Source organism: Brugia malayi, assembly GCF_000002995.4.
Source record: "Brugia malayi strain FR3 genome assembly, contig: Bm_v4_Chr4_scaffold_001, whole genome shotgun sequence".
Classification (NCBI taxonomy): domain Eukaryota; kingdom Metazoa; phylum Nematoda; class Chromadorea; order Rhabditida; family Onchocercidae; genus Brugia; species Brugia malayi.
Genome location: NW_025062478.1, coordinates 9,241,293 through 9,385,471, shown reverse-complemented (window position 1 = coordinate 9,385,471; position 144,179 = coordinate 9,241,293). Strand labels below are relative to the sequence as shown.

At 24.8% G+C, this 144,179-nt stretch overlaps 14 protein-coding genes across 18 annotated transcripts in view; 8 read left to right on the top strand and 6 right to left on the bottom strand.

The window, feature by feature from the left end:
* The window catches only part of Bm1575 (Uncharacterized protein), a gene marked incomplete at both ends in the record, with an annotated part of 7,714 nt that extends 4,323 nt beyond the window's left edge, over nucleotides 1-3,391 (top strand). The window contains 2 exons of the mRNA XM_043082233.1: nucleotides 287-465; nucleotides 3,144-3,391. Coding sequence (XP_042938167.1) covers nucleotides 287-465; nucleotides 3,144-3,391 — 427 coding nt within the window. The remainder of the gene's footprint in view (nucleotides 1-286; nucleotides 466-3,143) is intronic.
* Nucleotides 3,392-5,494: 2,103 nt separating this feature from the next.
* Nucleotides 5,495-9,970, top strand: Bm17782 (Uncharacterized protein; the record flags this gene model as incomplete). The annotated part of the gene is made up of 7 exons (XM_043082232.1): nucleotides 5,495-5,649; nucleotides 6,086-6,201; nucleotides 6,340-6,607; nucleotides 7,490-7,637; nucleotides 8,571-8,726; nucleotides 9,167-9,291; nucleotides 9,769-9,970. 7 exons carry the CDS (start codon nucleotides 5,495-5,497, stop codon nucleotides 9,968-9,970), a joined length of 1,170 nt encoding a protein of 389 aa, XP_042938166.1.
* Nucleotides 9,971-13,968: 3,998 nt separating this feature from the next.
* On the top strand, nucleotides 13,969-18,166 carry Bm17781 (Uncharacterized protein; the record flags this gene model as incomplete). 2 transcript variants are annotated; one of them, XM_043082230.1, is made up of 7 exons in its annotated part: nucleotides 13,969-14,075; nucleotides 14,584-14,609; nucleotides 15,045-15,138; nucleotides 15,407-15,476; nucleotides 16,730-17,059; nucleotides 17,698-17,784; nucleotides 18,146-18,166. In XM_043082230.1, 7 exons carry the CDS (start codon nucleotides 13,969-13,971, stop codon nucleotides 18,164-18,166), a joined length of 735 nt encoding a protein of 244 aa, XP_042938164.1. The 2 variants fall into 2 exon arrangements, with proteins under 2 accessions (XP_042938164.1, XP_042938165.1); XM_043082231.1 differs by lacking the exon at nucleotides 18,146-18,166 and having other exon boundaries at nucleotides 17,698-17,799.
* Nucleotides 18,167-20,440: 2,274 nt separating this feature from the next.
* Bm17780 (Uncharacterized protein) lies at nucleotides 20,441-21,504 on the bottom strand (the record flags this gene model as incomplete). The annotated part of the gene is made up of 3 exons (XM_043082229.1): nucleotides 20,441-20,752; nucleotides 21,137-21,233; nucleotides 21,416-21,504. The coding sequence occupies 3 exons, from the start codon at nucleotides 21,502-21,504 to the stop codon at nucleotides 20,441-20,443; spliced, it is 498 nt and encodes a 165-aa protein (XP_042938163.1).
* An 8,866-nt stretch (nucleotides 21,505-30,370) lies between these two features.
* Nucleotides 30,371-38,336, top strand: Bma-mms-19 (Uncharacterized protein; the record flags this gene model as incomplete). Its single annotated transcript, XM_043082228.1, has 23 exons — nucleotides 30,371-30,492; nucleotides 30,611-30,717; nucleotides 30,811-30,896; nucleotides 31,275-31,422; nucleotides 31,746-31,868; nucleotides 32,026-32,111; nucleotides 32,297-32,464; nucleotides 32,697-32,876; nucleotides 33,079-33,124; nucleotides 33,295-33,438; nucleotides 33,566-33,664; nucleotides 33,837-33,931; nucleotides 34,065-34,168; nucleotides 34,397-34,488; nucleotides 34,668-34,769; nucleotides 34,991-35,189; nucleotides 35,414-35,507; nucleotides 35,612-35,854; nucleotides 36,010-36,208; nucleotides 36,890-36,987; nucleotides 37,090-37,269; nucleotides 37,485-37,648; nucleotides 38,315-38,336. 23 exons carry the CDS (start codon nucleotides 30,371-30,373, stop codon nucleotides 38,334-38,336), a joined length of 2,901 nt encoding a protein of 966 aa, XP_042938162.1.
* A 7,252-nt stretch (nucleotides 38,337-45,588) lies between these two features.
* On the bottom strand, nucleotides 45,589-46,558 carry Bm17779 (Uncharacterized protein; the record flags this gene model as incomplete). The annotated part of the gene is made up of 3 exons (XM_043082227.1): nucleotides 45,589-46,103; nucleotides 46,188-46,268; nucleotides 46,543-46,558. The coding sequence occupies 3 exons, from the start codon at nucleotides 46,556-46,558 to the stop codon at nucleotides 45,589-45,591; spliced, it is 612 nt and encodes a 203-aa protein (XP_042938161.1).
* A 3,853-nt stretch (nucleotides 46,559-50,411) lies between these two features.
* Nucleotides 50,412-54,926, top strand: Bm17778 (Uncharacterized protein; the record flags this gene model as incomplete). Its single annotated transcript, XM_043082226.1, has 6 exons — nucleotides 50,412-50,501; nucleotides 50,943-51,133; nucleotides 51,671-51,890; nucleotides 52,544-52,780; nucleotides 53,114-53,326; nucleotides 54,555-54,926. The coding sequence occupies 6 exons, from the start codon at nucleotides 50,412-50,414 to the stop codon at nucleotides 54,924-54,926; spliced, it is 1,323 nt and encodes a 440-aa protein (XP_042938160.1).
* Nucleotides 54,927-58,892: 3,966 nt separating this feature from the next.
* On the bottom strand, nucleotides 58,893-63,496 carry Bm1562 (Uncharacterized protein; the record flags this gene model as incomplete). Its single annotated transcript, XM_043082225.1, has 10 exons — nucleotides 58,893-59,041; nucleotides 59,189-59,261; nucleotides 59,635-59,811; nucleotides 60,276-60,409; nucleotides 60,874-60,940; nucleotides 61,291-61,384; nucleotides 61,754-61,889; nucleotides 62,481-62,618; nucleotides 62,848-62,988; nucleotides 63,400-63,496. The coding sequence occupies 10 exons, from the start codon at nucleotides 63,494-63,496 to the stop codon at nucleotides 58,893-58,895; spliced, it is 1,206 nt and encodes a 401-aa protein (XP_042938159.1).
* Nucleotides 63,497-69,448: 5,952 nt separating this feature from the next.
* On the bottom strand, nucleotides 69,449-74,428 carry Bma-spe-39 (Uncharacterized protein; the record flags this gene model as incomplete). The annotated part of the gene is made up of 12 exons (XM_043082224.1): nucleotides 69,449-69,469; nucleotides 69,656-69,853; nucleotides 70,131-70,257; nucleotides 70,584-70,681; nucleotides 71,319-71,453; nucleotides 71,537-71,723; nucleotides 72,102-72,238; nucleotides 72,739-72,900; nucleotides 73,232-73,402; nucleotides 73,574-73,649; nucleotides 73,860-73,987; nucleotides 74,324-74,428. The coding sequence occupies 12 exons, from the start codon at nucleotides 74,426-74,428 to the stop codon at nucleotides 69,449-69,451; spliced, it is 1,545 nt and encodes a 514-aa protein (XP_042938158.1).
* A 2,884-nt stretch (nucleotides 74,429-77,312) lies between these two features.
* On the top strand, nucleotides 77,313-79,891 carry Bm10498 (Uncharacterized protein; the record flags this gene model as incomplete). The annotated part of the gene is made up of 5 exons (XM_043082223.1): nucleotides 77,313-77,387; nucleotides 77,611-77,739; nucleotides 78,309-78,467; nucleotides 79,074-79,271; nucleotides 79,748-79,891. The coding sequence occupies 5 exons, from the start codon at nucleotides 77,313-77,315 to the stop codon at nucleotides 79,889-79,891; spliced, it is 705 nt and encodes a 234-aa protein (XP_042938157.1).
* Nucleotides 79,892-81,237: 1,346 nt separating this feature from the next.
* On the bottom strand, nucleotides 81,238-87,578 carry Bma-glf-1 (the record flags this gene model as incomplete). Of its 3 annotated transcripts, none has more annotated exons than XM_043082220.1 (10): nucleotides 81,238-81,435; nucleotides 81,653-81,781; nucleotides 82,132-82,326; nucleotides 82,404-82,564; nucleotides 82,857-82,977; nucleotides 83,234-83,347; nucleotides 83,485-83,576; nucleotides 83,992-84,133; nucleotides 84,339-84,497; nucleotides 87,459-87,578. In XM_043082220.1, the coding sequence occupies 10 exons, from the start codon at nucleotides 87,576-87,578 to the stop codon at nucleotides 81,238-81,240; spliced, it is 1,431 nt and encodes a 476-aa protein (XP_042938154.1). The 3 variants fall into 3 exon arrangements, with proteins under 3 accessions (XP_042938154.1, XP_042938156.1, XP_042938155.1); XM_043082222.1 differs by having other exon boundaries at nucleotides 81,428-81,435; nucleotides 81,649-81,781; XM_043082221.1 differs by having other exon boundaries at nucleotides 81,428-81,435; nucleotides 81,649-81,781; nucleotides 82,503-82,564.
* A 19,674-nt stretch (nucleotides 87,579-107,252) lies between these two features.
* Nucleotides 107,253-127,108, top strand: Bm9265 (LD47622p, putative; the record flags this gene model as incomplete). Its single annotated transcript, XM_043082219.1, has 37 exons — nucleotides 107,253-107,291; nucleotides 107,609-107,700; nucleotides 108,172-108,314; nucleotides 108,433-108,518; nucleotides 108,641-108,754; nucleotides 108,954-109,067; nucleotides 109,245-109,367; nucleotides 109,753-109,973; nucleotides 110,188-110,344; nucleotides 110,424-110,534; nucleotides 110,627-110,729; nucleotides 110,910-111,015; nucleotides 111,162-111,259; nucleotides 111,579-111,706; nucleotides 111,814-111,888; nucleotides 112,219-112,404; nucleotides 112,542-112,690; nucleotides 112,950-113,090; nucleotides 113,229-113,310; nucleotides 113,864-113,994; nucleotides 114,988-115,094; nucleotides 116,003-116,344; nucleotides 116,668-116,853; nucleotides 117,138-117,364; nucleotides 117,503-117,605; nucleotides 118,197-118,355; nucleotides 119,229-119,329; nucleotides 119,411-119,556; nucleotides 120,432-120,653; nucleotides 121,505-121,687; nucleotides 121,954-122,089; nucleotides 122,233-122,399; nucleotides 122,490-122,624; nucleotides 122,794-122,906; nucleotides 126,216-126,292; nucleotides 126,589-126,755; nucleotides 126,961-127,108. 37 exons carry the CDS (start codon nucleotides 107,253-107,255, stop codon nucleotides 127,106-127,108), a joined length of 5,118 nt encoding a protein of 1,705 aa, XP_042938153.1.
* Nucleotides 127,109-128,540: 1,432 nt separating this feature from the next.
* On the bottom strand, nucleotides 128,541-133,297 carry Bm13815 (Elongation factor Tu GTP binding domain containing protein; the record flags this gene model as incomplete). Its single annotated transcript, XM_043082218.1, has 15 exons — nucleotides 128,541-128,684; nucleotides 128,852-128,930; nucleotides 129,104-129,362; nucleotides 129,777-129,975; nucleotides 130,090-130,203; nucleotides 130,338-130,535; nucleotides 130,709-130,794; nucleotides 131,130-131,223; nucleotides 131,340-131,453; nucleotides 131,545-131,614; nucleotides 131,829-131,982; nucleotides 132,172-132,332; nucleotides 132,532-132,646; nucleotides 132,779-132,867; nucleotides 133,116-133,297. The coding sequence occupies 15 exons, from the start codon at nucleotides 133,295-133,297 to the stop codon at nucleotides 128,541-128,543; spliced, it is 2,058 nt and encodes a 685-aa protein (XP_042938152.1).
* Nucleotides 133,298-134,728: 1,431 nt separating this feature from the next.
* Bma-cky-1 lies at nucleotides 134,729-140,083 on the top strand (the record flags this gene model as incomplete). Of its 2 annotated transcripts, XM_043082216.1 has the most annotated exons (10): nucleotides 134,729-134,766; nucleotides 136,481-136,647; nucleotides 136,887-137,038; nucleotides 137,195-137,383; nucleotides 137,681-137,895; nucleotides 138,119-138,225; nucleotides 138,355-138,523; nucleotides 138,861-139,077; nucleotides 139,367-139,424; nucleotides 139,707-140,083. In XM_043082216.1, the coding sequence occupies 10 exons, from the start codon at nucleotides 134,729-134,731 to the stop codon at nucleotides 140,081-140,083; spliced, it is 1,689 nt and encodes a 562-aa protein (XP_042938150.1). The 2 variants fall into 2 exon arrangements, with proteins under 2 accessions (XP_042938150.1, XP_042938151.1); XM_043082217.1 differs by lacking the exon at nucleotides 139,367-139,424 and having other exon boundaries at nucleotides 139,707-139,862.
* Between the last annotated feature and the right edge of the window lie 4,096 nt (nucleotides 140,084-144,179).

Below are 144,179 nucleotides of genomic sequence, written 5' to 3'. Positions count from 1 at the left end.
ATTTTTATTTTTTTTTTCAATTTATATAAATGTTTTGAAAAAAAAAAAAAAACTTTAATCTTATTTATTTCCTTTTTTTTTAAAAAATATAGAATACCAAAAAATAATATATGAGATGGAAGAAAAAAAAAAAAGAAGTCGAAAATAAAATTTATATTTGATAAAATTTATTGTAATTTCAATTTTGCTAATTTAATATTTTTATATTAGATAAAAAAAAAGAGAAAGGGAAGGAGAGAGAGAGGGAGAGGGAGAGGGAGAGAGAGAGAAAGAAATTTATTTACAGGGAAATAATTCGAATGGGTGGATTAGAATCTGAAAAAGATTATCCATACGATGGTTACGGTGAGAAATGTCATTTAGTGCGAAAGGATATTGCAGTTTATATAAATGATTCGGTGCAACTACCTGCTGATGAATTTAAAATTGCAGCATGGCTTACTAAAAAAGGTCCAATATCAATTGGTATGCTTTTGAAGAAGTTAATTAAACAAAAAATTTTTAATTATTTTTAAAATTTAAAAAAAAAATTAAAAAAGTAAAAATTAACTAATTTTTTAAAGAAATTAATCCATTAATATGTCTAATATACATAAAGTGTTTATGATTATTTAATAATTGTATTATTCTTTTTTTGAATTATTTTGAATTTTTTTTTTCTTTGAAAAATTAAATTTTATAATTAGTTAATTATTTTGACAGTTGATTGATCATTTTTTCTATTCTTATATCAAATTCTACTTTTGAAATTTCAAATTTGTAATCAACTTTTTGGAATTTGAAACAAAAAAAAAAAAAAAAGAACAGTTATCATGTGATAATATTAAAGTATAATTTGATAGAATAGAGCAGTAAATTTACTAAAAATTGTCAAATTGTCAAATGATTTATTGAATATACTTTTCCTTTTGCCTTTTAGAATAAATAATATAAAGTATCTCAGAATTGATATCGTTGAAAATGCAGTAAATTTCTCAATTCTATCATTTTTCATTTCAGTGATTCATTTGAACTGAACTCATTTAGAATAATCTGTGATCTTAAATTTTTCGCTTAAAATCATTTAAATCGCAAATCTGTAATCTTTGAACTTACATTTGAAAAGAGTTGAATCTTACTTTATGACATAGTGCATACAACACATACTTATGATATAATAGTGATAATAGGTAATGATAATAATAAACAAATAGTAAACGAATAATAATAACAGTAACAATATGATAATAAATAATAATAATAAATAAATAATAACAACAATAATAAACAAACAATAATAATAATAGTAATAATAATAAGAAGTCCCAGGTTTTATAATTTTGTTTTCTAATTTATTATTATTGTTATTGTTTATTCCCTGTATTTATATAATCTAAATCTTTATTGGATTCATTATTAGAAAAACCTTCCTTAATGTTATTTTTTTAAGTTCATAAGTGATTACAAGAAGAAAGTTTTATTATTATTATTATTGTTATTATTTATTATTATCATCATTATTATTATTATTATTACTATTGCTATTACTTATTTATTGGTAATTATCATTATTATTGCTATTACTATTACCATTATCATTATTATTAATTATTACCGGTACTATTATTGTTACTAATCATTGATTATAAAGCCTTTAAATATGTAGTACAAAACAGGATTATTATTACCTTAGAAAAAAAAATGATTGCAAAATAATTTAAACAACAATTTAAATAATTCTTAAATGACTGAATTAATGGTCGTTTTGTCACAGAAAAGCAATAACTAATTCTTGTAAAATTTAAATAATGCAAAATTGAATTGCCGTAGGGTAAGCGATGCCTATATTTGCATTATTTTAAATTTATTTAAATTCATTTTTTTTCATTAATTTATAAAGCTTCTTCCATTTTAAATTATTTTTTTTTTTTCTAAAAACTTTTTTCTCAATCTTTTCTTTCCTTTTTCTAAAACTCATTTTTTTTTTCTTTTTATTTGCTGGAATAGAAATAATTGATGAAAAAGATTTTGTTGAATGAAATAATATAATTTTTTTTAAAGTTTTGAACATTTCAATTTTTTTTTTTTTTTTTTTTGAAAGATAATTGAAGAATTTATTTCTTTTTTTAAATATAAGTATTTAAAACTTTAATGTACGATATCTATTGAAGTTTTTAATTATTTTATTGTTTGATTAGTGTAATATTTTAATAATATTATTGATTTTTAGTGTAAATATTTTTTTTATTTTTCTTTTATTGAAATTTTTAATTATATTTTATTGTTTGATTAGTGTAATATTTTAATAATATTATTGATTTTTAGTGTAAATAAATTCGATTATTTTTTTATTTTTTTGTTCTTACTATTGAACTTTTTACTAAGATAATAATTTTATTAACTCATTTAATTTTAAATAAAATGTAGTATAAATTTAATTTAATCAGTTATTCTCTTTATTTTCTCCATTTACTTTACTTCTACTATTTTTTTTTTTTTTTGTTTTATTTGTTCATACATATGTTCAATTATTGTTTTTTCTTCTAAAATCTTTTTTCCTTTCTTTTTTTACTTATTTACTGATTTGTTTTCATTTCATATTGTTATTTTCCTCGGGAATTTAGTTTGATTGTAATTTTAAAATTAGTCTAAATTTTTCTAAAAAGCTAAATTTTTATTGTTTACTAAATGGATATTGTCATTAAGGTATTTACAATTACATAAATACATGCGGTATTCGAATTTTATTTTTTTATTTTTTTTAACTTTAATTAATAACTTTTGGAAATTATAATTATTATGATTGATTAATATTGAACAATTATTAACTTTGCTAAATTTTTTTCTTTTGAGACGAAAGATTAAAAATGCAGAATTAAATTAAATGGAATTTTTTGAAATTAAAAACTTGTATACTAAAAATTCAGCTAATTAAAATTTTTTTAGCTAATTAAACGTTAATAACTTTTGACCACTATACATTATTAAAATTTAGTTCATATTAAATAATTTTTTTTGCCAATTTTTTTTTTGAGATGAAAGATTAAAAATGTAATATTAAATTGGTGATGAAAATTTTTTGAAACTAAATAAATTTTGAAATAAAAAACAAAAGGAAAAACTTAGTTCATTTTGAAATTTACTATAATTTTATGAAATTTCAGGTGTAAATGCTGGTCCACTGCAATTTTATCGACATGGAATTTCACATCCATGGAAAGCATTCTGTTCACCTTCGCATTTAAATCACGGTGTGCTAATTGTTGGCTATGGAAAAGAAGGAAATAAGCCTTATTGGATTATTAAAAATAGTTGGGGCCTAAAATGGGGTGAAAATGGCTATTATCGATTGTATCGAGGAAAAAATGTTTGCGGTGTTAAAGAAATGGCTACAACTGCTATTGTTCTGTGAAAAGGATAGATGAAAAATGCTTTTCTTTTCTTGTTTTGATGACATTTTCAATAAATTTTAATTAATTTCCCTCACCAATTATTATTATTATTATTATTATTAGTGGTAGTAGTAATAGTACTATTATTATTATTATTATTATCATTATTAGTCGTAGTAGTGGTACTATTATTATTACTATTATTGCTATTATTATTAGTGGTAGTAATAGTAATAGTACTGTTATTATTGTTATTGTTATTATTATTATCACTACTATTATTATTGGTGGTAGCAGTATAGTAGTACTATTATTATTTTTTTTTTTGGTAAAATTTTCAATAAGTTTTTTTTAAGTTAATTTCTTCCAACAATTATTACTAGTACTAGTATTCTTATTCTTATTATTATTATTATTACTATCTTTTTTTGATAAAATTTTTAATAAATCTTTTTTAAAATTAATTTCTTCCACTAGCTATTATTATTATTACGTTTTTTTTTTTTTTTTTTTTTTTTTTTGTTGAATTTTTTGTACATATATTTATTTATTTGATTTCTTTGTTTTCTAAATTTATTAAATTTATTCCTATGATTTGATATTTTATAATATTATACGCATTAATTTTATTTTAATCATTGATTTATTCATATATTCATTTACTTATTAATAATACAATCATTTTTTGTTTACATTTTAAGAACAAATAAAATGAAATTTCATCTTTATCTTTACCAAATTCAATCGTTTAATGTCCTTTTCTCAAAAAAAAAGAAAGAAAAAAAGTGTTTACTGATTTATTGAATTATCAATAATCAACTAAATATTGATAACTTCAATTTTATTTGTAATCTATCATGCATTTTTTCAATAAATATTAAAATCTAATATGTTTTTTTCTTTCTTTTCTTTAGTATTATTAAAATGATTTTAAAACTTTTTCTTTCTTCGATATATGAAAAAAAAAAATTATAAACTTATCAGTACGTTAATTTGTTGTAGTTATCAGTAACTTTTATATTATCTTTGAATAAATATTTATTTTACAAAAAAAAAAAATTGTTCGCACCAAAAAATTGTTTCATTGATTAGATCAAAAGATAAATAAGGTACTAATTAATTTTTCATTATTTATTAATTTCTTTTTAAATATAATTTCTCTTTTATAATCATTTAACAACTAGTTGGTTCTATTTTTTAATTTTTTTTTTTTTTTTTTTTAAATTTGAAAGTTATGTATTCGTTTCCATCGAAATTTTATTTGATTTTCTTTTTAATTCTTTTAAATAATTAGCATAAAGTTTTGTGCATTTTAATAAATATTCAAAAAAAAAAAAATAATAATTTAATAAATATTCAAAAAAATAATGAATGAATTTTTATAAAATATTATGATGCATTTATTATTGAAAAAATTTTTTTTTCATTTTCTTTTAATTTTAAAAAAAAAAGAAAAATTATTTATTTGCATAGAAGATGGAATAATAAAATTATTTAAATTATTACTTTCACAACAACAATCAGTACTTATTCATTCATTTTTATTAAATTCCGTACGGTTAACAGGACTGTCCCGAATTTATCACTTTTATTATTTTTGAAAATAATAACAAGTAATTTCCGGTTTTATCATCTATGTTATTTTGCAATTATTTATTTATGAAATTTGCTATTCATTTTTATCAATCTAACTCTAATAATCATTGTATTTAACTATGAGAAAATGATTTTAAAAATAAATAACATTTTTTTTTTAACTTCAAATTTTTAAATTCTTAAAATTATTTGAATTTTTACGATTAGAAATTTTGAGATTAATTACTTTTTTTTTAATCGTAAAATCTATGTTTTTTCTTTTCTTTTCGTATTTTTTTTTTTTGCTATGATTAAAAGAAATTATACTTAATTTATCTGAATTACTTAATTTGAAATATAAATTTTAATATTAAATTATCAAATAAATTTTTAATATTAAATTATCAAAATTCAAAAAAAATTAAATTATCAGAAATCGAAAAATTTTAATATTAAATTATCAAATTTAAAAAGGAGAAAAAAATTAAATTATCAGAAACAAATTTAAGCTTATATTGTGTTCATTAAAAAATTAATTATTTTTGAAAATGGAATTAGCAACAATTGCAACAAAAGAAGAAAGTACATTAACTGAGTTAATATTTATTCATAAAAAATTATTCAAACTTTCATCGCAAAAAAATTCGGTGCTAAATTTATCAGCAAATTTTTATACGAATTATGGTCCACGTTCTGTTCGATGGTATTTTATTTATTTTTTCTTTTTTAATTTTTTAAAATTTCTTATTTGAAATAATTTATTATTGTTTTTTCTTTCTCTTAAGAATAGTATAATTTAAAACATAAAATTTTTTCTTCAAATAGTTTAAAGTTTTAAAAGAGAGAGAGAGGAAAGAGAAAAGCTTCTCTATTATATTTTATTATGAAAATAATTAAAAAATAAAATAAAATAAAAATAAAAAAAAATTGATAAATATTATTCATTCTTTTTTGAATATTTCAAATTTATTCAAACAAAACTATTCATTCATTATAATTATTTCAAATATTACAAACAAAATTTTATTATAAAACTTATAATATTATGAATCTTTCTTTCTTTTTTTTCTTTATTTGTAAAAATATTGAATAATTTTTAAATCATTTTTATATTTTAATAAATTTACAAAAATTTTTAGGTCAATATGTTTCTCAGGTTATACAACAATTGCAGTTAATTCCACCGATTCATATTCAATTCCACCACGTGGAAAATATAAAATTACTGCTAAAGCAATTTCAAAACAAAATATTGGTGAATAAATAATTTTAATTTTTTTTAAATGAAAAAAAAAATTCTTTTTTTATAATCAAAAAAAAAATTAATCTAATAAAATTCATTATATATTTAGGTATATTTTGTTTTTTTCTTTTCTCATCTATTATTTTCTAGAAATATCAACTGAATTAACATTTGAAAGAAATTTAATTGATATATGGAATTCGGAATTTTTGACAAAAATTTCAACTATTTTGGATTCAAACGATTTTTTTGATTGTATATTAAAATTACGATATGAATTACGATTTGATGCAAATGAATTTATTCACATTAATCCATGGCTATTTTCAACATCATTTGTATCAACAATAAATATAGTAGCAAATCTACCAAATAATGATTATCGTTCAATTATGTATGCAAATGCTATGCAAAAATCGTATGCATTTGCTTTTTTTTTTTTTTTTTTTTTAAATTTTTAATTTTTAAAATTATATTATGAAAATATGAAATTAATTTTAATTAATTTAATATTCAAATAATTATGTTAAGTTATGACATAATAAATTGTGTATGTTTAACTTTTAATTTTTGAAATTATATTACGAGAATATTAGATTAATTCTAATTAATTTCAAGTATTTGTATTAAATTATGTTTGTTTATTTAGTTTAAAAATTAATTTAAAGAATTATATTAGTGAAAAATATTTTCAAAAATTATATTATTTGATTAATTTTAATTAATTTAATATTCGAATAATTATATTAAAATATGACACAATAAATTATGTATGTTTAGTTGGTGTAAAAAATGATTTACAAAATTATATTACTATGGAATATTTTTAAAAAATATATTATTGGATTAATTTTAATTAATTTGATATTTTAATAATTATGTTAAACTATGACAAAAATTATGCATATTTAATTAATATAAGAAATAATCCAAAAAAAATGATTGTATATTGAAACATTGCATTATTAGATTGATTTTAATTAAATATTCAAAATTATATATTAAAAAGTTATTTTTTTTAATTTGTATTACTTTAATAAGTTTAATAACTTTAATAATTTAATAACTTGTATTATTAGATTTTCAAATTTTATATTTTTAATAAATCTAATATTTTAATAATTATATGTAATGATAATAAAACTAATTTTACATATTTAACTCATATAAAAATTTGATCTAAAAAAATTTTATCATATTACTAAAAAAGAATTTCTTTTTTTGAAATTCTTTTTATTATATTTAAATTATTTTTTCTTTGTTTAAAATTTTTCCTTTCCTTTCTTTTCTTTTTTTAAAGTGATTTTAAAATACACACAAAAAATGGAACAATTGAAACTGTACGCTATTTATTATATTTAACAATTGATCGAATACATAATGAAATCGATGCTAATCCATCGATTAAATCAATCGTAATTGAACATCAAAAAGAATCAGTTCAACAGGTGTTTGCTTAATTAAATTTAAATTGAAATTTAAATTTAAATTTTCATACATCTAATAATAAACAATGAAAATTTTCCTACAAAACCCTCTCTCTCTCTGTCTCCTTTTTTTTTTTTTTTTTTAAAAAATTTAACAGAAATTGAGCAAAATGCAAAAAAAAAAGAAAAAACTTTAAAGGAAAATTTATAATTTTTTCATAAAAAAAATTTTCCATAATAAAATTTTTTTATCTTAAAAAAGAAAAAAATTTATTTTTTTTCCTAAATTAACTTTGATGTAATATTTTTCACAATAAAATTTTTGCAAATATATGTATTTTTATCTATTCAATAATTAAAATAACTAAAAATTATGCTTAAATTAATATTTAAAATAATTTTTAATTAATTTAGATATTGAAGAGAAAAAAAAATTTGTGTACAAAGAATTTTTTATATGAAATTTAAAAAATTTCCTTTTTTTTTTAACTGCAATTTTTATAATTTAATACAAAAAAGCAAAAAGGGAATAATATCATTTTCATTCATTTTTAATTTTGAATTAGTTATAATTTTATATTTCTTTATCATTTATTAATTAAAAATTGATATTTCCTTATCACAGACCAATTAAATTTTTTGATAATTCATTATAGATGAATGCTTATAATTTAATGATTAATTTAATATTTTCAGATCAATTATAATTTAATATTTCTTTAATGATTGTTAATTGCAATTTAACATTTCTTTATCACTGATTAATTATAATTTAATATTTCTCTATCACTGATATATTATAAATAATTTAATAATTTTTTATTAATTGTTAACTATAATTTAATGTTCTTTTATCACTGATTAATTGTAATTTAATATTTCTTTGTTTGATAATTAATTATAATTTATCATTTCTCTATCACTAATTAATTATAATTAAATATTCCATTATAGATGATTGATTATGCATTAAAAGGTTCATTTGATATGATGGATGCATCGCCAGATATTTTAGATGATTTTATCATTTGTATTCGGACATTTCGGCCGCGCGGCTTTTGGACACTTATCCACCATATCACTGATGGCCTTCGTAATAAATTAAATGAGGTTTCATTCCTCGCTTTTTTCCTCTTTTTCATTTAAAAAAATTTAAAAAAAAAAAAACTTTATTTTCTCTAAAATAATATGCATTGGAAAAAAAATGATTAATAATTAATTTAATTTAATTTTTGGTTTCAAAATTTCTTTCTTTTTTAATGAAGGAAAAAAGAAAAACAAACAAATTTTGCTATAAATAATTGCATACATAATTACCAATGAATTTGATTGAATTAAATACTTAATTTTCTCAAAATTAATTCAAAAAATTTAAAGCATTCAAAAAAAAAGATTAACAATTAATTTAATTAAAGTTTTAATTTCAAAAAAAATAGAGAAATTTTTTTTAAAAGAAATTTTACTATAAATGATTGTATGCATAATTAAGACATCAAATATTGATAATTTAATATTTTTAATTTTTAATTTTCAAATAATTTAATTTATAGCAATGGAAAAATTTGAATATCGATATTGTATTACGCTATCTTACCTTAAGCGCCCATCATCGTTTGCATGAATTATGCTCAAAAGCTATTATACTTATTGCAAATGTACACTATAAGCAATTTATGTTTGTTTTAATTAATTATTTAATATTCATAAAAAAAATAAACAATAAAAAAAATTCATTCGTTCATTAATATTTATAAAAAAAAAAAAAAAATAAACAATAAAAAAGAAAATAAATTTATTCATCGATCAGCCAATAAATACTTTTTTTTATTTATTTTGTTTTTTTTCTTTTTTTATTTTTCTGGAAAATTTTATTTTCAATTAATTATTCAATTAATAATTATATTATACAATTTGTTTATATATATATATTTTTTTTAAATTCATAATAAAACCAAAAAAAAAGAACATAAAAATTTGTTATATCGTTTTTTTGTTTTTCATTCTTTTTTTCAGCTATTTAAAAGATTTTTAAAAAAAATGTCATTTACATATTTTGCAAATTTTATTTTTAATTCAATTTTCAATTAATATTTTATTAATTAATTTTCATTTTATATTTTTAATTGATTACACGAAATGTTATACTTTATAGGCTTGAATATAATGTTGATTCAAAAGGAACAAAATTAGAAATTTACAATATGCTTAAAAATAGTGAATTGCCATTTGAAGGAAATGCAATTCAAAAAATTCAATCTATTTATTATGCCGGTAAGCAAACCGAAGTTTTGTTCCGGTATCGAGTGAAACAGGAACGAAGTCATACAGGAAATGATCTTGCAGCAATCAAATAATTGCTAATGAATAAAACGGAATTAAATTATGAATAAACGGAATTAATGAAAAATACTGATAATAATAATAAATGAAATTTAATTATGTTAAAGTTTGTTTTTGAGCAATATGAAAATAATAATGATTAGATCAAACTGTTAAAAAAATCGATGGATTGTTCCGGTAAATAGTGATAGACTATTCCGGAATTTTGAAATTTTGATAGATTATTCTGCTAGATAGTGATAGACTATTCCAGAATCTTAAAATATCAATAGATTATTGCAATAGATAGCCACGGACTATTCCGGAACCTTGAAATTATCAATAGATTATCCCGGTAGATAACAATTGACTATTCCGGAATTTTGAAATAAGCATTCAAAGGTAAAAAAAAAAACATTAACGTTTGTTGTTATTAATAAAAGTTAATAGATTTACATCAAAATTCCGGTAGATTGAATTAATTAAAATATCATAACAACAAGCAACATTTGATTTCATTTTATAAACCGGATTAACTATGTTGCTTTCAACATATATCCGGTTTTCTTAATATTTCCGATTGCTTATATTGTTAAGTGATAATTAATTAAGTTAATTTTTATCCGAAACTTTTTCCAATTATCATTTCAACATTACCAATAACATACATATATTTACCAAAGTTTCCTTTTTCTTTTCAGAAAAAAAAAAATAATCAAATACTGATTAGAAATTAAATACCAAAAGAGGTACTGAAAAAAATATATTAAAACTTTAATCTCATATTTTACAATTTATCAACAATTTATTTTTTCTCTGTTCCAAAATAAAATTAAAATTTAATGATAAGAATATATTCAATTGCTTTCATTTTTTTTTTTTTTTATCAAAAAGAAATGTATTAAAAATTTTTGATCATAAAATAATGCAATTAAATTTAAATTTTTGAGTAAATTTAATTGAAAAAAAAAAAATTATTTTTACCTAAAATATTTTTTTCCATCATTTAAATGATATATCGATTGTAAAATAATGCAAATTTATTTAATTCATTCTAATACAAACAGATTTTTAAGCATTTAAGCAAATTTAATTAGTAAAAATTGCTTTCACAAAAAAAAAAAAAAAATTCCATAAAAGGTAAAAATTTGAATTGAACGAGCGAAAATTCAGTGAATCATCGTCTAATTCATCCTAAAACCTTTCATTTTCTTACAAAATTTCTTTCTTTTACATTAAATGCTTTCTCTTTCAATAATTTTTTTTTATTTTAAAAAAAAAGTTTTTTTTTTTTTCATTTTAAAATAAATAATAAATTATTAGAATGTAAAATAAAATATTGCTCAAATAGCTTCTTTAAAGTTTTTCTCTTTTTTTTTTCTTTAAGCTTTCAATTAGCTAATAAAATTTACTTGAAAGCTTTCTGTTGTTAATTATATTTTAAGTAATTAATTAACTTATCTAATTAATAAAATAGTATAAATTTAAATAATTGATTATAATTAATTATTGTATTTTCTTTCTATCGAATTAAATATCTAAATAGAAAAGATGGTCAATGATCAAAAATTACGAGGGAAAATGTTTATTGTTTTATTCCTAAAAAAGAAAAAGAGAGGGAGAGAGAGAGAGAGAGAGAGAAAACATTTGGCTAATTAATATTGTTATTGCACATCAATCATTGTTAGCTTATTGTTATTATTATTTGGCTCATTTAGTTATCCTTTATTATATTTAATAAATTAAAATGATAATATATTAGCTATAAAATTGATAAATTATCTTTTATTATATTTAATAAATTAAAATGATAATATATTAGCTATAAAATTGATAAATTATCTTTTATTATATTTAATAAGTTAAAATGATAATATATTAGCTATAAAATTGATAAATTATCTTTATTATATTTAATAAATTAAAATGATAATATATTAGCTATAAAATTGATAAATTATCTTTTATTATATTTAATAAGTTAAAATGATAATATATTAGCTATAAAATTGATAAATTATCTTTTATTATATTTAATAAGTTAAAATGATAATATATTAGCTATAAAATTGATAAATTATCCTTTATTATATTTAATAAATTAAAATGATAATATATTAGCTATAAAATTGATAAATTATCTTTTATTATATTTAATAAGTTAAAATGATAATATATTAGCTATAAAATTGATAAATTATCCTTTATTATATTTAATAAATTAAAATGATAATATATTAGCTATAAAATTGATAAATTATCCTTTATTATATTTAATAAATTAAAATGATAATATATTAGCTATAAATTGATAAATTATCTTTTATTATATTTAATAAGTTAAAATGATAATATATTAGCTATAAAATTGATAAATTATCTTTTATTATATTTAATAAGTTAAAATGATAATATATTAGCTATAAAATTGATAAATTATCCTTTATTATATTTAATAAATTAAAATGATAATATATTAGCTATAAAATTGATAAATTATCTTTTATTATATTTAATAAGTTAAAATGATAATATATTAGCTATAAAATTGATAAATTATCCTTTATTATATTTAATAAATTAAAATGATAATATATTAGCTATAAAATTGATAAATTATCTTTTATTATATTTAATAAGTTAAAATGATAATATATTAGCTATAAAATTGATAAATTATCTTTTATTATATTTAATAAGTTAAAATGATAATATATTAGCTATAAAATTGATAAATTATCTTTTATTATATTTAATAAGTTAAAATGATAATATATTAGCTATAAAATTGATAAATTATCTTTTATTATATTTAATAAATTAAAATGATAATATATTAGCTATAAAATTGATAAATTATCTTTTATTATATTTAATAAGTTAAAATGATAATATATTAGCTATAAAATTGATAAATTATCTTTTATTATATTTAATAAGTTAAAATGATAATATATTAGCTATAAAATTGATAAATTATCTTTTATTATATTTAATAAGTTAAAATGATAATATATTAGCTATAAAATTGATAAATTATCTTTTATTATATTTAATAAATTAAAATGATAATATATTAGCTATAAAATTGATAAATTATCTTTTATTATATTTAATAAGTTAAAATGATAATATATTAGCTATAAAATTGATAAATTATCTTTTATTATATTTAATAAGTTAAAATGATAATATATTAGCTATAAAATTGATAAATTATCTTTTATTATATTTAATAAGTTAAAATGATAATATATTAGCTATAAAATTGATAAATTATCTTTTATTATATTTAATAAATTAAAATGATAATATATTAGCTATAAAATTGATAAATTATCTTTTATTATATTTAATAAATTAAAATGATAGTATATTAGCTATAAAATTGATAAATTATCATTTGAAAATTCTAAAATGATTAAAATTCATTTAAATTCATTTGTTTGTATATTGTCTTTTGCTATAAAAACGAAAAAAAAGAGAATGAAATAATGCTTAAAGGTTTTAAAATTTTATTATAGTAATTAATTTTCTGCACAAATAGAAAAAATTATCCATTTTCTACTTTTTTTTTAAAAAAAAAAAATAAATTTTCCGAATTTTTTTTTCTTTTTCTTTCTATCTTTCTCTCTCTCTCTCCCTCTCTCTCTCTCTATTTTCATTCAATAGTTTTGGATAAAATTTTTCAAAAAATTTTTTTACGTTCAGTTTAATTTTTTTCTCTCTCTCTCTCTCTTTTTTTTTAAAAAAAAAAGTTACTTACAAATTGCTTTCAAATATTGTTGCAATAGAATTAATCAAATTTGTTTTTTAATTTAGTAAATTATAATTTGATATGAAATTTTAATTGATATACCATTATATCATTATTATATTTTTTTCTTTTTTATTCTTTTATTATTAAATTATATTTTTTTGATTCTTAAATTTCTATTACTATTTTTTAATTTTATTATTACTTTTATTTTATTATTATTATTTTTATTATTAATTTTTTATTTTTAATGTTTATTATTATTAAACGTAAGTAATGGCAATATCAATTATACCAACAAAACCAAAACGATATTATTTACCGTTATCATTATCATTTGATGATACCGATTGTCGCTACAAACGATGGCAGTATAATATCAGGTAATGATTATAGTAATATTGATAATTAAAAAATAATTAGTATAAAATATTATATAAGTACATAATTTATAATTTAATATATAATTAAACACAAGGTATTTTATAATTAAATATAAATTTTCTTAGTATAAATTTTACTTAGTAAACATATAAAATTTTAACAATAAAATTAATGAAATTAATTAATTACATTAATTAACAATATTTGTACTTTTAATTTATGCACTTAAATTTTTTTTTTATGTTTATATTATGTAATGTAGAATTATTAAAATTGAAATTTTAATTTAACAATTTTTTAGATAAATTTTTTATTTTCCTTTTAATTGAAAAAAAAAAAAATTATATAAACATGTGTTATTTAGTATTGCTATGCTTTTTGAAATATTTATCAAAATTAAAATAACATTTGTAGGTAAGCAAAAATTAAATTAGTAATAATTAGCAACAATTGAAATTCATTTTTTTAATTAAACTTTTAATTAACAAAAAAAAATTTCTTTTTCAGCCAATCACTACGAAGAACAAATATTAGTAAGGTTTATATTTTCATTTTTGCTTTATTTTTAATATTGAAATTAAAAGGAAAAAAATTATTTACTTATAAAATATTTATTATTTAAAAAAACTGTGAATTTCAAACAATTTTCATCTTTTTAAAAATTTAATCATTTAAAGATTAGTGTGAAACAAAAAATGAAAAATTATACCGAAAAAGTATGAATGCAATTTTGAACTCATTGTTTTATGGAATATTTATTAAAATATAAGAATTGAAAAAAAATTTTAGTAATGATTTTCAGATTCTTTTTTTAAACTTAATGTTAACTCAATTAATTTGTTTTTAGCTCATTGTTTTATGGAATAATTATTGAAATATAAGAATTGAAAAAAAAATTAATAAAGAATTTCAGATTTTGTTTAAACTTAATTTTAACTCAATTAATTTATTTAATTATGATATTTTAGATAATTTACAATATTTTGATGCTGAATTATTCGTACATACCATAATACATCAACCAGATGCTATGCCTATGCAACAATCTTTTATCAAAAATCAGTATGTTAATTTGTTATCACAAAAAATTATTATCATTATCATGCTTAAAGTTTTTATCAGTGATAATAATACATTTGTAATTTTATCTTTACAGTTGTTTTCTTTTTTTCATATTAAAATTTTTTGTTTATTGATTATTCCTTACATTTTAATTAATTTATAATTATTTTGAAAAATTATAAATTATTAGAAAAAGAAAGAAAAAACACAGAAATTGTTGATTAGAGGAAAAAAAAATTTTTTTTAAAAAAAAAAAAAATATATTTAGATTGAAACAAGTAGAATGTATTTCAAAGCAAATGTCATCACAACAGTTATCAAAACATTCTCCACAATTGGTGAAATTTTACTTTGAAAAAAAAAATTAAAAAATTGTTTAGTTAAATAAGAAAACAAGAGAGAGAGAAAGAGAGAGAGAGAGAGATTAAAAAAAGAGAAATCATTTGTCATCTATTATATTTACACAAAAAATTTTTGTCATAATTTTTCTTTCTTTATTTATCTTCTTTTTCTTTCAATTGTAAATTTTTTTTTTTTTTTTTTGTAAAAATATAAATGTTTAAACAAATTTGTTTAAAAAGCTAACAAATAATTGTTAGAATTATGTGATAAATTAAACGAATAATTTAATAAAAAAATTTATTATTACTACAACAAATCTTTCATTATTATTATTCGTTATTATTATTAAAGTATTTCATTATTACTATTAAGTTATTTCATTATTATTATTCGTTATTATTATTAAAGTATTTCATTATTACTATTAAGTTATTTCATTATTATTATTCGTTATTATTATTAAAGTATTTCATTATTACTATTAAGTTATTTCATTATTATTATTCGTTATTATTATTAAAGTATTTCATTATTACTATTAAGTTATTTCATTATTATTATTCGTTATTATTATTAAAGTATTTCATTATTACTATTAAGTTATTTCATTATTATTATTCGTTATTATTATTAAAGTATTTCATTATTACTATTAAGTTATTTCATTATTATTATTAAGTATTTCATTATTACTATTAAGTATTTCAATATTACTATTAAGTGTTTCGATATTACTACTGAGTATTCCAATATTACTATTAAGTATTTCAATATTTCTATTAAAGTATTTCATTATTACTATTTGTTATTACTATTAAGTATTTCATTATTACTATTAAACTATTTCGTTTTACTGTTAAGCATTTAATTCTACTATTAAAGTATTTCATTATTACTATTTGTTATTGCTATTAAGTATTTCATTATTACCATTTGTTATTACTATTAAGTATTTCATTATTACTATTAAACTATTTCGTTTTACTGTTAAGCATTTAATTCTACTATTAAAGTATTTCATTATTACTATTTGTTATTTATTGCTATTAAGTATTTCATTATTACCATTTGTTATTACTATTAAGTATTTCATTATTACTATTAAACTATTTCGTTTTACTGTTAAGCATTTAATTCTACTATTAAAGTATTTCATTATTACTATTTGTTATTACTATTAAGTATTTGATTATTTTATTATAATACTATTAGCATTTCAATCATTTTTTTTCTTTTTGTTTATTTTTAGGCACTAACACAATGCAATGGCGAACAAATATTTCAAAAATGCTACAATGAACGATCAAAAAATATAAATTCGAAGAAATTTTCGAAAATTTTCCCAACAACAAAGCACAACAATAATAACAATAATAATAATTTATTATCAATACGAAATGAAATTGATGCGAACAATGCGATTAATCTGATCGATCAAAATTACAATATGAATTTAGGAATAAAATTATTAGCAAATGCATCACATTCTAATCGTTTAAATACTGAACAACGTCTTAAAACAACGTTTATTACATCAGCCGAAAAAATGAAACATATTTTTTATCGAAATACAAAAATGGTATGTAAATTTAAAACTTATTTAAATTTATACATAATCAAATGTTTATTATTATTATTAATGTTGTTATTGTTTATAAATGAATTGAATGTTTATTAAAATTCAAAAAAAAAAAAAAATGGTATTTAAATTTGTATACCTTAATGTTTTTATTCTTTAAAAATGAATTAACAAATAAAATTTATTGAAATACTGAAATTATTATATTTTTGGATTCATTTTTTTAAATGAACTTTTAAAACAAATAATTTATAAATTATTGATTAATACACAATATAGTAAATATTATTATTTTTTAAAGTAATGCATAAATATTAAACTTTAGAAACAACAGAATAAATTAATGCTAATCAAATTTTATTAATATTGCAATATTTAATAATAAATAAGTTTTTATAAGTTTTTTTTTTTTAATTTCATATTGGCAGTTTTAAATTTTTAGCAAAAATTTTTTTATTCTTTTTTTTCATATATTTTCTTTTTTTTTATTTCATATATTTTAATTCATTTACTTTTAATTCTTAATTACAATTTTTTCTTATTTTTAAAAATATATTCGTAAAATTTTGTTATAATACTTTGAAAATTGATATTTTTAAGTTTTAAATTTTAACAAAATGTCTTTTTTTTAATTTTAGATTGAAAATCCGGCAACATCAAAGGGTCATAAATATATTCAAAAATTACAACATCCAATGAAGTATTTTACTGATGAAGATAGTGATGTAAGCTACATTTAATTGAAAAAGGTTGGAATTATAAATTTTAAAAAAAATTATTATAAAAAAAAATTGCTGTAAAATAAAATTTTGTTAAAAATTTTTTTGAATTTTGAGAAAATTTCTTTGCGAATTTTTTTTTTGTTTAATTAAACTGAAATTTAGTTATTGCATTTAGATTTAATAATAAAAATAAATTAATATAATAAAGAATTACTTTACTGATTGACACATTTATTTATTTCATTAATTTTTAACGTTTTTTGTGTTTTTAATTCTTTTCGAATTTTTCTTTTCTTTTTGAATTATCACTCATAATTTCTTTAAATTCCATTAATATTAATATCATTTTTTTTTTTTTTTTAAGGTTTTCAAATTGATATCGTAAAGAAATGAAAGAAAAAAAAGAAAAATAATCGAGAAAAGAAAAAAGCAATTCCAATAATCAATTTCGATTATTTTATTTCCTATTTTCCTCATGTTTACTAGTTTTTTCTTTACTATCAATAAATTTCCTTTGTTTTGTTTTCGTTTTTGCTTTTTTGCTTATTTTCTTTGCATCATTCTTCATATTAAATTAATTATCAGAATTATTTAATTACTATTAATTTCATTTTTTCATTTCCTATAGAATAATATTAAATTTTTATTGCTATATAATGAAAATTAATAAATCAATTAGTATTACTTCTACTATATTATTCTAAAATTATTTCACAAAAAATTTGATTGTATTTTTTTTTTTTTTTGATAGTTTTTATCTTATTGTTTGTTTTATTATTATTATTATCGTTGTTTAAATATTTTGAATTCAATTTATCTATGAATGCAATTTCAGTATTTGATCAATAATTTTTTGATTTGATGTTTTTTTTTTTTAAATTTTTTGAATTATTTCAATTTTTTTCGTCCTCTTTGTTTAAAGAAATAAACTATTCTACAATATATCGTACAGAAAATAAACAATTAAAATAAAACTATGCAAACTATTAGTTAAATTTTCAACTTTAATTATATTAAAATTTGAAATAAAACGTTTTCGTTTTTTAAAATTTTCCAAAATTGTCATTTTTAAAGATGACAATGAGAATTGTCACACTTTTATAATAGTACCTTAATAGTTTTATAAGATTCACTTATTAAAGATAAATAATTTATCGAAAAAAAAGAAGGAAAAACAAACCTATCACATTAATCGATTGAAATTGCAATATTTATATTTTAATTTATAATTTAATTAAAATTATTTTGAATGCAAAAATATATTAAATTAAATCCAACGTATGATGTTGACAATATCATTATAATTTATATGAATTTATTCCTTTTTAGTTAAGAATTAATTAAATTCAATTATTAAATATTAAGTAACGAAATGGTATTCGGTAATTAATTTAGGTAATTAATTCAATTTGAAAGAATTTTTTTTGATGAAAAAAGAAAACATTCTTATTTAGCAATATCAAATTGGATTAATCACTTGTTTTTTCTTTTTCTGAAATGAATTAAATGAAATGGACTAAATCAGAAATATTTAATCAATTTCAATTTCAAATTAATCAATTTAATTTAATGATACAACTAAAATTATATGGCATATAGCTTAACAATTTTTTGTTCTTTTTTTTGAAAATTAATGCTATATTTACATTGTTTATGGATTATTGCTAATAATAAATAATTTGAAAATTTTTAAAAAATTTAGAAAAAAAATTTGGAAAAATACGAAGCAATTTTAGATAAGAATGCATAAAAATTTTAAATGTTTTGCAATAAAAAATTCAAAATGATATAAAAAAAAAGGAAAAAAAAAGAATGTAATTCTATGACATCAATTTCTCTATTTCATATTTTATTTTAATTTAATTTTAGATTTTTATTTGTGACTATTCTAATTTTTATTTTTATTATTACTATCAGTGTTAATAATTGAAACAATTATTACTCAAAAATTTTTTTTATTCAATTAGAACAAAATAAATTAATTGCTAATAGCACTGAAAGAACAATGATTAGAAATAATGAAAATATTATTTGTAAAAAAACAAAAACTTTAAAATGGTTGACAAATGCATAATTATAATGTGACATTAAATAGAAAATTAAATATTAAATATAAAAAATTCTTATATAAAAATAATTAAATATAAAAATAAAGCAAATAGTAAAGCCATTATAATGAAATAATAAAATAAATTATTCAAGAAAAAAAGACAATGTTGAAATTTTAGATAAAGAAATAAATTTGGAACAAAAATAAATATTAAAATGAAATTAATAAATTTCAAAAATGAATAAAAAAAAAAAAAACAATGTGAACAGATTCTAATGATAAAATAAAAATAGCAAACAGAAGAATAAGATTATTAATTATTTTTAAAATAAATAAATACAAAGGAAAGAGAAATCAACAATTTAACTAATGTAAATAATCAGAGAAAAGATTTTAAAAAATTAAATACTATTTGTTTAATTTGTGTAAATGAATTTTTAAGTTTAAAAAGACAAAATTTGATAAACTAAATTAAATTGAACTAAAATATATGCAAATATAATTTTAAAATGCAATACAAAATCATTCAACAAAACAATAAATCAAATTAAAGATTAAGAAAACAAAATTATCATTAATGATAGGTAATATTTGATAATTTATAAAATTTTATACTTTTGATTGTGTAAGCAAATTATTATCACTATTATCATGATTATCATTACTATTATTATTGCTATTATCACTATTATCGTGATTGTTATTACTATTATTATTACTATTATCATTATTACAATTATTACTATTATTTGTAGTAGCATTATTTGATTGTTTTTGCGCAATTCGATTTTGCCAATATAAGGCGCTTTTGTCAGCTTTTTCCTTTCGTCGAATGAGCTCAATTTTATATCTTTCATTTTCTTCAATGCGTAAATTCATTTCATTTAATTCTTTTCTCATTAATTTTTCTTGTATTTTACACTGAAATTACGATTATTTATTTAAAAATATAATAAATTGAAAAAAAAAGAAGAAATTTTTACAAATAATACTAAAAGTTTAAGAAAGAAAAAAAAAGAATTAACAAATAATACTAAATAATAATAATATTAATTAATTCTAAAAAATTTTTAGTAAAAAACAAAAAAAATTAATTTAGCTCTATGATTGGCATTTTATTTGATAGTTACAATTAATTTTAATGAATAATTAAATAGCTAAAATTAAAAAAATTATTTAGCTTAAATTGAGAAAAAAAAATTTAGAGCAAAATGAAATTAAATGCATTTTCTAACATTTAAATAATTTAAAAAATATTGAAGAAAAAAAAAAATTTTCCTTTTTTTTTTTTTTTGAAACACTTACATATTTTATACGTTTCTTAAGTTGTTTACACTTCTTTTTTCCATTTTTTACTTCATTTTGTATTTGAACAAACATTTCACATTCCTTTGAAAATGGTCTAAAACAATTAAAATTATTTCAATTATTTCAAATAAACTATAAATTAAATCTAAAAAAAAAAAAAACATACCAAAATTATTAGTATAATAAGCAATTTATTAGCTTAAATTTTTGATAATAATTAAAAATTAATAAAACATATGAAAATTATTTGTTAAATATTATTTAAAATAAACTTACTGATAATCAATTTCACTAAAAAGCTCATCTTTTGCATCTTGCAACTGATCTGATAATGAATTGATAAGATTTTGCAGTGATTTAATCATTTCTTTTTGTTCAATGCATCTAAAAAAAGGAAAATACTTGATTTAAGCAAATTTTTTTTTCAAAATATATACTTAAAATGTTAAAAAAGACTTAAGTTCCTTTTTTTTAAAAAAGATGAAAGCTACAAAACTTAAATTAATTTCAAAACATTAACTAAATTTATAAAATGAATTCTAAATATTAAAAAAAAGAACCAACAAAAAGAAAAAGCATTTAAAGCTTAAGTAAAAAAAAAAAAAAATAAATGAAAATTTTTGAATTCATCAAACTAAATTAACAATAATATAAAAATTATTATACAAAATTCATTTTTAATTACAAAAATTCTATGACAAAAAAAAGAAAAAAAATTGAATAAAAATTAAAAAAAATTACTTATTATTCCAAAATTGTAATTCATTTTTCAGTTGTTCCTCAGCCGCTTGAAGTTCTTTGATAAATTTATCATTTTTCTTATCATTTTTACTACGAAAAAAATTTCGTAAAATAAATGACATAATTCTTGAAATGATTTCAATAAATACACAATTTGATAAGTGTTGAATTGCAATTAATCTAAAATTTAAACAATTTAAAAAAAAAAAAAAACTTTTGCAATAATATAGTATTATCTAAAAAATTAATTATAATTTATATCATTTTAAAATTTAAAGTAAAAACAAAACTTTTTTTTGAATTCCACAATTAATAGTATATTTTTCATTTTTTAATTTTACTCTATCAAATTTTGGTGAAAAAAAAGAAAATAAAGATTCAAATTTGGAAGGTGGAATAATAAGCATACCTGAATTAATCGACTAAACTGATAATTAGAGAAAGGACAGGTAAATGACAGGTAAAATGAAGAGTAATAATGAGTGATTTATAATCGTTTATGTATATATATGTTTTCTCAAAACAACTAATACCTGTGATACCTGTGACACTTATGAGATACCTATGAGATGACATGGGAAAGGTTGAGAATTTCCCAGGGATTAATTATGGGTTTTTTTTGATTGATTAAATTTCGACGAATAAACAAATGTAACATTTCAATTTGTTTTCTTTTTATCTTTTCGACATGGAAATTTGATTTTTCCTTTTTTTAAATGTTTGTTTACTTACATTTGTTTTCTTTTTGTCTTTTGGAAATGGAAATGTGAATTTTCTTTTTTTTTTTTCTTAAGTTTATTTGCTTAAATTTTTCTTTTTATCTTTTAGGTATGGAAATTTAAATTTTCTTTTTTTAAGTTTATTTACTCAAATTTGCTTTTCTTTTTGTCTTTTAGAAATAGAAATTTGAATTTTCTTTCTTTTTTCTTTTAATTTATTTAATTGAATATCCTTTGAATTTATTTAGTTATCTAATTGAATATTTTTTAAAATTTTAGGCATGAAAATTTGAATTTCCTTTTTTTTTGAAATTTCTAGATATTTTTTTTATAAAAAAATATAAAATTTACTATATTTTCCTTATCAAAAAGATAGTAGTAAAACATTTACCAGCAAAAATTTATATATGGAAAATAAATATATAAATAAAAATGATAATTATCATTGAAATTAATTTTTAAAAAAAAAAAAATATCTTAATGATAATGCAATTGTTCTATTTAAAGTAATGCTTTTTTAAAAAATAATTATTATAAATTTTTTTTTTTTTTTTTTGATCTTTTATAATTTTACATTAAAATATAAATTTCTAAAATCAAAAACAAAAAAAAATTTCAACTTTGTTTTCTTCTAATGACAAAATTTCAATTCATAAAGTGATGATCAGATGAAATTACCGCAATATGGGAAATATGAGAGTGCTTGGGAAGAGGTTGGGAAAAACCAGGGGAAGGTTATGGGAAAGAGAAATGTACATACATACATACATACATACATACATACATACATACATACATACATACATACATACATACATACATACATACATACACACACACACACATACACACATACACATACACATACACATACACATACAAACACACAGACACACACACGTGAACATGCGTAAACAAATTTTTTTTTTCATTTTTAGACTATAAAAGACATTTACCGCCTTTTATGTGACAAATGTCACACGAATTGTTCTGTTGGGAAAATTTTTTGTGAGAAAAAAGAATTCGAATACTTAAATTCGATTATTACCATTACTATTAGTACTTTTTGCATTTTTCATGCACATTAAATAAAATATATTTTAATTTTAAATGAAATAATTTCAATTTAATATACACAAAAATTTTAATTTAAACAATTTCAACTTGAATTGCACACATTAATTTTAACTCAAATAATTTCAGTTTGCGACAAACATCAATTTTAACTTGAATAATTTGCATAATAATTTTAAATTAAACAAATTTTATTTATCATTTTAAGTTTCAATTTTAAAATCAAATGTTTAAATTGAAAAATTGCATAAATTTCATATAGAAAGCTAGTGTTACTTACATCCAAGAATGAAATGTTATAATTTCATTTTGAATTATATTATTCGAAAGTAAATTATTCCAATTGTTAAAACATTTTTTAATTACGTAATTTATTAAATTTCAAAAAATTACACACAATTTAAAATTTTCAAAAAAAATATTGAATATTTTATACTTAAACATTACACTATTTTAAGCTTTATAATTCTTTTTTTTGCATTTTTTTTTTTCAAATTAAGCTTATTTGCATAATTGGTTTGTTTGTTTATTTGTTTACCTCTTTTTTCTGAAAAAAATTTTTGTTTTGAAAAATTAATTTATTCATTTTTGCATTTAACATTATTTCATTAGCAATATTAGCACAAAATCTTTGTAGCAATAAACATATTTAACATTAAACAAAGGAATAAATATTAATTTTGCTTAGAAAAAGTTAATTCATTTAAAAATTGATATTCATAAAGGCAAATTCGATTACATTAATAATAACATATAATTTTTGTTTTCTTTTTTTATATTTATTTTTTTTAATTTGATTTTTTAAAATTTTTGTTATTTCGTGAAATTATTTCCGGTGATATATAAGTTTTTTAATTACCCTTTTGTGGTCATTTTTTTTAATATAAAATTATTTAATATCTCAGTGATATTTACAAAATGTAAATTTAAAAATTCCAATTTTTTATTTATAAAATTATTTTTGTAACATAATGCTGATAAAATCAATTTTGCAATAATTTAAACCAACAGTTAATTTCTGATTTTTTTCTACTGATAACAATTTAATTATCAACTGACAACTTAATTGTTAAATAACACTGATAAGATCACCAAAAATTTTTTGATTTAATAATTACTTGAAAATTTTTATGAATTGTAAATCATTTCTGTTTAAGACAACTAATGTTTGTAGTAGGTAGAAATCACTTACGTAATAATTATTTACGATCACTTACGTGATATCTCTTTACTCATTTGCTTAATCTCAAATTTCTCGAATAAAAAATAAGAATAATGAAATCAAAAAAAGAAGCAAGAAACAAGTTTTGCATTTATTCTAAATGTACAAAACCGGAAAGCTCTTTTTTTTCATTCCTGAAATCATTTCAGGAATGTTTGAATAATACTAAATAAGATTAATTGAAAAACAAAAAAACAAATTTTTATTGTTTAATTTCAAGGAAAAAAAAAAAAGAAAATTATGCTTCTAAATTCATTCATTTTATCCTTTTTAAATATTTTCTAAATTTCCACCATAATTTGCATATTTAAAATTGCTCTGAATTATAGAATTTTAAATATTTTCATATTTTTTTTAAAAAAAAAGTTTAATTTAAGCATATTATCTTTTTTCAATGATATTTGATCGGTTTTTTTGTCGAAAATTGAATTATTATTTATCTATTTATTAAGATATTTTAAAATTGAATTATTTATTTATTTATTTTTAGCTATTTCAAAAAAAAAAATTTTATTTTTTGATACATTGAAAAGAACTAATTAGAATATATCTTATCAATTCAATTTTATCTTTCTTCGGTTATAATTTTAAAAGTGATAACTTATGATAATTATTTCTTTGTTTTCATTACTTTATAAAAAACATTTGTTTTTTCTAAACAACACTGTTACTTATCGAAAATCAGTTAAAATGTATTAAAATAACTTTGCTATAAATTACTTTTAATAAACTTTGATAAAGTATAATAATTACAAAGTTAAATTGTATGTTGTCGATTGTTATAAATTTTGCAACAAATTTTGTATTAATACATAATTTTCAGGCGCAAAAAGCAAATATTGCATAAAGCCAATGATTCTATATTGAAAGACGCATACATATGAAAAGTTTGATCTATTTTAATAATAATAATTGATATTATCATGATTATAATGATAATAATTACCGCCATAATCGTGATTTCTGGAAATTAAAACTAATAACAATAGTTATTATTGCAAATACAACGAATAAACTAATGTTGTGACCAATAATAATTGTTTTAATTATTATATTACAATTGTTTATATTAATTATTATATTACAAACGTAACTAATATTATTATTATCATTATTATTATTATCATTATAAATACAACTATTACCAATACATATATTTCTGAAATGTAATTTAAATTAAATTTCAATTTTGTTTAAATGAACTTTTTATTTTTGTAATATTTTAACTCAAATACTAATTTCTATGTTCAATGTGATTTGTAAAATTAGAATTTGATATTCTCAATTTTAACCTTTTTTTAAATAAATTATTATAGTTTATTTGATAATTATCGTATTATCAATTATTTCGATCAAATTGGTATTTGGCTTAAAATGTTATCAAGGTGTTACAACAGAATATTTTCATTCACCAATTTCATTCAAAATTAAAACTTGTCAAGTGGGAAATTTTTGTATTAAATATCATCATGTTGATTTTAGATATGTAAGCACTTTATTTTTTTTCACTTATTTCTTTTTTAAAAAATGTAATCAAATTAAAGAATGGAAAAATTGAACTTATAATATTCGTTTATAATTATTTTATAATCTTATTAATTTCTTTTTAAATATAAATTTAAATTAATGAAATTTAAAAAAAATTAGTAAAAGTTTTTGCGATTAGCAAGCATTAAGCAAATAAATTCTTAGACAATCATATCAAAAATATTTTGTTACTTCCAATTTTAATTTATTCAATTCTTCTTTGATTTACTTAATTATTTTATATGCTATTCATAAATTATTTTCGCATGCATTAGTTCATATTCACAATTGCATCCTATCACATTCACTTTTGCTTGCACTAAAATTGCATCCTATTCACAATTTGCGTGCACTAAAGTTGCACGCTATTCACTTTTGCTTGCATAAAATATTTCATTTTGCATGCACTAAAATTGCATCCTATTCACAATTTGCGTGCACTAAAGTTGCACGCTATTCACTTTTGCTTGCACTAAAGTTGCACGCTATTCACTTTGCGTGCACTAAAGTTGCACGCTATTCACTTTTGCTTGCACTAAAGTTGCACGCTATTCACTTTTGCTTGCACTAAAATTGCACGCTATTCACTTTTGCATGCACTAAAATTGCATCCTATTCACAATTTGCGTGCACTAAAGTTGCACGCTATTCACTTTTGCTTGCACTAAAATTGCACGCTATTCACTTTTGCATGCACTAAAATTGCATCCTATTCACAATTTGCGTGCACTAAAGTTGCACGCTATTCACAAATTATTTTTGCATGCTATCAGCATTTTTACGAAATTTTATCAGAATTGCAGCAATTTAGTTAAATTTATTCCAACCATACAATAATAATGCTAATAATAATAAATGAATACTAAAGAGTATTAATAATTTTTTCTAAGTATTATTTATCCCATTAAAAATCCCACTAATCATTCCCGGTTACTCTCATAGATAAGAGTAATTATCAACTGACTTGTTTTTCTTTCTTTTTTTTTCTTTTTCTAAAAAATTATATTTAATAATACTAATAATTTGCAAAATTTTATTTTTTTTTTTTTTCATTTCAGCGACAATCATTCACTATCAAATCTTGTGATGATAGTGGAATTTGTATGGTAATATATTTTTTTTTTAATAATTCCTTTTTTTTTTTCGAAATTTGTGTGATAATTTGTTATAATAAATTACATTTATCATTTCAATAGTTTTTAGTTTTTTTTTTTTTAATTTTTTTTAAAGCTCATATCATTTAACTTTAAAATTTTTTTTTTTTAAATAAGTTTTTTTCCTTCTTTTCTTCCACACAAAACTGATATTTTTTTTTCTTTTTTTGTAAAAGAATTTAAAATGCTATATTAGGTTATTTTAATGATTCTAAGTTCTTTGTTTTTTTTTTTTTTTTTTAAATTCAATATTTTTATAATTTAATTTTTAATAATAGGATGAAAGTTGTGCTGTTGGTTCTGTTGCTGCAAAATTTATGGGTTATATGAGAGGACCGTTGGTAAATATTTGGGATTGTTGTTGCAAGCAAATGTTATGCAATTGTGCAACTTTTTTTATTTTTAATCAATCAACTATTCTTGTAAAATTTATCATTCTTATATTATTATATATTCAATAATAATATATTTTATTTAATTCATAATTTTTTTATGAATTCAATAAAAGTTGAAATTAAATTGTTGAAATTTTCCTCTTTTCTTTTTTTAGACTTAATTTTTATTTATGTATTTTTTGATTTTAATTGTTAGAAAAAATTTTATTCTTATAGTATAAATTATATGTCATAAATATTGATATTATCTATGAAATCAATCGAAATTACGCGAGAATAGAAATAATAATTTGATCAAATTTAAAGAGGAAAAAGAAGTAGAAAGATATATTGGATGCAATTGTACAATGATTATTTAGGATTGAATAAGACTTAAATTCAAATTTAGATATCACACTAATATTATGCATTTAAAAGTTTCACTATTATTTATTTATTATTATTATTATTATGTAGTAGTAGTAGTATTGTTATTATTATTATATTTTATTATCATTAACCAAATTCAGTGATTGTTATTCCCAATCGTTGATTATTTCTTCTTTCATAAAACCTATTTACTGATTCCCTTTTTTTTGAAATCTATATTTGATCCTTTGTGCCATCATTTTCCCTTTATGGCGTAACATACGTTACTTTCCCATTGTGCAATTTAATCGTATCTAATCATTGTGACGTAATCTACGATGAACTTTGTATTATAACGTTATCTATCAATTCTGACGTAATCTACGGTACTTTTTCTATTATTAATTGATCCATCAATTCTAACGTGATCTACGTTATTTTTGTATTATAAAATGATCTATTAATTCCGACGTAATCTACTATACTTTTTCTATTATGACGTAATCTACGATATTTTCTTATTATGACGTGATCTGTCTGCTCTGACGTAATCTACGTTACTGTTCCATTTTTATGTAATCTATAGCACTACATTTTGACGTCTATTCCGATGTGATACAGTAATATTCTTTCTACTATAACGTTATCTATAACACATATGCGCAACCATATGCGCTCATTAATACGTTATGGCGCATTTTGACATGCATGTAAACTAAGCACTATTGTTTATTCATCATTTTTCTCTTTTTTTTTGAAATTATTATTATATATTGGTATTGCTAATAAATGCTAGCATACTTTTTTTTTACGTAAATATTTACATTTATTTATTGTTTTCCTTTATATATACTTTAAATTATGCATTTATTATTATAATAATATATTTGGTGTTAAATATTTTAATCGAATAAAGATATATATTCTCGTTTCAAAAAAAAATTACTTAAATTATTTATGCATCTATTATTAATACATCTAAAATATCCTTTATATCAATTGCTAAAATATTCAATTAAATCTTAGTTTTTGGCCAAAAAAAGAGGAAGAAAAATGTGATATCCTTTAAAAAATAAAAAAAGACATTAAATACATATGGAATATTAAAAAAAAGCAAATTCTAAAGGGTCGAAAAATTTTAACCTGAAATTTCTACAAGTCTACGTTGTTTACTTTTTGTTTTGAAACAAAAATATTGCGCAATTGTCGCATGCAACAACATTAGCGGGACAATTTAGTGGACATCAGCAGTCGGTGAAGCGATGGATTTTGTAATTAATGGTGGGGTGTTTGTGAAAGGTCAAAGGGTATTCTGCTCAAGTAAAGTAAGTAATAGTAAGATTATTTTGTGATACAATAATAATAGCATTATGAGAAAAAATTGTTGATTAGTTATTAGGAGTATGAGATCAAAGGTTATTGATTGAAATATGTGAAAAATTTTCTTATCTAACATTCCAGTAATTAGTTGGTATAATTTATGTGTAATTATTGATTGCTTAAAGTGATTATGTTTTAATTTGTAGAATAGCTATGTAAATTATACAATTATGATAGGATGAATGGCTTTATGATTCATTTGTAATAATTATTTATGATTGACAGATAGGAAAATTTATTAGATTATTGTATGAATTAATTTGTTTTCTTTTTTTTTTTTTTTTTTTTTTAGATTTTTGATTTCAACTGTAGGGTAGAATTTATTGATTAGATTGATTATGGTTTAGGATTGAAAGAACGAAAATTTAAAACAATAAATGCTATCAGTGATGATCTTTTCAGCCTTTCATTTGCTGAAAGATTTAGGAATATTTTATAAAATTATAAGTTTGGAATATATCTTATGAATCAGTTGTGTATATTATTATTGAATTTGAAATTTGATACTTTTAGATTTTATAAAGATATTGGACATATTAAAAATTTGTAAATAAGCGATTTATTAATTTAGATATGCAACTAATATTATTCTTTTGCAGCGATCGTTTTAGTTTCTCAAATTTTGTTTCCAAAATGAATGATCGTTTAATTTTTTCAGTTTTATTTTCGAGATGAATGAGGACAAAGAAACGATAGCAGAAGTTGATGATGACTTATGTTTTGTTAATCAGTGGGTAGATAAATTATCTCATGGGAAATCTTTCACTTTACGCGTATTTGTCGAATCATTTCAGTAAGTTTTCCACTCATCTCTTTTTTTATTATTTCAAAATTATGATTTAATTATTAGGAATACATTTTAAGTAAGTTCTATTAATGAATTTTTATCAAATTTTTTTTTCTTCTTTCAGATCTGAAATGAAATCTAACAATCGTGAAAAACGAGAAAATGGATTAAAACGAATTTGTTTAGTGATAAGTAAACTTCCACAAAATTATCCATGGGAGTTACCTCATGGTCGGTATTTTCTTTATAACAAAATTACAGAGTTTGTTTAATTCAATAATTCTCATTCACTTCTTTTATACCCCTAATTTTAACTTCTTTCAGTGGAATTACTCATGAATTTCTTCCTAATGAATTATAGTATTTTTGATACTCCGAACTTTTTTATACTAACAGTTCTGAAGAAACTGGTAAGTTTTTGTTTACTAATATATTTGATTCCATATTTAATGACCATGAATTTTCATCACTTCGTTAAATGCCATTGCTCAAGAAAGCATATATAACTGTTAATTTAATAGATTTATTGATTTAAAAGTTGCAGATGATCATTTACTACAGTTAAATATTTCGAGTTTTACATTTGCTTATTGATTTTATTATCACTTAATGATGTGATGGATATTGATTTTGTGAACCTAAGAATTATGTTCACTATAATTAAGATTTATGTATGTGTTGGAAACTTGAATAACTTCTATTTTGAAATTTTAATTAATTGTTTAGTAATTTGTGTTTATTTCAGTGATTAATCTATTTAAGAAATTAATGCAGATTTTCTCTTTCAGCTAATGATTAATTTACGTGTGAAAAGTAGTAGCATTGATTCTCTTGTTGACACTTTATTTCGTCAAGGGCAAGTGCAAACTTGTGCCCAGAGGGAGCGATTCGTATTTTATCAAATTTTAGATCTATTACTTAACAAATACTCTAAAGGTTAGAGAAATTTATCTGCTAACTTTTACAAATTTTTAGATCTAAATTGTTACATATCATACTTTTCTCTTGAATTATTTTCTTAAAAATTTGACTGTTTTTTTAAAATATGTTTGTACTATTGAACTGTTGCATACATTCGAAAAAGAAAAAAAGAAAAGAAAGAAACGAAAATTCTTTCTCAAACATTTTTGGCATATTTAAACATTTTAAATTATATTAAATACGTATTGCCCTAATAAAAGATAAGGTGAAATTACTTTATATTTCCTAATCTTCTCTCTAAATTTGAAAATATTACAATTATTATGTGATTTTTTCAGAACTCTCGACGAATACATACTTTATTTCCTACTTTATGTCGTCTATATCCGGAGAACGAGATCCTCGATGTCTCATTCTTGTTTTTCGTCTTTTTTGCACTTTCTTCAAACATTTTAATTCTGGTGAGTAACTTCTGAGAATAATTTATTTTCGAAAGTTTATATATCAATTTTGTCGAACAATTATTAGTGAAGTGATATGCTGTTCTGAATGGTTAGGTGGAATAAATTGTGTTATCTTATTTAATTGCTTTTTCTTTTATGATTTTGACAATTTCAGGAGATTTTCAAAGAAATTTGCTTGATCTTTATGCGAGTGACTTGTTTGATATCATCGCTTGCTATTATCCTATTGAATTTAATCATGTCAGTAATGTTTTTTTTTTTCTTTTTTTTAAATTCTGTGTTTTAATTTTATTCGATTAATCAATGAATATAACACTGCAGCTATTATATTCATTGCTATATTCATTGTTATCCTGATAAATTGTATTATACCTTTATATTGACATCATTTTATAACTACAACTGAATTTTTTTTTGTTTTTTAGAATTCAAGGGAGCGAACAGAAATTACCAGGGAATTGTTGGTTAGTGGATGTGAAAGTTGTTTACTTGCCGATGAAGAATTTGCACCCTTTGTTTTTGAATTGATTATTGAAAAACTTCTAGATAGTGAATATTCGACGGATACAAAATTGGAAATTTGCTCATTTTTGGTATAGTATTATTGTCTTATATTTGATAATTTGGTTAATTTCTAGAATTTTATTGGTTTAAATGATGTACATTTATATTATAAAGGTATCAATTTCCGGAAAGCTTCCAAACGATCTATGCTTTTTTTTTTTTTTTTTTTTTGAAAACCTGAATTTTTAACTGTTCTTTTTGATCGTTTTGATATACTTTCTTGATTTGAAACTCGATTCTTCAATAATCATAATTTTGTAGGCCAAGGCATGTGCATTTTTTCCTTGTTATCAGCTCATTGATCACATTGGTCAATTGTGTGCAGGTATTAGATCAGTTCTATTCAATTTCCCAAATGATACACGTGATGATTATATGCCAGAATCAATCACTGCTGCTGTTTCTTCAATAATAAAAGCTTTCGATAGAAGCAATATTAAGGTATCAATTTTGTGATTTTTGTTTACGTGAAGGATATTTTTAACTTTGTTCAATATATATCTAATCTTCCCATAAATACTTTTCTTTTATCATTATTTTTGGGAACATTTTATCATAGCTTTTGTTTATTGTGCAAAATAATTATTTCTCCTTTTCCTCTTCCTTAGGAGATCGTAAATTATTGCACTGTATATATTTTCAGGATAAAAGACAACACATTGAAAGTATATGTCATGAATTTATTGAAAGTAAGACTTTTAAGTTTTCCTTGAATGTTTTTTTTTTAAAAAAAAATCAATGATTAATTATGCTTTATGTTTATATGAATTCAGCATAAAGGCAGAGCTTATTGCATTAAATAGTCCATTTTTCAATTAGTTATTTACTATTATTTTATTAAACATTTTGCTGTTTGCAGAGGGTGAAATGTTTGTGCTACAAACTGAATTAGGTCTAACAGGTCGGCTTTTAGCATTTTTTGAGATTTTACTAAGATCTAGCGAATTATGTTCCACCGTTATTTTCGAGAGCGTTTTCTCATGGCTGCTGTCATTATGCAAAGGTAATAATTGTTTCTATTTAATAATTTTTCATTTTCGCTTGTTTCAGAAATAATGATTTTCATGTTCCTTTTCTTCTCTGTTTTTTTCAAAAATTTTTGTGAATTTGGCTTCATTCGAGATTTTTAGGTGATACGGCAAGTTCTAGTGCTAATAAATATGAAATTGTTAATAGCGGTTTGAGGTTTTTGTGTCACTGGATTGATGTAGCTGATGATTCTAAGCAAGGTATGTTTTTAGAAATATAAAAACGATTTTAATTAAATGTGTGGTGATTTTTGGCCATTGGCTTGATCCTTTTTTAAATTTTACCTGGTTTGAAGCTCAGTTTTTGTTGTGGTATCTGTTGAAGTATAACTTTGTTTAAATATCTTTTGTCTTCAAATCAAAAATCTTTTAGTTGCACTCCTTCGGAAGTACCATAGTTCATTTATTGAAATGCTTGACAAATATGATCGTGAGATCGCTCAGCTTGCACGTTATAAATTACTGGAGGTTCATATATTTAATTCTTTGTTACAATTGCTATTATATTAACTTTATGAAAATGTTTTCTGTATCTCTTGATTTCTGTCATTTAATTATATAAAAAGGATTGAAATAGTTAAATTGTTTCAATAAATTTCAGGTTTGTATTAAGTTGGATGTGCATACGAATGGATTGTTGGAGAAGTGCAAAGTTTTCCTGCGAAAAAGTTTTGATACTATTTGCAGTGAGAATAAGGAATTAAGGTAAAAGAAATAAGTGTATTGTTGTATTATTTAATTTTTCTTATGCGCAAGACTCGTTTATATATGGAATTCAAAAAAAAAAAAATCTATTCAATGAAATGATGATGATGAAAAGTAAAGAAGCTATTGAAATTGAAAAAAAAATTATGATTTATTCCAAATTAAAATTTCTTCCAAATACATTTTTTAATCTTTAACATATAAATTGAATTGTTTCATTTTTTGCAGGAATAGCTGTCTGATGTTTGTCTATGCTTTTGCATCATCTAAATGGACCATCCTAAAAGATTTGTTTGTAAACGAAATTGGCAATAATAAAGGTTGTGTAATTTTTTTTCTTGCTCTTGATATTTCTTTAATTGTTGATTAATTACCTATTATCATTTTTTAAAAATTTTTTGGATATTTACTAGTCTATTATTATTTTATATTTGATAGCAAACTTTCACAATTTCAAACTATGCAAAAAAAAAAACTCAAAATTGTTTCGATTTTCTAGAAATATTTCCTCTAACACCATTGCTTTGGTCTATTATTCATGACATAGATAGTCTTCATTTTGCTGTATCTTATCTTGGAACATTGTTTCCGACAACATCAGGTATGAAATATTTTCATATGTATTTTTGGATCATTTTTCAAATTTAAAGTTTTTTTTTGAAAAAATGAATTTCTTCTTTTTATCAACTTAGACGCTCTTAAAATGGTCAAGAATGTGTCCTAGTTTCTGTCAACTTGCTATTCCAAAAATTCTTTTATATTTGGTTTCCATTAATTTCTCAATCGTTTACTTTTCAGTTTGTTGATTTTTCGTAATTTTAGCTTGCTCAAATGATCTTCAAGAAATTTTCATTGAAATATTCAACAAAAACAGATCAGGAAGCATCACATTACACGAAACATTATTGAGTCAAACTTTAAATTGCTTCTTTGTAAGGCTTGAACTTCATATGGGATCAGAAAAAGATGTAGAAGCAGAATCGAAATTATTGCAACAAATTGGACTAATAATTAGTAATGGGTAATTTATATTTTCGTATTAGGATCAGCTTGCTAAGATCTTGATCTATAAGTTGTCAAGAATTTCATATATTAAAATTAGTGTAAATTTTCTGGAGGTCAATGTTAAAACGGTGCACAGTTATTTCAACATCATCAGGTGCAATTTTTCTCATTTTGAATATAAACTATATAAGATTTCTGACTTTTTTTTAGGTTTCAAAAAAGAATATTCCCTAATTTCAGAACACATCTGGATGGCCTTTGTTTGATTCGGGAAAAGTTGAAATATTGTCCAAGTTTATTACCAGGCTTATATCTATACATTATCCAATCTCCGGTGAGAATTACTTGTAATATTTTTCATTGAACTTTTAAATAAAAAGTTATTTGCATCATTTAAAAAGATTGTTTATAAGTGTAACAAAATTCTCTAATTTTTAGTATAACGATGAACTTCTGAAGCTATTAACGCAATTGGATTCTGTAGATGGTAATCTAATTTGGTATAAAACATTGATTATGGCTGCATTGGTTAACAAATCTCCAAATTATATCGAAACGCTTAAGCATATGGAGAAAATAGCGCAAAGTTTTGATTTTTTGGATAGTTTCAAATGTAGGACTCGGTTATGTGTCGCGCTTCTTTTGACTGATCGTCCTGAAGGATCTACATATTTTACCGCAGTAATAATTATTATCAATTGTTATTTTTGTTACTAACAACTAAATGTTAACATGTTGGATGCTATTAATATTTCCTAGAGGTTTCAAGTGGTTATAAGGAACATTTGAATGAGTAAATTCATTTCAATTTATAGGAATAACTTTTATTATTGCAGCTTCTACGTGATCTCGTTCAATACTTTGATTCCGAAAATATCACTGTGTTAAAAGAAACTTTAGTAGATATGTTAACTTTTAATACTTGCTACTCCGATCCGATAAAATGCAAGTATCAAACAACATTTTTGTGGCAACAACGACTCTTTTGTCAGTTGATTCCTATCTATGTTCAATATTTCAATGATTTAAGCAAAGGTAATATACATTCTTAATTTTTTAGTTAATTATGCATCGATCTGATGGCTATAATTTGTGATATCAGTTGCCATATCTTTTTGTTTAATTTTTGCAGTGGTTGTGTGACTGTAAATAGGAGAGTAGATTTGTTTTTTTTTTTTTTTTTTTTTTGTGACAAATTACTTCTGATCCTCTATGAATTTTATGAAATCTATCTTGTTTTACACTTGAAGAAAACAGTTGTTAATTATTTCTATAAAAAAAGCATCTTGATAAGATTCTTTTTTTATAGAAATAATTGTGATTAGTGATATTAAAACTTTATTAGCTTACATTTCCACTATTTATGTGACATTAGAAAAATGTATTACTTAGTAGTTTTTAGGATTGAATTTATGTTAAAGAAATGTTGAAGATTCAAAAAAACTTACGGCTTACATCTGAGACTATAACAGATTTAAGCGTTGGAAAAAAGGAAAACAATGAAATTAAATGAGTGGTTTAAATGATTTAAATAAAATAATCATTGCGATCTGTGCCTATATTGATAACTACAAACTTTATCAGTAGTTGTGTTCTTAAAATTAAGCGATAATTTCGATAATTGTTTTATTAAAGCGACATCTCGAGCAGAGGTTGCTTTTAATTAATTCATATCTAATCGATAATCAGATTTTTGAATTATTTCGGAAATTTCAGAATCTCAAAATAAACGGATTGTTTTGTATCCTTTATTAGCACCGCTTTTTGCGCTTGCTGCATCATCAACAGCTATCATGAATGATAAATATGTGGAGGTATTATTTTGAAATTTTAATTTTCTCAAATTTAACCAACTTTCCAAACACTATTATTAAAATGTAGATGCCTTATTGATAATAAAGAAATTTTATTTTCAGTTATTGCCCATACTTTGTGCTGCTTTGGATACATCAGGATTGGATTTGTGCGCAGAAGGACAGATTATTACAGGTTTAGCAGCATTATTGAAAAATGCAACAGCTGAACAATTGGGTCATGATTTCTTGTTGAAAGTGCTACCACGATTGCAACATTATCTTGAGCATAACACGAATATGGTTTATTTTATTTTATTAAATTTAATGAATTTTGTAAAAATTTTCAAAAAATATAATTTTGTAAAACAGAATTTGTAAAAAGACTTTTTTTGATGATAACAGAATACGAAACTTTACGAATCCTAAAGATTATTTAGGAATGTTCTTAACTGTTGATAAAATTTTCAATAAATTTAAATTGACTTCTCGATTCTTTTTTTTTTTTTTTTTTGCAGATGGTTCAGTTGGCAACACTTGAATGTTTAAAGTTAATAGCACAAAAATGGTCTTCTGAAGCATTACTTCCATTTTATGGTCCTATTGTTCGTAGTTTAATCAAAATTTCCGGATCTCAGAAGCGGATTGTTCGAACAGCAGTTGCAAATGTCCGAAATTTATGGTAACTTTTTGACATTTCCTTTTTTTTTTGGTAATTAATCTTTCAACAACTAAACTATTCTTAGCGTCATATGTCAGCCCCAGTTAACATAAAATCATGATATAAAGAGCGATCTAATATCTATGCTAACAGCCAGAATACATATAATCGAAATAAATAAAACAGTTTTAAAAAAAAAAACTATGATAATAAAGAAAAATGAAGAAAACGTTATTTACGAGACCAAAATTCCAAATTGATTATTTTCATATCTTTAACAAAGTTCAAATTTCTGCCATGTGTTTGATAAGATTTGATGCATTGAATTGATTTAGCATTCGACATTCAAATTATAGTTTTGAAAATGTGTTAGATAAAGTCATTGTTATTTGATTTGTTGAGAGTTTTGTTTAATATTTTTATTTGTAAACTTTTTACTTTTGCCTCTTTATCCGTTTGTTTTATCTGCTACGAGAATTATCTCGACAAATTATCATTTTGAACATATTTAACGAAATGATATGTTGAAGAATTTCAAAATCTAAAAAGTTAGATCAGTGATCACTGTTAACTTCTAGAAGTGTTATCTAGAATAGTTAATCATCTATTCGATATATTTGTTTATCAAAGCACTCAAGTCATAATTTTAAACTAAAAAAAAAAAAAAAAAAAAATATTTTTTTGCAGGGAATTGCTACCAACGAAGTAGCACTCTAGTGATAATGAAGAATTGATTTCAAATATGTGAAATCTGTCCTATTCGATACATTTGTTACATGTTTGTATATTTTGATTTGAAAACAATAAAGAAATATTTTTGATTTGAAATTAGCATATTTGTTTTATTTATTCACATACACATATAATTTTTTATTTTATTTATTATTCCATAACTACTGTAAATTTTATGAAGTATTATTAAAAGTACTAAATTGAAGGCATTATTGATAGGTAATTGGATAAATTAATTATTTAGACATGAATAAAATGTAGAAATAAAAAAAAAAAAAAGGAAAAAAATCAATAAAGAAAAGAAAATAATTTCATTAAAAGAAATTACTAGCAAATAAGAAGAGAAAAGGAAAAAAAAAAACAAAAGTATAAAGTCTAAAAAATCTAAAAATGATAAAACTAAGAGAAAAAGAAATGTACTATTTTCTATTGCAGCAATAATAATAATTCACTCTTTTAGGGCAACAATTTGCAAATATAAACTGTTATGATTGACATTCCAATAGACTTTCATATATTTTCAACTGGATAAAATGATGAATTCGATGATAACTATATTTGCTTTTAAACTTATCCAATGGGAATTTTTCCATAAATTATTGAAGAACAAAAGTGGAAAATATACATACACAATTTAAATATTCATTGGAAATTACTGCAGTTTCTTTTGCTAAATCTTCATCATTTTCTACTAATATTTGCTTAAATCATTTGGGAATTAAATGTTCAAAAATTTTAGATTAGATGAAATTAAAAAGTGTGTGAATGTAAAAATTGTATGAAGTGTCAACATTTTAAATTTAAATTTATAAATTTAAATTTTTTTTTTCTTCTTACAGTTTATTTCTTCATTATATGCTTTTAACAAAAATGAAATAATCCATTGTTTAGCATAAATTATTTGCTAATCTTTTATTTTTTTATTAAAGTTCTTCTTTTTGGTTTTCTGCAAATTATTTAAAAAAATTTTGTTTTGAAAAGAAAAAAGGTAAAATTTAATAATTTGTATTAGTTATGAAAATATTTTTTAAATCTTTTATTTTAAACTTTCTCTCTTACTTTTTATTTCCAACTTTTATAATTATTTATTAAATACTAATAATTCTATATATAAATTGCTCAGTATTCTTCTCTCTCCCTTTCTTTTTTTAAAATTCAAAATATTGAAATTATAAAATTTTTCTCATTTTTTTCTTTAACAAAAACTTTTCCATTTTCTCTTCATTTCAATATGTAATTAATTTGATTGAAAAAAAATTTTTCCAAATACTTTAGCTATTTCATTTATGTTTTTTGTTTCGCATTTTTTTATCTTTTGTTTTTCCATCCTATCTACTTCAATCCTAAAATACTTTAAAATATACTTTTAAAAAGAATTTATATTAATTTTAATTTAATTTTTACTAAAGAAAAAAAAGAACAGTGTTGGTATACAATAATAATAATATAATAAATGTATTAATTATACTTTTTGTGCAATCTCTCTAAAAAACAAAAAAGACAGAAATGCTAGAAATGGCAACAAAGGTTGAACTTTTCCATCTCTTCACCCTCTCTCTCTCCCTCTCCCCCTCTCTCTCTCTCTCTCTCTCTCTCTCTCTTTCTCTTAGCATCATTAAAAAGGGTGTTATTATTTGCTGAAGCGTAAGAAGAAATAATCGTTCATTGCTGGTGTATTTTTCTTCCTTATTTCAATTTCACATTTATTAAGCCAAGCTAACCATAATATTTTCTTTTAGGCCTTATATATATACAAGATTTAAAAATATATTTATTCATTTATTTTTATTTTTATTTTATTTATTTATTTATTTAACTTGTTTATTTATTTAATTTGTTTATTTATATCACTAATTTATTTTGTTTTATTTATTTATTGTATTCATTTCTTTTATTTGTTTAGTTGTTTTATTTATTTACTTATTTACTCATTTATTTTATCTGTTTATTTTATTTTATCTATTTGTTTCATTTATTTATTTATTTGCTTATTTATTCATTTGTCAATTCTCTTTGTTTATTTATTTTATTTATTCATTTTTTTTTATTTATATTCACCTTTAATAATCGTTTTTTTTCTTCATTATATTTGAAATTATTGAAATAATCAAAGGTAAATAGTAACACATGTAATCATCAAATACAATATTCAATATTTATATATTTTTTTTTCTTGCAAGTTTTCATTTATTAAATTTTAATTTTACTTAAAAATTATGCAAAACAAAAAAAAATTTCCATTTTTAAATTTTTTTCTTTTAAAAAAATTTTTTTTTAAAAATATAGTATAAAATACATATTATATTTCATGGTTATTACAATTATTGTTATCAGTAAGATAGCATTTATCATTATCATTTAAATATTTCATCCATTTATCACCTATTTACACTGATAATATTCATTACTTTTCTTTATCATAATTTTTTAATATTACTGTTACACTCATATCAATATTATAAATCAAAAAAGGAAATTAGAAATAGTTATAAGTTAGAAGTAAATTTCATTTAAAATTTTCAATTTTAATTGAAGCAAATAAAATTCTAATAGAAATAGAAATAATAAGCAAAAACAAAATTAAAAAAAAAAAAAAAGAGTAAAATAAAAGGAAAAGTATTTTGATCAAATAATAATATACTAAACGATAATTATTTGCGGTACTTTTATTAAAAGCCATTTAAGTTCTTGGCTCACTGTCTTGGCTATATTTTCTTGGCTCATTTTCTCTCTTCCTTGTCTGCAAGAAGCAATAAAAAGAAGAAAAAAACGATACAAATTATTGCTGTCGTTATTGCTACCAATCCTAAATTATAAAATATAACAGTTAGCATTTCTTCTATTTTTAGAGAAACTAAAAATAAAACGATTAATTAAAATATTTTCTAACATTTAATTAAATTATTGATTCAAATATTTTTAACATTTAATTGAAATATATGTTAAAATATTGTTAAAATTTGACTAATACTAAAATTTTATTGAAAATAATTTTTTTCAAAAAAAAAAAAAAAAACGGAAAGGAAGAAAAATAGAAATAAATTCTTATAGAAAGTGAAATAATGCAGTGTTAATGAATTATTTTTATATTTCAAATTTGTTAGTGCATATTTATAAATAATTCAAATTTCATTATTCCTTCCTCTAAATTTTTTTTTAGATTCAATTTTCTTCATTTAATTTTTAATATTTATTTATTTCTTATATTCTTCTAAAATTTTATATATAAAATTAAAATATAAAAATGTAAAAGTAATGATATAAATATTAAAATATTTAAGAAGTCATCAATTCATTCTTTTCTTCCTTTTTTTTTGTTTTAAAAATTGCTGTTATTTTGATAAAAAGTATTTCACTTAAAAAAAATGAAAAGGAAAAATTTAATCTTTTTTATTTTTCCATTTATTACATAGTTAATTTGTAAATGAAATGAAATTAGAAAATAATAGTTATTCTTCTTTTTTATTTCTTTTAATTTAATTTCATGTTAAAATTTAATTTTAAAAAAAAAAGTTTAATGAAATAAATGAAGTGACATTTGAATGGATGACAAAAACAGGTGGCAGTGATAATTTCATCGTTTTCTCTGCCTTTTTTTTTTTTTCATTTTAATAGTTTCGTTGTAAAAATAGTAATCAATCAAAAATAGAATCGCATTGTATTGTTGGTGACATAATTTTGCAAAAAAATGTCAATCAATTTTTCATCGTTTTCTCTTTCTCTTTTTTTCTTTAAGAGAGAATCAAAAAGAGAAAGAGAGAGAGAGAGAGAGTTTATAAATTTGTTTAATTTTCAATCATCATTCTGATAATTTCTTCCTTTCTTTCTTGAATAATTTCAATAATTATAATTATTCTCAAAGCTTTTTTTTATTTGAAATTTGTTTCACTTTTTTTTTGTCTCTTTTTTTTTTTTCTTTTATTTTTTTCAACTTTGAAATTATGGTTTCTGTTTCTTTAAATATATATTAAAATAATTTTGCAACAAAAATTCTTTGTTCGATTTTTCTTTCTTTAAATTAATTTTTTCTTTCCAAATGATTTAATTTCTTTTCTTTTCATAATTTTATTGATTAATTCTGTCAATAAAAAATTTCATTTCTTATAATGCATTTTCGTAATGTTTGAAATGAAAAATTTTAGAAATTGAAATTAAATTTATAAATTAAGCATATTTTTTTAATCATATAAATTGCATGCAGCTCCAATCGTTTTTGTGTTTTTTAATTTGAACAATGTATTTAATAAATTTAATTTTTAATTATTACATGGATTCTGGTGAAATTTAATTGAAAAATTTTCATCATTTTCAATTTCACACTATCAAATTTAGTCATTCATCGAGAATGAAATAAAATAAAATATCTTTTGCAATCATTTTAAAATAATGAAATTACTAAATTGAAATATATTTATAATGGATTTATTGATTTCAGTTGCCAAAATTACATACTTAAGAAGGCTTAGTTGTGATAATTAATTTAACAAATTGAAATTGAATTGAATGAAATTCTATAAACCATTGAAAAGCATTGAGTGTTTCATCTATAAATAATGGCAGCCATCCCTTCCTCCTATCTTTCAACACTAATAATGCTAATTAATCAAAGACGGAAATTTGGAACAAAAATTTTAGCTTACAAAATTGTAAACTAATTAATTATTACTAACAATTGAAATTATTTCATTCCTAAAATTAAATTTTGCATCAATTCATTTTCCTGATGATAATTATATAAAAATTTAATAATAATAATAAATCATTTTAATCTAAATTTCATTTGAATTAAGGTTCAATTAACTTTATTTAATCCAGAACTTATTAGTTGATTTATGAGATTATTATTGTTGTCATTATTATTATTATTATTATTATTATTATTATTATTATTATTATTATTATTATTATTATTATTATTATTATTATTATTATTATTATTATTATTATTATTATTATTATTATCATTATTATTATTATTGTTGTTGTTGTTACCACATCCTTACCACTATTATTATTTAATTAAAAAATTTTTATTATTAATTTGTATATATATACATTTTCAACCGATAACTGATATTATATTGATTCAGCTAAGAATAATTGTTTGTAAATAATTCATTTAAAAAAGAAAACAAATTTTCATAAAAAAACAAAACTAATTAAAAAATCAAAAAAAAGGCGGAAAATAAAATCACAATATTTTTTCCTAAATATAAATAATAATTGAATTAAATGAAAATTTTGCACAATATTTATATGCGAAACAATTTTAGCAATTATTTTGTGTAAACAAAATGATAATAAAAAAAACAAATTATCGGCGAGAAAACAAATACTATTTAAGTTTACTAACTTAAAAAAAATAAAAAATGAAAAATATTGTAAACAAAAGAAAATTAATAATAAAAAATAAATAAAATGAAAATTTAAAAAATAAAAAACAAATAAAAAAAACGGAAGGCAAACGTAAAATATTTGCAAAAGAACACAATTTTTTTAATATTTTCCGAATTTTTCCATTCCTTTTTTAATTAATTATAGTAAAGCTTTTAGTTTGATTTTTAATAAAAATTAATTTTTTTGTAAAATAAAATCTTAAACTGAAAGCAAATTTTTTTTTTCTGTTGTAAAATAAACATTTTATTTTTGTTTTCTATTTATTAATAATAATAATTATTATATAAAGTTGTTCTGTATAAAATTTTATCTTTTTTTTAAAGTTATTTTTAGGCAGATCGGTTTAAATTTTTTCGCCCTAAAATTGATAAATTATGGTTGCATATATATTTATGTAAATTGCATGAATTTTAATTAGTAAATGTATTTGTTTATGATTTTGTCATTAATGTTTACTAATTTAAATAAAAGATTAAATGGATTATTGGTTGGAATATTTTGATAAATTATTAGCTAAATAAAAGTTGAAATTATCGGACCGACCATTGCTTAAAAGAATTTGGACATTCTGCTAAACATTAACAAAATTAATGAGTTAAAATTATCAAATAATATTTATTTAGATAATTTTAGACGAGAATGAAAATGCCAAGATAAATGAGAGATTTTATTTGAAATAAATTTTCTTTCAACAAATGTCCACCAACATTTTTTTGTTTTAATTTTCAATGATATTTTCTTAATATTTCAAACATTTAATGAAAAAAAATGATTTTTTTTTATTTCAAATACTATTTGTAGAAATTTTTATTTTAAATACTATTTATAGACGATAATTTTATTTATGAAAAACCATTCATATTACCTATTTTTAAAGTATAAATTTATCAATTCTTATCTTTTAACTGATAATTTATTGTGTTAATTTCATTTTATTGTCAATTTCTTTTTTTTTTTAACAAAAATGAAAGAAATGATTTTCTATTTTTGAACTGGTCAGCTGCTAGGATTAAAATTTATTTAAAATTTCTTACCATGAAATTCGGAAAAAAAGATGGGTAGGAACAGCGGGCAAAAGATGACAGCGGTTAGTACATAAAGTAAAATCCCTTCAACCACTGATAATCACCAGCTGTGCTACTGGTGACATTTCATCCCGCATAAATTTTCAAATCTTAAAATTCGTTTTTAAATTTCCCCCCCCCCCCCCCCAAAAAAAAAAAAAAAAAAATGGACAAAATTATTCTTTAGTCTAACAATTAACAATAAAATAACTATAAAAATATTTCATTTTCTTTTAAAAATTTGATATAAAAAAAAATTTTTTTTTATTTCAAAATTTTCATTTTCTATCATAAATATAATTTATTGCATAAATATATTACTAAAATTTAAATGCAAAAAAAAAAAGAAAAGAAAAATTGGTAATTGAAAAATGCTGAAAACTTATAAGAAATCAAAAAAAAAATTTTTTAAAAATGAAAAATGAACAAAAATCATTTTATTTATTTCCAAAATTTATGTATATATGGGACAAGTATTATTACTTTTTTTATTGTTTTATTTATAGCTTTACAAAAAAAATTAAATTAAAATAAAATGAAAAATAAATTCATTATTTCTTAATCATTTATTTTATTACTTTCTATTAATAATAAATAAATTAGCTAATATTAAACTTTGCAAGAAAATTTTTTGTATAAATTAATCAAATTTTCTATTTTAGTAATTTTTTTTTTCTATTAAATTTTTAATTGACTAATTTAGTACAATGTTAATTTGACTTTGATCTTTGTTCAAAAACAAGAAGAAATCTTTCTTCTTTCATTTTTTTAGCTTAACAATAATTTCTTAAAAATTTCCTCTTCCTCTTTCATTCCTCCTTCATTCCTTCCCTCTTCCTCTTTCATTCCTCCTTCATTCCTTCCCTCTTCCTCTTTCATTCCTCCTTCATTCCTTCCCTCTTCCTCTTTCATTCCTCCTTCATTCCTTCCCTCTTCCTCTTTCATTCCTCCTTCATTCCTTCCCCCTTCCTCTTTCATTCCTCCTTCATTCCTTCCCTCTTCCTCTTTCATTCCTCCTTCATTCCTTCCCTCTTCCTCTTTCATTCCTCCTTCATTCCTTCCCTCTTCCTCTTTCATTCCTCCTTCATTCCTTCCCTCTTCCTCTTTCATTCCTCCTTCATTCCTTCCCTCTTCCTCTTTCATTCCTCCTTCATTCCTTCCCTCTTCCTCTTTCATTCCTCCTTCATTCCTTCCCTCTTCCTCTTTCATTCCTCCTTCATTCCTTCCCCCTTCCTCTTTCATCTCTCTTCTTCCCATTTGCATTAAAATGGACTTGTTAGGGACTGATGAAGCTTATATCATCGCCATTTCCTGCGAATATAATTTTTTTCACACTACCAATACCGCCACTATTTGCATTAACAAACCGCCACAACCTGTATTACCAACACCGCCACTACCTGCATTACCAACACCGCCACTACCTGCATTACCAACACCGCCACTACCTGCATTACCAACACCGCCACTATCATTAGCACATTCATTATATTCGTACTTATATCGCTAACAAACAGATGAGCCATTCCTTCATTTTAATAAAAATGCCAATTTGCTTTTTGCCAATTTGTTCGTTCCATCATATTTTCTTCCTTTCATTTCTTTCTCAAAAATCCTTTTTCATTCATTTACTCATTCATTTTTTTTTATTCCATCTTATCTTATTTATTTCTATTTGTACTACTATGTTTAACAAATAAACTTTTAACAAATTAAACTAACATGCAGCAATTATCATCAATGATTCAACTGTTTATCATTTCGTTTTGTTTTGTTGAAAAAAAGGAACAAAAAAAGCTTTTAGAATTATTTTTGAAAATTTCCATTTGTCACAAAGATTTAAAAAGCATCGAAAGATACTCAAAGCTCAAATGTAAATCAATTACGAATATGAAATAGACTAAATGGGATGAATATTCTCGGATGTATTCTCTTCTTCAGTTTATTTAATTTCCACTTTTTTTTTTCTTTTAAAGCAATTTTTGCTTTTTTCTTAATTTTTGCTTTTCTTAACAAAAAAATTTTCTGATTAATTTCATTTCAAATATTAGCCATTAAATTTCTTAAAAAAAAAAGAACACAAAATATTTCAAAAAATTTATGTTAGAATTAAAATTTTCCTTTTCTCACTAATTTTGTTTCAATTGCACAAAATATTTCAAAAAAAAAAAAAAAATTGAGTTAAAATTGAAATTTTCTTTTTCTATTTTTTTTTTTTTGTCGAAAAAATAATTAAAAAAAATAAATAAATTGATTTTTTTTTATATGTTTATTTTAATTATTATAATTAAATTATTTTTTTCCATGAAAGCAAATAAATTAATTCTCTTAAATATTTTACAGAGAAAAAAAACTTTTTTTTTTTTTGAAAATATTTATGAAAAACGAATAATATTTCCAATTAATTTAATAATCATTTATAAACGAATAATAATTGAAATAAAATTAATTTCCACCCAAATTTATTTTTCTGTTTCATTCAAAAAAATTCTTGTTATTTGTAATATTTTTTGTCACTTACTTCTATGTTAATCTTTCACGTAACTTCACGTTAACTTCTTATTCAATTACGTAACATTACGTAAAACAGAAATAATTATATGAAATATTTATTAATGAACTAATAGTATTTTCAATTAATTTAATTGTCATTTGTGTGAATGTAATTAATGATAATGATAATCATAATAATAATAATAATAATAATAATAATAATAATAATAATAAACTATAAATTATTTTTCTGATTAAGTAAAAAGTTTCCATCGAAATGGAAATTCATTAAAAGTTAAAATTATTTTTGAAATTTTTCAATCGCTTTGAATACTAATACTTACTTTTACTTTTTCTCAATCTATCAAATTCTTATCAAAATAATCATATCAATTTAGCATGTTATCAATTTTTATTCTGTAAATAAGTAACACAATAATATTTGTAATAAGAAGAAAGAACGAAGGAAAAAAAATGAAAAAAATCGTAAATTTTTAATTCAATTTTAATTCTTTTACTTAAAAATAAAAATTATCAAATATTAGCTATTATTAATATTCTAATAAACATTTCTTTTCTTTTTAATTTGATATATTTCAAACATAATAAAAACTTTAATTTATTTATAAGTAACTTTTTTTTTAAAAAAAATTAAACATTTTTCATATCATTATTAGTAATTTTTTTTTCTTTTTTTTTGCATTAATAAGATTAAATTAACAAATTTAGAAAAAATAAGTTGTTATTTTCTTTTACACATTAATTAACATTAATATTTTAATACTAATTTAAACTACTCATTAATTAATAATAATTAATAAAGAATTAAAATTGAATTAAAAATTTACGATTTTTTTCGTTTTTTTTTTTCTCTCTGCTATTTAGTAATAATAATTTTTAAAATTCAAAAAATTACTATCAGTGATGAATTTTAAAATATTCAAAAATTCTATATTAGTAAATTTTAAATTTTCAAAAATCTATATTAATAATAATTTTTAAAAAAACTTTTTTTTAAAAAAAAAAAAAAACAAAGAGAATTTTTCTCCTCTTTGTTAACAGAAAGGGAGAGGGAGAGGGAGAGAGATATATAGAAAATTCATGAAAGGCTAAGATAATTGCGCCAAGAATTAAATGAGATGGAAAGAAGGAAGGAATGATACTTATCGATATTTTATCATAAAAAAAAAGATGAGATGGTCAATTGGTCAATTGGTCAATTTGTGAATTTGGTATTAAAAAGCATTTCAAAATGAATGTGTTAACTTTTTTTTTTTTTTTTTTACAAAGAAAATAAATAAAAGAAGTTGTTAATTCATTTTTTTCCTCTTTCTTTCTCTCTCTCTCTCTCTCTCTCTCTCTCTCTTCCAATTTCTTTTTTCCCTCCTTTTTCCCTTGTTATTCCATTTGATAGAATTTTTCATGCAATCTTATTTATTTTCAAAAAAAAAAAAACAAATTTAAAAACTTTATCTTTTGAATTCAATATATTTTCATAATTTTAGCTTCAAATTTGCTTCAGTAATTTCCATTTTATATTTAAATTTTTTTGTTTGTTTCATTTCATTTTAATTAATTAATTAATTATGTTTTAAACTTCATTTTTTGATTTTTTATGAATATTTTATTTGTTTAATTTCCCTCTTTTCATTTGTTTTTTGCTTCATTCTCATTTATTTACAAAAAAAAAAAGAGGAAAAACAAACAAACAAACAAACAAATTAAGTGAAATATTTTATTTATTTTGTTGCCTGGGAAAAAATATTTTTTTTATAAAATCAAAATAAGAACAAAAAAGAGAAAAAATTGAGAAAGTAAATAAACAATGAAAATAAAAAAAGAAAAAATAGAGAGAAGGAGAAAAAATAAAATAGTAAAAATTATAAAATAGAAAGAGGAAATAAATATGAATGATTTGAGGGAGTTCATTTTTTTTTTTTTGATAAAAATTGGACAAGAATAAGGGTAAGGGTAGGGTAAAGAGTAGGGGTAAAGGGTAGGGTAAAGGGTCGGGTAACTAAAATATGGATAAAAGTAATAGAAGAACGACTACTTACTATTTTCTCTAATTTACAATTTATGATACCATTCAGTAATTATAGTTTAGTGTAGTACTGTGCTTCTTCTCATATTGCTGCTGTTTTAATTTTTCTTAATGCTCTGTTTATTGAATTCCTTTGATGATACCGACAAAACGATTTCTTTTTTTCTTTTTTTTTGTGTTCTTGAATATTTTACATAGCAAATTTTCAAATGATCTTATTCATTTTTCTTTTTTTTGCATTTAAAAATTTTTAATTTGAAAAAATTTTTCAAATGATTTTATCTTTTTTTCCTCATTTTTTTTTTTTTTTTTGCATTTATGAATCACTCAAAAATATACTTTGTATTGGAAAAGAATAAATAATTTTAAAAGATATAAAATTTGAAATTAAGCAATTAATTGATAGAAATATTACTATTTTATCATTTACTACAATTATTCATTTATGAATGAAAAGAAAAAACAAACAAAAATACTTTTTAAATTAAAAAAAATTTTTTTTTCAACTAAAATGGTTGAAATTTTTACTAGCATTATTCGAAATGAAATACTAAAATACTAAAATAGATGGAAATTCTATTAGAAATAATAATTAAAGAGAGGGAAATTTGTAAATGAAAAAATAATTGCTATAATTATTATTGTTTTCCTTTTTTTTTAAATTAATTGCTTATGAAATATTTTTTATACTTAATTAACAAAAAAAAAAAAAAAAATTGTTAAAATTTTTACTTAAATTTTCACAATTTTTTTACATTAATTATGGCTTTAACGATTATTACCACAGACAAAGAGAGAGGGAGAGAGAGAGAGAGAAAGAGAGAGAGAAAAGACGAATTATTATGTAATTTAAATTTTATGGTATGAAAATAAAATTTTAATTTTTAGATGCATTAAATGATGTGAATATTATTGGCAATTTATGATGAATAAACATTCAATTCGATTAATTCGTAATAGCTTTGAATTACCAATGAAAATTATGCTTGAATTAATTTCATGGAGTAAAAATAATTCACAAATAACAAATGAAAATCTTAGTTTCATTGAAAAAATGCCAAATGAATTATTGGTGAAAATTTTTCAATACTGTGATGATGATGATTTTGCAAATTTACGTTTGCAATGTACTCGATTTGATCAGGTTAGTTAATTTTATTTTAATTAAACAAAAAGAAATTTTAAATTAATTAGAAAATTTTTTGAAAATGTTTATATAAAATCAAAATTTATAATTATAATGCTTACATATTATGTAAAAAATTTGGTATAATTAATTTTATATAAGTTTTTTTTCTCTTCAAAAACTTTTTTTTTAATATTCTTTTATTTTATTACAATTATAAATTATCTTTCAAATAAAAAAAAAACGGAGAAAAAAAAATGGAAAAATGAAAAATTTCTGAAATTTGATTTTGTCTTTCTTTTTCTTTTCTTTTTTTTTTTTTTTTTGCTTTATGAATTTTATTAATTCTGATTTGATTTATATGAATTTTATAAATTCCATTGGGTACGTTTTATTTTGATGCTTTTTTGTTTGTTTGTTGATAATTCTAAAATTATATTTGAAATTTGATTATTTTAGCTGATAACAACATGCGGTATTTTATTAGCAAAATGTTATCGTCAACGTTTGGTGACATGTTTGACAATAACGTATAATACAACAAATGATACATACGTTTTGGCAACGTTTAAAAAAAATCATTCAAATAAGAAAAATTCAATTGAAGTTACACGTACGGACGTTTTACGTGGACGCTATCATAATCTTAGGTAAATTGAGAAAATTAATTTTTCTTTTTAAATTATAAAAAAAAAACTTTCATTCATGTATCAATCATTAGATAATAATATTACTATCATCTCAATTTTTTTAAAAAAAAAAGAAAAAAAATTATGTTTGATTTGTAAGTAATATTTTCACTAATTAATCTATAATATAAATTTAATAATAGTAAAGTTAATTTCTGATTATTTAATTTAAAAAAAATTCATGGAAGTAATATTTTATCATTCATGGTATTGAAGTTATAAAAAGTTATAAAATGCACTTAAATGATTCAAATTTAAAATTAAATAATTTAAAACAGACGAAAAATTCTTCGAATTAATAATTTTATGTGCAAAATATATGTATATTACAAAATACAATGCAAACAATATTTTATCTAATTGAAATTATTTTATGAATTAATTAATTAAATTATCAAACATTTTTAATTGATAATTTTTTTTCTTTTTTGGAAAAAAATTTCTAAAAATTTATTCAAATATTAATCTTACATTTTCCTCTTTGTTTCATTTTTGCAGGTATTGCTTCCGTCGATTTCGTATTCTAGGCTTACAATTTTCCAATCTTTTTCTTTGTTCACGTACGCTACGTTATTTTTGTGATTTATTATCGTGTTGCTTGACCTTTGAACCTAAAACACTTCGTTTATGTGATTGTTATGTAGCTGATTTACAACACGATGCATTAATGCGCTTAATGAATTTATGCTCCAAATATCTTATCGTTTTATCTTTTATAGTAAGTTTTTCCCTTTTCCTTTTTTTTTTTTTTTTTTTTTTTTTTTTTGATCAAAAATTTAAATATTATAAATTTTAATAAAATGAATTGAGTAAATATTGGAATAAATTAAAATAATATAACGGAAAATTTGAATCATTTATCAATCAAATTTGTTTCGCAAAAATTAAATTAATTTCATTTTTAATTCAAGACTTTAGCAGTTATTTTTAAAATCAAAGGAGAAAATTTTGTTTTGTTTTTTTTTTTTTTGTAATTTTCAAGAAAAAAAAAAAAAGGTAAACTAATTTCTAAATTAAATTTAATTAATAAAAATTATTTTTTCTTCCTTTTCTCAATTCATTTCATTACTAATTCTCGATTAATTCACATTATACAAACTTTCAAAATATTTGTGTGTATGATAGAATTTTTCTACATTTTTACAAAAATTGAAAAAAATTTTTTTTTTTTTTTTTGAAAATAGAAATAGGATTTATAACTTTAAAAAAAATCAAAATATCCAAACTATATTGAGGTTATAGTTAAGTTTTGTTGCTAATATAAATAAATTTTAACAAATATTACTACTATCATATATGATATAGTGCTATAATCATGCTAATAAAATTTAATTTAATCTAATTTAATTAATTTTAATAAAACATTTGCAGAATTTAGCTGGCGTTCGACCAACATTATTTCAAGATGATTTATTTCAAACAATTAATCGTAAAACATTATATGTTTTAATGATTCAATCTATTGATTTTCATATTTCAATACCAATCACTGATCAACAACTTTCTCTCAGTGATACAATCTTTCGCTATTTGCCAAATTCTATGCGTAAAATTAAACTTGAAAAATGTCAAAATATTACCGCCGATGGAATTTGTGATTATATTGAAGTTTGTTACTAATAACTCTCTCTCTCCCTCTCTTTCTCTTCCTCTCCCTCCCTCTCTCTCCCTCTCCCTCTTCTTATTCCTTTTCTCTTTTTTGCTATAGTAAAATTTGCACAAAAATTTTTTCTAAAATTTTATGTTTAATTAATTATTTTAGAATAAGCAAAAATATTCAAAAAAAGAAAGAAAAAATTCTTTCAATTATTCCCATTCTTTTATTTATCTAAAAATAAAAAATCGAAAATTTTTTGAAAAAAAAAAACAAAATAAAAATAAAAAAAAAAAGAATAAATAAAAATAAATTTATATAATTAAATTTTCTTTTTTTTTTTTTAGCGTTATTTTAATACTAATGAAAATACTACGAAAATTCATCATCGTTCAACGGAAATGGTTTTCCGGCAGTGCAAACAGTTAACAACTGTAGCATTTGAGAGAGTTGCACAACTCCGGAATATCTGTATTGATGGACAGGATCCGGTTGGTGAGTATATTATGAATTGGGTGAAACGACGACAGTATCATTTACGACATACCAATCAGAAAAAAGTAATAATAATATTTTTATTTATTAAATTTTGTCTTTTTTTATTTTGTTTAAATCAACTATTAAATTATTTAAATTTTTCATATGCTTTTTAAATTTTGATATAAAATTTAAATAAATTTTCTATACTAACTTTAATAATACTTTATTGATAAGTAATGATAAAGCATACTTCTTTTTTATTTTATTACAAAATTACTTAATTTTTTTCTTGTCTTAAACCGATTTTTGTTTTCTTCTATTTCTTTTTAAATTTTCATATAAATTTTAAATGAATTATTTGCACTTATTCTGATAATATTTAATTGATAAGAAATGATAAAGCTTCTTTTCCTTTTCTTATTTTATTGTAATCTAAAAATTATTTCATTTTTTTTTTTTTTTTATTTTATACTAATTTTTGTTTTTTCTTTTATTTTCTGTTCAAATAAAACAAAAATAATTTGCAAATTTTAGTATAGATTAATTTTTTATTTTATTTTTTTTTTATTTTATTAAATTAACAATATGCAACAATTTATAATAATTTTATTATTTTTCTCATTCATAATTTTTTTTTTTTTTAAATATTCTGCATTAAATAAAAAAATAATAACACATTTAATTTTAAACTATTAATTAATTAACTGCAAAAATAAACAAAACAAAACGAATTTTTAATATTAAATGAATTTTTCACATATATTTTGATATTATTTAACAATATATAACAATTTTTTTCTTTATTCAAATAAAACTAAAATAATTTGCAAAAATTTAGCTGACGAAAAAACTAAAATTAAACATAATATCATCAATTAGCAAGAAAACTAAAAAAAATTTTTAACAATATTTGAAGCATTTTTTTAATTCATTAAATTTAATGTACATTTTTCGAATTTATTTGATTTAGTGCAATTAATTTCTTAAATTTTATGCTTATAACTTTTTTTATTTATTAAACTTGGTGCTTAATTTTTTTTTTTAATCCATCAAATGTAATCCATAATTTTTTTAATTTATTAAATTTAATGCAATTATTTAATTTAATGCACGATTTTTTTTTTAAATTCATTAAATTTAATTTATAATTTCTAAATTTATGGTGTAATATTTTTAATTTATTAAATTTAATGCATAATTTTTCTTAAATTTATTAAAACTGATGCGATTAATCAATTAAATTTAATTTATTATGTAATATTTTTAATTTATAAAATTTAATGCATACTTCTTTTCTTCTTTTTATAGTTAATTGCTATTGAAATTGACAGTCATCAAATGATCAAACGAAATGATTTGTCAACATCGATTACAATTGAGGAATTAAATCGAAATTCATTTCATTCTGTCATACCATTTCTAAGCATCTGTCACCTTCATTCATCAGCCACCGAACAACTTCTAATGCCAGCGATCAATTCGGCACGAATGAATCAAAAATGGAAATGTGAACAGGATTGTATGATAACCGGAAAAACGGAAAAGCATTTTTCAAAAATGACCGATCAATCAGGAGGAATTTTTATGCAACCAATTATTAAAACAGCTAATATTATTCGTCGAATAAATTATGCAAATCATATTCCTAATCGTTTTTCATTTCCAACAATGTTTGATTAATTCTTCTTTTTTATTTGATTTTATTAATTTTAAAAAAGTGAAATTTTCAATTTTTTTTTGCTTCCCTAATTTTAATGTTTTAATTTTTATTTTTTCTTTTTTTGTAAATTATCAATATTTTATATTTGTAATATGTTTTATTTATTTTAAATGTCATCTGTACATTCATTTATTCTTGATCTCATCAATTATATTTCTATTTTTTTTATTCAATTTTTTTTTAAACTTATTTTTTACTTTCCTCTGTTCTGCTTATTTTATTTTTTAAGCTTACTCTCTCTCCTTCTCTCTTTTTTATCAATTTGATAAAATGATTAATAAGTTTTGAAATTTCGAATTTTAATTCAAAGATTTGTATAATTGTTTTTTTTTCACTTTCTTACTTATCGTTTTACTATTTAACAAAAATAATAAAATTGCAATTAATTTTTCAAATTCATTACTTTCTATCATTTTATTATGTTTAATAAAGAATTAAATTTATTATATTTCACAATGAAGAAAAAATAAAATAAAAATTTCTCTCTTCTAATTAAGAAACTAAAAGATCAGAAAGCAAAACAAGAAAACAAAAAAAAAAAAATTGAAGAGAAAAATAGTTTTACTTAAAGAATTAAACTTTCAAAAATGATAAATGATTGTAACAATTTATTGATCCAAAACAACGAGTAGAATTTAAAAAAAAAATTTCATAGATTAGAATAATTCCTTTGGATTTAAATATCATTTCATATAAATCTTCCATATCAATCACTGATAAATCCCGCGATACCGCGGTGAATGCATTCACTTATATTTTTATGGTAATAAAAAAAAAGAAAAATTACTTATTTTTATAATTACATAAAATAAATATACATGTATCTAGGCATTGTTTACATTGTTTATGACAAAATGAATAAATCAAAAATTAAAATATTTTTGCGATTTAAAATTATTTCGAAATTTTGTTAAATTTAAATTTAAACTTTGTTAAATACTATTATTGATATGATTATAAATGATTATAAAATTCTTTTTTTACAAATTATTTAACAGTGAGAAAAATTATTCTAATAAATGTTGAAATTAAATTTTTTTTTTAAATTCAATTGATTTAAAACACAAGAAAAAGAGGTAGTATTACTAATATTATGACTAATATACTGATAAAATTTTATTGATATTTTAAAATATTACCACCAAGTAATAATATATACGTTTGCATGTCATCAAAAAGTTAAATTTTGAAACCATTTGCGAAGTATTTTTTTAGCTGAAAAATAAACAGAAGTAAGTAAATTTTAAAAAGTTATACAAAACTTTTATATGACATATTTATATCATTTTTCAAATACTTCATTAACAAATTTTAATCAAAATTAGATCTTCAAATATTAATACTGAAATTTTGAAATACTTTAATTTGTGATACAAATAAAGTTAAAATGTTGGAATATCGTGATTGATAATTATTGTAAGAGATAATAACAATGTAACGGGATAATCATGATTATCTTCCCCCCCCAAAAAAAAAAAAAAAATTATTTTGAATTCCTATAAAATTTATGATTTCTCTTTCATTTTTTTCTTAAATTCTGTTTTAGTTCTATTTTTTTCTGAAACATTTATAATTTTTTATTTACGATTTTTTTTTTTTTTTTTTTTTTTTTTGTGATTCATATGAAAATTTCAAATTATATTATTTTTTTAAATTATATTTTTTTAATTTTTTTTTAAATTAATCCCTTAAAATTATCTATTATAACTGCTAATGATTTTCCATGTGAAAAAATTAAAAAATGTAACCTATAACTATTACAACATTGCTCTCAAAATTTGCATATATTAATAGAAATTATGGTCAATACTTGCTTAATAGTTCATTTTGACTCCGGAAAACCGGAATTAATTTTATCGCTTTATCAGTATAATTGTCAACAATGATTTTTCATGACATATTTATAACAACAAACTTTATTTTCATGCTAACAATTTTATAGCATCAAATCATTAATGAAAAAAAAACAAATCATGAATATGTATTTATTATAATGAAAAACTATCATGATTTTTTTTTTCATAACATCAGTCGAAATAATTGTTTACATTTCGAGAGTAAAACTTTTTCTAAAATTCTAAATATCCTTTTTAAATGACTAATTATAATTATTACTTATCATGATTATTACTACTCGTACTGTTATTATTATTATCATTATAACTTTAATTATAATTACTCTCTTATCCTGCCCTCTCTCTTTCGCTCCCTCCCTCTTTACCTCTTACGATCTCTTTCTCTCCTCCCTCTTTCCCTCTTATGATTTCTTTCCCTTCCTCGTCCTATTATTATTGCCATTATCACTTCTATACCATTATCATCATTATCATTATTATTATCCTTATCACTGTAAATCCATTATTATTATCACCTTTCCTATTATCATTATTGTCGTTATCACCATTGTTATTACTACATAATATTGTTATCATTATTATTACTGTCGGATTATTGTTAACATTATTATTACTATTATTATCAATATAATTAACATTAGTATTATCACTACTGCTATCATCATTATTGTTGCTATTATTACCACACTATTATTATTATCATTATCATTATTGTTTTCATTATTGTTGCTACAAGCAAAATTATTAAACAAAACAAACTGTAAATAAAATCAGGGATAAAATAAATAAATAAACAAAATCACGCAGAAGAAATAAATTAAAAAAATAAATAAAAATCAGGGAGAAAAATAAAAGAGATAAAATTGCAGAAAAAAAAAATTAAGAGAAAAAGAAATTATGCATTAAACTACAATTACTGAGGCAAAAAATAAATAAAAGAGGTATTTTACAAGGTAAGAAATGAAATTTTTAATTGTCATAAAAACAAAAATAAATAAATAAATAAATTCACATGAAATCAGGATGAACATAATAATAAAACAGAAAAAACTTAAATGATGTAATTTAAATGAAATACAAGGGATATACACTTAAAACTATATTTGATTTTGCATAATAGTAAAAAAAAAATGGAAGTAAATTTTACGAATTAAGAATGTAAGTTTGATTAAATAATTAATTGATTAAAACAAAATCTATAAATAAGATCATAACTCTTCTTCTTCATTTTAGATTTAATTAAACAACAAAATGATTTCAGTTGTTTCAAATGAGTATATTAATCAAATTAGCTAGTATATTTATCAGCAATCTTTTTTTTTTCTCTTTTCTTGTTTCTTTAAAACTCAAATTACTGACAAATTAGGAATATTAAATTAATTTTATTTTAAAATTTATATTTTAGAATTTATTTTTTTTTAAATGTATATGCATGTATGATTGTATCTTTTTGTTTATTTGTTTATTTGTATAGTAAAAATTAAAATGCTGTAATTAAAAAATTAGTCAAATGTTTTACAATAAATTTTTATTTTCAAAAGATATTTACAGCAATCCTGGAAGATATTTTTCTGCAATTAAAATTTCTCCAAGACAAAATGAATAACCAGAAAAAAGACTGTAATAACCAATCGATTCATTATTAACATCTTGTTGAATATCATTCTGAAATATAATTTTTTCATATAATTTCCTAGAAAAGTTTAAAACTTTTTATTTATTTCAATAAAATTGTTAAATGAGTAATGATTAAATTAACAAAAAAAAATCATTTGCAATAGATTAATCAATATTAATTATTCAGTTAATAATCAGTATAAATTACATTTCTATATTTTCAATTCATGGAACTATAATTTTATTGGATCTTTTTTTTCTTTTGGAATTTGTAATTTTTTATTTAAAAAAAAAAAAAAAAAAAAAACAAACCAGCAAAAAGTGGGAGAGAAATTGAGTGATAAAAATAATAGTAATAGTTAAAATGGATGTAAATAATATGAAAAATTAAACATTTATAAGGAAATTAAAACTTTCAAAAGTACTTTTTATATGAAAATGAAAGTTAAATTTTTAACAGTACTTTTTATATGAAACTGAAATTAAAATTTTAAATAGTACTTTTTGTGTTAACAATTGATTATCATCTGTAAATGAAAGTGGTCCATATGGTGGTGTTTCAGGTGGTGATGGTAATATCATCGATAAATCAGCTAGATTAACTGCAAAGAAAGATTAAAAAACAAAAAATGAAAAATTCTTTTTTCTTTTAAAGTTTTGAAAAGTTTTAGTAAAAGTAAATAAAAAAAAAATTAATCATAAAATATTAAATTCTTTTTTTTTTCTTGACAAAAAAACAGAGAACAAACTAAAGAAATCCGTATCGGTATGATAATAACTCTTGGATTCAAATGTATCATCACTACTGAGAGAACAATGAAGCTGAAATTTACTTAAACTTATTACTCTAAAAATTTTTAAACTAATCATCTTATCATTATTTATTTTGATTAAATTAATTATGTTTACCAGTAGAATGAAAGAAAAGAAAAATTATTTTTTTTATTAAGTTTTCTAGGAAATATATTACAAAATAATGCAAAATATAATACTACAAATATTCATATACAATAAGTATTATTGCAGTTTCTTTTCTTTTTAAATTATCATTAAAATATAATTTAATACATATTTTGAATTATATTGTAAAAATTTTCATAATTTTACAAAATGTTTTTTCTTTTCTCTTCTTTTTTTCTTGCTATTATTATCATTTTTTAAATTTTAATTCTTTAATTCTTAATTGATAGCTTACCGAATTTTGTAACTCCTCAAATGGTAGAGAAATGGTTGAAGTATTTGTTGAAATATCCACTGAATTAAGTTGTGGACGAGTTTGTAAAGTATTAAATTTTTGTATTTGTTGTAAATCAGTAAATGGTTCACGTAATGTTCGTATGCCATTTTCATCGATATCTTCAGCTTTAGGAAACTGAAAAACAAACAAACAAACAAATAAAATAAATATTTCCGCTGAAAAAGAGAAATTTCACAAAATATTTGTTATTTTATAAATCATAAGTGTTGTAGGAAATAATATTTCATCAAACTCAGAATTTATAAATTAAACAATTTATATTGATAAATCAATCAGCAATTTAGTAATAAAAATAAATTTCAAAAAATTATTTTTATTTGTTTTTCAATTGTAAATTTATGTTTTCATTATAGATTGCTTTTTTCCATGGTATCATTTCATAATTTTTTAGTTTTTTTCTTTTTATTTTATAAAAAAACATTTCATAAAATTTTGAGTAAAAGATTATTCAGCAAATTTTAAATGGAAATTTTATTTTTTTAATTTTAAAATTAGCATAAAAAAATTAATATTTAAAATAAGAAAAAAGAACGAATAGTGTAAAAGCAAAAAAAAAAATAAGAAATATTAAAATTTACTTGACTTTGACTGAATACAAAATCATTATTCGTCTGCTTCATTACTGTAATTTCTGCATATGAAATTTTTCCATTGAATTTTTTCGAAATAAATGATTTTCTTTCTGTAACAACCGGTTTCGTTCCTGTATATCCTTTAAAAAAATAAAATAAAATAAATAAATAATAAACAATAAAAATAGGATAGCTCTAAAAATATTTAAAATACTTTTCGTTTCTTTTTTTTCAACAAAAAAAGAAAACTTTTATACCAAAAATATAGAAATATTAGGTCATATGTATATAATAAGTCTTTAAAATTAAAAATTTATAAAAATTAATGAACAATTTGTCATTAGTACTTAACAATTATAAATAAAGAATTCTTTTTTTTTTCATCATTGATTAGAAAAAAAGAAAACAAAAACAAAAATAAAAAAGAAATTAAGCTATAAATTCTGGTGAATTAGATAGAAATGTATTCAATTTGTAATTGAAAATGTAATTTATAATTTAAAAATTCTCATTTTACAATTTATTTCAAAATTCGACTTCTTATCAATTTTTTCTTCTTATCATTAAATTACTTATAATAATGATAAAAACACAATGAACCTACCGTATTCACTTTTTGTATTTCTTATTTCTGGATCACATTTCGACTTATGAATTGATGTTGATCGATGCTAATGTAACAAAATATATACATTTGTAGAGAGAGAGAGAGAGAAAGAGAAAGAGAAAGAAAGAAAAAATAAAATGAAATAAAATGTGACAATAAATTAACAATTGTTAGAAAAAAATATCAGATGGAAAAAAATTTTTTTTTAATTTTATAAATAAATAAAACAACTAAAAAAAAGCTTTAAATCATAGTAAAACAAAAACAAAAAAAGATCTAAAATTAAATGTTTAAAATAATAATAAAGTTATTTGTTGGAAAAAAAAAAAAAAAAACATCGAAGGAGAGATTTTATTTATTTTGATATGTTTTCTTTTTCTTTTTTCCGATATGAAATAAAACAAAATAACAAACCTCGTTATCATTATTATATTTTGATAATGATGATGATACTGAAATAAAGCCATTACTTGGTGATGTTGAACGAAATGAAATGTTACGTTTCTTGCTAAAAAGAATAAAACGATTTCTTATTTTTTAAAAGAATAAATTTATTACAATAAAATATAATTTTAATACTATTATATTAAAAAGAAGAAAAAAGCAAAAAACACTAAGAACTTTTTTTATTTTATACTTTTATAACTTATTAAAAATAATACAAAATTATTTTCTCCTAAAAAAAGTTATTTATTTCATTTAAAAATTATTACATATTTAATTAAAAAATTATTTCTATTTCAGCAATTTGTTATTGTTTATTTTGTTTATTTCTATTTCAATTTGTTATTATTTGTTTATATATTTTGTCTTTTTTGTTTTTGCTTTTTTTTTTCTTTTTTAGCATTTTCTTTATAAAACTTTAATAGATACTAACATCCCAGTTTTGGTACGAATTTTATCATTTTGAACTGTTGCTGCATTTGTTGAACCAAAATTTAATTTTGGAAGATTTTTTCTTCCTTTTTTATTTTTTGGCGTTGTTGTCATTAATTGAGTTGCATTTCGATTTGCTATAAATTATAATAAACATTAATTTAATTTTTTTTTTTAAGCAAATAATTGAAAATTTTTTGATTCATCATTAAAATGTATCAATAAAATGTTTTTATATTTTATCAATAATGCATTATTTATTGTATCCATAAATTATAACCAGAAATGCATATATATTTTTTAAAAGAAATTATTATCATTTATAATTATTTACTGATGACATATATCCTAATTAATCAGCTCTTATGATATGTTCGTAATTAATATTTATGTTTGTAAAAACTTTATCATAAAAAATAGATTCAGAGCAAAAAAAAAAAAAAAAAGAGATAAATAAACTGTGAACTAATTTTAAAACTAAATCTAAATTTTATTTCGCAGAATCCGATTTGATGTATTTCTCAAATGTAAAATGAAAAATGATAAAATGGTATAGTCATGAAATGAAGAGTTTTTGTTTTCCTTTTTAGTAATAATTTTGATGGTACAATAAAAGATGCATTTAGTGAAAATATATAAATTTACATATATATATATAAAAGATTCATATGCAAATTATCTGACCAATAATTTTTATCAAAATTAAAATTCGAAAATTTTTACTCAACCTAAAAATATCGCTGTTTGATCAAGTCGCATAAGTCCTAAACCACAAATACAGCGACATTTTCGTTGAATTAATGATAAACCTTTCTTTTCCCATAAATTAGATCGTCTTTGTGCATCAGTCCAACCACGAGCTGATCCTGAAAATTTTTTAAAACAAAAAAACAAAAAAAAATGCTCCATCTCAGAAAAAAAAAAAAAAAAAAAAAGAATAATAGTAATCTCAACAAATTAATCTATTATTGTTTTTAAATTTTAACTTTTCATACAATAGTTTTTATTATTGTTTCAATTTTTCAAATAATAATTTTTATTATTGTTTCAGCTTTTCAAATAATAATACTTCATTTGATAACTATCATATCTCACCTATATTACTCATAATTTTGACAAGATTATCCTCTAAGGCATGAAAACATTCCAAATGCATCAACTGATCTTGATATATACATTGTTCATTACTGCATTTCATTTTAATACCTTCCTCCAATGAAGATGGCAAAGGAAATCCTGAAATTAATTTAAAAAATCTTTCTCTCTCTCTCTTTCTAGATTACTAATAAATTCAAACAGAAAAAAGTTAAAAGATTAAAGGATAAAAACTAAAATTAGAAGAAAATGATAAAAAATTATGATATACTCATTTATTTAAATCTAGGCTTAATTAGTAAAAAATTTTGACAACTTTTTTAAGAAATATACATCACAAATTTACTTAGCAAATAAATAAATAAGTAAATAAACCAAATAAAGCTAACATAATTTTTATCCTTTCAAGCGATAAATATTCCATTATCAATTAACAAAAAAGGTTAAGAAAAAAAAGGAGTAAATACTATAAAATTATTTAACTAAAAGAAGTAAATAATATAAATTCTACTTAAACAAAAGTAATAAATTAATGAAATATGATAAACAAACCACGTAAGCAACCGGATGATAATGGTATCGGACAACCCGGTTTACGATTTATATCCTTGATAGAATTGATCGAATTTGCTCGCTTCGATGAACCCATCAAAACTACTGCAAAATTTTTCAAAAATTTAAAAAATAAAAAGAAAAAAATCATTTCAAACATTTATAGCAATAATATATTAGTATGAAAATAGGAAAAGTTGAAAGTTTGGCCAAATTTCATATCAAATTTAACATATTAATTATTAAGAATAAATTAAATAAAGTAAATGAATTGATGATATGATTGTTACTTTGATGCAACAAAGTTTTTTTCAAAAAAAAAGTGTAAAAATTTTATTAAAAAAAGATAACACAAATCATTTGTTGCAATAATAATAAATAATAATAATAGTAATATTATATAATAATAATTTTGTAAAATGTATATTGAAATCTTCTAATAGAAACTTTATCATCAAGTTAGCGATATATGACAATTAATTGATACAGTTGAATTTATCTTATTTATTATTATTTTTCATTATTGATAACAGTGAGTTTTATTAATGCTTTTCATTTATTTAAATTTCTACTAATTTAAATTTTAATTTATACAATTTTGATGATAATATTACCGTAAAAAAATAATATATTAACAGTAATGTGAATAAAGTTATTCATTTTAAAATTTTTAAAATTTCATAAATTCTAGAGGAAAAAAAAAAAACGAAGAAAAAATAGTTATTGGAGAAAGTCAAAATTAGTAAAACTGAATAATAGCAAAATTAGTATTAAAAAAGATCTGTCTAAAAGATTTTATAAATCTGAGAAAGAAAGAATTACAGGAAATTTTAATACAATGTTTATTCAAAATTCTTCAAAGATTGATCGTTTTAAGACATATGCAAATTTAATAACCTTTTTCCAAGAAAAGTTATTAAATTATTTTTTTCCAAAAAAAAAAAAAAAAAAAGAAAAATCTTTTCATAAATAATTTTTGCTGAGGAAAAAGAAATTAATTAAATAAAAACTTGAAAAATCTTTCATACAAAACAATAAATCTTCGAAAAAAGAAAAGAAAAAAACAACATCAATCATAGTAACTCATTCATAAGCTTTTTCGAATGTTACATAAAAATCTTATAATTATGCAAATTTTTTCATTTGAAAAAAAAAATGAAAGAAAGAAACATATATGTAACAAAAAGTAAACGAAATAAAAAATGAAAGAAATATATAAGAAAAACAATTTGATAATTTTTCTTTTTTTTTTTTTTCTAGAATATCATTTGGTAAAAATTACTAATAAAGGAATTTAAGACTATTACTTCGTTTTCTCCTTTTTTTTTTTTACATAAACAATTGAAGAATTAATTCTGTCTTATCTAATAATAATAATAACAATAATATAATAATGATAATTAATAATAATAATGTAATGATATTAATAATAATATTAATAACAATAATAATAGTAATAATAATACTTAGAGTACATGCAGCAATTATTATTGTAAATGATAAATTATGCGAACAGACATAAACTACTCCCAAAGAATTAAATTCAACAAAAAATAAAATAAAAAACTCTCAGAAAAAAAAGACTAAAAAAAAGATCCAAAAAATAAAATCCAAAAAAGGAAAAAAAAAAAAGAACACGCGGATATGCTAAAATAGGAAGAGCAGCGCACAGCGCGTTGAACTGCTTTACAGGCAACAAACAATAATTTGGTTCGCTCATAGCTCTTCGTCCCTTCCTCCAATACTTTCCAATGCTTTCTGCTTTCTATCAACCAATTCAAATTCTTTTCAAATTTACGTGCTAATATACACTTACGTACTAATAAATACGTAAATATATTAACGTGATAATATACACTTACGTACTAATATATACGTAAATATATTAACGTGATAATATACACTTACGTACTAATATATACGTAGATATATTAACGTGATAATATACACTTACGTACTAATATATACGTAGATATATTAACGTGATAATATACACTTACGTACTAATATATACGTAAATATATTAACGTGATAATATACACTTACGTACTAATATATACGTAAATATATTAACGTGATAATATACACTTACGTACTAATATATACGTAAATATATTAACGTGATAATATACACTTACGTACTAATATATACGTAAATATATTAACGTGATAATATACACTTACGTACTAATATATACGTAAATATATTAACGTGATAATATACACTTACGTACTAATATATACGTAAATATATTAACGTGATAATATACACTTACGTACTAATATATACGTAAATATATTAACGTGATAATATACACTTACGTACTAATATATACGTAAATATATTAACGTGATAATATACACTTACGTACTAATATATACGTAAATATATTAACGTGATAATATACACTTACGTACTAATATATACGTAAATATATTAACGTGATAATATACACTTACGTATTAATATACACATAAATATATTAACATGCTAATATACACTTACGTATTAATAATATACACTTAATCATTAATATATACTTATGTCTTATTTATAGGTATAAATGAAAACTTAAAATTACATTAATAGTTTATATAAAATGTAAATGAGTTAAGTAATGTTTACAATTACACACATTTTGTACTGTTTACTTCAATAAAAGAAAATACGAGTAGAGGTTACGTTTTTTTTTTCTTTTTTTGTTCCTTCCTAAAAGATTTTTTTTTTCAAAGTTTACACTTTATTTTTGCAATAATTTGAATACATATAAATTTACTGTTTGTAATCACATCTCCTATTTTTTGTTTGAAATCACGTCTACCCAGTTTCATTACGTGTAGCTACGTCGTGTTGCGTGTAATTGCATTTGCCTAATTTTAGAAATGTTTACCTTGATCACGGTTTCTTTTTTTTTTTCATTGTTTTTATTCTGTTACTGATATCATATTTGAAGATAAAGATAACAGTTATCAAACTGCTAGACGTGATTACAGAACATGTTTACATAAAGTACGTACGTGTTATTTAATTTAACTTACTTATTTAGTTATTTAATTTATTACTTAGTGAAATTTATTCTAGATCTTAACATCTTGATTCATATCAAAATTGATAAGTTATTTTTATTCATAGCCACGTCTTTTTCACTCTCTCAAACTTTAAAATATGTCTAGTCGCTTTACTAAAGAAAATATTACAAATATAATTTTCAAAAATTTTGATATATTTAATCATACTATAATAAGTGAATGCATAATTAGTATTAACGTAAAAAAACGTGAAAATTATACGTACCTAATCAATCAAAATTTATACTTTTTATCTGTAATATTATACAATCTACTCATCCTAAATCAATATTATCTCATTTCTTTTTTTTAGCATTTATTAAATTTCCCAATAATTAAACATTAAATTATTTCCATGTAATTCAAATAATTTTCATTCATTACTAATTTAATTATTTGCTAATTATTTTTTCAAGGTTTACACCAATTTAATGCAATTTATTCAATTGCTTGAAATCTTTAAAATATTCCTCCCATAAAAGCATTATACTTAATTCTTCAATTACTACCAATTTAAATTGAAATTGAATAAAAAGATCGACCAATTTATTAATTCAGATTAATATTTATAAAATAACTGATCAATCAATTAATTCAAGTTAAAATTTTTTTACAAAAGATAAATTTTAAAATGATATTTTTATCAAAAAAAAAAAAAGCAAATTTTTCTCATTGATTGATCGTTTTTCGAATGCCATTTTTTTGCGCAAAAATTGATCGATGCTTATTGTGGTTACTGTTTTTTTTATCTTTAATGTTCTTATTTTTATATCTACATATATACTTTTATATTCTTTCTCAAATAACAATAATTTAATAATAGTAATAATAATAAAATTAACTATTCGAAGAAATTATGCATCATAGATTCTTCATTAAATTGATAAAAATCAATAATAAGATTGAAATTACTCATTAAATAGAATTTATTATTAAAAATTGTTGAAAAAGATTCTTCATTAAATTGATAATCAATAATAAAATTGAAATTGCTTTTTAAATAAAAGTTATCAAGGTTTATTAAATGATTGAAGATGTAATATTTATTGTAGAAAAATTTTAAATCTCTTACTAACTTCTTTTTTTCTTTTATTTCTCTTTAAGTGATATCTAATAATAGCAACAATTAAACTCAAATTAATTTCTCATTTTGTTAAATTTATTATATTTTATTTTTATTATTAAATAAACTATCATTGCGCAATTTTAAGGTACATTTTTTTATTATCGCAAATATTCAATAACTATTAATCTTACTAATTTTTTTTTTTTTTTTTTTTTTTATCAAATCAAATTAAAAAAGAAAACTCAAAAAATTAAAAAAAAAAAAACAAAAGAATTTAGGATTTAAAAATAAAAAATTTAAAGCGAAATATAATGGAAATATTTCTATAGAAAATAATTATCAGAGTTTTTTCTTTTTTGTTTCTAATTATTTATTATCAATTAAAAATTGAAAAAATGAATATTTTAAATAAATCTAATGACAAATTTTTAAAAAAAATATACATATGTACATAATAAAAAATTTAAAAAATAAAAGTTTTTTTTTCTAAAAAATTTTAAATTAGGAAAAAATCATAAATTATATAAAAATGTTTTAATAAAATTGCAAGAAAAAAGAAAAGAAGAATAAACCGCTTTCGAGATAAGTTGAAAAATGACTAACTGATTATAGCATTAATAAACATTTACAATTACTTCTCACTTTACATATGCAAATTTATGTGATAATTTTGATCAATAAATATACAATAGAAAATAGAATTAATCGTTCTGAGTGTATTTTCTTTTTATTAAATTTTAATTGATATCAAATTTTATAAATGAATAAATGTTATAATTCATATTTTATATTTTTCACTTTACAACATATTATATCTGTAATGTGAAATATAATTAAATCTAAAATAGCTCAGCAAAAAAGATGAAAAGAAAAATTATTTCTATACAAGAAAGAAAAAAAAAGAATTTATTTAGCCTTTTTTTTTTGTTTCTGACTTTGATATTTTCAAATTAAAACAAGGGAATTTTTTTTTTTTTTTTTTGAAATGATAAAATTTTGATGACATAATTTGCCTAGAATTTTTCGAATATTAGCAAATCTTCTTATCGTAATTATTTATTATCATATCTTAACTATATATATATATTTTATACATTTATATCAAAAGATCACGAAGACCATCAAATGTCACATAAGGTCACAATAATAATTAATCTTAGGAATTGCATTATCCATTGTTCGTATAAGATAATTTGAATAAAATTTTATTTAATTTGATTTGTAATGTTATTAAAACTGAGCATAAATACATTTAATTGTTACAATTACAGATTATTGCTTCGCTGAAATTCGATAAACAATCATATTTCTATAAATTTTGATAAATATCCGACTCAACAAAGAGAATGATTGAACATAAATAAACAACTATCAGTTATACTAGGCATTAGAATTATAATAATTTCACTAACATTAATTCATCAAACAGTTTAATATCAGTGGAATAAAACCATATCACAGTTAATTTCAAAAAAACAAAAAAAACAAAAAATAAAAACAAAATAACTGTTGAAAAGAATCAAAATATATAAGTAACTGTTCAATATTACAGAAAAAAAAAAAAAGAAATGGCAATATTATATTAATGAGCAACCAACTATTATTACAAAATCTAAAATTCATTAAAAATTCGTTCGAAAAAATCTATTCAGATTCAACATACAATTTCACAATCCAGAAAAGAAATCACATATATCTAATAATTTAAGTAACATTCAGAAGTTTCGAAGGAAAATTAACGTATCACAGCGAATATCTCAAAAAAAAGTTTAAATCACAGCATTATCAGTCCAATAATATCATTTCTAAGAGAGAAAAAAAGAGAACGGTAACATTTCACAGCAAAAATAAACTTTCACCGGCACAACAACTTCATCAAATTTGCCATTTGCCCTTCTCGATCAAATCACTTATTTAATTTTTCCATCTATTTGTCTAAAATAAGATTGAATTAAAACTTTGAAAAGACTATTAAATGCAATCATAAGCTTAAAATATTATAATTCTACATTAATATAATCGGTAAAAATTTATCCACTTATATAAACAAAATAAATTATACATATAAATATGAATTTAAAAAAAAAAACTTGAAGTAAATTAAATAAATACAATACATACAGCATTATTCAAAGCGTTGAGTGCTTTATAAAATTCAACAGTATGTGGTGTTAGCCTGGCTAGAAATTCATTCAGTGCAATTCGATCTTTTTGCGCTACCATACATTCAATTATTACTTCAGATGCTTCCGGAAATTGATTCGCAAGATACTGACGTTCGTTTATATCCGGAATAGCACGCAAAAACTTACACAAAATCTACAAACAAAAGAAATTTAGATGAAAAAATTTTAAAGATAATTAATCATATCTTAAATTTCAATTCATTTTTTAGTAAATTCTTTATAAGTTCGTAGTTTTTTTATTTTCGCAAACTATATTTTTCCAAAACTAAATTCAATTTTATCTCATTAGAAGGAAAATAAAACCTAATAAATTCATATTTCACATAATCAAGTAATTCATATTGCTACAAAGTTTTTTGTATAATGAAAAAAAGAAAAAAAAAGAAATATAAACGGGAATGCTTTCATACTTCTTTTGGTGGCTGTTGCTCATCACTTGAAATTATAGTAAATAAATGGCGCCAAGCAAAAGGACATTGAATTTTAACACCACCCAATAATTTTTTACTCATTAGCACTCGTTCGATATCATTCCATCTAGAATGTTTATAGCACTTACTTTATGCAAATGCTATAATATTTCCTATCTAATATTTCTCAGTTTTATATTCTCTTCACATTATTAGATTAAGAAAAAAAAAAACAAATTTTTATTATTAATTTCAAATGTATATCATACCGTATTACAGTGAGAAATAAGATATATTACTTTGAATATTTTTAATAATAAAATAATCAATTATATATAGATTTAATTCAAACAAATTATCATATTCAGCTTACATAAGTATTAGTAACAATTATAATAGAATCGTTTTGATGTTTATCAATCAACAAATCATAATTACAAAAATTATTTAAACCTTTTCAAACGTGTTAACGCTGATATTGCCATCCATGCATATTGCTTTTCAGTCATATTGAAGAATTCTTTGATGGATAATGGGCTAGCATAAGCATTCTGCAAAATACACCTTTAATTAGTTATTATTTAATTTATCGAATTTATTATTATTATTATTGAATTTGTTTTGCTAGTTGTTTGTAGGAATTTCCATATTGTTAATGAAAACATATTACTAACTGTACCTAAATCTTTCATTAAGTGAAAGGAAATATAATTTGAACAAAATCTAAACTTCTTCCCTATCTCACTCGCTCATTCTACATAGTAATTTCCACTGATTACATTTAATTCCAAATAATTCTTCAAAATGACAATCGTTTCTTAAATTATAATGGCCAAGAGCATAGGCCAATTTTTCAACATGGCTTATTTTAAAAATATGTGCGGCAATATTTTCACTTCATAGGTTACTACAGTCTCTTAATTACTGTGTTCACTAAATGAATATAACGCCATGAGTAACATAAGTTTTTCCAAAAGTTTCTTTTTTTGACTTTACTTAAAGCTAATTTAAGTAATATAATATCATTGCTGAATGTTTCACATATCGCTACAGATGACATATGAGAGTTGCGACATCAACTTCCACTTATTCTATCATTTTTCAATGAATCAGTCAGTAGTAATTGGCATTGTTGTGACTTTTAAAATTTAATTTACTGAAGCTTGATTTTATCAAAAATTAAAGTACCACGGGAAGATCAAAATGATACAGACAAGAATAATATAGCGTTGTCAAAACTGGTCGTCCAATTAAAGTAGTTGTTTTGGGATATTGTTGGAAGATTTTGTTTTTCCCATCTTTGATAAGTGCTTCATCAGCATCCTAAATAGCCATAGTATTTGCAAAATCGAAGAATCAATTATGAAAAAGGATATTCAATTTAAAATTACTATAAAATTTCTTACTTCAATTATAATTTGTCGTTCCAGAAGATCAATATATTCATTTACAGATTTTGAAAAAGCTTGAAGTGATGGAACAGCAGTACATGAATTTAAACATTTTTTCAAATATACAATTCGCTCATTTGGTGGCTTTTTACATGCCACCGAATATAATACAAGTGCAACTTCTTCTGTACGATTTAAAGCTCTGAAAAGAATTACTTTTTTCTTTTTGGATGATAAAATTATACCACTATTTGATTTTTAATAACATATCATGGAAAGAAATATTAAAACATTCACTCTTTCTTTGTTCTCATTTCTTTTTCATAATGATTCACCTTAATTTCTTTAAGATGAATCATTATGAAAAGATATTTTTAAATGCTGTCATCTAACTAGAAATAAAGTGCTTGTTAATTTTGACAATTCCATGTTTTACATAACGCTTTTACATCGACATAGACAATAAAAATTTTAGACTCTATGAAACTCACATCATAGCATAATGAAAATTAAAACTAAACGCAAATATCTCGTACGATTTATTACTTATCAAGCAATAGCAAATGAAATAAAAAATTACGATAATGTTGAAGTTAGTTGATCATAATTCTTCATATCTTTCAAATAAGACACATAATGATGAGCAGCAACTGGCTTTTGTTTTAGGATATCCAAAAATATCGAAGTTTTAAGAGATCTTTCCAAAGCTAATACAACCTGAACATAAATTTATAAGCAAAATCTACAAATGGTTAAAGTAACAAGTAAGAAAAAGCATGCAGCGATTTATCACAAGTATACAACAATGGCCATAAGCTAAACAGGTTGTCAAATTTACAAAAAGATCTAAAAACAAATCTTTTTGATATTAGCCTGAAAGAAATATATAAATTGATATTTTAAAATGAATAAACACTTTAATTTTAACAAATACACAAATTTAAAAAGTAAATGAACATCGAGAAATAATTCAAAAATGAGCAAGCTATAAGTATCAGTTTATAAAATGTGCAATCCTAAAAATTTATCTTACCAATCAAAGCTGAAACTCTGGATAAATAAAGAAACAAAAAACGACAATAAATTGAAATGATATGATGAAGAATTGTAGGTGGAGAGTAGTAACACCTAAATTTCCTCACATGCAATAATGGAGATGAAATATGCAAATAAATATGATTTTTGTTTAACAAGAGAAATTAAATTCAAATACTTACAGCAATGATGACATTTCCATCATAGGATTCCAAAGCAGCTTCCAATAAATCTAACTTCTCTTTCTTACTTCGATACAAGTCTAATGAAACCGAATCATTTCGTAGCAATCTTCGAATTGTATGTTCAGGATCAGCTGCACGATAACGTTCTAATCTTACTTGCTAAAAAAAGCAAGCTTTAAACAACTATCTGGAAAATTAAATAAATCATTAGAGAATATTATTTGGAATACATTTATAAATGATGTAAGATAACGTCACAGATGATTATGAAATGGTAAAACAAAAAAAAAGTCATGTAAAGAACTCAATAAAAACGATCTTATATATATCGTAATAAAGGAAATCTCAAAAGATGAGCTCATAATGCTAACCATTAAATCATATCTTAAATGAAAAATATCAAAACATTAAAATGAAATCTATGAAAAAATTGAAAACAAAAAACTAAAAATTAAATCTATGAAGAAATAATAAATTGAAAATAAACAACCTCCAAATGCTTTTGCAATTTCCTGTGTTCACTTTTCAGTCTAGAGTAGTCCAACTGTGTAGTTGCATTACTCGAAAATGATTCAGCACTACCATCAGAAATGAATGAAGAAGCATAATCACAGGAAACAGGACAATATTTTAAAGGAGTTTTCTGACCAAATATTTGATCCTAAAAATATACCTTTAATCTTAAATCTAAATAAAAATATACGCAATGAGTTACTCTTTTCAATATGAATGCAAGGAATTACATAGCAGTATTTTACAACCAAATAGCTATTAACTATTGGTTGATCTAATGGTATAAATAATAGGAAAAATAAAGATTTTAAATGTTTACCTGATTAAACTGTACGAGTGAACGACCTGGTCTCGAAGTTTCAAGGACTGTTTTCAGTGCATCGGTACTTCCATTTCTAGAATTATAAATTTGAGATTTCCAAACTTAAAAAGCATTAAGAAAAGAGATTTTCTGCATAAAAAATCATCCTCTCGAGCATTTGATTGTAAATTTAAGAAGTCATGAATGGTGAGGTGAAATTTTTAGATTCTATAATTTGAACAGAAGTAATTACAAGATGACATAATTATTTCAAAATTTTATCCATATAAAATGGAATCTAAACCTTAAATTTTGCTTGGTTTGGATTTCTCCAATCGATGGTGATTCACTTCCAGCATTCGACCATCCATCATCGCTATCAAAACGAAATTTACACTCGAATAAATCATCTACAGCTGCTCGAGCAGCAGCCTATCAAAAAGTTGAATTAATAAAAATTTTGCAATATATAATTAATCGCACATTTTAATATTAAATCGAAAAAAAAAAAAAAAACAAAAAAAACAAAGATGCTATTATAATTCTATCAATAGTTGTTAACAGTATTACAAATAATACTATATGAATGAAAAATATTTCATTGAAATTACAGATGATATAAGAACAAAATAAACATTGACAAATTAAACAAAATAAATATTAATGTAGAATTTTTTTCCTCACTTTCAATTAGTGAAATGGTTTACTTGAAAATTATTCAATTTAATTATGTTAATGAAAATATTAGTTAATTAAGTAATTAATTACCGCATTCGCAGTCGATAAGTTATCAAATGGGGAATCAGTGAAATCATTAGAATTCCAGTAGCTATCTTCTGGATTTTCAAAAGTGAATTTTCGATGAGCTGCCATAAAATTTCGGAATTATGTAGAAGTGGATGCTACATTCATATTAATACACAAACCATATCTGGAACGAATTAAACATTTCTTGTTGCAAAAAAACAAAAAAATTAATTTTAAAGTTAGTTATCAAACATTTTTCTGGATTGATTCTTTCATTAAGCATTTTGAATTTCTGCTAAAATTAAATGAAATTTCAATCAATTTCATTTTCTAAGATATTCAAGAAAATTTCATAAAAAATAAAAGAGAAACTAAAAATAAATGTTAGATATTTTTGACCAAAAAATAAAACCTAAAACATTATAATCGAAAAATTTTGTGAATTTTTTTTTTTAATTTCATAAAACATGAAAAAATTTGCGACAACAATTTAAAATGAATCATGAATAGAGTGAACGTGTAATTTGAGGAGACGCGAGACGTGTGTAGGAACTTTTGAGAAAGCGTAATGTTAGAGAGTGAGAAAATATCAAATTAGTATGTGATTACAGTTGAAACAGAGATTGAGAGTGCTTTACCGTGGATTTTATCAATGTATTATATCATGCATAAATGAATTATATAAAAAGTAATAAAAGTTTGATAATTTGGTAATAATTTTTGATAATAATTGATAATAGTTGATAATTTGATAATATTTGACAATAAGTTTGATAATAAAAGTAATAAAAGTTTGATAATTTAAAGTTTGATAATAATTTCAAAGTTTTTTTCTATTCTTTGGAACAATTTTCAATCAATTTTTCCAGAGTCCGAATGATCTAAGATGAATGATTTATAAGTTTGCTGAAAATAATGAATGGATTATTTCTATATTTAATTTATGTTAATGTTTTGTATCAAATTTCCCTTATCGTTTATTAATTAAAGTTTATCAATTATTGATTATCAATTATGTTTATTAGAAATATTTAGTTAATGAAAAGAATGAACTAACTACAGAAGAAGATCTTAGGGATATTTTTTAAACAAATATTCAACTATGCCTACAATGATGATAAATTGATGATAAATTAAATATTTTTTTGAATATATATAATATATATGATAAATTAAGTTGATGATAAATAGATAAATTAAATAAATATTAAATTAAATATTTTAATTCCAATTTTAAATTAATTCCAAATTGTTTTTTTTTCTTCAAATGAAAAAAAAAAAACAAGGCATTATAATCATTAGAAAATTTATTCTTTTTTCGATATACGAAATGAATTTCTCTTTAAAGAAATTCAACATGATTTTTTTTTTTTCTTTTATCAACTAACAATTAAGTGATTAATTAAGCGATATGTTAAGTTGAAATTTCAAATTTGCATTTGTTACAAATTCATTTTTTAAAAATTTCATTTCGTATATCGAAAAAAGAATTTCATTTAAAGAAATTCATTTAAATGCTTTAAAAATTTCATTTAAAGCCAATGTTTTAGATAGATGTTTACCTTGTCATTGATATTGTGATCTGATTTATTCACTGAAATGTTTTGAATTAAAGTGGAAAATAATAATGCATGAAATAGTAAATAATTAATTAAGCAATATGTTATGTTGAAACTTTAATTATTTAAAAAATAAATGTTAGCAATCAATTAGCAATTGTTAAGGATTATGTGATGAATTCAAATCATTTTGCATGCAATATTTTTTAAAAATTTTGAAATCGTAAATTGAAAAATTTTAAATTCCTTCATAATCAAAATTATATAACGGATAAATTTATGACAAAAAGTTGTCAAACAACACATTTTATTAGTACAAAATAGCTATCTTCCAATACAAAATAAATTTTATTATTAATTAATTTAATTAAAATGTGTTGAAATGAATTCTTATATAAATTAATTAACCAAAAGGAACAAATCATTCATTTTAGTCAAATCATTTAAAAATAACAAATCACTTACTTTTGTCTCATAAAATTAAATATTCGATCCTTATCCATTTTTAAATGAAACTTTATTATCATACTATTTTACTTTTTCAAACGAATCTATTATTTTTGTGATTATAATATTTTCATTTAAACATAAAATGAGTTGAAATTTATTTAGACGAAACAAAATAAAATAAATTGAACAAATCTTGTCAAATTGAAATAAATTGAAATCAATTAAAATAGATCTAATATTCAGACATACTGAACTGAATTAACTGAATTAAGTTATACCAAAATTAATTCGCATTAAATTATATAAAGCAAAAGAAATAATATTAAATTAAATTTAGCTTAAGCTAATTTTTATGTTGCATTCAATTTAATTTTAAAAAAAATGTCACTATTAATTGATAACATCATAACAAGTGTTTTTTTTTTTTTAGTGCCAAGAATTGAAATGCTAATTGAGTATTTGAATATTAGCTGATTATCAGTTCAAATTTAAATATTTACCACAATAGTTAATAATAAAAATAAAATTAAAATTTGAAAAACATTATTTTGGAATCATTTCATACCTAACATTTGAAATAATTTTGTTCGGTTGATTTAAAAAGTTCGATTTTCTTATTTTCAAACTATTTCCCCTCCCGTTAGCTAACTTACGGTTTCCAAATTTTATATTAGTTATTACTCATATTTTTGTCAAGTGGTAAAATTTCCAAATTCCTGATGTGAAATTAATAATTAGATATTATTAATTTAATTAAAAATTATCTGCATAAAAATTTTTTGTCATAAAAAAATTTTTTGACACCTATTATATCCTATTAAATGGTAATTACTAGCGGAATTTTTCACTTTTTTTTTTTTTTGCAACAAACTTTTTAAAAGTTCTAAGACAAAAAAATTTTTTAAATATATTCAAAATATTTCTTTTTTTTGAATTTTAAAAATTAGAAAAAAACAAAGAAAATTATTATCGACTTAGCAGAGAATTAATTCAGCGTAACGATGAATCGAGAAGCATCAGAGGATGAAAATGATATAAACGAGCCAAGTTATTTCTGTTATAAGGCTTATCTTAAGGTTTCTTCCTTTTTCTTTTTTTTTTTTTTGATTTTCTTAAATTTAATTTTTTCAGGCTTTTCTCTCTTTTTTTTGTTAAAGGAATAATAAATTTGTGTGATTATTTATTTATTTATTTATTTTGAGGAAAAGACGGTAAAATGGAATGGAAAAATGTTTTTCAAAATTTTATTAAATTTCAATTTTTTTTTCCATTTCAGTATCCTCTTTTCAAACATTGTAGACGGCTGGTTATGCTATCTTTATTTTATATTCGATGATAGGAATTAAACGATTATACGATCATATCAATCAATTGATGATCATAGATCAATGCATTTCATGTCGATTGTATGAAGAACAAACTACTGGAGTAATTTATTAAAATTTTAATTAGCATAAAAAAATTAATGCTTATTCGTATAACCTTTTCAATTTTTACCTGTGTATAACAGTACAGGTAAAATATGAATATGTTTATAATAGAATTATAGAACAAATTTAAAATTTAATATTTCTAAGGACAATTCATTATCTGATAAAAAGCAGAAAATAAAGATAGCATTTGCAAAAAATAAATTTTTTAACTTAAAATTTTTCATTACACTACATTTTTTTCCTTTTTTTTGCAATTAATTTGATGATATCTGATAAATACATTATTCACATTTTAATTTAGCTAATAATGGAATAGGCAAATAATCTTAAATTCAAAATAATTTTAATCAAACTAATTTAGTTAAAACATTATTTAGTCATTATTAAGTCTTAAATGCAATGTATATCGTTGAGTGAATAAAAAAATGAAATACTTCTCTTTTTTTTGTTTAATTAATTAAATTGGTTATCGTTTAAAGTAATAAATATCAAGAATTTATTAAACTTTTTTTCATTTAATCAAATTTAATTATTTTTTTTTTTCGAAAAAAAAAATGATTGCAGTTAATTTGGGGTCTATCAGAATTATTGCTATATGGTTTTGCGCCATTATCGGCGCTTTTTGCATTAATTCATGCTGATTTAGAATGGCTTTTTCCAACTTATGCAATGCGAACACTATTTCCAAGCTTTATGCTTGCTTTACCAATAGCATTTACTATTGTAAGTTTAAATTAAAATTAAGTATTAAATATGGTTTAAGCATGTTTAAAACGAAAAATGTTAGTCATTAATTAAGGAAATATTTATTATTATTATTATTATTATTATTATTATTATTATTATTATTATTATTATTATTATTATTACTATTATTATTATTAATAAGCACTGATGGATTTCAGATGAATTTGCTCTTTTTTTGTAGATCGAAATTTAAGAAAAATAGTATGTTATAGGCATGATTAATAAATTATTCAACAGTCAGACTGAGATTCTATAGTAAAGCCTGCTAAATTATAAGTGATAAAACAAATAATAACAACAATAACAATAATACAAATAATGATAATAAATAGCAATAACAATAGACAATAATAATTAATAATGATAATAAATAGAGATAGTAAAGCGATAGCAAAATTTTTGAGGAACGAGAAGTCACATCACGTCAAAAAAGAATTGTGAAAGATTGAATAATGGTAGAAATTTAAAAAAGTGATAATGAGGCGGAAGGAAAAAAGAGCCAAATTTTATAATTTGAAAAAAGAGGAAAAAAAACTAAAAATAAACGAAAAGAGAAGGAAATTTGTTTAAATTAAATTTTAGTCCTCGTATATTTTATATTGGCTTATTGATGTTATAATTGATGTGCAACAAATTTCTGATAATTTGCTTGAAATGGAAGTATGGAAACGATGCATTTGGGCTAGTGCATTACTAATTGCTAATGTTTATGCTTTACTACTTGCAATTATTGTTGCACAATTAATTTATTATCAACATTATATTATTATTGAAGAGCAGGTAATTAATTAATTAATTATCAAAAGACAGGTAAATAATTTAATAATGCAAAATTGTTTGTTTAAAAAATATATGAATTAATAAAAATATTATAGAAAATACTAATTATAATTAAATAATATAAATTATACTTTAAAAGAAAGATAAAAAAAATCTAGGAACCAAAAAAAAGATAATTTTCATTACCATTTAATCAACTAACGAATATGTTATCAACGATTATACATGGTAGCATATTTGTTATCAATTATCAGTGATATGTTTTAAACATTTATGTTTAATGATCATAACATACATATATATCTGGAAACTTTTTAATTTTATTAAAAAAAAAAACATTTTATGATTATATTTCGAGTAATAAAATATTTCAAATAATTTTTTTTTTTTAATAATTTGTTAGAAGAATAAAAAAAAAAAAAAAAGAAAATAAAAGGATGGGAGAAAAAGATAATTTTTGAAAGAATTATTTTTAGGCTATACGAATGCAACAAAATTTAATGAATAGAGAAAGAATTGAATATTTTCATCATAACAGACATCAAAATGGAATTCAATTTATTAATCAACCAGGAAATGCTGAAATTATGCAAAATCATGAAGAATTATTTAATCATTAAGCAAATATTATTGATAATACTTAATAATTCTTTTTTTTTTTACGTTTTCCTATGCTTTCATTTCCTTTCTTCTCTCCCTCCCTCTTACCTTTCTCTTTCTCACTCTTTCCTCTCTCTCTTTATAGATGTGTATGTAATATTTGAATTTTAAATACAATAATTTCAAATTTTGATTATGATTACGAATAAAAAAAAGAAAAAGAAATGATACAAACATTTTATTTAGATAGCAAAAAAATTTGAATTAGTTAATTAATTAATTAATTAATTGGTTGTTAATAAATCATATCAAATGCTACTGTTTTATACTACCAAACGATAGCAATAAAATTAATTAAAATATATAAAAGATGTGGAATTTTTTTTTTTTTTAAATTTGATTAATTCTTTCTTTTCCGTTTAAGAATATTTATTTTACTTCAATGATTGCATATCAATGCTGAGCTGTTCAAAAAAGAAACGAAAAAGCATAATTGTCGAGAATAAATGATTCATCATTTGTGTTACAATTTTTTTTAACATTTAATATTTGAAATTAATACAATGCATAAATTGATGTATTGATTATCGATTTTGCTACATTGATTCATTCAATACATTGATATAATTGATTTACTTAATCCAAAGTATATATCATCACATTTAATATTTATATATTAAAGAGGAAATATTAATTAGTTCATACTGTACTCGTTCAAATGATATATTGATTACTAATTCGAATATATTGATTATACAGGTTTATTCTCATCGATTATTTTATTATCATTATTTATTGGTAACAACAAAATTGGATGAATTTCATTTGTGTTATAATTTTTTTGATACTTAATTGGTCATGGCCACAATTCATTTTTACAATTAAAATTAAAATTTTGAAAAAAATTTAAATTTTGAATTTTTTGAAAATACTACAATTTGTAAGATTTTTTGTATGTTAAACTAGGAAATAAGTTCTAATAATGTTAAATTTTACTTCCATTTAATGCTAATTCTATATAAAAATATAACTTCATTAAAAAAAACCGATATTTTCAACTTTTTTGATTATTTTGCATGCATTTTTTGTTCTTTCCTTTTAACTGCTAAAACTTTTTAAATTTAAACAACGATACGACTAAAAATCACAATTTTACCTCAAAATTATTTGCATAGTATCTTCTTTACTAATTTTTTTATGAACACAAAAAGAAAACTATAAGAAAGATTGAAAATATATAAAAATGAATTTACATAGAAAATTTTGGTAGTATTATTAAGAAAACAAAGATTAAAATTTCGCTGCAATGTGATTATTGATAAACTATCACCATGATAATACCCTGATAAAGTAAATGAGATTTATTTCATTCTTGAGATGCTGATAATCCATTTTTGTAAATTATTTCTGGTTCACCCAATAACAGTCTGTCGATAATTTCTTTGCCTTGCATAAAGCAATGATCCTGATTTGATACCTCATATTTCCAACCACCAAATCGACCTCTCGAATATATTTCATGCTTTTCAAGAATTTGATGAGCACGGGTTAATTCATTATCTCTCTGAAACATTCTTCATATCTTCATATCGAGATAAAAATTTTTTAAATTAAGAATAAGAATGATCACTTTCAATTCACGCAAGACATGCACGTATCACAAAAGTAAAATCGTACTAATTTCAACTTCACTAACATGAAACGTGTATACGTATAAAGTAAAACACATAAATGATTAAATTAAAACTCCTAAACGTAAACGTGAACGTGAACTTACTAACATTCACAGTGGGTATAGGATATCCATATGGTAGCAATGTTGAAAACAGACTAACAATCTGTTCACGTAAAATGATTGATTTCCGTATCAGACATTTAATTGTTTTTTCTTTTATTTCTTCTTCACTAATCTGCAAAAATATTTTTAACCTTTAAACTTAACAAACTACTGTATTTGTAATAAATTTGGTAATAAATTTGATAGTTTATTTTTTAAAAAAAAAATATTTAAAAAATATTTTAAAAAAATCAACTTATCCAAATCGTTAATTTATCAAAATTTAATAAATTTCTTAAAATTTGATTTCAAAAATATAAACTTAATAATAGAAGTGACTGATTAAGTAATAAAATAAACGACTTAGATTAGTGCTTTAGAAATTACATTAGCAAATCAATGATTAAAATATTTCTTTCAATAATAATCGTCAAATTTTGGATTTTATAAATAAATGAAGAAAATAGAATATGAATTGCTAACACTGTTATCATTGATATCATAGGCACATTCACATAGTACTGACCAATACTTATCATTATCTGGGGTCATCTCACCATAACGTGATAAGAAAGTAACACGATAGAACGGAACGGTATTTTCCGGAAAATAAAGCCAAGTAAATTGTTCTGCAACTCGACTCATTGGTTTTATTAAGCCAACACCTATCACAAATACCTGAAAAATGCATTGAAATGCTATAATACTCTTTGTTCAATAGAAAAATACGTCAAAAAGAGTTAATTAATTCTTACCTTATTGTATTTTAAATCAATTTGCTGACATAATTTAGTGTATTTGATTAGTTGATCAATAGGTCCTGTATTGATAAGTATATCATAGTTGAGATTTACCTTTCCATATCGTTCATTTTCATACATAATTGTTTTTCTTTTGGCATCAATGTTAATAACCTAAAATAAAATCATTCATCGTTGCAACATATTAAACTACACTTGTTTACATGAAGGAAAACTCTTCTCAACTTTAAAAAAGTTTCCGGAAATCGTTTAAGCTTAAATCCAAATTTCGTATACTACAATCATATGTAATGTCAATAAATACATTTTCGGTTTTCCGTTCAAGTATGAATGAGTAATGAGTAAATTCTTGAATAAACCTTGCTACACTTATCACTCATCATAAAAGCTATCAGTTAAATTCTATTGATTAATAGCTAAGTTAGAAAGAAGATGGGAAGCTTAACTTGCATCCAAAATGAAACCACTGAGATGGTAATTTGTTAGTCATTGATTTCCAAATTGACCCTGTGCCATAGCGTTTCGGAAACATAAATCTGGCATTTGGACCCCAGCCAAGGTCAATTTCCTGAAATTTGTATAATATTTTGGACAATGCCTTTTGCATGAAAGAAATTATTAACGGAAAAAAGGATAGGCATTTTTGATAAATTAATTTAATGAGTATTTGATGAAATTAAGGAAATAATTTAATGTATCATTCTGGCTCAGTAGCCTATTATCATTATCAATTATTTGGCCTTAAAGTTTCGTTCATGTAATGATTATAACTTGAAAAAGTCTCAATCTACTTGAAAACTGAACACTTTATGACATACTGATACCTTTAAATCTTCTTCATTCATGGCACAAAATTCCTCCAATTTTTCATAAGGTATCATAGCAACTCGAGTTCCAATCCATACCGGATTCATCTGATCCGGTCTTACAGTCCAAACCTTTAATTTTAAATCAGTTAACCTTGGATAGAATTTGTGCCAGTTGCACCTTCCATCTATTACTTTCAACTGATTCTTCAAACGGAATTTATTGATGATCAGGGAATGTCGATGGATCGATAAACTTATGGACAAACCTTTCGAGTATACTGTTTGAAGAAGTAATTGCTTAGTGTTGGCCCGAAATGCTCGTCGATCCAATCATTAAAATTTTTTGGCGGAATTCTTTCTTAAAAAAAAAAAAAAAAAAAACATTCATTTATGAAATCAATAAAATGAAGTGTTTGCCTTTTGTAGATAAATTTTACACATTTTTGATAAATTCACCGCTATTTATTGCAATAATATTAGTCTCAAACTTTTGATTCTGTTTAGTTCGATTTTAAAATTTCAACGATGTAAACTTATATATAAGCAATGACTAACAACGGAAACGTCTCCTTTGGGAAGTGGTTGGTCATTTGAATTTAAATTGTGAATTCATATTGTCAACACAAAAATGCATTCTATTGAACGATTCAAGAAAAAGGAAATATATCACAATTTTATCAATTTGAAATTTCAAATGAAAGTCATCAGTGAAGTGAAGTGATTAGACAGAGAATTTTAAATTTTGTCAAATTTGACAACCACTGAATATCTACTTGCCGCTGATTTTCTACGCCGATCTCGCAGGTCTTCCAAGCATTTCGCTTTAATGCTTGCTGGAAACATTGGTACTGCATACTGCACCGGATACGGTACAAGATGCAAGCCTTTCTCGTTGAACATATAACTTATATCAACCTATAAGAATATAAAAGTGTAAAATGATAATGTTATCATATCATATCATATCATGGTATCAATTTTTGATCTGATAAACATCATTTCATCATCTTCCCTGTATTCCGGACAAATTTACTATGAAATAAATCAACAAATGAAATCATTAAAAATGATGATAAAATTTTTAAATAAATTTTTATTATATTCAGAAAATGGACAAAACCTGACAGCTTCTTGTTAAAATATTCCATTCATTTATGGCCCAACATATTGCTTCCTTGTAATAAGGTAAATTATGATCAAAAGTGACATGTCCTCCCATATCCCAGAAAAATCCATTTTCATCCATAACTGTTCGACTTAATCCACCAGGTGATAATTCCTACATTCAACATTTTGTGAAAAGATGCAAACTTTATAAAATTATTGCAATCAAATCAAAATTTGAAAAATAAATTTAATCAAATTAAAAAATAATTTATTTAGTTTTTCGTTTTATTCTTTTTTTCGTTATATTTTTATTATTTTATTAAATATTCTCCTTGCTCTGTGCTGCATTATATCACTATGTAGAAATGTTTGTGACCTGAGATGTTGACAAGAATATTTCTCTCATGCCACCTGAGATGTCAAGAATATTTCTCTCATGTCACCTGAGATGTCAAGAATATTTCTCTCATATCACCTGAGATGTCAAGAATATTTCTCTCATGTCACCTGAGATGTCAAGAATATTTCTCTCATGTCACCTGAGATGTCAAGAATATTTCTCTCATGTCACCTGAGATGTCAAGAATATTTCTCTCATATCACCTGAGATGTCAAGAATATTTCTCTCATGTTACCTGAGATGTCAAGAATATTTCTCTCATATTACCTGAGATGTCAAGAATATTTCTCTCATATCACCTGAGATGTCAAGAATATTTCTCTCATATCACCTGAGATGTCAAGAATATTTCTCTCATATCACCTGAGATGTCAAGAATATTTCTCTCATATCACCTGAGATGTCAAGAATATTTCTCTCATATCACCTGAGATGTCAAGAATATTTCTCTCATGTCACCTGAGATGTCAAGAATATTTCTCTCATATCACCTGAGATGTCAAGAATATTTCTCTCATATCACCTGAGATGTCAAGAATATTTCTCTCATATCACCTGAGATGTCAAGAATATTTCTCTCATATCACCTGAGATGTCAAGAATATTTCTCTCATGTTACCTGAGATGTCAAGAATATTTCTCTCATATTACCTGAGATGTCAAGAATATTTCTCTCATGTCACCTGAGATGTCAAGAATATTTCTCTCATATCACCTGAGATGTCAAGAATATTTCTCTCATGTCACCTGAGATGTCAAGAATATTTCTCTCATATTACCTGAGATGTCAAGAATATTTCTCTCATGTCACCTGAGATGTCAAGAATATTTCTCTCATATCACCTGAGAGTCAAGAATATTTCTCTCATGTCACCTGAGATGTCAAGAATATTTCTCTCATATTACCTGAGATGTCAAGAATATTTCTCTCATGTCACCTGAGATGTCAAGAATATTTCTCTCATATCACCTGAGAGTCAAGAATATTTCTCTCATGTCACCTGAGATGTCAAGAATATTTCTCTCATATCACCTGAGATGTCAAGAATATTTCTCTCATATCACCTGAGATGTCAAGAATATTTCTCTCATGTCACCTGAGATGTCAAGAATATTTCTCTCATATCACCTGAGATGTCAAGAATATTTCTCTCATATCACCTGAGATGTCAAGAATATTTCTCTCATGTCACCTGAGATGTCAAGAATATTTCTCTCATATCACCTGGGATGTCAAGAATATTTCTCTCATGTCATCTGAGATGTCAAGAATATTTCTCTCATATCACCTGAGATGTCAAGAATATTTCTCTCATATCACCTGGGATGTCAAGAATATTTCTCTCATGCCACCTGAGATGTCAAGAATATTTCTCTCATGTCACCTGAGATGTCAAGAATATTTCTCTCATATCACCTGAGATGTCAAGAATATTTCTCTCATATCACCTGAGATGTCAAGAATATTTCTCTCATGTCATCTGAGATGTCAAGAATATTTCTCTCATGTCATCTGAGATGTCAAGAATATTTCTCTCATGTCACCTGAGATGTCAAGAATATTTCTCTCATATCACCTGAGATGTCAAGAATATTTCTCTCATGTCATCTGAGATGTCAAGAATATTTCTCTCATGTTACCTGAGATGTCAAGAATATTTCTCTCATATTACCTGGGATGTCAAGAATATTTCTCTCATATCACCTGAGATGTCAAGAATATTTCTCTCATGTCATCTGAGATGTCAAGAATATTTCTCTCATGTCATCTGAGATGTCAAGAATATTTCTCTCATGTTACCTGAGATGTCAAGAATATTTCTCTCATATTACCTGAGATGTCAAGAATATTTCTCTCATATCACCTGAGATGTCAAGAATATTTCTCTCATGTCATCTGAGATGTCAAGAATATTTCTCTCATGTTACCTGAGATGTCAAGAATATTTCTCTCATATTACCTGAGATGTCAAGAATATTTCTCTCATATCACCTGAGATGTCAAGAATATTTCTCTCATGTCATCTGAGATGTCAAGAATATTTCTCTCATGTTACCTGAGATGTCAAGAATATTTCTCTCATATTACCTGAGATGTCAAGAATATTTCTCTCATATCACCTGAGATGTCAAGAATATTTCTCTCATGTCATCTGAGATGTCAAGAATATTTCTCTCATGTTACCTGAGATGTCAAGAATATTTCTCTCATATTACCTGAGATGTCAAGAATATTTCTCTCATATCACCTGGGATGTCAAGAATATTTCTCTCATGTCATCTGAGATGTCAAGAATATTTCTCTCATATCACCTGAGATGTCAAGAATATTTCTCTCATATCACCTGGGATGTCAAGAATATTTCTCTCATGTTACCTGAGATGTCAAGAATATTTCTCTCATATTACCTGAGATGTCAAGAATATTTCTCTCATATCACCTGGGATGTCAAGAATATTTCTCTCATATCACCTGAGATGTCAAGAATATTTCTCTCATATCACCTGAGATGTCAAGAATATTTCTCTCATGTCATCTGAGATGTCAAGAATATTTCTCTCATGTCATCTGAGATGTCAAGAATATTTCTCTCATGTTACCTGAGATGTCAAGAATATTTCTCTCATATCACCTGAGATGTCAAGAATATTTCTCTCATATCACCTGGGATGTCAAGAATATTTCTCTCATATCACCTGAGATGTCAAGAATATTTCTCTCATATCACCAACCTTCTCCAAAACAATTAATTCGACATTTTTAGCAATATCAATGTTATTGTTTTGCAATTGATAAAGACGATAAGCTACACCAAGACCTGTCGGTGCAGCACCGATAACTATAATTCTCATCAATAAAGCAATTCCAAGTGTTATATAAATATAACTTTATCAATCTGAAAGTAAAGAAGTAATATGAGCTAATCAATATAATGTGAATGATATGACTGATCAAGAGATTAACTTATAGTAAGCAAAAAATTTAGAAATAACTCATAAGGAAATGATTAATGTTAACAAATAAATAACTAATGATAGTACATTATCAGCAAAGTATGAAACATAGCCTTTTGCTGATAAGAAAAGATAGAAAAAGAATAAGAAGAGTGATATCTCATAGTGATATGAATCTTATAGTGATATGAACTTATGATAAATAGCCGTAACCCAAATTTGTATGTGTTGACTGAAGACTGTCACCAATCCCTTACACAATTAATAGTTCTACCTTTCTTATATCATTTCCTCATCTCAATTATGGCTATTCTTTTTACTTATCCATCCTCCCTCTCTCTCTCCTCTCTCCCTTCTCTCTCCCTCCTCTCTCTCTCTCCCTCACAAATACTAGATTTATTATTAACTGAACATAATTTACTAACTTCTGACGTTATTTGTGACTTCTTTGAAACTCTTCTGATACAAATTCAAATTTCAATTATCATTGAAATTCAATTTCTATGAAATAAGTCGAAAATTTCAAATTGTTTAAATTTTAGAACTAATTTTGCCGTTGTAATTACTCAGATTCTTTTAATCAATGCATTATAGTAAATGTTTCATGTGATAAATGCCAAAAATACTGAAAAGTTGGAATTGGCACTGGGAAATTTCAATGAACGCTGAAATTTTAATTTAATTATCAAATGAATAATTCAACATTTTATATTGAATTATTTGCTATAAACAGTAGCACTTAAAAAAGTCACAATTGATAGAATCTTTCCAGAATCTGCCGGATACGGAAAAGCATTTGCTTTCAAGAAAAAGAAAAAAAAGGCATTCGAATATTTCTTTTTATCTATTTGCTAATTAACCTTTGAAAAAATTAAAATGACTTAGACCTCACAGAAATTATGGCATTTTTTGAATAATATCCAGAAATATCTCGTAGTAATAGGCTTTTTTCCAATAATTAACTTTATATTCAGCCTTAGTGAGCCAAATAAAAGCCAAGCGTTATGATGCCTAACTAATTTTACTAGACTATTAAATGTTGCAGTACTTACTTTCAGAGCTATGCAAATAATATACATAAAATCTTTTATAATATTTTCTAATTATTACTTTTAAAGTTAGCCGTATAAACCATTGGCCAAGGTGCAAAAAAAAAAGTGTTGAAAGTCGAACTGGAAATTTAATAGTTTAAGTTTTAAAAGTTCTGTACAAATAATATGGTTATCAAATGTTAAATGTTATCACAGATCTTGAAAGGATTGAAAAGATTTAAAATGTTCTTCTCAGTTTTAAATTTATTTTGCATTTATAACTTTTTATTTTCAATTATATGAATATTTCCAATTGTGTAAATTTTTAAACATTTTAAAATTATAAAAATTTTTCATCAAATAGAAAGGAATGAGCCTACATTAAAAAATAAATACAATCTAATATTATAATTTAAAATTGAAAAGTTTTCAGTACATTAAGTTAAATTACTTGAAATAAAGCTGAAAGTAAGAGTAAATAAATGAAAAAAAAAAAAAAAAATTCGAGATATAATTGAAAATATATGTCACCAATTAATGCAATAACTTTTGACCTTCGCAATAATTTTAAAAGTATCAAATCAAATCGTTAACAAATCAACCACTTGTCTAATTAATTAATTTAACTAAATGTACTGAAAAATTTATAACTTGCCAGCAAATTTTAGTGCTAAAAAATAAAATTTTAAATCAATGAAATATTTAAAATTTTGGCAATTAAAAATTAATGTGCTTTCGAAGGAATTATTAGATTAAAAAACTATTGAGTAACTGTTAAAGTGTTTTAGCACTTTAATGGATGTCAATGAGAGCATTTTAATTTTAAAATTAATTTTCAAATTCGTACAAATAAAAATTACAGCTTATTTAGTCAAAAATATATTAATTATTTACTTCTAGCAAAAATATATCGAAGAAAACTTAGAATTGATGCAAAAAGTTTTATTCAAATTAAATTACTTTCACTGATTAATGATTAAAATTTAATTGTACTAATAGTTTTAAATTATAATGCAGCGAATTCCACTTATCCTACTAACAACTGTTTATTTTGCTAGCCTTTGTCCACCATTGGCTATTGGCTATTTGTTTATTCTTACATTTGAAATCTTTGAAATAGAATAAGTTAAGCTCAATAATACATTTTTATTATTAGCAGTGTATACACTTTACGATTTCATTTAATTCAAACGTTGTTTATTGAATTTTAAATATGAATTGAATTCTGTGAAATAATCTAACATCCCAGACTTTATTATTTGTTTATTTCCAATGAGATTGTTTGTTTTTTTTCAAATTAATGTCCCCTTTTTATTTCCACCTATAAATCTTACACCAATTAGATCAACCGCAATTTTCTAGAGACAACAAATGCTTTTTTATTCTGATTCCCGCTTTACAGGATAAGTTCGTTATGCTCATCCTGTAAAGTCATAGAAAATTCTGGATCCTGAATCTCATCAGTATTTGATATTTTCTCATTCTTTGCTGCAAATATTACTAACATATTTGTTTATAAAACGGTGGGTTTAATTTTTGTAAAAATATTTATTTAAATTATTGATTTCCGAAATAATTTCTTACCTATTTTTGTGTTTCATTTTCAAAATTTCGAACTTTTGTTTATCACACGTTGTAATCTTACAGCATAGCCTGTTTATTTGAAATTTTATTCTTAATTCTAATACAATTCGTTCACGTTCAAATGCAACAATCATTGCTCTTTCGTTTCTGTGCGTTTCAAAGTTGTAAATTGACGGAAATGCTTAAATTTCCGTTCAGTTTACTAACAAACTAGCATTTCAGAAATTTAAAATTATGCTATTCTTAAATTTCACAAATTTATCTTTTAATTTTACTTTTGCAGAGATTTAGCTGTCATTCCTACTGCTAATTCTGGCTAATTTCAATTTAAAATCTTACTACAATATTTGTTACTGATTTGAGTTAACCGACGTATCAGGCTCAAGTCTTCTGGTAACACGTCATTAACGGAAGTAATTATTTACCGCATGTGGAAGTAAGTAGGAATTTAATAGAGATTATAAATTTTAAGATGAGATGAAATAATTGAGTAAGAAAATTAATTTTTAATTTTAACCTTTGAAAATTTTTCTGCTTTCCGTTTGATATTTAAAACTGAATAATTTCATATGAAATTCCGTTCCAAAATTCAAATTTAGAAGTTATCATAAAACCAACGATGATAATTTTTAGTGATAAGAAATTTTACAATAGTATCAAAACGACCAATCTTACGTGCAACACGAAACAAACGAAACAGAAATCTGAAGAGAAAAAATGAGGTACCACAAATTCCAAATATGTCATCGGTGGTGGAAATGAGTGAAAGCAAGGTAGGTTAATAAATGTTTACCTGTCTCAACTAATTAGCATCATTAGCACCTCTTTTGACACTGGCATTCATAAGTTCTTGGCCAACACCGTAACACCATCTCATTACATTGAATTGGTTAATTTCAAATTTTAGATATGTTTCGTTTTTTTTTTTTTTCTTTAATTTAGTTCTATCATATTCGTATGCTAAATACTTCAATTTTATGCTTATTAATGATTTAAAAAGTTTTCAATTACTTAAGTAGTATATATGAATGATGAAGCCATAATAAAACGGAAAATGTTAAAATCAAAATATTCGAAATGCTAAAACAATGCTTAGTAATGCAATAGAAATTGGATGAATCATGAAAGTAGGATGAACTAATCAAAATAAACTTGAAAATCAGAAAATTTGCATAATCAAGGAGCTAAATTAATTTCTGATGGAATTTTTTCAAAAAATGTTAAAAAATAATTAACCAATCTGTTAACAATAGACTAAATGAAATTAATTTGCAGTTAAACTCGAAAGTTCCGGAAAAAAATGAAATAACTTTTTCTTCACTTTAACTCTAATAAGTATTATATTATTAGGATATTTTTTTTTTAACTTCTAATAAAAATTAAGTTTTTTTTTTTTAATGAAATGTAAACATTGGTCGTTTTTATTTATTATTATCACTACATTATTACTATTTTATTTTCAAATTGTTATTCTATCGTTATTACATGATCATTTCTAAATTCATTGCTTTCATATTATTCATTTATCATTCACTTACGAATGTTTTCATGAAAATTAGACTTTTCGTTTAAAATTAAATTTTCATCAAAAAAAATTTTGATATTTGTACAAAATAATTATTATTGACATTATATTTTCAAATAAAAATAAAAAAACCAAACCATTTTTTTAAACTGTGATATGCAATTATCTCTATGTAATTACTATCAACAATTAATGACAAAGTTTTTAGCTAAGCAATTTATCAACTAATCAGAATACTCTAATCTTATCTGTTTGAGTAGCACATTGTTCATAATATAATGCTTTACTTACTTGCATGCATGCATGCATGTGTATGTCTGTGTGTATGTGGAAGTAAAAGATAAGATCATGAAAGTGTCGGTGTCTCGACAATATATTTCATCGTTTTATTACAACGAGAAAAATTCCATATGTATTTCATTCATTTCATTTGCAAAATTGTTGAATTTTGATCTAAAAAAATATGAAAGAATTGAAAAATGTAATTATTGATTGATTGATTGATTGGCTTTAAAGCAATCAATGAATAGATTGAAATTCAAAGAATAATATTAAAGCATACTTAGCTGTCACATATCTTTTATTTGTTATAATATATGCATACATTTATGCAATATGAGCAATGATAACTATTTGGAAACTTATCAGTAGGCTTATCTGTTGAATCTCGATGCTGATAAGAAGTCATTAAACAGAAGTTTGAGCAGAAAATTTCACCTTCACTTCACAGTTCAACATTAAAATTCCATTGCATGTCCTCATTTGATATTGATGATAACATGATGTCGTTGAATAATAGTGAGGAGAATACGTTAATATCTACGAATAGATAAGCTTTCTTTCTTTTTTTTTTCAAATTTCATCAATTTATCTTATCATTTAAAGGAAGAAAAGTAAAAAGAAAGATAGAAGGAAGAGGGATAGTTTAATCACAGTTTTAATTCTAAAAATCATTCCCACCTTAATATCGTATTCGAAACTGTACCTACCGTATTGGAATATTAATGTCTAATTAATTAAACTATTCAATTTATCTTATATTATAAAAATTTAGTGATAATATATATACTTAACTGGATCGATGAATAAAATTTGAGCAAATACAATTTATTTTATTAAGTGTGACAAATATTTAGATAACATTTACTCTTATCAGTCAGTTTGCTTTTAAATGTAATAATGAAAAAATCATAATCAGTAAGTGTTAAGATAACCATCTGATAATTTAAAAATTACATAAACAGTTTCTCAGATGTCATTTAGAGCTAATTTAGTAATCTTTGTTTATTGTAATTGATTTGGAATAATAAGCTCTGCTCATTGCTGTCATTTACTGATTATTAAGATCGAAAATTTTAAAACTTAATTTTACATTACTGCCAAGTATTTTATGAAAGTTAAGAGAAATACAATTCTATCTCTTACACTAATTTTCTAATTTTTATTACTTTAAGATAAAAGTAAAATATTCAGGTTAAATTTCTCTTATCCTCAGGTTAAAGGTCAAATATTTCAGTTTGAAGGTTAAAGGTAATATTTCTTAGTTAAGGATAAAGTTTTTTTCTGAAGAATCATTCAATTTTAATTTTTTCCTTTCTTTTTCCTCGTTTTACGATGATTCCATCTATTTATCAAATACTTTTATCTAGAAATTCACTATTGTTGAAGACAAATGGCATTGTGTGCAAGGGAAATATATCAAAGCAATTGGAAATTATTTCGAATTTTAGTAGGACAATATATTATTACAGAAATTTTACTTTTGTTAGCTCCGTTGAAACAAAAATTTAATTTTGGTAAAACTATTAAATTTGGTGCAAAACTATTTAATATGTTTATATTGTGAATAAAATTTGAAAATTGCAACAAATCAATCAAAGAACAACAAATGATGAGATTAATTTGTTTATGATAATATTGATGATCAATGATAGATGTCAAAGGCAGCTATTCAACAAAAGTTGATTTAAAATTTAAATTATAAACAAATTAAGCATAAACAGTTGAAAATTGTGCTTCTAATTCTAAATGTAATAGAATTCTTTCAATTTAATAATTTTAAAATAACTGTTTACACCATCTATGAGATGTGATTGTATTTTTACTTTTTTTTTTTCTTTTTCTTTTGTAATTGCAATATATTTTGCGATTATTTAATTACAAAAAAATGACAAAAAATGTTTACAATGTTTGCAATAATTAATCAACAAATAAATAAAATTTAAATTCCAATTAAATTTGTCAACGTGTATTGTGGATAGAGCATAAAATCGATTAAAGCTTGTTTGCTTCATTTCTTTAGCATTGAAAGAGGGTAGTAAGGTTGACAATTGATGGTAACGACGAGCAACGTACCTGTTAAGGTCAATTCTGCGACAATTCGCATCATCGACAGATGTTTATATAAATATTATGAGATAGTGCTTTTGGACCTTTTTTTTTTCTATTTGTGTAATTGAAATATATTTGCAATTTATTTAATTGTTTTGAGTAAAATTTAATTCATTTACAATTTGAAGTTTAATTTTTTAACAGCTTGAATTTAATTTGTTAACTATGGAAACCAATACAAACTAATATTCTATATCTAGAAAAAGATGTTTTTTTTTTGTTTAGTTGAATCAATGCTTATGTCAAGGTAGACAATTTAATTAATTAATTAATTAATCACTCGACTGCTCTTTTTCTTGGTCTCTCTCCTTCTCCCTTTGTCTTCAAACAATGCATTCATAAATAAAAGATTAAATTCCAAGCAGTGATACAAGCAGTACTGTATACCTTAATTATACCTTAGTCCTTAATTAATTAGTTTTGTTCCATTCTCGAAATTTATTTTAAGCAATTTTTTTTTTTGGATGTTGAAAAAGTGCTAATAGTTATGAGATCGATTTGGCTCTCTTGAATTATTCATTTGGAAGAATTCTATTCTAAAGTTTTTGACAATATGAATTAGTTTATTAGTTTTACTCCGACCCGACATGCATGACAATCATTTGACTCGTCGAAAATTTTCCATAATACGAAATAAGCTTTCCAAAAAATATTTTTTTACGATCTTCTAGTATCCAAAAATTTCAATATTTTTATTTCTAAATTTATTTTTTTAACTGTTAAGGAATTATTCCTTTGAATTGTAAATGAAATCTTAATTATTTATTTTAAATCAACATGTTTTTTGTTAAACAAAAAAGAAAAAGAAATTTCCAAATATTTTATTTTTTTTTTAATTAATGAAAAAAAATTTTTTTTTTGTTTTTGTTTTGTATTGAAATTAGGTCTCTCCAATGTGTTTGGAGTATTCTTAATTTAATTAGGAATTTTTACCCATCAGTTTCTTTAAATAAAGTGTTAATTAGTCTAAATAAGATATTCCAATCATTCTAATCAATAAACAAATTATGAATTTATCGTATTAATCATTAAAAGCTTTTGTATATGTCATTTAATTCTGATTCATTTTTTCAAAACTTTCCATTTCTCATTTTCATCGTTCACTCCTACTCAATCATTTCATTTACGATCGTTATTTTATTTAAAAAAAAAAAAAAAAAAAGAAGGTATCCGCGATATCTATTTGATTACTTCACATGATAGCTTATCTGTTAAAGCTCATTTGAAACTTAGGTATTATTACCATGCAACATTTGCATTACTCTCGTGGTATTCCGTCTTCTTCCGGAACTATCTCAAACACAACGCGACATTGCCAATTTCGATGAAACGCCTTCTGCGCCGACGAATATTTATGACGGCGGACGAACAATTCCGCTTATTGATGAAAAATATAAAGAATGAAACTAATCAGGTTTGCAAATTACTGATAGTTATGCGATAACCTTGCATGATCCGTTTCCAATGTACAAAGATTGAATCGTACAACTTTATAAACTAATTTCACTTAGTCCGAAAAAGGGTTTTAACCTATAACCTTATAACCAACATAACAGCTTATCTTTCTTCACGTCATACACGTTACACGTACTAACTAATTTTAAAGAATATACTTTCACATTCTCTTTAAATAATCAATATTTTGTTATTTAATCTTCTTTATTCCCATAATTCTCATGTCTTTGATTTACCAATCAAAACGTTAAATTGATTAATCATACTACATATCTGTTTTTGCAAATTAATCAAGAGGATGCAAGCTATAATAAGTTGATTTCTGGTTTTAATTAGAATCAAAACTCGTTTCTAAGTCTGAAACATTATGGACTATTCATAATTGTAATTAGTTTGTAACGCTTAAAAATTTACTTCTTTTTAATTTCATTTTTTTTCCTTTGCTTCAGTGATTATTACTTATCCAATAAGTAAACATCCTTAACTTCCTAGCAATATTTACATGAACAATAATAGTATGTGCTGTTGAATATATTAATATTTAGGTTAAATCCAACCATATCTATTATCTCTGCTTAGAAAAAGATAGTAAAATTTGCATAATTTGACATAACAATGACAGTGATAGTTGCTGTCACCATTTCACCTTCACTGTCACCTGATTTGAAATTATTAAGAATCGATAAAAATTACCATAACAAAAGTCATTCGAATGTATGAAGTCGATGACCTTATTATGTTGACTCTACTATCATCAATTCTTCCCTTTTTGCGGCGGCATCTTTTTCCTTTGACCTCTATGGAAAATTTTCAAGGAAAAAAAATCAAGATTACAAATAAAATTCTTGAAATTCTACAGAAATCGATTTTACAATCTCTTTTGTCCGTAAAAAGTTTAGTAAATTTGCAGACGTCACTCTTCACGTAAGTGTATATGCTAGTTTTACTTTTGTTTACATTATATCCGGTTTCATGAATCGTCATCCTGTAATATAGTGTACGTCTAGTTTGATTGCTCTCAACTACAATACATACACTCGTATCACTTGTAAACATTGCAATCGAAACTTACAGTGATCTTTGGTTCGATCTATTTTCCAGTTTAATTATTCGGTTGAAGTTTAATTTGAATGCCTAATGAAACAAGCACTGAAGTAAACAAGGAGATTTTCCAAAATTTGTTCACAACAATACAACAGAATAATAATACAGTTTATCTATTGATTAACTGGAAGGGAACCGGATTCTGACATCGTTTCTCTTCTCCGGTATTCTTGATGATTTGAGGCTTATCCTAATGATACTACTGCTATTAGTGTGATATCTTCTTTCTAACTGGAAGGGAACCGGATTCTGACATCGTTTCTCTTCTCCGGTATTCTTGATGATTTGAGGCTTATCCTAATGATACTACTGCTATTAGTGTGATATCTTCTTTCTAACTGGAAGGGAACCGGATTCTGACATCGTTTCTCTTCTCCGGTATTCTTGATGATTTGAGGCTTATCCTAATGATACTACTGCTATTAGTGTGATATCTTCTTTCTTTTTTTTCCTCAGCAATTTGTAAAATTGAAAGGATCGAAGGTTGTGTGTGTGTGTGTGTGTGTGTGTGTGTGTGTGTGTGTGCGTGTGTGTGTTGCGCTCTCTGTGACATATGCCAATTTGCAAAGTAAATTAGCCATTAGCGCTCATTGCTACTCTCTGATATTACTACATTATTTACTTAATTACTACTATGCTTTATTAAATGAAATTTTTATTTAACTTAAATTTTTTTTATTTTAATAAACAAAATAAATATTTTTAATAATTATTCATTCAATAATTTAGCATTCTCATTGGCGAATGAATGCTATTAGCATTAAATATACTTTTTTGTTTATTTAAATTTTTTCGATGTTTTCTTTTTCTTTTTTATACTCAAAAAAGTTTAATGAAACAATAAACTAGAAAATAAAGAAAATGAAAAGAATTAAACAACAAGTAATAATGTAATCTTGTCAAATCATTTATTTATTTTTTTGGTTCCTATCGATTTATTGAATAAATTTTTTGATCACAAATTCTTTTATCTTCTCAATAATTCATGTTGAGATAATTTAAATTTTTATTTTATACTTGTGGAAGAATATTAGCATTCATCTTTTCTTGTCACTTTGTCAACAATTTAACTTTTCTAAGAATTTAAAATTTATTTCTTCTTAAGGTAATCGAATTAAACTTTTTTTTTTATATACAAATTGTTTTTTTTTTTTTTTGAAAAACTCTTTTCAAAAAAAAACTTGTCATTTCTACAACTTATAAGTATGTAGAGTTATTATTATAAGATATTCCCCACTCTTAAGCCATTTTTTTTTCCTAATTTAATTTTCTTTCTATTTTAATTTTTTTTTTTCTTAATTTAATTTTCTTTCTAATTTAATTTTTTCCCTGATTTAAACAGTGATAACACAATTGTTTATAAATACTAAGCGATTTATGGTGTAATACAACTCTTCAAGTTATTCTATATTGCTATGATTATTCCGGAAATACCGGAATGAATAAAATGAAATGAGAATGAATAATAAATTAACATTACTTTTTACATGAAGCAATATTTTGTTTACATTAACATGCATTTTGCCATATTGAAAAGAGAATGGCGTGAATGTCCTTGTTAAGCTTTATCATTCTCGAGACCTACCCCACAATTCGAGAATGTGCAAACACTATTCTTGCTTGTTTTTTTTTTTTTCTAACACATCTATCTCTTTTTTTTATTATTTGCTGATTGGTGAACTATTGCTTCTACTGCTGCTACTGTTACTAGTGCTATTGTTATTGCTGCCATTACCGCCCCTATTGTGGTTCGTTTTTCTCGATGAGCTCTTCACTTTGATTGAATGCATTTGTTTTTCACATTTTTCAAAATTCCTTCCTCGTCAATTTTCCCATTAAAATTCCTAAGTTTTTCACTTAATATTTTTCAATTTGTCAAGGACTTTCTAAAAACAATAATTATTATTTAATATTAACAATCGATAGACATTTTAAATAAGCAATTATTGTTGGAAATTTACTGATATTTTTGGTAATTTAAATTTTTAAATTTTATTAGTTAAAGCTTTAACATTTATTAGACTTATTTGTGTAACCTTTAATTCCATTAATTCATCACTTTTTTGTCCTACAAAAAGATAATTAATAGAAAATATTTTGTGTGCATAAATATTATATTTGGATGTGTTAATAATAATATAAGAAAACATTTTACTGATATTTGTTACTTTGTTTATTTTTTTTTTTGTTATTTGTTAATGATATTTGTTAGCTTAGCTAATAATGAAAGAAAGAAAAGACCAAATTTAGATTAATAATGTCAATTACTCTTGTCTTAACTGAATAGTATCTGTTGTTATTGTTGTTGTTGTTGTTGTTGCTTTGTTGTTGTTGTTTATGCTACGTCATTGTCGTAACAACAAACAATTTTTGGTTAAGTATCTTAAGCTGTGAAATGTATGGGAAAGTGTACTAATCAATGAATTGAATATTGTTTTACTCACTTATTTGCATTCTATTAGTGGATTTACTCGCTAAAAAAAAAACAAAAAAAAAAAAAAATATTCTAATATTTGCTTCTATCAAAATAATAAATCTTATATCAAAATTCTTTTCTGTTGCTTAAAAATGTTAAACATTGGAGTGAATCTTTTTGATTTGTAAAAATTTATTATCCAGAAAGAATGTAATCATATCTAAGGGATCTATCAGGCTTATGTCTTAAAATTTTAGGCCTAGTTTCATTTATTAATATTGTAGAATTGTTCAAATGTAATGCTTTTGCCTTATTATAATTTAATTTATGATATGATGTGGCTCATTTCTTTGAAAAATAGAAGCGTTTGCATATGTCAATCGTGAATTTTTTTAAGTTTTGAAGTTTTGAATTTTATTTCTTTCACTTTTTTTTGTATTTTTGTTACATCTGAATAGTAATTCATTATGGGAATATGCCGCCCTCTCTGTATTTCCTCCTTTACAAATTTCGAACTACCTCGAAGAAGAAATTAGCTCGCATAATTTCCCAATTAATTAATTATCGAAATAATCGGTAGAGTTGGAGATGAAATGACTATTAGGAGAGAATTAAAAGAAACGAAGGATCGAAAAAGGGAGTGACCACTCTGAGTGGTCATTTTTTCATCCTTCCATCTTTTTATGCTGTGTATATGTGTGTGTGTGTATGTGTGTATGTGTTAGCCAAAGGAATATATGGCCTGAAAGTTTCTTTAGAGCCAAATTTCAATTTAGGCCATTACAAAATTCTAGCACATTTATTAAAATTAAAAGAAATCATGAATTACCAGAAGTAAGCCAAGCATATAGGTCAATGCAAAGATGAACATTTACAAAAGACTAATTAATAAATTTATCGCACGTGAATTTTTGGAAAATAATTTTCCATCTTTAAATTTAATAATGTTTTCATTTTAAATTTAATAATGAAATCCTTTTAATTTATTGGTGGTAAAAAAGAAGCACTGTATGAATCAATTTATTACGTAACTTAAAAAGTTCTTTTTTATTCCAATTTTTTTTTTTTCTTTTGTCCTGATTAAATTTTCGATTGAAAGTTTTTCATCATGATTTAAGTCATAATTTATTGAAACAATCGCTTAATAAATCAAAGTAATATTTTATTCAGAACAGATTAATATAACGGATAGAAATTTTTCTAAAATATTTTCTTAAATATTTTCGAGGTCATATTCAAAACATTAAAGCAATCGCAAAATCAGTGACAGTGACAATGAAAAATAATACCTCTCGCAATATATCACAACGATAAACAACAGATAATTCGCTATATTTCATCCAAGCACTGCGACATTTGATCACATTGTCCCCAACATTTCCATGAAAGATTCTTTCATTACATTTTTCAAAGATGTTTTGTGGATTAAATTTGAAATATGAGTCATATTTCATTTCATTTTATTAAAAACTTTTCTAACAGCTTTTAGTGTTTTGAAAATTCAAAAAAAAAAAAAAAGAAAAAATCCATTAAATCGGTTAATCGAAAATATATACCATAGCAACATCTGCCTTAAAAGCAATCAATCAGAATGTTTTTGCAAATAACTAACTTTGCAAAGAATTCGTTAGTTATTCCATTCCGATGGATAAATTCTTTTGACACTTCGAGAATCCTTCATGTAAATAAAAAATGCTAAGTTAGAATTTATTTTCTATAAACATATGCTTAGATTTTATTGCAAAATGATAAAGTAATAATTAACTATTTTTAAGAATATTGTAAATTCTAATGTTTTTTTTTTTTTTTTGGAAGGACACTTTGCTTTAAAATATACTATTGATCTATTCGATACTACACTCAGTAGAAAGGCGAATATGTTATCTCTAATTTGATCACAATTTATCACCAATAACTTAACCTATTGTAATAATTTAGTTGTATCAAGTAATCTAACCTAATTTCCTAGTACATTTTGAGTATCATCTAATCTTTCTTATAATTCTATAACCTAACTTTTCACTAATTTTTTAATTTCTAATTTTTTTAAACTTCTTAATTTTAAAAATTACTCATTCCAATTTTCCATTTTTTTTGAAGTTGTCTGACTTCTAAAATCGATTAATTTATTGACAAGTATGATAATGATCAGAGATGAATGCACTTATTGACAACATTCATCAAAATGGAATGCGCTTGACAAGGGCGCCCACAAACCATTTCGCATCTTTTCGTTACACTCATAAATTGACTACATTAAATATATCTTTACGGTAAAAGTTACAACTAAATCTGTTCCATTCTTATTTCTTCATAACAATTTCTTATGTTTTAATTTACGTTCTGTTAAAATTCCTTCTAAATTAAAACAATTAATTATTTAATTTGAAATTACTTTACTAAATAAAAATATGAAATAAATTTCCCTTTATTATTCGAAATATTATATATTCACTTCCACTTTTTCCCAATCGAAATGTACTTTTTTCTCTTTTACATTCATGTCACATAATTTAGTATTAATAATTAAATTCCTCTCAAATTCTCTCTATTCATTTCAATTTCAATTCAAGTACTTAAACGATTAATAATTTTTATATCAATTTGTTGATTTGTTATAGATACGATAAAATTTTAAAGCAATAACTTTCATTGATAATATGATATTTTGTTATCAAAGTTATCGCTTTAAACTAGACATAAACTGATAAGAAAAAAGGTACCAAGGTCAAATCCCAAAATAGATTGATTAGATGTCAGCAATATTTTTGAATATACATCAATAATTATTCTTGAAGATAGGATTATATGAGGCAATGAAAGATTGTGAAAACTGCTTTGTCATATACTGCAGCACGCTGAATGCATGCCTGCATGCTCTAATGCATTCTCAGTGCTCTTCTTAATAAGTCTTATTGAATGAAGGGAAACCCTCCACAGTTTTGATGAATAGAGCGGAAATATTCCTCTAATTAAGCTTCATTATAACCTGTCGGTCAGATGAAAGTATTATTTGAAAATTTTCTCTTCTAATAATTTACCGACTCAAATAATATTTTTAGAGTCTAAAAAGAGCAATTACTGTTTTAAATAGTAAATTACAAATAAATTTAATTACTGCGGAAAAATTGCTATGACATTTTGCAGTTTGTTTCCTTTACTCGTTAAGTGCAAATGACTGGAATTTATTCAATATTTTCACTAAATTAATATTTCATTCGAAAATTTAACATTTTATTAACCTTTAAGAGTGTGCAATCTCTCTCAGAGAAAAAGTGATAGCTGGTAATTAGTGGTCGGTACTTCTTTTTACCTCTTTCTTTCCATTCTTTTGCTTCAAAAAGGCGCAATTAAATCTTTTTATCCACATGGAAACTACCGATGTGAGTAATTTTGTGATGCCGAAAGGGAAATGAATGAAATTCTTTAGTCATTTTTGGTACATCAAAAAAAAATTATTTATTCTATTTGTCAATGTTTTCCTTTTTCTTTGAATTCCTCTACTCGTTTAATGGAAAGTAATTTTTGTACAAAAATTAATCCTTCCTGGTTCAATAGTCAAAAAAGCATTTAATTTCTTTTTTAGAATCGCATCAAAAGGAATTTTTATTTTCTCGAATATCTTCAAAGGTAGAATTAATTAACCTTTAGATTTTAATTAACCAAACATCTCTGAGTAAAGTCTTACACAAATTTTAAATGAACATGAACGATGATCTGTTTAATCAATATTATCTCTCAGTAAACGATGTAATAAAAAAAATTGAAAGAAATTTTTGTGAATAAAACTAAAAATTTGTAAGATTTGAAATTTTATTCTTGCAGGATAGATTCTTCAATTGTGTCGCATGCATTGTATTCAATGAGATCATTTTGCTTTTTTAAGGCTTAGAGAACTCAGAATGACAGCAATAAATAAGAGAAAAGAGAGGGAGGGAGAGAGAGGGAGAGAGGGAGGGAGAGGGAGGGAGAGAGGGAGGGAGAGAGAGGGATAATCAAAAACTGGAAGGAAAATAAAAGTTTTTTTTTTTTGTGTTTATATTGCGCCTAAAATTGATTTTCAATGCAAAGTTATGACACGATTTTGTGAAAATTCAAATCACTTTTTCAATATATTATTGTTTAAAATAAATCATAGCATTCTTTTTCCTTTCTTTTTTTGTATTCTTTCACGATAATTCCTTTTTTTGAAACGATTTTAATTCTTGAATTATCGTTTTGTACGATGGAAAGATTCCTGCGAATATCATTCATTTCAGAATTATTAATGCCTTAGCAGATAATTAATTAAGAATCATTTGTTTGCATATAATTTCATAAATTCAAGATTATCTGAAAAATATATCAAGCAAACTTTGGAAGTTTTTTTTTTAAATATTTAATAAAAAAAATATATATATCATATCATAATGAATACTATGTTGTTTAGGAGAAAATTTTACAGATTGTATTTGCTAATTGATTTGCTGCTGCATCATTAATCTTTCAAAATATATATATATCAATTAAGAAATTAAATTATTTTTCTTTTTGTTTAAGGAGAAAAAATATATATGCAATTGAATGTTATTGGCCGAATAAGTTGAATTCTTCGTTTTCTTGTTTTGAAGAGGCAATTTTATAATTTTTTGTACTTTCAAAAAATTTCTCTCTAACAATTCTTACCGAAAATAAAATCTCTTTGTTATTGAATTCTCTCAATTGATTTCATTTTTAAATAGTCATTTCTTTTATTTCAAAAAATTTATTTCGTATATAGTAGGTCTAACATAATGAACTAAAGTTTAAAGTTGGTGATTTCAGCGGAAAGTAACGTGACATTCACGTATAATTTCATTACTTCACAACACAAATGATAACATATAGTCACATCATTTTACATTATCTCTTTAAAATTGGAATAATTCAGCATTGCCTTTAAATGGATGCCAACTTTTAAAATGGGTTTTACATTTTGGTATAATTCGATGTAATGCTCTTAGCATACGTTTGTAATTTCATTCATCAATTGTTCCATTTGTTGATACAATTTTAATGATCGTTGCACACTTTCCAACGATTTCGAAGGAATCAATGCGCTGATTCCATCGATGAAAACAGAGACCGGAAATTTTCAACGGAAAGAACTTCTTCTGGAAGATCTCTTGTTCACAATGCTATTCTCTTCCTAAATAAATGGATTATACGATAAAGGTAGTCCTAATTAATTTCAGATGGAATATTTTAATTTTTTATACCTTCAATTGAAAAAAATTAAAATCGAATATTAAATTTTGTCACACCAAATCGTAACTCATCCATGCTTATTTCTAATTATTACATTTTTAGCAATAACTTAACAAGAAAACTTCTGGATATCTTACATCTAATTTTTCATCTTTCATCTTGTTTTTAATTTTTTCTTGTTTTTAATTCCAAAATTGAAGATGAAAATAGTTTCCGGAATTTTTATTCCTTTCACAATTATTTCCAATAAAATTGCCCATTCACCACAATGATACTCTTAGAAGTGCACCAAAAACCTGTTTCCACTAAATTTTTGTTGGCACGAATTTTTCTTTTTCCATTTTGTACTACGACCTCCAATTTTTGTATCGCATGGCATTTCCAGAATATTTATTAGGAATGTCAAACTTTTTCTTTTCTAGAACATTTGAAGTAGAACCAATTAAAATTATTATTAATACATAAGTATATAATCCAAAAAGAAATAATGAACGGAACTTAAAATAATATTCCGTTTTTTTCGTCTCTTTGTTTTCGTTTCATTCGATAGTTTAAAAACGATGAAGAATTGAAGACTCCTTATTATTCAAATGTCATTTAGTGTCTGAAATTTAGCTTGATGAAGAACTCATGAAATTTAATTGAAGTTTGATTCAATGTTTGATGACCTTTCAATTGGACAACTGGTTTTATCGGTGTAATTGTTCAGGTTACTGGGATGAAAATTAACATAAGTGAGTGAAACTGACTTAAACTTTTTAAAATTTCTACATTTCAAGAACTTCACAACTCTTCAAGCAAAATCCCTGCTTTTCTTTTGTTTCGTTATTAGGAATAATAACGCATAGGTCTAGTCCGGTTAGAGATGTTAGCCGGATTACTTCCTGTATCCTATTCAGGGAAACCTGAATTTTTTAAAGTGAGGTTTTGAAATTTTTTTTGAAAACCTGAAATTTTGATAATAAAAATTTCCAACTTAAAATTCATTTGAAGTTTACATTTTATCTTCTATCTCAGCCTTTTTTTTTCAATAATTTCAAAAAAAAAAAAAAACTGGAAAAATTATTGTACTATTCTTTTCCTTCCTTTTTGCTATTAGATCAATCGTAAGAACTTGTTCCACTGCCAATTTCAATTAGATTATCACAGTAAATGTCTTCTGATTGATATTGTCAGTTGAGATGTCACTGATTTCTATTTTATCACAGCGTTCATCGACTTTACTGCAACAGAATGGTTACGCTGATAACATATCAGCAGCTGATTTCAATTACTTATCTTGAATCAGCTGCTATCAGTCTAACTAATTTCCAATCAATTAATCAGCAGATTGATAAGCCATTTATATAATGCATTACTGGTAGGGAACATTTAATAAAAGATTTGTGAGAAAGATTCTCAAATTAACTCTCAAGTAGTCTTATTTTGAGAGATTAAAGAAGCGATTCATAATTTCACAGAAGCGGGAATAATCATTCAGCAATTAAAGCTATCTGTTAACTGTCGTTTTAAAATATTTATGAAATGAACAAATATTGAATGAGAGGTTATGAAAATAGAAAATAATTAAAACTTTTGTCCGAGGTAATTAATGAGTTAAAATTTTATATTTTCATTACAAATTTGAATGTCGTCTATCTCTTTCATGTATGCTTGCTTTTCCTTTTTCTTCGCCTATCATTAATCTTACAAACATTAAATAATTACATGGCGGATAATAACACTTTAATGCTTCTGCATATGTGTTATATTTATTTTAGAAATTAAGAAGAAATAATTTAGCTCATCGATTAATGAAAAATGGTAATTTCGAAGTATTAATTTTTTTTTTTTTTTTTTAAACTTATTTTTCTATATGGATTAACTGACAATTTTATATTCTAAAATATTATTGAGCTTAGCAAAAATAGAAAAGATGAAATTGAAAGGATTAGGAAAATTTCCATTACTAATATCACTCACATTTAACACTTTATTTATTATTGATGACTTACCAGATAATTTGTCACCTTCATCTTCTCGCAATACCTCAACATGTCAAATTGATCGTTAGAGTCATATCATCGTCATATCAGTTTATCTTTTCTAATGATAAGCCGAATTTGTTACCATTAAAAATGCGCAACTTTAACACTCAATTTGCGCCTGCTATTTTGGACAAATTAGTACTAAATAGCTGGGATGAACGATTTTCATCCAGCAAATTGATACATTTTTAACGGATTTTTAACATTTTACTTCATAAATATTCTCTCGGGCATAATTCATCTGATGCGGGTAATTTGCTTTTTCTTTGTTACCCAAGATAGTTCTTCCTCACTTTATTTCCTACTTTAATGTGTAGTACATTTCAATTTTATTGCTTCACTTATGATCAGAAAAATAAGGTTAATGTATTTAATCATTACATTTTCTAATACTTTCCCTGGAAATATGGATGCTTATGAATTATGAATTAGTAATCATATTCTGAGAAAGAATTAAATTTCTTTTTGGAGATTTCAAGGTGACATATTAATAGTAGGGAAATCACATCGTCTTGATATTATATTTTTAAAAAATATTGCATATTCAACTTCGATTTGGCTTTTCCTATCTGACGTACTTGATATATGTTTGATGATATACTGACGTATTTATGCATTTTATATATTTTTACAGTTTTCGAGGGAATTTTCATCTATAATTCCATTGTTATGTAACTTTCCTAGTTTTCGGTCTTCATATCAATGTTTGAACGATAAACGACCATATTCATTTTCTTTGATTTTTGCGATCATTTCTTCGTACTTATTTCTATGACTATTATCTTTTGAAGCGGCAAACTATTTCTGTTTTGTATGTGTATCTCTTTCGCATCCGCACCGCACATGCATATGGTAAAGTATTTTATTTAAATTTATATTTATCATTCGGGTAAGGTATATGTTATCTGTAAATTTTACGAAATTTGATTTTCAGTTCGTTTTTTTTTTTTTTTTTACTATTCACTTATTTCTTTCCATATATTACTATTCATTTATTGATTTGCTAGAAAGCAATGAATAAGATATATAATCTGCTAATAATGCAGTGATAAAAATGACAATTGCAATAGTTTTAGCAATATAAGTGCAGTTATAATAATGGAGTAAAGTAATTTTTTTTTTTTATACAATGTGAAATATTTACATGCATTTTGTCATTTTTTTTTCAGGCGAAATTAGAACGGGTATTAGGTTGCACAGCTGTTTCACGATCGTCAGTATCAGTGGACGACATCAAAGGCATTGTAGCCTATCCGGCTGGGTATATCTTTGTGGACTTTTCATTAGCAAAAAAAGTTGTATGAATTTTAATTATAGCACATTAAATATCGCTTGTTCAATGTCATTAACTTCTTAGCATCGTAATATGTCCTTTTTGTTTCTTTGCTGATTTTATATTTCTATGGTGCTTTCTATTTATTCAGCTTGTTTATTATTAACATAAGAATTTAGCACAAAGATTTTTTACTAAAGTTTTTTATGGTTAAAACAAAATTAAAAGAAATTAAAGAAAATTTCTTTTTTTTTTTGAATTGAATATGTTTTCCGAAATTTTGGTTGGTTTTTTACATTCTTTAGTTTTTCTTTCTGCTAGTTTTACTTTGAGTTACATGTGAAATTTTGTAGTATATTAGGTATTATTTTAATTTTTAAAATAAAGTCTCCATGCACATAATGGAGCTAAAATACCTAAAGAACTTTCATAGATATGTGATTTTGTATGTTATTCCAGGGCTACTGTCATTCTTTATAATCCAAGAAATAATGCCCAAGCCCATTTAATTGGTACAACGAAAAACAGCATAACATGCTTATCGTTCTCTTTCTGCGGACGATACATCGCTACCGGAGAGGTATTCTTAGATGAATTAATTTGTAGAGAAATGAAATTTTGAAGTTGGGAAAAACGGGGTGATGATATTTAAATTGAAGCAGTAGTGCAGCAATAATCCATAAATTATTTTTCCGGCTGGACATGAACCTCGACTGCGAGTTTGGGAGTTATACGACGCGAAAGGACAGTTTGCTTTTACCCAAATTGTTGATATAAAGCATCATCAGTTAGGAATCAGCTGTGTGGTAAGTTTTCAGTGGCAATTCATACTACAAATTCTCTTGATTTGCTAATTTCATAATCTAAAAGTGCATTTTAGGGTTGGACTCAAAATTTGGATATGTATTTGTAATTGATTAACTTTTAGCGCTTTACGCCTAATGGTCACTTGGTATCAGTAGGGAATCAGCATGATCGCTCGATCGTAGTTTGGGATTGGCGAGCACAGCAAAAAATTGCTGAAAATCGTCTTACTTCGAAAGTAAATATTTTTCTGAAGTCATTTTTCACTTACGGAACTCCTTACTATGTTGATATTCATCCATAGAATTTAGTTTGTTTTGACATGACAGGATTATCTATTTGGTTACAACTGATTGTAATAAATTACTATTTACTACGAATTTGACAAAGTTCGCGTTAAAGTGAACCGTGCAAAGTATTAAAAGTAGTTTTTTCAGGTTAATTCAATTGATGTAACAGAACAAGGCGGATGTGTAACGGTGGGGATCAGGCATGTCAAATTCTGGCATGTTACAAGGAAACCAGAGAGTTCCAAGAGTATACCTTTACAGGTATGAAAATAACAAATAGGATTTTGATTTTTTATTCTGTTATGACGATAAAAATCGAATTCTTGAGTTTGAACTTTGTTGTGGTTATCTTTTGCACTTCACTTTGCTTTCAGTTATATTCTTATTTTAGAATTACATTTAGAAGTTGATTTGAGTCTATATCTAGGTTATTTTCAGGGTCGTTCAGCAATTTTGGCCGATCAACGAAACAATACTTTTTTGGATGTGTGTTGTGCTCCCGGCAATCGAACATTTTCAGTTACAGAAACTAGTCTTTTGATTGAATTTCATGACAAAAAGGTAACAATTGAATGGTGGAATATTCAAGTTCCTTTTCAAGTTTGCTTCAGCCATACCGATTTTATTGCTATTATTTTTTACCTTTTTTATATTTACACGCATTTTTTTTTTTCAATTTATCCATAATATCATAAATTATTGTATTAAATCAGTACTTCACTAAGGTCCTAAAATTTATGCTTACCTGCTTTGGAGATGGAATTGGATGATGGAGGAGTCCCATCTTTATGTTCAGCAGTCGAGTGAAATGATATAATATTGAATTCTTATCACTTTCACTCATTCAGTACACAGCTGTTATTGTTATGGCTTTACCTAAAACTTATACTAATTTTTAATTTCATGTGTTTTTATTAAATTATTTTGAGAGGTGAACTTATTTCAGTTAGTGAGCACCTATGACCTACACAGTGAAGTTCCACGGTCGATAGTGCTTGGAATTGGTGAACTTTTTATTGGATTCAACAATGGTTTTATAAGATGTTTGGATATTACAACAATGAAGCATAAATTTACATTCTGTAAACCACATTATTTATCATGTGATGTTGCGGAAGGAGTAAAACAAGATGCACTGTCGCCTGATTCACATCCGATAGGGTGTAGGTCGGCAATTTTTTTCCTTAAATTTATGAGAATTTAAAGCTTGATAATCGTCTTAAGATTTTTAGGTTTTACTGAGGAGAGAATATGAAAGGAAAAATTAAGGGTGGAAATTATTTTCATGGGAGCATAAAAATAAGTCTTATTAGAAATAGTGGTTGAGAATAATCTTGTATGACTCAAGTACAAGTTTTCAATTTTAGCATATGCTTTTCAGGTATCCAGATGTGCGAGCATTAGCATACAACAGGAAGACTGGAATGCTTACTGTGGTTTATAGCGATCGATCCATTTATACATGGCAACAAACGGATAAGAATATTCTCAAAATTTCTTCACAGCTTTTTCATGTTGGGCCAGTGATTTCACTAGAGGTAAGCCATAAATAGTGTTTGGTTCGCTTTTTTTTTTTTTTTTTTTTTTAATTATTTAAGAAAATAATGAGTTTTGCAGGTTTATCCGTCAAATTTCGAATGGTTACCACAAAGTTCAATCATAACGGGTGGTGCAGATCAAACTATTCGCATATGGAATGTGGATCATCTATTAAGATCATTTGATGAGGTTTGTTTTTTGCCTGATTCATGGTAAATTTCATTCAGGACTCTAAAAATCTTAGGTTTCATTTATTAATAAATTATATTCTATTTTTTCAGAACAAGCGGACTTCTTTGCCATATGCGAATGTATTCTCGGATGACTTGAAAAAAGTTATTTTTATTACCAATAATGATTCTCAACTTAACGAATCTCCAGATGGCATGTTTCATGTTTTATCTTAAGTAAAATGGATCGACTTATTCTATAAACAGCTCAGATCATCGGCATCACTCATTAACTGTTTTTGTGGAAATTAGTCAAAAAGTAATAAAGGTGAATAGGAGATATCAAAAATTTCCAATTAACTCACTTTATATCGACTTTTCATTCTATTTCTAGAAGTATTTGGAGCATCCATGTCTGATACAGGCAGTGGTGTAAAATCTTTGAAAATAAGTCCTGATGGAAAACATCTGGCTGCAGGCAGTCGAGATGGAAATTTATCGTAAATCTTTTTTTTTTTTTTTTTTTTTTTTTTTTTTTAACATGAAAAGTTTTGAAGGAAATTGTTGATGCCATTACTGCAAAATATTTCGAAAAAATTTTTCGATCTTTTTTTTCGAATTTGATTTTTCAACCAAATTGTTTTAGTATTTATGATTTAACTGTACCAACTATGGAAATGATTGCATTTTTTGAAGCTCACGAAAGTGATATTATGTGTATGGAGTATTCTGACCCACAAAGTGGTGAGTTTTTACTGTAATAATTCATCGAAGTTTATGGATTTTCTATCTTACTGTTAGTAAGGTAGAGCTTTACTTTCCTTTGTTAGTTAATAATATCAATAAATGAAAGACGACATTAAAAAAATTGGGGAACCATTAATTTGTGAAATAACAAGTTTTATTATTTAATTCATATGGGACATACAATGGTATACTTATAAGAAATGAATGATTAATGAACTTACTGATTTTGATAGATAGCTTCCTTATTACCTTTCATATGTCCTCCTTACCTTATTTCCGTATTTATCATTAAGTTTTTAGAGTTTTACTATTTTAGCTCGTTATCTGTTAGCTACTGGAAGTCGCGATCGCATGGTGCACTTGTTTGATCCACTTAATGGATATCAACCATTAGCAAGTATTGACGATCATACAAGCACTGTCAATTCGATACTATTCGTAGAGGTTTATGATCAGTGCTGTTTGAATTTTTAATTTAATAAATTTTTAATTTATTTTCATTTTAAAGATTTCTTACTAATCTGCAAAAAAATTAAATAGCTGTGTTGCAGGAAGTTGGTAATTTGCAGTTGATAAGTTCTGCTGCTGATCGTTCAATTGTGATTAGAAAGATGGTCAATTCAGAAGTAATTTCGCAATGATTTTATTTATTTATTTATTTTTTTTTTTTTTTAATGATCGAGTACCTTTACTATATATTTAAAGTCGATTATTTAGTAAATTGAGACAGTTTAGACTATATGAGACCATTTAGAATGGGAAGGCTGTGAATTTTGATCAGAATAGTTAATTAAACAATAGGGTGCAAGTTGTTATTTACTCAGTGGTAATGTATAAGCGAAATCTGTTAATAACACAGCTGTTCCGAACCGTTTCTTCCGTTGAGAACATCTGGATTATATATTTGAATTTTATCTGATTTTATCTAACTAATTTTCTATAAAAATTCCTTGCAGCCATCTTTGGTGACTTTTTCACGTACAACTCATATAAAATCGCAATTTGGCTTGAACTTTGTCGTGTTGAGTGCTGATGGAATGGTTGCCGCTTGCCAGGATCGTCAGCTTCGGACATATTCGTTTCAGGGAAGGCTTGTAAAGCAGATTAAAGGCGCTGCAAGTGATGATGGACAACTCACTAAGGTTTTTATCTTATTGACAAATTTGTTTCTGTTGATCTCATTTATATGTAGAGTCTGAAAGTTTATAGTGCAGCTGTTATCTTCAATTATAAAGAGTTAAGGCTGTTTATAATTGGAGATGGAAACTTTCTTATACAGGTACGACTGGATCCATCAGGAACTTATGCTGCGGCAGTATGTACAAATCGAAATGTTTATATCATTGATATAGCCACGGGAGAATTTGCTGCTATATTGACTGGCCAATCAGATAACATTACAGATATTGCTTTTTCCGCTGATTGCAGGTTAATTTTAAGATTAGATGAAGTCTCAATTTATTAGAGATATACCTATCCATCTAAAGAAGACTATATCATATTTCATTTTTCATGGGTAAATTTCAGGGTATTTTTTGAGCCTAGAGAGCTAAATAAAAATAGAAAAAAATAACTTCAATTTAAAAATCTATCTTATTAGTATTATAAATATGATTTCCAATACATTTTGTTTTCGGAGATGCATAGATTTTCAGCAGTCAGTTTTAATTTGTTTGAAGTATTGCAGACGATTATATGTTGTTTCCTATAGCGGTTGCATTTTCGTGTGGCGACTGTCCAATTTCCTTGTCAGCAAAATGATGGCTATACGAAAATCCCAAATCACCAGGAATACTTGCACCACAGGAGTTGAAAAACTTTGTGAACGGTAAGCAGCTGTTCCCGCTGGCTTATCTATTTCTTCAGTACTCCAGAAACTCGTAAGGCTTATACGGAGGTTTTATTCATGCTTCTCTGTAGTGTGGAAATGAACTTTCAAATTCGATTAAAATTACATAATTATTAGGTCGGAAACACCAGATAGTTTGTTGGGGAGTGGCAGTGATGCAGCTGGTGATGAACACATGGAGTATACACGAAATGCGAAGGTTAAATTTTGTTATTGTTCTTTTTATAGGTTTAACTAGTAGTACTAAGCAGCAAATATGTTTACAAAAAAAAATGATTAAGCAGCTGAAAGCATGAGTTGTTCTTGAGAATTGTTTTTAACCTCATCGAACTATCACAGAGCTTTGATAAGAGATATATTGCATTTTTTACAAGAAGCTTGACTCCACTGGAGGTTCTACTTTATTTTGATTTTTTAAAATTGATTTTAATATTTTCAAGTTAACAACATTGTATTGCTTTTAAAGTGATTATTAAATTTTGTTTTGCATTGTAATATGGTGAAGATATCAGCAAGTCTTAGTGTTTAGATTGGAAATGTTTATGCAGATCTTATCTCAAAAAAAATGCATTTCATCTTAGTTACGTTTACCTCAGCAAATGTTAATGTTTAGAATGGAAACGTTTATGCAGATTTTATCTCAAAAAATGCATTATGTTTACCCCCAGTTTATTCTTTGTATAGCAAGAGAATTCCGCGACTTAAAGAAGTTAATAAGTTGCTTCACAATCGACAAATTGATATTTTTGTAGCTGAAAGATTCAGAATCCGAATTTGGTTCTCTAAGCAGCATTAAAATTGGTGATGAAGATTCGGATAGTTGTATGGGACGGAAGCCAACAACAGTGATTATTAATACTCCATTCAGTAGTGTGATTACAGAGTATGCTTTTTTCTCCGTTTCAACTTTATGTGCTATAATTTCCTGCTTTGATTTGAAAGGAAAGCGAGGTTGAAATAATGAATAATGATAATGTGTTAGCCATTTGTCTTAGATCTTTTCATGACACTATCCTTGACCTTCATTCTCTAGTAAATGTACTCCGTCCATTCTACAGTGGCAAGTTAAAATATGGCAATTTAGAGGGAATACATAGGCATGCGTGACACATCTTCACACAATGTACACTTAGTTTAAGGAATAGTTGAGATATAAAGAGGGTAAACAAAAGTACTGAAGTTTGTCGCACCATTTGCGTATTCTGACATCGGTTATGTCTCACCATTTATTAGATATAGGTGCTATAAATGATGAATATGCACATTATTATACTGCTTCAGTTTTTGGTTCCTTCTAAAACCATTATAGTCTTTTAACTTTAAATCTGTTTTCTAGTGCAGTTTCTGCTCCTAGTAATACCTTACTTACCATCCTGCCTTTTTTTTTTTTTTTTTTTTTTACAATAACTTTTTAAAATTATTCTCTATTTAATAGTTTGAATCTGTTATTGAGATATGACTGAACCTCTTGATATACTTAACTAATTTTTGATGTATGAGCACTTCTTTATATTTTTAATTTTCATCTATAAAATTGCAGGTCATTGAACCTTTCTTAATCTAGCTACAGAATTAGTATTGCAATGTCCCCATTTCCTTACAAGAAAAAAATTCTATCTTTTCATTATCTGATTTTGTCTTTATCTTGCATTTAATTTTTTCTGTGTTTTGATTTTCAATATAATGTTTGTGTTTACTTGACAATTTTCACAACAAAAATCTTTTTTCTTTAAAATAAAGTTTTTGGTCGTAAGTTATATTATAATTGAAATTGCAGCCCTGAGGTAGATTGTAACATGTAGAGTTTAAATATTTTCACTTTATGCTTCTAACAGTCAAATTTTTAGTTTTGAATTTCTACAGTTGGCAATTACAGTGACAATTTCGAACTGAAGCGAGTGACAACAGAAGTTGTGAGACGTAGTACAAGTGGGATGATGAATGATCAACTTACCAGCTGGGATACTGCTTCAGCAGCTAATGGTAATTATTTGGTTCTAATTGTTTTGGCACGGTGACTTTAATCTGTCACTAAATTAATAAATGGCTTCAAATTTTAGAGAGGAGATTATGTATGAGGAGTTTTCGGTAATTAATCTTCGCTACTCCTGAATTTGTATTGCTGGCGTTAAAGACGTTTCAAGTTACTTTCTCCATCTTTGTAACTATTCTCACTTCTTCAGTTTTAATCAAATATCTGTTTGGTTTTATAATTCACGATAATTTTATTTTGGAGTTTAATAAATAATGTTATTTCAAACTCCGTCCATTAAAGGAGAAAACTGTAACATTGTTACTCTGCTCATTATTAGACGGGAAAAATTGCTCTCATGATTCAGCTTAATTTCTTTTGGAGTGGTTTGATGATTTGAAATCTTATAAGTAAATACCATTTGCTCGTAAGATTTGTGCTTAATAATTTTACTTCATCATTAAACATAAACTTAGTATCATAAGCTGAAAAGGATCGAAACTTTAATATTGGATTTAAAGACTGTTTGATTATTCAGTTACATAACTAGTGAGTTGTTCTAGTTCTTTTTCTTTACTAATAATAAATGATTCTAGCTTTTTGGTTAATTGTTGATTAAAATGAAAAAATTTGCCTTGAAAGCATTAATTTTATGACATTGAAAATGGATGTAAAGTAGTGGTATTCAGCTTTTCTCAGTGATTCTTTTTCTTCTACTTTCTTTTTTCCTTGATCTTTTATTTTACATTTCTCCATTTCATTTGTTTATCTCTTCCCAATCTGTTATTCTTTTTTCTTGCCCACTCTGTGCTGAAATTTGGTGGTTCATACACATACTGTTGCTGATTTGGATCATTTTTTCAGATTTGTACGATTTTCTGACCTGTCTTTCATGTCACCGACTCATTCATTCTTGCAGATTTCTCCGATGATGAGCAAACGCCAACATCAACAGCTGCAGGCGCAGGTAGATCTTTAGGGACAATGAACTTTGTCCAGCAGCAATTAGGCGGTAACACGACCGTTGGAGGAGGAGAGGATACATGCACTATAAGCAGTACACCTTTTAATTTACGATTTTCTCAAATACCAGGGACAACTGCCGCAGCGGTGCACTCTAATGGTACCGGAAATGGTGCTGATGGTGTTAAAGGGAGAAGCATAGGCAGTCATGGATCATCAGCTATTGCAGCGGGAAGCGATGCTTTAACACGAAAACCACGGAAAAAATGGGATGATGTGTCACTTAGCCCCACTAGGGGTACGTTTACTCTTTACAAGCTTGGTGTGAAATCGCCGACAGAATTGCCATTCAACTTTAAAATAATCGATGTTAAGTGCCAAAATGTGACCATTTATCATTTCAGACTTTTCTTTTTTTTCGGTTCTTTCTTTTTATTATTAACTTCTCTTTCTTTTTTTCTGATTCTTCCTTTTGTTATCAACCTTTCTTTCCTTATTATTAGTCTGTTCGGACATACGGTTTATGCGGAAATCCTCTTTAAAGATTGCAGTCTAAGCATTACATTGTGGTCACTCTTGTTACCTTCTTTGTGGCATGAATTAACTTATTTAATTATTTAGATACACCAACTTATGTTTCATCATTAATATCAAATTCATTCGATGTGCCATCCTCTGAAATGCACATCTCCCCGTCATCCATCCTGCCATCATCCTCCAAGGAAAATATGTTAAATAATTCTATGACTATGAATGGTAATCAAATGCAATATTCACCGAGTTCACCCGAACGAAATATCCACAAGAGTTTGTTGCTGTTAACAAATTTTCAGTAGATTTTTGTTTGCAGCTCTTTTTTTTTCAACTAATGTCTCGATTTGTTATAGGATAGGTAAAATTCCTATTCAGTATAATAGGTCGGAAAAGAACTATGACGTTATTTTCGGCAGAGCTTTTAGATGAAATACTGTCCTAGATTTGTTTACCCATGAATTTCGTATATAATGAATGAAAAAAATACATGAAAAAAAAATTGTAGATGAATTTCGATGAAGAAAATTTCTGCATAATTAAATGCCTTATTCTTGCAGAAATACCGAATTCCATATCAGAACCGGGAATTGTTGAGTTGCAGCAACATGTCTCTTCTCCACTCAATAACACAGTGCGCAATACCGAAGAATCTTCTGAATCATGCATCACACCAGTTAAAGTTTCGCCCTCAGTGTTCTCTCAGTCTCCTAGTTCGGCGTTTAGTCGGTCTAGCGTGAAACGTTGCAGTTTAACAAAACGTCTAAAAGGAATCAGAAGTAATGAGGTTTGTTCTTTTATTCATTACTTATAATTGGAATTCTCTTCCTGTACCATCATTGGAAGTTCATTCTTTATAATCAGCAAGTAATATTTGATTATAATTTGTAAGGGAAATTTCCCAGAGGATTATATATATTTATAGTCACAGACAGTATGGACTCCGCCTTTGATTGGTACCAGGCGATCGGCAAGCAATATGCATTATACTACAGTATCAGGACGAACAATCCCAGTAACACGACGAAGTTAGTTCAAGATTACTTCCCTGCAGTTTAATATCCTTATTTAAAAAGAATATTTCAAATGAGATTGCATCAACTGTTTATGTATCAAAGAATTTTTTAGTAGTCCTTATATTTTCAAAAAATAATTTTTTTCTTGAAAGAACAGTACTTCATATTTAGTTTTCCAGTTGTTAAAATATAATTTGAATAATTGAATCATTGTCTATCTTTAAACACTATATTTTATGAAAACTTGCAGTTGTTGCTTTTAATTTTAAGTACTTATAGCACTTCAGCACCAGCACCTTCTGTTGTGTTGTGTCTTCCTCCTTTTGTGCTTTATTACTGGTGATAGCTTTTGAGAATTCGCATGCAGAGCTATTGATTTATTGCTAGTTTTGGATTCCACACTGATTTCAATTTTATAAGCCTCACGCCAGCTTTTAGAAAATTCCTCCAACTTCAACTATCGTTATTTGCATAGATAAATATGTGTGGTATTACATGAGCAGTTACGCCTGTATGCCAAATTTCTCTCTGAGTCAATACCTTTGCTTCCTTTTGAATATACTACTTTGTTGTCTCTGCACTGTGCTTGTGTTTTGCTTTCAGAATCCGACTTGCACATTACTTTGTCGCGTTTATATCAGCATCAACAACAAGAAAAGAATAATTTAAACACCGCAGTCATAGGTCGAGCTTTAAGTCCACTAGCTCGTTGCCAAGTGATTAATGATGTCATCAAAAATCGACGAATGACAATTACAGGAGGTTTCGATTCATTATAGCAAGAAATACTATAGCTAGAGATATTCACGGCTAGGATTTTGCTAGCATGCTATTATGATGTTGATTTGTGGTCTATTGTTTACCTTGTAAATGTGGATGTGGAGAGTTAGTGTTGTAAATTATGGCTTAAATTTATCTACGTTTCAAATGTAGGCTGGCAATTTCTGCTTTTGAGATAAAGGAATGTGCGCTTCCATTGTTGCGCTAAGTTGAAATCTTCCAAATAATTCTAAAAAAAAAAAATTCTTTCAAATAATTCTTTTCTTTTTTTTGCTGTAATTTCCGATACTTATCTGTTTATTTGGAACTTTTTCACTGGAAAGATGATTCATAAATATGCTTGCTAAAATGAGTTAAAAAGTCTCAATGAAAATTTTTGTTTTTGCGAAGGTTTCATGACTGTAAAAAAAAATTTGTTAGCTAATATTATCCGAGTCGATATTAGCTGTAGTTGGAAAACTAATAATAGAGAAAAAATACAAAATAATCGAGACATCGCTCTTTTTATTTTTTTTCCCATTCTCTTACGTTCTTATCTACAGAGTTCTCGATTTTAGGATTAGCCAGCAGCTTTTGTTTACTTTTGAAAGCATCCATAAGCTAAGTGCTTATTTCTGTCATGCCTAATTAAAACCTACACTCTTGTAAACTAATTAGGCTTGGAAATTTACATTTTTTTTTTTCAAATTTCTTTTTTTATGAGGTGATAGAGTCATCAAAAATGAGTTGAAAGCACTTATGACTATAGTAGTTTTTTTTAAAAAAAAAATGATTGTACAGAGTTTTACAGTTTTCGATCTATTTGACATGTTTATTTGAAATTGAAAGTAAAACGTATTATTTATTCCTTTTCAGAAGATGATTACGCCTCATCTGACCTCCATTTACGCAGTCGAAGTCAAAGCCCGTCGCAGCTCGCTCTCAATGTCCTAGGAAATGGGAAACGGCAGCGACAAGTAAACAACTTGCTTTGATTACGTTTGTATAATGCAGATCAAATTTTTCTTAAGGATTACATAAGTTTTGCAACTTTCCAGGATTCTGATATGTCAACATATTCAGTTTTAACGATGGCTTCTACTCGCTTGACACCATCTTCATCACGGACGAATCTACGAGCTGTCACTCTTAATAAGCAACAATCGTCACAGACGCTAAATCGATTGGCAGGATTGCGTGACAGGTCTTTTTATATAGAGTATTCAGAAGTTATGATTGTAGGGGCAACTATGGATTGAGTTACTTGAAACGATTCTGTCAGATTTTCTGATTCATCTCGTTGAATTCTGTTGCTGTCTTGTTTTTCACTGCTTCTCAAACTTGTTTGAAAATTCTGAAGAAAACATTTCCATTACCAAATGTAAGCCCTAACGTAGAAACTACTAGTTTTTTGCAATTCATTGTTGTATGCATAAAATTTTTTGCAGTTCAGTGTTGTATGCATACATCAGCTACAACTCTTGTCTCGTCTGTATTAATCAATGATGACGTTTTTTGTTTGGTGATGTTAGATAATTGCCATCTTATATTTGCTGAACTAGAATATGTCACTCCCTCCGAACATTCGATCATTTTTTCACTCATGTCTCTGCATTTCACAGAGTTTAATTGATTATAGCTATTTAGCAATGTATCTGTATTTTGAAATAGTTCGTATGACTGGAACTATCAGTCATGTTGGAAATATGTCATTCAGTTGTCCTAGAATAATTTATTTAGAGTTATGCAAGTTCTTTTTGAACACTTATTCATCGATTATGTCATATTTCGCAATCCTCTTGTTTGACAGATCTAATTTTTTTAGCAGTCTGTTCGACTTACATTAAGTATGTAATCCATGTGATTCAGGTCGAGCAATTTAAAATTTCATGTCATATCATCCATAGTTCTAATTTTATCGGTGTACCGGGTGGAGATCAAACTCTGCATTGTATTCGTACATTACTTTTCTTTACGTAGACGTACTATTTTTAATCGTGATTGTGGGTTTAGCGAATTATTTTGTTGTTAATTAATGGAATGCTTGGGCTATTTGATGTGATATTAATTATTGTTTAGGTTACGCAAGTCGCAGGAGAATTTGGCTGGACCTCTGAATGATGACAGTTTCTCAGCAGTTTATCCAAATATTATGTCACGTTCAAAATCATTCGGTAATCTTCGGCTAACAGCCGCTGCACCACTTAGTGGAAATCGACCTGGGCTTGGTCCACTACTTAATACTAATAGCGATGCTGGTAGATCATATCTATCACGATTAAATGCTGACAGCACTCCTGCGTAAGTAATTTCTAAATTACTTTCCCAAATGCTTATGAGAATAAATGTTTGAACCAACCGCATTGTAACGTAGGTGTAAGAATCTCTTGTGATAAAGTGAAGTTGTTGTTATTAGATTAGGACTTTTTTATTCTTTTGTTTGTTTTCAGTAAACTTTTTGAGAGTGTTCACAAATTACGTATTAATGAATCGTTCACGTATTGACAAACTTCCTTTTTTTATTTAATTTCATTTAGTGATCTTATTCCATTTGTTTTCCCATAACTCCAGCATAAAATTCGTTTAAGGAGCATAACGATAGTTTAATAACAGAATATATAATAATGGAATATATAGAATATACAAAACAGATTTTAGTAAAAGAGGATACTTCATAACATTTTTCATATATTTTTTTTCTGGTGTTTGTGAGAGGGTTAATCGGTTTCGTGGAAACATGGTTTTGTCACTTACGAGTCCAGAATGTCAAGTATTGTTGAATTAATTGAACGTAACTTGAAAAGTTAATTTTCTGCCACTTCTTAGAATGATAGAATTTATAGCACCTGTTAGTGAGCTAGGGTCTGGTTACGAAAGAATTTAAATGAAAAATCCAGATTTTCTAGTTTTGTTTGAAATTGCAACAAGACGTTTGCAGTGAAGTACAATTTTTATTCCAGAATTTAGCTATCCAACTGTTGGTAGTCATATTTTAAGTATTTTTTAGAAAAAATTTACTTGTGTAACGCACATAGCATGAAACATTTTTGATATAAGATTTAAGCTTGCTTTTAATTTATAGTATGGCTGGCATATATTGATCCCCGGTTTACTTTTTCTTGAAATGTTCATAGTTTTTGAGTAATTTTTAGTGGTGCACCGGGATTGAATATTCGAAATCGTTTGATTGCTCGTTCAGTTGGTAATTTATATAGTACTTCGGAAAGAAGCGATACATTAAATGGTAACAATCTTTTGAGCCAACCAGAAGTACCTTTGGGTGCAAAAACTGAACGAAATTTGGCAAAAACTATCGAGAATCTAAAGAAAGCGAGGTTTTTGGAAATTTATTTCTTTCTCTGATTATTAAATTGCTGAGTTTTAAGTCTTTTTATATATTCTTAGTGTACGCATTATTTGGGACAATTTTTTATTCACTGAGAAGTTTAAAAGGCTTGAGTCGTTTTTCCATTCACCAGAAATTGTTTTAGCCAATGAATTTAATTACTGACAGCAGAAGATAGGTTTTTTTAAAGATTAGTATTAAAAGTTATAATTAGGCTGAAGTTCGAGATTTATTCTATCCAAAGCTTCTTTATAGTAACCCGGATCTTTCGAAGTTTGAAGCTAGTGAAGCAAGTGATGTTCTGCTTGAGACAGAAAATGAACCGGAGCATTTGTTTCCGTTAGCTCTTTCAACACGTAATCAAAAGGGTAAAGGAGCAGTACAGAAGCGAGTTGGTTATTTTTCCCTTATTTAATATCTTTCTAAACAGCTTTATCTTTGATATGATGTGGAGGTAAACACAGAGATAAACCGATGACAAAGAATAAAAACAAACAAATCACTAGAACAAATCATAACATTGTTTTTTGTTAGGTTGAAAGATATCAGCCTCGAAGTCGGATATCTCGAGATACGACAAGTGGTGAAAGTGATAGTAATAGTTCAGAAGTTAACGGGTCACCGCTGCTACAGACAGGTGGAACTTCCGGGCAACAATTTACTCCACGGCGATATTTTACCACCATTAATGGCACAAACAGGTTTGAAAATCCAAATTCAATTATGGATAATTTTCATTTCAAATCTTTTTAAAATATCTAAATAAAAAGCAAGTTATCTTTTTATCTCAGGAGTATATCATGTATTGAAACTATGCCAAGACAAAGCGTCCTTCAAACTCGTCGTATTTTCGAACCGCTACAAAGGCACAGTTCTTCAAATACGCAACGTCGAGTTCCAAGTTATTTGGCTCAAAAACTTGCAAGGTTTTAGTTTGTATTATTAATTTTTTATGTTTATTTGAATTTTTATATTCTCACACATCTGCTGATTTTAGAGATGCTGCCTTCACTAAACAAGAAATATGGTTTTCATTTTTTGTCACAAACATCTTTTCTGTTCTCAACTTTTTGCCTAATACTTCATGTACTGTAGTAGTGACATAGTGGCACCAGATGTGGGTAGCGAAGAATATTCGCAGCAATCAATACCATCGAGTGAAGTGGTAGCTTTCCAGGATTTCGCTACTAAAACTCATCAATCAAAACGTAAGTAGTTAAAATATTTTGTGTTCTATCTAAAGGATCTATTTTTTAATCTAATTTATGAAATGTAGAATTTTAAGGATAGTGATTAATCTTTTTGATTAATTTCTTTGATTTATATTACGATCCTTCATTAATTACTATCTCTAGAAATAAATTTAGTACTCAGAAATGCTGAACCAGAAGACTTCTTGAGTTAATTTTGTAAATATTGGCATTCTAAAGCTTCTAATAATAAGGAATATTATTGTTACATTCAGTGAGATTTTTTTCTCGTTATTTGGACCGATTTAAAAATAGCTACCAATACACATTATATATTGGAGGAGTTCTCAATATTTAAAATGAGATATACTCAATATCGTTGAAAACTTTTAGTGTTCTAATAGAAATTGAAATATGAAGAATATTCAAAAATATTTGTTCCAACATGAATAATAGGGTCTTATCGTAAAATAGAAAACATTGTTTAATCTGACCATGGTTGTTTAAAATATTCAGCATATTTATAAGCGCGACTATTCCTTTCATTTCTCTATTCAATATCTCGTTTTTGAAGAACGACCTACAGATTTTTAATTTTATGAGTGCAAGTTTTCAAAAAGAAATATATAGGAATTGGACATAAAGAAATTGAGGTATGCGAGACTGGCCTTGACGGTAGTACTGATAATATTATTAGAAGTATAACAGTAATAGTACTGTTATTGGATTGTTTTTATAAACTTGAAATTTGTGGTAGACAGCTATTACATCAAAACCTCTCGTTTGATTGTCTCCCTTGCTTCTCTAAGCAGCATTCAATTTATTTGTCCAATTGAATTCCGTGTTTAACTATTCAGAAAATCTGTGGATGATCGTATTTTGTGTTCTCAGTTCCTTTTCTTTTTTTTTTTCTTCTAGTTATTTGCTTGAATTCCTTGTTCTAGCTAAAATTTTTGCTCGAATTTCTTACTGGTTTATTATAATCCGATCACTAACGGTTTAGCGTTCTGTTTCTAGAAACCTAGGTTTTTATTGTGTTTTGAGAATCCTAAGTCTATAATTTGCTTTCTGTCATGTATCTTATATGCGAAATTGGTGGATCTTGGTGTGTGGGTATTGTTGTGTGTTTCAGTCTATAAGACCACTAGATTTCAACTTCTTTCAAGGATTTCGATTTTAGAATTTCAAACTAAAATTTATTTTTATAGTACTGGTATTGAATTTCACATTTTTATAGCAATAGTAATATTTCTACAGAATTGTTCTGAGTTCAATCATAATTCGTTTCGTTTTATTCTTTTCTAATTCCTAGATTCAAATCTTAAAAGCCGATTATTGTGGTTAAGGTTAGACGACACAGAATTTGTATATCAATCTACTTCTCTCTATGTATTTGATAGTTGTCGTAATCCATTTGATGGTATGATCACAAATATTTTATTGATATCAGTGTAGTATTGTGATGACCTTTGAGTGCGATTAGGACGTTCACCAGACGAAGTTCATTTAGAAGGTTTAAAGTTATGAATTTGCCCTCTTCTTTGCGGATAGTCGATGGTCATTTGTCATCTACTACTATCATAATGAAGCATCAGTAACTGATAACCTTGCATTACTTCCTTCCTTACTGCTGTTATTACTGTGACTGTTGTTGCTACTATTATTGATAATATTATATTCTCGATTACGGATAACGAGTAACTTTTGAGTATTTCCAAGTATTAGTATTTCATTCAGCATGAAACGACGTAGTGTTACGTTTACGGACAGTCCACCTGAAATAATTGATAGCAGTAGCGATTGCTACAACATCTGTTCTTCTTTACCGACCCGCAATATTTTCCCGTGGCTACAGTTGGCAAAATTTGAGGGAAGGGGACGAAGATATACTTCAGAGAGTCAACGCCAATGGCAGAAGCATCATTATTCTCATTCTGTACCTGATCTCAATAAACAACATCATTATTTATCAGTAGAACCAAAATCAGTATCTGCGAAATCCCATTTTAATAATAATAAACTAAATGTTTTCCATCAGATACAGAGGATGGATCCAGTTTATCTGTCAATACCAGATTTTGATATAGATGTGCGACCGCGACCTCTATTAAGAACAACATTTGAATCGATACGTAATGTTACAAGAATGGATACGTCATGGGATTCATATGGCTCATGCAGAAAAGGACGTGGGGAGAAGTTGCTGCAGCGTCATTATGAATCTGTATCTGATTATTTTCTTCGCAGACATCGAAGTACGACCGTTATTGCTGACACTGCCGTAGAATCACCTGTTAAAGATATTACTAACACAGTTACGGAATCATGTGTCAAAAACAATAATAGTCGTAGTGTTGATATCAGCAATGATATTGGTATTTGTACTGATAGTGATGACAAGACTGTTAGTAGCAAGCAGATCATTTGGCAGTATAGAAGTTCCGCTAATGATGGCATCAACTGTAATAAAAGTGATTTCAGTACTGATTTGACAGTGCGCTATAGTTGCCCTGTTGATAACAGAAATGATAGTAACAATTACATTGATGATGTTGACAGCGATGAAGTAGATGTCGTCAAGAACAATGGTAGAACTAATGAGTCTAATAATAATGATTATGGAAAACTGGCTGGCCAATTTCTACAACGTTATTATTACCATCACTTGAATAACAAAAAAAAATCTAATTCTGTCTCAAAAATCGACAGGAACCGGTTTTCAGAAAATGTTGGCTTTGTTAGTGACATTAGTCGTCAATGTTATTTATTAGTTAACAAACCGTTAAAATCGATGAATTATCATCGAGGACACCATTCAGGTGACACTAGGAATATGTCCTTTTTTTTCACTTCTACAGCCAACAATAGCAGCAATATGACCAATATTATTAATAAAAATCAGTGCTATTATTACCCATCTATGATATATTCAGGAACGCAGCAGCAATTGGTAGATGGTAATTTAATTCTTATTACAATCTAGTTCACTTGTTCAAGGTCATTTTTTGAAAGTACAGGAACCGGTACCAAATATAAGAGCTTATAAGTTATAATATATAAGTTATAATATTTAATTATAAGTTATAATAAGAATAAATTTACATGTTTCCTAGTTTTTTTCGTTTTGCTCAAGTTTGCTTTTATTATTGTTTGTCTAATTTTAATTGAAATTTATCTAATAAGGGGACTGTCTGTTTCGGCATAGCTCACCTAGTGATTCTAGGTGATTCTAATAATGGACAGTTTTAATGATTATATTTTTTTTTTTTTTTTGTGTGTATCTGTTTTGTTTTATATTCTCACTTATTTGAACGTTTTTTACTTCAGAAATGGCAAAACATATAGCGGAATGTTTAGAGCAGTTCAATACGGGTTTGGATAAAGTTTTGCAAGCACGTCAACTAGTAAGTATATGTTTTTGTCATTGATGACGAATTTTGATTTAGATGACCAACTAAAATTAGGAGTTAACATTACTGAAAATAGATTGATTCAATGTATTTATCTGAAAAGCTAACAATGTCGCAATCTTCTATTATCGTTTCAATTTGGAATATGTTAAATTATCTTTATGTTTAACTTATTCGTAGTTTAAACTATGGACTGCCTCATTCTTTTGATTTTTGTTTAGTGGTTAAAGAATTATGTGTTTTAATTCTTTTAAAATTTGCTCCACTAAAGTTCAATCTTTATTTTATAGCTAGAAACTTCGCAAGAATTACCAGCGGATGATCGCGAGACAATGCTACGCTTATTGAATCAAGCAATGCGAACAAGCCTTAAACGGATGGAATGCAATGATGACCGTTATGATCCAGATGGACGACACAGCGAAAGCCCAAATAGTCTTCCTGGTCAACGGCAATGGTATCTCTTTGCTTTCATTTTTTCTTTTCTATAACTTGATATGGATATAAGTAATAAAAAATGTGGTAATAGAGAGGTCCAACAGACATTGAATTAATGTCTTCTTTAGATGCTGCGAATAAACGGATATTATTATTTTTCTTGCAGAATTATTTGCGATACATTCATTTGTTTTATCATTAATTCTTATGGCTTGTTATTGCAGTGTCCCAGTTCAGCAACTTTCTAGCACTAGTGATGGTAATGCTAATTTCCATAACATTACCAGTAACATAGATCCAGCGGAATTTTTCCAGCGGCATGGACAACAGTTGCTTGCTCTGCTGCAACAAAACATGGCAAAACAGAATTAATAAGCAGGTGCAAAGCAGTAATCACGACGAATGTTTCTGGAGCTTTTATAATTTCCTGGATTTTTTTTTTTTTTTTCAAAATTTGACTACTGCTGTTTAGAATACCAAATTTGCAAAGGGGCCAAGAGATCTCACTGCTAAAATATTCTTTAATCAAAGCGCCGATACTCTTCATCATTCCATTTTCTTTGTCGTGAATTAGAGTTACTTGATTTTCTCTTTAGTTAATTCGAAGTGCTTGAGAGAAACCCATTAAGTTATAATTTGTTTAAATTTCTTTTTTGTTATGAATGCTATGTTGTTTTTAATGCTTATATTATTTACATCTTCCGAGAAATTGTGATGCAACCTATGATTTCATAGTGATCAGCTTTTCGTGCCTTATTACTGCTCGTAAAGCTTTTGATTTAAATTTATATTTTCTAATTTAATTTAAATGACTTTCATTTTTTATTGTGTATACGACTTTCAACAAATTGATTGTTGTTGTGCGATATTCAACGATGCAGAAATTACATGTCTTCATGTTAATGATTTGTTCCGACAGTATTTGTTTGGGCAGTTGGGAAGGAGATTACTTTTATGATCGCAATATGATTTTCATCTTAATTGATATCCAAACTTTATTTACTTATTTACTTGTTAGGTTAATCTTTTAATGTTCTTAACTACCTACCTTGAATTCAGTAATGGCAAACTTCTGGAGCGTACCTGTCTACTCAGTTTCACACATTAAGACCTGAGGAGTTTAAAGTTAGAAATTGGAGATTTTTCAGTATCACTCTCCAGGTGAATATGCCATTAATTCATGGCCATACTAGTGCCTGATTATTTCTCATTGTTTTGCAGTGTCTATATGGCCTTCATGTGTACTAATACTCTATCTGTAATTAAGTTCTCTCTACAGTGCATAATTTCATGTATTTTATGAATCCAAGTTGGTCTTCAAGGCGATATATTAGTAAAAGAGATGTATATATCCGTACAGAAGCAGTAAGGAAAATGTAAAAAGAAAGCAATTATTACATGAGTTATGGATAAGCTTCGTGAATCTTCTGGACAATTAAGAGCACAGAACTTTACTATCGCAACTTAGTTTCTCAATTGACGATCCCTGGAATCATTTTCGACAGGGTTTAGTATATCAAATCATTTTAAGCACTTTTTCTATATTTCATACTTTCCAATAACATAAAGTTCTCTTTCGAAGTGTGTAAATTTTTTGTTTTATGTTTTGTAGTCTATTACAACTGATCTTTCCAATAAAGAAATTTACAGTTCATTCGCCCAGCAGAACAGCATTTGAACAAAAATCCAAGGATCTCAATACTTTATTTATATTTTTTACAAAAGATCCCATATCAACATCACATCGCAAAACCAATCACTAATATTCCTTCAATAAAAATAGACACATGTTTTCATAATAAAACTAAAAACCCGGAGGGTCCCAACTAATCTGCCTTTTCACTTTCTTCTCTCGATATGTTTCAACAATGTCGTCCTCTTTGAAAACGATCTTGTCATTCGATACAGCAACGCCTACCTCTTCGTTTTTGCTTGCCGAACTTACTACCTTAAATGCATTTGATTTAGAGAAAACTGTAGCCTAAATCATATTTTGTTTAAACATGATTCTATCAGATTGTGGATATTCAGTAAATTAATGGAAAGACGTCGATTTTGTCCTGTTCACAAACAGTTTGGTTACTCCAATTCAATTCTACAACGAAGGAAAGTTACCTGTGTTCCAACACGCATCGAACGTATAGAACCCTCAAAGATGACAGTCGTGTCTCTCAGCACCCGCAGCAAATCCGATCTGCAAGTCTATGAATTTGAGATTTTGACTGCTAGTTTGAACACTTGATCCAAATAATTACATCTGAACCAACAAATCACAAGATCAACATAGGTATTCTTGAACGCTTTAAAGGGAAAAATAAAATAAAGTTACGATTTCATGGCTTAATATAAAATCCGAAAGAAACTTACTTGTTGATAGTACCCCAGTCTACCAGAATTCCGCCAATCGACTGCTTTTTTCGCTCAACAATCACCGAGAAACTTTTTATCACATGTCCTTCGCCAACTTGTTCCATTGTTACTTCTTCCGGAAGACAATTCGATAAACGACTTTTTAAATCTTCTACCAAACGATAAATAACATTAAAGCAACTGATTTCCACACCCAATTGTTCAGCAGTACGCTTCACTCCAAGTGGCACTTGAACATTGAAACAGTAAAGCAGAACTGCAAAGCAAATTCAATTAGTATATCAAATATCTAATATTTATAAAGTGTATTCAAAAAAACCCAATGAATTTCCAAGATTATTATGACAGTATAATCATTAAATGCAACGCAATATCCTATTATGGCAAAAATCAACGCTACACAAGATGCCCATCGTAAAGCCATTGTCCATTGACTACTTTAACGTGTTGCTTACATTCAAATTTGACATTCATACTCCTTCCTTCAGTTTTACTTCAAATTTACTCATGAATAAAAAATTATTTAAACGAAATAGTACTTTTTTCAGTCAATATTGAGAACCATTAAACACAGTTTGCCTCTACGAATGTAAGTTCACTTATTTAGCTAACATGAAAATTTTTAGTGTCATTTTACTGGATATGAATCTGAATACAGTGAAACATATACTTCCAAGATCTTTTGCTAACTTGACATCACTCTCACTCGGAGGTCCAACATCAAATTTCACAAGATCTAGCTCAACTTCCTCCGACTTGTAGGTGTCAAAGACATTTAGGATAGCTTCTAGAGTTCCATCAACATCAGTGTTTAGCATCAACCTTACGTATGGTTTTTGATTTCCAACATCTTTTTGATATTTCTGCTCCTGAACAAACTCCTTTATATATTTCATTTTCTAAAGATTTGATAACTGTATGAGAACTTTCGTCATCAAATTATTATAAATTTGACTTTCGATAAATCATAATGATTAACCTACTTTATGGACGATCAAGCGCAATGTGGAACCAGCACGTAAACCAGCATCTAATAACTTACGGCGATTTTCTAAATATTCCTTTCTTTCTTTCTCATTTCGCTGTTCAGCTGTTTTCTGAAATGGAATTTTGAAATCAAGAGGAATACGAGAAGAAACAAATCAGGATAACTAATTAGCTGTCCTGATGAATTTTTGTTAGTTCACAACTATATCAGAAATAGCTAGACGAGTTGTATGGGATGACTCACCCAATCTTCTTCTGCTTTTTTATTCATTTCTTTTTTCAGTCTATAACGAACGACTTCCTGAGCCCTTGATTCATTTTCCAGTTGCAGAACTCGTTCTCCTGGAGTAGGCAAATTTTCTCGCCAGCCAGAGACAACTACTGGGGTACTTGGGATAGCCTTCACTAAGTCGTGACCAAATTCATCATGCATTGAACGAACCTATAATAATTTTAATTCCAAATAGTAAACAGTTTAGGGAATTATTATATCACGATTGGTTTGGTAGTCATGGTACGAAAGTAAGTTTGGCAAAATAGGAAAAAAAATAGGAGATAGGAAGAGCAAATAGTCTGCATAGCACTTCTTTCTGTGCAACAAAATTGATGACAAACCCTAGCCCAACATGTTCCAGCTACGAGTGCTGCGCCTTTCACGAGAGTACCACGTTGAACAATCATTGTACAAACTTTGCCAATACCTAAATTATAGAGAAGAAAAAATGAAGACACGATGAAAATTAAATATGTATTAGAAATAAAGTAAAAATTCATACCGTCATTATACTTCTCAAATGTTGAATTGATTTCTAACTAAATATTATTAACTACTTAGTTTAATATAACTTCCAGTGCTATTCTAGTCAGATATTATAAAGGCTATCCGAACTTTAAATAATGACCACATGCACAATCATTCTCAATCATCAACCTAAATCTATTCATCACTAAATCGTTTAACTTCAAATAACTATAAGAGTAGCATGTTCCATCATCAGAATCGAATAGTATACTTTCTGGGTAAGTAAAAACATACCACTCTGGATTTTCGATTCAATCACAATTCCTTCCACTAATCCACTCCAAGTTGAACGCAAATTCATGTCTTCAGCTTGCAGTAGTATTGCTTCCTGAATAATTTTTGATTCTCATCATTGAAATTCCTTCTTGATAATCTTCTAATATTGCAATGGTTATCAATGAAACAAGCACTGAAATAAACAAGTGGTGTAAGAAAAGCAATAACCTTCAGTTCATCCACATTTTCACCTTTTAGAGCTGAAATTTCAACACATAAAACATCACCACCAAGGTCATCAACCAAAATTCCGTGTTCCACAAGCGACTGTTTAGCTTTGATCTGGAAATTTGAATAAATGAAATTTAATCTGAACATAATCTCGTCTTCAGATCAATCGAAAAAAAATGCTATGAATTCTAAAATTACTTACAGGGTTAGCATTAGCCTTGTCAATTTTATTAATGGCAACAACAATAGGTACGTTTGCTGTCTTTGCATAACTGAAAGAAATAAAATTCTACAAATTTAAATAAAACATTATACTATTATGGTTAGTTTTAAATCTTTAATTGATAAAGTATTTCAAAGCATTTGAATGGCAATGCAAATGAAGTATATAAGAAGCAGCTTCACTGCATAAATTAACTGTATCTTTAACTATATTGAAAATTTTTGCTTTGTGAAAGTCAGAAAATTCAAACCAAAAGAGCCTACTTTATGGACTGTACTGTTTGCTCGTTTACTCCATCATCCGCAGCTACTACTAAAACCACTATATCAGTTGAATGTGCTCCACGTTCCCGCATCTTAGCGAATGCCGCATGTCCAGGTGTGTCCAGAAATGTAATCTCACAATCTTTCTCTTTTACTGCAATGTAAAGAAAATACGAAACTTGCAGGTTATCATACATAGAAATGGAATTTCTTGCGACATGTATATTACTAATATATAAGAAAAAACTAATCAAAGATGGATAGAATGAGTTTGATTATTGGCATTAGTACCATGCATAGGCAACGATATTAAGATTTAAAAAAAAAAAACAAATTTTCACACGCGTAAAAGCGCCGATATGTTGTGTTATGCCACCATATTCGCTTTCCACAATTTGAGAATGTCTTAGACAGTCAAGAAGCGTTGTTTTTCCATGATCAACATGTCCCATGATAGTAATTATAGGCGCACGTCTTCTCAATTCATTTTCCGGAGGTGGCGGTCTAGAAGAAAAAACCAGTAAAGTTTACACTTCAACACTAGAAAATGAGTTAAGGAGTGTGGAAGAATATGAGAAAAGCACAACTGGAATGATCTTAAGAATATAAGTACATGTTACAATTAATTCCATCAGGTCATCTGAAAATTTGATTTATAAGAACAGAATATCGAGCAGTTCTCTTAAATGAAGGTAAAACTGACTGTGGAAATGCATCCAATTCAAAATGTTCACTGACGATACTTCGAGGATGTGGTATCAGCTTTGGTTTAAGACCAAAAGCCCCAACTACGGTAGTGATAGTAGACATATCCAGCTCTGAAAACAAGAAATATGACTCGAACAACATCAATTCGAGACAAATACTTATAACAAGGGAAACTGAAGTAAGATTTTTGGAAGGAATTACACTTTTTTTTTGGAAGTGTGATTAAAGCATATGTAAGTTACTTTCGTTGTTGATTCTGGGTGAATTATTTATATTTTTGAGCACTTGGAAAATTTCTTCGTCAGAACTTCCCAACACTTTGGCCAGTTCTCTGAAAACGCATCTAATTTGACATCTTCTGATTCGAAAAAAAAAAAAAGAATAAAGTGAAATTCTTGTGAATTAGGAATAACTGAACCTAAATTATTGAACGATGGTATATCATAAATAACTTCTCCAAAGGCTAAGCTTACCTCTTATTACTGTCACATACATAATAAAATTCTCTCTTAGTACTTCAATATAATAATGCCATTATTAGCTTACGAATAATATGTATGTATTCATACGATAACTTACCCCACTTTCATATCTTCATAAATTTCGGCAACCTTCTTCTTACTAGGTGTTTTCCCGACCACAATAGGATCGATAAATTTTCTCCGTTTCCGTTTAACATAACATTTTGGTGACAGTCTGACGAATCGAACTGAGCCATCAAGAAGCCATCGTATAGCGCATAAGTGCATCAACTGTTGCATTTCAAAACAGTAAATTGGAATCAGTCGTTCACTTTTTTGTTGTTTTCATTTCCACTCTTGTTCACTGCAAAAGACAAAACTACCCGAAATAAATGCCACATCTTCCTGACATACCTTAACTTCCCCGCCACCGGGGGCATCTAACATATAGCAGCAATACCTAACACTAACACCTGTCCCTCTGTCAAACTAATGGGTTCGATGTTAAATTGCCGAAAATCGAGATTTATTGTGAAGGACACCGGTAAAGTAGACGACCTCAAGATAAACTGGTTGGGATTGAAGAGTTCAATAAATTATTCATAGATTAGAGAGATCCGGTCATTTCAGGTGACAGAAAGCGGAATGATACAACTACAGAAATATTTATGAAAATTGAGATCTAAGCGCAGCAATAAAACTTAGAACTAATTAGACTAATTACTTAGTATCAGATAAACTACATAACCTCAAGTGGATTTCGTTAATGGTCATTGATTAGTGCCTATACTGGTCATCAAAGCTAAAATCAACAATACAGACTGACCATCATACAATTCCTAAAAATCCTACAACATTAGGAAAATGAATTGCGAAAAAAATTTGAAAATTTTCACTTTTTTTTAAAGTAGTCGAGTCGCGATTTTCTTCAAGTAACTCCCGAAATATTCAAGTTGAATTTTTCCCCGGGAAATCTATATTTAGAAGATTTATTGTGAAAGATTAAATACATGTTTTGCAGCATATTTTTCAATAAATTATGCTCTCGAGTTTTTTTCATGAAGTACAAAATGATAAATCGTGGAAATTCAGCTACAAAAAAAAAAACCGAAAATTTCCGGATTTTTTTTTTTCGAAGTTCGTTCCCCTAATATTGGACATACCAGAATCTATGAGAAGTAGTTGATTGGTTAGTTTCGAGAATTAGTTTAGTTTAGTTAAGTCCGCCGTACTTTTGCAAATTTTTGTTTACTTATCGAAATTTCGTATATAAATATATATATATATATATGTAACCGGTTTTATTGGTAAATTTCCTGTGGTCTTAGTTTACTTTGGAAAACAGAAATATAAAGAGGATATGGTTTGTATAGAAAAGTGTTTGTATATAGTTACACAACAAGAAGGATATGATTGGGATTAATAGACAGACACGTAAGTCGTAACGACCATTGGACAGTTCCTCTTCCTCAATAAACTAACTCCCGTGTTTATTATACTGACCATTATGACGTCATATCTCGATTGAAAAGAGAAGAGAAGGAAGTAGTGAACAAATTGAGTTGACAGATCAGAGTTTGATGAGGTGATCAGGTCGGGCGGGTCACCGTAACAAAACGTCCACATTGAAACTTGAGGAGCAGTTGACAATCGGCTCGTATTTTGTGTTTTTTATTCAAATTGTAAGTTCATTTCGTATTACGTATCATTATCGTAATATAATTTCTTCACATGAACCAAATACAGCGGCAATCATCAAACAATAACAGGTTAGCCCAATGTCTTTTTTTTCATGAAAGTTGATAATTTTAATTGGAATGAAGTTTTTATGAAATTGTTAAACACAATAAGTTTATGACTTCAGCAATTAACATTCAAAATTCTCATAGTCTTTCTATGCATAATTTGGAAAGCAAAAATATGATCCGAAAAAAAAAGCAAAATGAAAGATTAGCATGCTACTATCACTGAATTAATACATTTGCGATCGCTGTTGTAAATTTATAAAAAGAATATGTAAGGATAGCATTACAAAGCACAAAATCCTAAAGAAACGCTCAGCTATCAGTGATCTTACATTTGAGAGTTCAAACTGAAATATCAGATCAGTAAATAGATATTATACCAGAATAGACTGATGACAGTGAATTACTGTGACTATACAATGCAATACTATCATTAACTTTATAAAAAATTTTCAGTTACCAATAAGTCGCAGGATAGTAGTTTTAAATTATAAATCAATCAAAACTTCATTACACTATTTTAGTCCAGACAAATTCATTACTGTAAAAATAAAAATGAAACAAATCTCCGGCTGTTTTAACTTTATTCGTCACTGAACGTAATTTATAGCTATCAGTTATGTCCGTTTGTTCAAGAAAAATTTCATTATAACTTTCAACTTTAACTGATTCTCTCCTTTTTGACTTCTTTCTTTCTACGTTCTTACTATTAAATCATTCAATGAGAATTTCTTTCTTTTTGTGTTCACTTCTTGAACAATCATTTATTCATTTATTCTTCTTTTATATAATCAAAACAAAGGTTTGAAGTTTTTGAAGTTAACTATTACAATGGAAATTGATGAAATTATTTTAAATTATCACTATTACTATTACGAGGTTTTGAATTATCTTACTTCATCCCAAATGATAAGTATCATTAGGATCGAATGATGACAACGAGTTATTTACCAACAGTTCATAAGTTTCACACTCAATTAACTCATTAATAACAAGTTTTGTTGGTGCTGAAGTATTTCCGCGTACATTTCCCATTCAGTAATATTTGTTTATTTGATTGGAAGAGTAAATGACAAGTAATATATCATCAGGTAATTTTGTTTACTTTTTCATACTATAGTTCGAAATAATTTTGTCATACCGAAAACTGATCACATTTTAACATTTGCACCTCCTACTTACAACAAAGCAAACATCACCTTTAATAGATGCTCCATATTTGTGACATAAGCGCATATATAATTTGCTGATGATCTTTTCACGGTATAACCAAATTACAAAATTTAATTTAAAAAAAAGAAAAAATAGTGAGCGAACAGCATCAAATGCTCATAAAAGTTCTGTACGATGCATAAAGTATAATTCAATAAATATGGATTAGATAGCAGATGATGTGATATATGACCAAAATAAACAGTAAACAAATTATTAAGTAACAAATTAACTCGACACACATGCTGCATGGACAAAGAGCTGCCGAATAGAAAATAAAATTAATGCTTCTCTGAAATTCGTTCCATACTACAATTTAATTGTCTTAAATTAGTCCAAGATAACTTTAGACCAGCACTGAATCGAAAACTTATTTCCTAATTGCATGAGTGGTCTAATTGTAGTTATGTATCAGAAAATATAAAATATCTAATATAATTTATTTCACTATTGTGGCCTAAAATTTCAAAGTATGATTTTACAAAAAATTATGTTTTCTAGAATGAAAGTAACAACTATCATTCAGGTCAACACGTGGTGCATCTAAATATCGCCGGGATCAAATCAATTTGGAAATTCAGAAATTGCGTGATCTTCTGCCATTAACAGATTCGATGAGAAAACGACTCTTTCAACTGCAAGTAATGTCACTTGCCTGCATTTATATCAGGAAACAAAATTATCTGCCACATGGTTTGCACTTCCTTACAGTATTAAATTGCTTATGCCAATGACCCGTAAGATTCCTCTTTTCATCTCTCTGAATATTTGAAAAGAATTAAGGATTAAAAAAAAAAAAAACGAACAGTTGCTGGAATTTAATTTAAATTTGCTCTTTTTCACCTCATATGAATGTTATTTTCTTTAGGCTAATTTGAAATATAAAATTAAATTATCATTGTATTTTATCCAGCTTCGATTTCTTATTTCAGTGATTGGAATGGGTATACAAACATCGTTCAGGTCAGCTTTAAAACAATCGGAAAGTTTTCGAGCTTTACGAGGCTTCTTATTGATGATGACGAAATGTGGAAAAATTGTTTACATATCTGATAATGCAAGCGACTATCTCGGTCATTCCGTGGTAATTTTACTTAAATTTTATTTTTCTTTGATTATATTGGCGCAATTCAAATTTGATAAGGATGAATTCCAATTAATGATAAATGAGATGAAAGCAATCCATTGAAATCCATTGAAAACATTGAAAGAGATCATTTGGTCTATGTTTAAATTTAAGGCAGAAATAATGTGCCAAGGTGATTCGGTGTATGATCTTATCGATCATCGTGATCATGGACGTATACAAGCGGAACTTATGTCTGGTCCACCATCAGTTTCTGATCAAAATTTTTTTCCCAGTGAGAAAGTTTTCATTTGTCGCATGAATTTGTCGCGTACAACAAAAAGACAACTTCAATACCACAAGGTATCTTAAATTTACTAGTTGTACGCTGACAAAAAAAAATATTAGATTTTAATATTCGAATATAAACTTCATTGATATTTAATTTTTTGTTAATAAAAATTTCATTAATAGAAAAAGTATTAAATTCTAAATATATAAATAAATATATAATACTTAATTTTTGCTTTAATTTGGAACCAACCTATACTTCAAAATAAACTAAAACAGTTAAATTCAGTTTTCTGTTTAAGCACAAACTTGAGTTCAAATTTAAATTCAAGAAAATTAGCAACAACAGAAGTTGAATTACTCTTATAGTACACACTGATGGAAGGTCGTTATCTGCATACCAGTGACTATTACACCACACATCAGTCATTATCAGCACCCTTATCCCATATTCAGCCATTGTTTGCCGCATACTGTGAAATGCTTATCAATCCGGAAAACGTCGAGACACTATCTGCCGGAAATACGTCAATCTTCTGCACTATACATTCAATGGATTTAAAATTTGTGCATGTTGACCATATGTATGTTCCAAATTTGTCAACATTTTGACTTCAAAAATTTCGCTTTATTGACCTATAAGCATCAAAATTTTCTGGTTTACTCAAAATCATTTCCTTCTAAGAGTTCTTAGGCGCAACTATTCACTGAGTGGAAATATCAAGCTAATTTAACTAGAACGTTCCTTACAAAAGTTTATTAGATTTCGAGATTTTAAATATGATAATTAATAATACGATAGTTTAGGACTGCACATTATTTGGGTTACAAAAATGAAGAAGTAATTGATAAATCGTGGTATCAGTTTTTGCATCCCGATCATTTATTTGAAGTTGCTTATAAACATCGCATCTGTAAGCATAATTTCAATTCTTACGTTTTTTCATACTAAAACTTTCAAGACTTTTATTTTTAAAAATTTGAAAACTAAATTTGACTTTTAAGTATAACAATGTTACAAATTAAAAATCTATATATTTGAGTAAGTCAACGTAAAGATGGTGCGGTAATGTGCTTACTGCGCTTACAAATGAAGAATTGTTCATGGCTTTGGTTACATACTGTGTTTACTGTAAAAAATAATTTATGGTATGAAACAGCACATGGAAAACGAATGCGACATTTGATTTATATCACATATCAGGTTTTAAAGTAAGGAAATTGTACTTGTTGTCATAGAAGATAAGTAATGCCGAATAATCCTGACGTGTTATTTACTTTTGTGAAACTGTGCCATAAATTGACTTTCTTTACATTGTGCAACAAAAGTTATATCTGAGCAGTTGCAGTTATGTATATAAAATTTAATTTTTATAGCCCTTCATTTTAATGATAATTTTAATGTACTATTTTAATGTTAATGATATTATAATAGTACATTGTGATCAGTTATGTATTACTGATTTAACTTCGAATTTTAGAGATTACTTAGTTTCAGTGAATTAATTCAATTCGATTTTTTCGATTAGAATGTTAAACGTTTTTTTAGTGAAGTGGAAGCGCTCTCATTGCAAGGCAATTTGTGGATTTACGGAATTCGAAATGAATTAATGGTAGCATCTTTTGATCATGTTATGGATAGCCATGAAGATAGCGATGTCGTAGAAGAGCAAATGTCGAAGCAATATGCTTCACCGATACTTTCCTCATTATTGGCCATTAAAAAGGAGTCATTATCTGGTGATAGCAGAGAATTTAATCACTTTGTTAGTTATTTCTTCTCGTTTTCACTTCTATTGATTAAACGATTGAAAATAATCTAAAAGTTTATCAAAAAAATTTCCTGCAATTAAAAATGCTGGCAAACTATAAAATCACTTGAAAAAAAAAACTTTATTTACTTTAAGAATTTAGGCATTAACCAATTGTACAAGACAAAATTTTACACTTAATGTGTCATCATCCCATAATCTGTCAAATAGTTTTGTTTGGATTCATCGATTCTGTCTAGAAAAAGAAACAAGCCAACAAATTCCTATGATACTATCATTTCAGAGTGGAAATTTCAAAGATTTAAATACGAATGAATCAAAGATTACTGATTTAGATTTTGGTTTGTTATTCTTATGCTTAATTTTTAGAAGCCATGAAATTTGCACCGTTTTTTCTGATCTTTGGTATTGCTAACCTAAAATATGAGAAACACTTAAGAAAATGACCCTCAAATTTTTGCCCATGCATTTTGACAGTCTTATGATATTTTTAAAAAAATTTATGAATTAGATTTATCAGATTGAATTGGTATCAGAAAAGCTGAAAGTGTGATTCAAAAAAAAAAATGTCCGATGTTTGAGTGCATTCTGGCAATATGGCAGTAGTGTTTATAATTTTTCAGGGAATGATGATGAAAGCAGTGAACTGGAAGCTTTACCGGAACTATGCTTGGAGCGAAATATCAAAGGACCATTACCTGATCTTAGCGGTGATTTGGATAAGTTTTTCGAGGAAATGGAACATAGCAAAATGCAATCAATTCATTCTTCAACAATGATAAAATTACCAGAAAATGTTGAATGTATTAGCGATCAGTTATCACCTACACTGCCATTTGATACTTCTTTGAGAGCATATAATTGTAAAATGCCAACAATAGCAAAACTTTTACAAGGACATTTTGATGATGAGGACAGCTATGAAAGTATACAAAAACGAACACGGACCGATGAATACATGCAGTTGACAGATAATTTGGATGTGCAGCTAATTATGTAAATTATTGATGTAAATTTTGGGAATATACTGACAATTACTGGAGCTATTGCTTTTCCTCATGCTGCACTGAAATAGTGCTTCGGACTCTTTTCAAGATAATGTGGGAATTTTTGAATTTATGGATGGATAAGTTAGGATAAAATAAGTTCCGTATACTGAATTTATTTTATTCCTAGTTATAGTAATTGAAGAATCATTTGTGCTACGATTCGTAAATTAATCATTGATAATTTATTTATTGAGATATATGAGTTATTATGAATTCTCAGTTAATGATCTTATGGTATCATTTACAGGTTATTATCATATATATTATTTTATTTAGTAACTTTTTGTCACTTTGTCAACCATTATATCTTGGATAGCTTTTTTGATTGAGAGCAGGAGGCAACTCATATTGTTAAATAATTTTAAGTCTTAATGTTTGCAAGATGACTAGTAGAGAAAGTATTTCAATTCCTAGTCTTCAATGCTAGTTTTCAAACTAAACTTTTTTCTCTTCAATGATTTATTTCACTAAAGTAACTTTTTAGACACAAACTTTCGGACACAAAATTCATCTCTAGTTAAGATGTAAATTCAATGGTTAAAAATTATAAAATTGATTAAACAAAATAGTGTTCATGAAACTGTTGAAATTTTTTCAATTTATTTTTTGCAATCTGGACAACTAAAGCCACTGTATCTATGAAATAATCTGGCTACTCCTATTGCCAGATTTTCATACCAGTAAATTAATATTTTCCGTAATGCAAGTCCCATCCGAATGTCAAAGCAGAAATACAGCATTAGACAAAATTTCAAAATTATTCGATTGAAGTACTTTTCAATGACTGAGAATTAGTCCACTACGAAATGCTTATCGTTCTGTTCTGTCCTTTAGTTTATACATTACAAATCATACCTCATACCTTAATTGCACAATGGTTCATTGAAAAGTGTACATATGTATGTGTATAAATTGCATAAGTAATCATTAGATACTTTTAATAAAGTTGTATTTGAAATGGATTTTAAATTAAATTGCCATAAATAATATAAGTGAAATAGCAATATTTAATATCAGTGAAATGCTTTAGCACTTCGTGCATCAACTAGGAAGATACAATACTTATTCTTCTCGCTAGACGTCTTTATTTTTGATTGCTCAAATTTGATGAACATTAGTAGCATTCAAGCATTATTTGAAAAATGATAACATGGGGCATAAGACCTCAGTCTAATAAGTTTGTGATATGCTTGCCTATGAATAAAGCAAACTTAAAGGTTGAAGAATTGAATAACTCGAACTGATGTGATTCAATTCAATTTTTTCTATAACTCGAACTGATGTGATTCAATTTCTTTCTAAGTTCCTTTTATTAAACTGAAACATTGAAAGCTGGATGTTATTACTAAACTAAAAAGTTTAGAGTTATAGTGATGATTAAGTGGCTTGTCAAAAATGGACTTAAAAATAGTCAAGCGAATATGAACAGAAGAAGTGGAATTATTAAACTGGGTGGTACTTTGTTGTTACCTACCCGTGATTCTTATGATATTATGGTAATTTGTCGAAGACGCACGCACCACACGGATGCATGAAATAACATGAATAATAGCTATTTGTCCACCAATATGAGTTTAGTATACGGTATACAATATACTCACTTTGTATCAAAGAGGTTAACCAATTCTTACTATCTTATAATCGAATAGTTAGCAAAATGTTACCACTCTTTCACCCATTTACCCTCTGATTTATCATCGTGACATTCTAACCACTTTTTTTACGAAGTAGGTCAGTATTTCTATTTTCAACTTTTATTACTTTCAATTAAAGATCCTTTTTCCAAATTCAGGTTGAATTAAAGTCTGCTGAATTTTTTTCTCTTTGTTAGAGAATCTGTGTAAATATGTATTCATTTGTTCAGTCCTTGGCATAATATGGATTGAAATTTTGCAGGAGAATGGCTGTTGCAGTGATTATTCAATATTTCTTGAATATATTAAACTTGATGAAACTTTTGCCCTGCACCACTCTATTTACGATATAGATCGACGCAGTATTAAAGTAACGAAATAATAACTACTTTTTACATTTAAATGTGAAAGCTATCGAATATTTATGCGATAGTATAAGAAATTAGAAAGAGTCGAGTTTCTTTTATTTAGAAAGGCCAAGAAATGCTGAACACCAATAATCTCTTAGAGTTACATGTGGAGTTTTTGGAATCTCACACTCCGATAATCAATTAAAGTCTGGTAGAAAATAAGCAAAAGCATCTAGCAACCAGCAAAAAAAATACTAAAAAGATTGACTATTTTCATTTCGTTTTAATTGCCAATGTTAAAAAAAGCCAGAAAAGATAAAGAACTATGGTCACTCAAAATCACTACTTAAAAGCTATTACTGTAATCAAAACTTTGTGATATTAATTGCCAGTTCTGCACGGGATAAGACTGACCTCGCATCTTGAACCTAAATCCTTTGAGAATATTACCAGTAACCAAATTCGGCCATTAACTTTATTTCCCTTTCAGTGTTATCACTACCAAAATTAACATTTATTTCACCTTTACTGACATTACACCACGGCAAAAAATATCACAAAAAGATGAATTAGAAACAGTTTAAATTTAATAGACAAAAAGGTGAATTATGTGCATTGCATATGAACGGAACACTGCAAAAAAAAGTCACCAGTTGCTACCCAGATGGATACCACAAAAACGTTCGGAGAAGAAAGGTACTATGAAATCTGTCAACCATTACTTTTAATAATGGACATTCTACCAGATGAACTACCTTAGCACTCATACCACTGAAAACAAAAGCTGAAATGATCTTCTACTGCAGTTAAAGCTAAAATCTTTGTTTCAAAATGCAGCGAAATAACATTTGAAAGCAAATCGTGAGGAAATGACAAATGAAAATCAAAACCAAAAGATATATACAAGAATATATTTTATCACAACTATATGTCAACACATCAATTTCATTGCATTTGGATTAGAAATTAAATGACGAGTTTATACCAAAGAGATAAGAATAATTTGCCCGAGAAGAAAAAAGGACACCCAGGTTCGAAAGGAAAGAGATTACAACATCAGAGCACTTCCTCTCTCTTTCCATTTCGTCATCCCACGTGGTACAACGGCATTACGTCACTCACACACAAATCACACACACACAGATCATACACACACACACACACACACGCACATAAGTGCGGTTTCGGCCATTCCACTTCGGCATCTTCCTAATTGCAAGTAGCGATTTCGTTGTCTCAAATTTTTCTTTTCAAACTTCCCAAATTTCAAAATTTTAGAATAAAACTTAATTTAGATATTGAAAACTAGAGGAAACTAAGAGAAAAGTACTCAGATATGATGAGATTGTGATATATGTTAGGTTCTAGTTCATATATGACTGACACAGCAGAATGATTGTCTATAGTAACTCGAAAGAATGCATCCATGTCTATCTGCAAATGCGATAATACGTAGTTACATATAGAGAAGGAAGTATAAATTTCGTTATTTTAATATTATGGTAGATTATATGAGTAGTAGTAGATTTTTAAAGGAAAAATCTTAAATCCAAAATCGAATAAGGGGAAATTGGAACATATTTTCATTATTCATCAGTTATCTCTATAAGGCTAATTAATTAATTCATTTAGTTTTTCTTCATCACTAAATGTCAGTTTATCATGTTTCTAGCATCAATCATATTTTTGGTTACAGTTTAATTGAATTTCAAATGGTAGCTTTTCCGTGTTATCAACATATAAGAGGAAAATCATCAAAGTCGAACGAGAAATACTGCTCAGATACTGTTATGCTTATTACAACTGTCACTTGTTATTATTGAATTGTGAACTAAACTCTTTCTAAGCATAAGATTTTGCAATTCTTATCGCTCATCAACGCTCTCTCAATTAGTGCTTTATTCCCACCTCATCTCTCTCACAATATTTTACCCGACATTTTCAGTTCTACTGCCTTACCCTTTCCTTCCCTGCCCTGCCCTCCCTTCTCCTCTCCTCTTCCATTCAACAAGCACCTACCCGATCTTCTTCCCATGCCCTCAGACTTTTCTTAAGAACGGTCT